This window comes from Artemia franciscana, chromosome 16 (genome assembly GCF_032884065.1).
Source record: "Artemia franciscana chromosome 16, ASM3288406v1, whole genome shotgun sequence".
Lineage (NCBI taxonomy): Eukaryota > Metazoa > Arthropoda > Branchiopoda > Anostraca > Artemiidae > Artemia > Artemia franciscana.
The window spans coordinates 22,586,047-22,722,522 of NC_088878.1; the positions used below are offsets into that span (position 1 = coordinate 22,586,047).

The window sequence follows — 136,476 nt, forward strand, 5'->3', positions numbered from 1 at the left end:
GGTGAGCATTAATGTCGGTGTTTTTTACAAAACAGTACAATTTAAGGGATCTAATATTGTCCTGAATTTTGATATATATTAAATTTAATAGAATATAAGTAAAGGCACGCAAATTTTTGCAAGAATTCACATTGAGTGTACTTCGCTCAAATTTCACTTGCTGTGAGTCGTTAATTGTTACTAGATTGCGGGTATTTCTGCAGTCATCATTAAATGTTTTCTTTAAAGATGTTTTTGAATCAAACAGTTCGTGGTAACGAACTGTAGTAAGGAGCGATCCGGCTCAATAGTAACCAAAACTCTAAAAAATTGAATTTTGATATAAATAGCTACATCAAAAGAATCGCATTTTAATGCTGATTTTAAATATATAAGTTTCATCAAGTTTAGTCTTAGCCATCAAAAGTTACGAGCCTGAGAAAATTTGCCTTATTTAGGAAAATAGGGGGAAACATCCCCTAAAAGTCGTAGGATCTTAACGAAAATGACACCATCAGATTCAGCGTATCAGAGAACCCTACTGTAGAAGTTTCAAGCTCCTATCTACAAAAATGTGGAATTTTGCATTTTTTGCCAGAAGACAAATCACGGGTGCGTGTTTATTTGTTTGTTTTTTTTTGTTTTTTGTTTTTGTTTTTTTCCCAGGGATCATCGTATCGACCAAGTGGTCCTAGAATGTCGAAAGAGGGCTCATTCTAACGGAAATGAAAAGTTCTAGTGCCCTTTTTAAGTGACCGAAAAAATTGGAGGGCATCTAGGCCCCCTCCCACGCTCATTTTTTTCCCAAAGTCAACGGATCAAAATTTTGAGATAGCCATTTTGTTTGGCATAGTCGAAAATCTTAATAACTATGTTTTTGGGGATGACTTACTCCCCCACACTCCCTGGGGGAGGGGTTGCAAGTTACAAACTTCAACCAGTGTTTACATATAATAATGGTTATTGGGAAGTGTACAGAAGTTTTCAGGGGGATTTTTTTGGTTTTGGGGGTAGGGTTGGGGGAGGGGGCTATGTGGGAGGATCTTTCCTTGGAAAAATATGCCATGGGGGAAAAAATTCAATGAAAAGGGCGCAGGATTTTCTAGCATTACTATAAAAAAAAAAACAATGAAAAAATAAACATGAAAACGTTTTTTCAAATGAAAGTAAGGAATAGCATTGAAATTTAAAACAAACAGAGATTATTACGCATATGTAGGGTTCTAAAAATACTTTAGCATAAAGAGCGAGGTATTTAGGAGGAGATAAATACCTCGCTCTTTATGCTAAAATATTTTTAGTGATTTCAACTATTTATTCTACGGCCTATTTGATTCAGGGGTCATTCTTAAAGAATTGGAACAAAACTTACGATTTAGTGGAAAGAGCGAGGTATTAACGAGGGTACAAACCCCCTCGTACACATAATAAAAATATAAGAATATAAAAGTTTGTTACGTAAGTTAATTCTTAAGTTACGTATATTTTTTACTAATAAAAACGTTCGTTGAATATTAAAAGTTCTAGTAGCCTTTTTAAGTAACCGAAAAATTGGAGGGCAGCTAGGCCTCCTTCCCCACCCCGTATTTCTCAAAATCGTCTGATAAAAACTAAGAGAAAGCCATTTAGCCAAAAGAAAATTAATATACTAATTTCATTTCAATAATTTATGTGCGGAGAGCCAAAATCAAACATGCATTAATTCAAAAACGTTCAGAAATTAAATAAAAATAACTAGTTTTTTTAACTGAAAGTAAGGAGCGACATTAAAACTTAAAACGAACAGAAATTACTCCGTATATGAAATGGGTTGTCTCCTCCGCAGTCCCACGCTCTTTACGCTAAAGTTTTTAGTTGTTTTAAAAAGTAGAATTGTGGCAAAGAGTCAAACTTTAGCGTAAAGAGCGAGGGACTGCGGAGGAGACAACCCATTTCATATACGGAGTAATTTCTGTTCGTTTTAAGTTTTAATATCGCTCCTTACTTTCAGTTAAAAAAACTAGTTTTTTTTTATTTAATTTGAAGGAAAGAACGGTGTAAACTGAAAAGGAAAGGAAATTAGCTATCATATAAGGAGAATCAAAACCGGTCATCAACAATAAAGTTTATGCTCTTTGCACTAAAGTTTAACTTGCGCTTTAATGAGCTACGTAAAAAAGTAAAAAAAAACAGGCATTTCAAAATCATACTCCAGCGTTGCCTTAGTAAAGAAACATGTGCCTTCAATGTATATTTTTTTTCTGAACGCTCTTTATGGAAGGCGCAGTCGTGAAATTTGGGATGGAGCTTATTAGATCGGAAATTGAAAATTTTAGTTTCCTTTTTAATGAACTAAGATGAATCGAGGACAACTAGCCCCCCCCCCTCAATGGTCACTGTCCCCTTGTATCAGACCAAATATTTATGCACTACTTTGGAAATTGCGTTTGGGATCGAATCAAAATTTTCAGGAAGCGTTAGGGGGGGGTGCTCCTTAAAACCTGACGTACATAACCATCTGTATGATAAATTTTTCGAACTAGATTGATCTTAAAATTCTAAATTTATCGAGTTTACAGAGGCCCAAGAGCCTCTGCCAGCTGAATGACCCTGGGGTTGGAAATTAATCCTCTGATACTTAACTTTTAAAGAAGAATCAACCCTAAATCTCTTCTTAGCCAAAAATAACTTCTTATTAGACCTTAAAATCACCTTTTATTTGTTCAGAATCCCACGGTTTGCAGAATAAGCCTGCGAGCCATGAAATGATTTGAGAGGTTTTGATTTTTCTTGGGCATAAAGAGATAGAAAAAAATTTTAATGTTGAAAAAAAATCCACGGTTTTTCTAAAATTTAAAAGAAAAAAAAATCCCACGGTTTGCAGGAAAAGCCTGCGAGCCATGAAATGTTTTGAGAGGTTCTGATTTTTCTTGGGCATATGGAGATATAAAAAAAAATTTTTAAGTAAGACTTCCTATTAAAAAAAAATATATCTAGGCTATTAAAAGGAGTGAAGGTGATAAAAGATTCTCTAAATTTAGCCCGCTCAATTTTAATGCATGAATGATGGCCTTTTTCAAGAAAATTACAATAAGTTCAACAGATTTTGTTTCTGAAGCACTGGAAGTTAAAAGCATACTTACTTGGCATAACTTGGTACGAGACTGAGCCCATCTGACTTAAAAATGATCCAAACAGTTTGGCGGACTTCTAATTTCCACTAACACTTGTCTAGCCTCTTTGAAGCTTATTTGTTCCACTTATAGTCGGAATATACCTGCAATCACATCTAATAAATTATTAAACTCTTCATAACGCTTGAATCATCACCGCTTAGGTGAGAGTCGAATTTCCAAAAGCAAAGTTAATACTACCAAAAGTGCAAATGAAAAGTTGAATAGTAAAATGAACCAAGTCCATGAAAGTAACTTTAAAAATACATGCTGCTAAGGTTAAGTGACAAAGATTAATTCCATTTATTTTGGTTGCAATTTTGCAGAATCAGTAAAGAATGATAAAATATGATCAGCATGATGCCTTTCCACTAAAAACTGAGAGCATGGTAATCAATAAAAATCAAGCCAGTTTGGTGTTCGCTACTACATTAAATAAATAAACCACTTTAGAGCCTTTCAACAACTAGTTTAATAAGCGGGAATTAATTGTATGATTTGCAACATGACCCATGAATTCACTGACTTTTTTTTTCTTTTTTCCAGGGTTTATCGTAAACATGCATTGATAGATCAATAGGGGCTCATGAGAAAGCTAATACTAATTTAATACTAATATTAAATTTAATTTAATAAATCTAGTTTAATTAAGTAAATGCGCTGTGATAACACCACATTTGTGCCTCTGTATTATAGCAAAGAGTGACATTTCCTAAATGGTGAGGGTTGGAGAATTAGTCAGCCTTTCCGAACAAAAGAGTTATTAAGGAAATAACTGAAATAGATACAATCTCGATTGAATGTGTAGATAAACCCCGGATAACGCAGTGCCACAAGGGACTAAAACTTAATACCATAGAGAAACTTGGATTCGTGTAGACGAATAAGGACTCGTGTTGAATCTAATGTTGACTCATATGAACCTCATTGTTGTTTTTTTTTTTTCAAATTAGCCCTTAAAGTGCCAAATTTGAGAATCAGTGTAATCATATTACACTGCCAGTGTAACTTATGAAGAAGAATCGCCAAAATAGACATAAACCCATACATAGATGAAGCATTAGTGTAATTTTTAGGATTTTTTTTTTTTTAATTTAAAGTAAGAATACTAGACGGCAGTTTTATAATTATTAATAATTAGTTTACACCCCTTAATTTAACGTTTTAATTTAATTCAGGGTAAAAAACAAGAATTATAATAAGATTGTTGGTAATGCTAACATATTGTAGCTATTATTCTTATATAACTTACCAGCTGTTAGGGTGGCGCTTCGCGCCACCCCAACACCTAGTTGGCGAGGGCGCTTCGCGCCCCCCCCCCCCAAACCTCCGCGCGCGCGTAAGTCGTTACGCGTCATATTAGTTACGCGCCATTGTAGTCGTGTCCTTGTGTCCCACCTGTGAATATATATAGATTTATATTCCCTGTGTCCCGGTCGTTATTTGTGTCCTGGTGTCCCAGTCTGTAATTTCTCTTTGAGTGTCCCGGTCGTCATTTATATTCCCTGTGTCCCGGTGTCCTGGTCGTCATTTGTGTCCCGGTGTCCCGGTCTGTAATTTCATCAGGTGACTAACATGACGTCGTCATAACAAACATGACGACAACTAACTTCATGACGACATACAGCTCAATCCTAATGACGTCAGTCGACAGACAGACACACAAACAAACAACTTATTTTTATATATATAGATGTAAGGTATCTAATCATTGTAAATATTACATCTTCGAAAACTATAAACCAATTTATCGCAATGGTCGATAAATCGCTGTACAAATGTATGCGGTAAATCGATAAATGTATCGAATTTTGTAAATGCATTGTACAGCGATAAATCGCTTTACAATGAATTTTTTTTTTTTTTTATTGTTTTAAAAAATAGAGTTGTGACAGAGTCAAACTTTAGGGTAAAGAGTGAGCCGTTGCGGAGGGGACAGCCCCTTTCATATACGGAGTAGTTTCTTTTCGTTTTAAGTTTTAATGTCGCTCCTTACTTGCAGTTAAAAAAAAACTTGTTTTTATTTAATTTACCACAAAAGCGAGGAATGTTGGGCACTCCAATCCTCCGCTCCTATATCTGTTTACCTAACGAACTAGCCTTGGTGAAAAGCTTAAACAAACTTTATTTACACAACATTGAACCTTTTTTCTAACAGTCATATATGTAGGTAGGTTTCTAGATTTTGTGAAAGACGAAACCTGCGGCAATCTAGGAAAAAGAGTGTTTCTTGCTTTTATATTAAGTTCTAGATTTGCCAAAATTTGCCAACAATGTGTGGAATCGCATTAATCAAACAGTTCTAGGTAACGAACTATTAGGAAAGAGCGATTCAGCCCAATATTAAAAGCAACTCTAATAAAAGGAATTTCGATAACAATTAACACATCAAAAGCATTGACTGTTAATGCTGACAAATAAAAAAGGCAGGTTTTTTCAACTGAAAGAAAGGAGCAACATTGAAACTTAAAACGAACAGAAATTATTACGCATATGAGGGGGTTCGCACCCTCGTCAATACCTCACTCTTTACGCTGAAGTACAAACTTTTTTTCAATTCTTCAAGAATAAACCCTGAATCAAAGAGGCCGCTTCATTAGAATAAATAGCTCTTTTGAAAGTTCTAAAAAAAATTTAGCGTAAAGAGTAGGATACTGACGAGGGAGCAAAACCCCAAATATACCTAATAATTTCTGTTGCTCCTTAATTTCAGTTGAAAAAACTGTTTTTGTTTAATTTCTTATCGGTTTTATGGCACTTGGTATATACCAAGTGACATATAGCGATCGCAAATTCTGTCGGTCTGTCTGTCGGTCCCTGTTTTGCTAGTTTAGACACTTCCAGATAAGCTAGGACGATGGAATATGGCAGGCCTATCAAAGACTAGACCAGATTAAATTGGAGAGTCTTTTCCCCTATTCGACGATCTGGGGGGAGAGTGGGGGGCCGTTGATTCGGAAAAATTAGAAAAAATGAGGTATATTTAACTTTGAACAGGTGATCGGATCTTAATGAAATTTGATATTTAGAAAGATATTGCGTCTCAAAGCTCTTATTGAAATCCTGGTGGGATCCGGTGACGCTGGGGGGAGTTGGAGGGGGAACCCAAAATCTGGGGAAACGCTTAGAGTGGAGGGATCGGGATGAAACTTGGTGGGAAAAATAAGTACAAGTTCTACATACGGGATTAACATAACCGGAACGGATTTGCTCTCTTTGGGAGAGTTGGGGCGGGGGAGTGTTAATTCTGAAAAATAAGAAAAAATGAGATATTTGTAACTTACGAACAGGTGATCAGATCTTAATGAAATTTGATATTTAGAAGTATCTTGTGCTTGAGAGGACGATGGACGTTGCTTCAGAAGACGATTATGCTGAACGTCGGCTTTGTGCAATCATAAGCCCATATTGGTCGCGACATAGTTTTTAGCCCTTGGTGATGTTCTTCTATCAACATGAGCCGAAATCCTGCACAGACAGTCCCAAGCCTATTACCTCCAACTCATCATATTGTCATGCCTACAGATATTATGCTACTACGTGGACTTAATATTCTTCCAATAACCAATATATTTCCCAATAACCAATACTATATGTAAATAATGAGCAAAGTTCATAATTTGCATCCCTTCCCCAAGGACTTTGGGGGGGTTAAGTCATCCTCAAATACATAATTATTAGATTTTCCGACTATGTTGAACAAAATAGATATCTCAAAATTTTAATCAGGTGACTATGGGGGAAAACAAGCTTGGGAGGGGTGAGGGGGGTTGGGGTAGCTGCCCTCCAATATTTTTGGTCCTTTAAAAAAGGCACTGGGACTTTTTTTATCCGATCAAATGAGCCCTCTCCCGATCTTCCACGATCATTGGTTCGATACAATGACCCCTGGAAAAAAAAATACAACAAATAAGCACGCATCTGTAATTTTTCTTCTGGCAAAAAAAGGCAAAATTCCACATTTTTTTTTTTAAACAGGAGCTTGAAACCTCTGCAGCAGGGTTCTCTGGTATGCTGAATCTGATGGGGTGATTTTCATCAATACCACTTGATGTTTTGGGGGTGTTCCATTCTTTTCAAAAATTGGGCAAATATCCTCAGGCTCGTAACGTTTGATAGGTACCATTAAATTTGATGATTTTTACATATTTTGTTTTGAGTATCAAAATTGGATTCTTTTAATATATGGATTGTTATCAAGATTCTTTCTTAGAGTTTCGTGTACTATATATATATATATATATATATATATATATATATATATATATATATATATATATATATATATATATATATATATATATATATATATATATATATATATATATATATATATATATATATATATATATATATATATATATATATATATATATATATATGTATATATATATATATATATATATATATATATATATATTATATATATATATATATATATATATATACATATATATATATATATATATATATATATATATATATATACATATATATATATATATATATATATATATATATATATATATATATATATATATACATATATATATATATATATATATATATATATATATATATATATATATATATATATCTGTCGTTTTGCTCCTTACTTACAATTTTTTACCACGACCTGTTTGACGGTTTAATTACATACTGATTCAATTTATGATATTATTAAAAAAAGGTCCTTTTTCAGAACTGTACTTCTATCATGTAAAATCACCAAGGGTGATTAAGTTTTGTTTTTAATTTGTGGTAGTAGTACATTATTGGCAATTCCCTCTGTGTTGTTACACAAATATCTTATAGAATTCCAACACATTTTTCACTTTCGTGGTTTTTCATGGGTTATCGTATATTGGTGTGATTCTTTCTCTTCTTATTCTTTTTTTTATTTTGGATTTCTTCTTTTTTTCAGCTGTTATGGCTTAGAATGCTTAGATTCTTTCCTCCTAAATGCTAAGGACCACATGGTGCATACAGGCGAGACATGCGATTGTCCTTCTTTTTCTTGATAAACCCATATACCTGTTGTTATGGAGATCTTGTTATTTATGTTACAGGAAAGAAATGTGGGTAATTATTCGCTAAAATTTTCATTCTGGGCTGAGCATTATAGTAACCAAAGAACAGTACGTCGCCATTCTATATTCCCCATTCGGAAAAGGTGTATTATAGGGCAGATCTCAGGTTTGAAAATATATGCCCTTGGGATCTTTTTCAATGCTCTTTCCAAATATAAAATTATTAACGTCACATTTACATCCAGCCCACTACCCTCTCCTCCCCCCTAATGGGGTAAGATATAGCCCGAGGTTGTGCATAACAGCTTGCTGATTTTGTGTGTCGGCCTTTATTTTTTTTTTTCGCGTATTTCTTCTCGACAATTACTCCGTAATGTCAAGAAGCGTAATGTCCATAAAGCGAATTTGAAACAAAAAGGTAAAAATCAGCAAACATGTGAATATAGCTCACGGCTATCTCACCTATTAGAAAGGGGGTAAGGAATAGACACTATTGTGACGGTGAGGATTATTGTATTTTCTAACAGCAAAATGGAGAATCTAATGATATAATCCTTTTTCTTTTTCATTTCTGCCTTTCAGTGTATCTATTCCGTTCGGTAGCCGAACGGCATCTTCCAATTACAAGACTATCTGCACAGATCTATATTCGACATACGCCAACAGTGAGGGCGGATTTTTCGCCTGACATCGTCTGCGCTAAGGCTTACAACACCCTTCTGCTTGAACTGAGAAGTAGGATTGAAGGGAGTGGACGGCGACTCCAAAATATTGATTATTGGGCCTATATTTCGAAAGAACATTGTATCAAGTCAAATGTTGTATTTTTTTTCTATCTGATTTCTGTCAAGTATTTATCAATTATCAATATCAATATTTATCAATTTCGGTAATTCTGTAGTAATATTCCTACTATGAAGAAACACTATAATGGCAAATTTCTCACTTCATAATAGCTATGAGGAAAATATCTCATCATCAGGGTCCCTTTCGTTTTCATCCCATTTTTCCGACGGGCCAATTGCGGAGAAACCTAGAACTTATTAGCCTAGGACTGGGGTCACTGAGAAGGAAGCAGGTCAAGAAAACAATTGTTGCTTCATAATATGTGGAGAAATTTTAATTAACAGATTTTTAAGGAATTCCCTTTATACTTTATCCCCCCCCCCCACAAATATTCAAATACATAGCTGAAATTATATATTCCCATGGATTTTGCCATGCATCACTCTTGTTCCGGTAAATTTTTCGTTGTTCATATTATTGACCTACCAATAGAGTGAACATACCACAGAATGCCTTTTTTTATGCTCTTTACGAATATAATAATCGCTTGTATTGCAAATTCAAATTTAAGCACTTTTTGAGCTCTTGAAAATGTCTTAAATTTTTCTAGTTTTTGGGTATGAAAAAGGCTTAAAACATTGGTCTTAAACTTTAAAAGATTGGTCTCAAAATTACTGTTTCATTATAAATCCATTTTTTTTTAATGTTATATAATCCACAAGCACCGATTTTCTACGATTAAGTTGGAAAAATAAATTTTACAATAGCATACTGTTTTCCTCTTCCTTGACGCCGAATTTTCATTTAAAGAATGTGTTTTTGGTCGACTTCGACAAAACAATGTACTACGTTACCTCAGCGCCAATATTATTTAAAGTTATGTTAGTTAGGTCAAAAAGTGCTTAAATTTGAACAAGAGTAGATTTACCGCTTCCCTACCTTGTTTTCATCTCAATAGACCCAATTCTCAATAGTCCCTTCTCAATAGCCCCAAGTAAAGTGAAGTAAGAGTTACTTTATAAAATATTTCCTTCTCAATAGCCCCAATTCTAGGCTTAGACCGAGGCCTTTTGCAATTGTCACGCAAGATTATGTTTTGAAAAGTGTTTAATGGGAAGTGGAACGGTACTACTCTTTTGTTATTATAGTGTTTCCTTCTTAGAGGGACCCTTGCTACAGAATTCCTCCTATTTCTATAATTATAATATTTAGTTCACAACAGGAATCAAACCTGACGATTACCTAAATTTCACTCGTCTGATTCGACAACTTTCCAAAATGGTACAAAATCCCTAAACTGCGGTTTCATTAAAAGCAATGTCAATATCATAACTTCAATAAAAGCATCTTAAACAAGGACAAAAGACAAGAGAACTTACTAAACAACAATAGTGGAATCCTATTTAACTAACCGTCTATTTACCTTGGCAAACTTATAGAAGACAGAAGTTTGGATAAGTTACCGTGATGTAAAACAACCTGTAGCTGTACCGTTGGCAGACTCGTGTAAAAGTAACTAGTCCAGTAATCTGCCGCCATGTATTTTAAAGGTCATTCACATTTAGACTGAATAAAAAGAAAATTATTCATTAATTTTTGTCGAGAAATGTCTAAGAGAAACGAAAGAATTTCTAAAAAAAAAATGGAAAATTATAACAGAATGAGCATACAATTTGGGTAAAAACAAAAAAAAAGTGTATCAGACTTTAGAAGATTCAGACATGGAAGTCCACTTTAGCGCTTGTTAGTGTATATAGAAGTCTGCTCATATTAAATAAAAAAACAAGTTTTTTCAAATGAAAGTAAGGAGCGACATTAGAACTTTAAACGAACAGAAATTACTTCGTATATGAAAGGGGCTGCTTCCTCCTCAACGCTTCGTTCTTTACGCTAAAGTTTGTCTCTTTCTCTCAACTCTTCTTTTTAAAACAGTAAAAAGCTTTAGCGTAAAGAGCGGGGCGTTGAGGAGAAAGCAGCCCCTTTCATATACGAAGTAATTTCTGTTCATTTTAAGTTTTAATGTCGCTCCTTACTTTCATTTAAAAAAACTTGTTTTTTTATTTAATTTCTGAACGTTTTTGAATTAATGCATGTTTGATTTTGGCTCTCCGTACATAAATTATTAAAATGAAATTTGCATGTTAATTCTTTTTTTGGCTAAATGGCTTTCTCTTAGTTTTGATCAGACGATTTTGAGAAATAAGGGGTGGGGAAGGAGGCCTTGTTGCCCTCCAATTTTTCGGTTACTAAAAAAGGCAACTAGAACTTTAATTTTTGACGAACGTTTTCATCAGTAAAAAATATACATAACTTAAGAATTAACTTACGTAATAAACTTTTATATTCTTATATTTTTGATTATATATATGAGGGGGTTTGTCCCCTCGTTAATACCTCGCTCTTCAGACTAAATCTTAAGTTGTGTCCCAATTCTTTAAGAATGACCCCTGAATCAGAAAGGCCATAGAATAAATAGTTGACATTACTAAAAATACTTTAGCATAAAGAGCGAAGTATTTATCTCCTCCTAAATACCTCGTTGTTTATGCTAAAGTGTTTTTAGAACCCCTCATATGCGTAATAATCTCTGTTCGTTTTAAGTTTTAATGCTTCTCCTTACTTTCAATTGAAAAAACTTTTTCATGTTTATATTTTCATTTTTTTTTTTAATAGTAATGCAAAATCCTGCGCCCTGTTTCATTGAATTTCTCTTCCCCCATGAAATATTCCTCCAAGGAAAGATCCTCCCACATAGCCCCCTCCCCACAACCCCACACCCAAACCAAAAAATCCCCCTGGAAACGTCGGTACACTTCCCAATAACAATTACTGTATGTAAACATTGGTCAAAGTTTGTAACTTGCGGCCCCTCCCCCAGGGACTGTGGGGGGGTAAGTCATCCCCAAGGACATATTTATTATGGTTTTCGACTATGCGGAACAAAATGGCCATCTCAAAATTTTGATCCGTTGACTTTGGGAAAAAATGAGCATGGGAGGGGGCCTAGGTGCCCTCCATTTTTTTTGGTCATTTAAAAAGGGCACTAGAACTTTTCATTTCCGTTAGAATGAGCCCTCTTGCAACACTGTAGGACCACTTGGTCGATACGATGACCCCTTGGGGAAAAAAAACAAAAACAAATAAACACGCACCCGTGATTTGTTTTCTGGCAAAAAATACGAAATCCCACATTTTTGTAGATTGGACCTTGAAATTTTTTCTGTAGGGTTCTCTGATACGCTGAGTGCGATGGTGTGATTTTCGTTAAGATCCCATGACTTTTAGGGGGTGTTTCCCCCTATTTTCCAAAATAAGGCAAATTTTCTCAGGCTCGTAACTTTTGATGAAAAAGACTAAATTTGATGAAACTTATATATTTAAAATCAGCATAAAAATACCATTCTTTTGATATATCTTTTAACATCGAAATTCCGTTTTTAGAGTTTCGTTTACTATTGAGCCGGGTCGCTCCTTACTACAGTTCGTTACCACGAACTGTTTGACTATGAACCGATATATAGGCCTAACCATAGTCACACCACACACAGACCTGGCTCTTCCCCAGAAGATTTTGATATTTGAAATACTAAAATTGCACATTGTTTCCAAAGTATGTGATAATGCTCAAATTGTGCTAAAAGGCTCTTAGATACACTTTTCTCTGTATGTGTGTGTGTGGGGGGGGGCGGATTTAAGGATTTATCCAAATGCCCCTGTATTACTGATTTAATTGTAAATATTACAAATGAAATCAACAATATTTTAAAAATGCTCACATCTGCTCTGCCGCCTAAATAAGTTCCGTCTAGCCACGTAAATTTCGAAAACCGGAAAACTTCATAAATGTTGCTTTCTTTCGTGCTATAAGAAATTCAGATTTAGAAAAAAAAAAGTTTTTTTTTACTGAAAGTAAGTAACAAAATTAAAACCTAAAACGCACAGAAATTTACGTACATGAGGGGGTTGCTCCCTCTCTAATGCCTCGCTCTTCATATTAAAGTATTTTAGAACTTTTAAAAACGATTCTTGTTCTAATTAAACGGCCCTTTTAAGTTTTATAGCCTCCCTCACCCACTGAGAAAAACCTTTATTATTAGAAATAGCTGTGGCCTCATCAAATTGTATAAAATGTTCAGGATGAAAGAATGTATGTTCAGCTAGAGCCAAAACAAAAGTTTCAGGAGGCTTTCTTAATTGTAGTGTTTTTTTCTATTGAGTTGCGATGCTCAATAAATCTTTCAATAAATTGTTGGTGAGTTCTATCGATATGTAAATTTCCACAAGAACAAGGAATTTTGCACACCCACTAACTAAATCTCCCCAGGTTAAATCCTTCCTAGATTTAAGGAAACTACCTAATAGTCTCACTGATTGGAAACATGCATCAATGTTATGTTTACGCAAAATTCGTTAAAGCATCTCACCCAAAATAGGTACATAAGGCAAAGAAATGAAACTTTTCGGCATATTTAATTTTGTACACTGTAAAACTCGAATAATCCTATTGATGAGACTAATAGTTGAGGCCAAAATTTGATAAACATGGATCATTGAAGAAATCTGGGGGTTTAAGGCCATGAACTTTAGCCACCATATCTTCGAAATGTTCAGCCTAGCAGCGTGTTAATCCGGTGAGACGGAATTACTTTTGCACCAATAACTGCGTTCTGTTCCGCAGCTAAGTCGTTGATAAGTCTTATAAAACCTACATAGTTTTCAGCCATAATAGTTATCTAGTTCAATTTTATCCATTGGATGCAATTACGTTCAAAACGAGTATTTGTGTAGACAAGATATTGCTGAAAAAGTCATCCAGCAAAATTTAAAAGTGTTATACCTATGTGAAGTTTGTTGGGGGGTTACATCTTGCAGAGAAAGACTTTTGGTGTGTTCATGTCGAAAAGCAATGCAATACTGCGCTAATTCAAGCCCTGTTAAATGTGGACAACTTGCATAATGTGTTTGGAGTTGCATATCCACGATCCATCCTTACGTTCCAGCTGGATAAAACATAATCAAACAGTAGGTAAAGGGCTCCACACGATGGTCGGTATTTTTTAAACTGACAATATTTTTACCACGGTATTTTACGACTCTTTCATTTGACGGAAAACTATGGTCAGCTTTAAGAACAAAAACAGCGCATACTTCATTACATGCAGGAGGGTTGAAACGTCTATAATCCACACCATCTGGCACAGTAAACATGAGCGACACGTTTGGATGTTATTGTTCCAGTGAAGCAGCACGTTGATTTGCATCATCATCCACTTCTCGCATTTTCATATGACTTTGGCACAGATGCTTGTGCTTCATTTCTTCCAACCGATCCATTAAGTTGTGAGAGATCCATAATCTAAAAGAAGTTCAAGGTGTCCGTCAACAGCTTCATCTGGGTCTAAAAACTACATTTGGTTATATGAAGGTGGTTGACAAACACCTTAATTGGTTTGGGATGGATGCCCAATTTTGGCCCCCAAACTAATATTCTTTTTTTTTACTTGACTTTAGTGTTTTCAGTAAAGTGCTAGTTGGTTGATTTGTACTAGTTTTATTGATATATGTTAGAAAGACCGTGAAGTAAATACTTTTGTTCGTTTTAAGTTTCAGTTTCGTTCTTTACTTCCCTCAGAAAAATTTTGTCTTTTTTTCATTAATCTGTGGCCGTCTTTAATTAAAAACATGTTAATTAGAAATCTAAGTCACCCCCTCGCTTACAAATCCTGTGGACATGGTTCTCCATAAATCTTTGCATTATTTTTGGTCTCCAATTGCCTTCAAATGGCTCGAAGAACTGAAAGACTATTTAAACTACCCTTATTGTACGACTATCTGCCTTAGTTCTGCACTAGGATGATAGACTATCATCAAGGAGTGAATTAATCATTTTTTGACAACTCTGAAAAAGTTATGGCAGCTTTTCCCCTCACGGATACTATCTAGCTCTCAAGCCTTTCTCAAAAAAGGATTACAAGAGATTTGTAGGTTAAATCTTCCTGATTCATAAAGTATGGTTCCGAATTTTTTCGAACTAGCAAGAAAATATGCACTTTTCTATATTAAAAATGAACTACACACTAAGAACTAACTTCTAAGATTGATATCGCCCATCGATTTCTTTGGTATTCTAGAAGTAACTATTTTTCTAAAAAGGATTTTCAAAGTTTCCAGAACCTAAGCATAACTTCCGTATCTATCAAAAAGTTTCGTGAAATTATACCATATAACCTGACTTCGAAACAAAGTAGTTTCTGTGATTTATTTTTAATGATTAAAATAATTATTTTAATTTATTTTTAATTTCTTTATTTTTTTAATGGACTATTTCTGTTATTTATTTTCGGTATAATGGGCTACCAATACAAATTTGCCCGTTCATCGTCCTCATCATTCAATTCTAATTACTGTGTCCAAATTTACCTTCTTGGTACTACAAAATGCAAGATTTTTGTCAACAAGGTAATGGCAACCGTTTTCTATGACTGTGGAGGAGTTGTGCTTGTGGACTTTTTAAAAGGTTGAAGGGATCTCTGGATTTTCCTAAAATCACATTTTAGTGACATTGAATCACATATAGTGACATTTCAAACATTGAAGGAGGTTATGGTGAAAAATCTGTTGTAACAATGGATGTCGTAAATCTATTATATATTGAAAGATCCATTGTAATAGAAAAACAAATAAAAAAGTACAAAATTTTGTTTTTTTAATGCCCTTGTACTAAACACCAAAAAACTTTAGACATACAGGTTTGGAATAGCAACAAACGAAAAGTTAGAATGTAACCTGACAACTAAAAAATATAGGCTACACATTACAAATACTTTTATCCTATAATATAACAATAAGAAATCCATCAATTAATATACAATTTTGAGTGGTTCCAGAACCATATGCCTACATTTTTCAAACCCCTAAGTGGCAAGCGGCTGGGGTACGGATTTAGTTAGCTTCTTAGAATGTAGTTGTAAACCATGGAACTGGATGACCTCCATTCCCTTTTGAATCAAAATTATTGATAAGTTTAAAAAATAAATGCACCAAATTAAAAAAAAAAAATACTGAATTCTCAGAAAAATAATCAAACAGTTCGTGGTAACGAACTGTAGTAAGGAGCGACCCGGCTCTGTAGTAACCAAAACTCTAAAAAATAGAATTTTGATACCAATACCTACATCAAAAGAATCGCATTTTAATGCTGATTTTAAATATATAAGTTTAATCAAGTTTAGTCTTACCCATCAAAAGTTACGAGCCTGAGAAAATTTGCGTTATTTTAGAAAATAGGGGGAAACGCCCCCTAGAAGCCTTAGAATCATAACGAAAATCACACCATCAGATTCCGCGTATCAGAGAACCCTACTGTAGAAGTTTCAAGCTCCTATCTACAAAAATGTGGAATTTTGTATTTTTTGACAGAAGGCAGATCACGGATGCGTGTTTATTTGTTTTTTTGTTTTTTTTTGTTTTTTTGTTTTTTTTTCTTTTTCCCAGGGGTGATCGTATCGACCCAGTTGTCCTAGAATGTTGCAAGAGGGCTCATTCTAACGGAAATGAAAAGTTCTAGTGCCCTTTTTAAGTGACATTATTTTACCAAAGTCAACGGATCAAAATTCTGAGATAGCCATTTTATTCAGCGTAGTCGAAAAACCTTATAACTATGTCTTTGGGGACGACTTACTCCCCCACAGTCCCCATGGGAGGGGCAACAAGTTACAAACTTTGACCAATGCTTACCTATAGTAATGGTTATTGGGAAGTGTACAGGCGTTTTCAGGAGGATTTTTTTTGGTTAGGGGAGGGGTTGAGAAGAGGGGGATATGCTGGGGGAACTTTCCATCGATAATTTGTCATGGGGTAAGAAAATCTCCATGAAGGGAGCGCAGGATTTAATAGCATTATTTAAAAACACAATGAAAAAATAAATATGAAAAAGTTCTTTCAGCTGGAAGTAAGGAACAGCATTAAAACTTAAAACAAACAGAAACTATTACCCATTTGAGGGGCTCACCTCCTCCTAATACCTCGCTCTTTACGTTAAAGTATTTTTAGTAATTTCAACTATTTATTCTACGGCTTTTGTGATTCTGGGGTCATTCTTAATGAATTGGGACAAAATTTAAGCTTTAGTGTAAAGAGCGAGGATCTGACAAGGGGACGAACCCCCTCATATATGTAATAAAAATATGAGAATACAAAAGTTCTTTACGTAAGCCAATTTATAAGTTACGTAAATCTTTTACTAATAAAAATATTCGTAAAAAATTAAAAGTTCTAGTTGCCTTTTTAATTGACCAAAAAATCGGAGGGCAACTAGGGTTCCTCCCCCGCTCTTTTTTTCTCAAAATCATTCGATCAAAATTATGAGAAAGCCCTTTAGCCAGAAAAAAAAAATTCAAATTTCGTTTTAATTATTCCTCTGCGGAGAGCCAAAATCAAAACATGCATTGATTCAAAAACGTTCAGAAATTAAATAAAAAAATCAAGTTTTTTTTAACTGAAAGTAAGGAGCGACATTAAAACTTAAAACGAACAGAAATTACTTCGTATATGAAAGAGGCTGCTTCCTCATCAACGCCCCGCTCTTTACGCTAAAGTTTTTTACTGTTTTAAAAAGAAGAATTGAGAGACAGAGTCAAATTTTAGCGTAAAGAGCGGGGCGTTGATGAGGAAGCAGCCTCTTTCATATACGAAGTAATTTCTGTTCGTTTTAAGTTTTAATGTCGCTCCTTACTTTCAGTTAAAAAAACTTGTTTTTTTTTATTTAATCATATAGAAGGGGCAAAACCATGATTGAAAAAATGTCCAAGCTGGAATTGAGCGTTTGACATTCTGCTTTTAAACCTAACGCTCTACTAACTTAACCACGGCTCTGTGGATCTAATTTGAACTATTGATGTTTTTAGGACCATAATAGCGTAATTTACTAAGGGGCGTTGATGGGGAACCTCCGGTTAAGAGTTTTGGACCATAGTTATTACAATGATACCGCTTCATACTTCCAAGCTTTTCCACTTAAGAAATGGCACCAAAAGTGTTGTTTGCAGCACTATATCGTACTTACGGATGATATAATTTGTAAAAGCGCGTAGATATAAGCAATACCTTTCAAATGAGATATTAAAAATCACTCTAAAAAGATCCGATGGTCCACTATTCCCAGGTTTTCTACTTGAGACTTGGCGCCAAAAGTGTTGTTTTTAGTTTCATTTGGAAATTGCAGATGGTTGAATTTAGAAAAAGAACGTAGATATAAGTGATAGCTTCTTTATGAGCTATTCAATATGTCTACAATGTTCTGGTAGCCCACTAGCCCCACTCCTTGAGAAATGGCACAAATGTGTCATTTCATGCATGCCAATGGCACAAAAAGTGCAAGCACCTAGTGCTACAAGGTGCTTGCAGATGGTGGAATTTATATATAAAAAAAACAAAAACGCATAGACACGAGCAATTACTTTTGAATGAACCATTAAAACCTCTTTATGACGTTCTGGTAACCTGCAACCCTGGGAAAAAAAAAAAAAAAAAACAACAAAAAAACGGGAGACAGGTCAGTGCTACCCATGCAAAAAAGTGATTTAATTTTTTGTTCAAAATGGGGATTTTAATTTCCCCATAAAATGTTCTCGACCATACTGGTTCCAATCGTACTTTTTCATCTTGATCTGATTCCGGGGTTTCCCGTTTTTTTTCAAAATCACCATAAATTTCTTCTCGCAATGAACCTTTACTTTTAAGACGAACCGAAATAATAGTTACCATTCCAGAATCAGTGTCGGATGGCAATTTCTTTTCACTAGGCACATTTTTCAAAATACATTTTTAACCTTTGGTTGCTTTAGGGTGTTGTTTGCTCTTTACTAGATTGCACCTACTTCTACAACCATGATATCAAAGCCATCAAAGGGAAACCAGGAGTAATACAGGTAACAACACAATAAAACATGCTTGGAGAGTGCTTTGGTGCGAGAGGACGCAGCCTGAGAGGTTAAATTTTTCTTTCTGCACTGGTCATAGAAAATAAATTTAAATACTGAACAAACCAATGATAAACCCAAAATCACTGAAAATACAAAAACAAAAAAAGTACAGCAGTTATTTAAAGTACATAATCTGGACAATTTTTTTTTCTTTCATTGTCAGATAGATTTAAAACAACTGATTTCCATTCAGCTTTGCAACTTCATATGAATATCCATAAAAGTAGGCATTAGAAAAATAATTAGAAAAATATTTTTGACAATTAAATAGTAGATTTATTTTTATAGATATACTTATATGCTTAGATATACTTTAGTCCATTTTGTAGCAGAGGAAACGCTCTAGCGCTGCCTATAGTTAAGAGCAACAAGGCTTCAAAATATTCCTATTTTTTCCAGAGGTACTTCTTACGCCACTAGCAATCATAAAAGCTTCAGAGGCGGCTCTCTCAATTGGAAAATGAAAGTTATAGTGCCCTTTTTAAGACTGAAAGTCATCGGAGGAAACCAGCCCCCCTCCCAAGCCCTTTTTTTACAAATACATACACACAACTTTCGAGAGTCATGTTGTTCAAATTGGTCCAAGGGTCAAATAACTATGCCTCCAGAGTGGACTTAGCGTCCCACATCCCCCATGGCAAGGGTTGTAAGTTCTGCAAGTTTCCCATTGGTAATGAAAAGAAATGATCGTAGCATTTTGATTTTTATCGGATCGAAGTTTTAGATGTCAAACGCTTGTAATCCCAAAAATGTCCATGGATGACTGGTGGCACATTAAAATTCACAAATTACCAAATTTTATTTAAGCATTTCTCCCATGTTCTTATCTTTCTATAAAATATTTCTGGTCACGTCATCCGTCACGTTCTAAATTATTTCAACTCAAGACTTAATCTTAATCAGTCTTGTGTTTTCTTATCAGAGCTGACGCAATCAAATAAATTTAAGTCATAACTCTAATTCTTTACAAGTTGCACGATAAGAAGTATGTATGAATAGTTTCTTATGCTTGTGAAATTGGATATGTGACTGAAAATGATCACTATTGGATACCCAAAGGACACAAGTGAACTAAATCACTTAATTCAATTGTATGAAAAAATAATGAACGAAACATGCGTTTTAGAAACAGAGGTTGACCAAGTGAATTTTATATCCTACGCAATTATTTCAAATATAATTATAATCATCGGTTTTATTTTCAATGTTCTATCCCTAGTAATTATCTATCGATCACAAATATCAGGTGCCACCCTCACTTATTTATACACTCTGGGGTATTCTAATTTATGTGTAATGATTACAGCAACCCCTCTTATACAACACTTTTGGAGTGAGCACTGCAGAGTGTATCCAGAAGCTTTTTATGAAGCTTATCTTGAATTCACAGTCACTAACTTTTCTATAACTCTTTCAATATATGCCGTTCTGTGGCTAACAATTGAACGATACATTTCAGTTTGCCACCCAATTCTATTCCGCAAAGTTCATAAACGCAAAGTGGCATACATTTCAATTTTACTTAGTGTAATTATCGCCATTTCCACAAATTTCTTAGAAAGCTTGGCATCAACGATTGTTAGTTGTAAAGTGGGTTGTGAGTGGCAAGTTGTTGAAAACAGTGATGTCACAGAGAGCACAATGTGGCAAATATATTCGATTGTATCACAAGTTTTGGCCAGATTTTTGCCAGGAACATTTATGGTGATATTAAATACCGCCATTTTAATTAGATATTCAAAAGTGATAAGAAAAAGACAAGAGCTTAGGAGAAGTAGCTCAGTGGTTAACAGTACAACGAAGTTAACAGAGACATCTGGGCTTTCAAGTGAAGACTCAAGACTTATGGCAAGCTGCCTGATTTTAAGTATCTGGTTCTTAATCACAACCTTTCCAGCAGGGGTGTTGTCAGTCCTCAAAACTGACAGTAGCATTAATGAAACAGAAGCTTTTAAAATATTCAGGACTGTTACGAATAATATGGAACTGTTTAATTTTGCTACCAATTTATTTGCAGTATGCTTATTTAGCCAGCAGCTAAGTGATTCTTTAAGAGACATTTTTATTTCTTGCTTTTAATATAACCTTCTTTTCTTGTTATTTTATCGTTACGTTTATTGCATTAATGACAGTTCTTCGTGGCGTTGAAGCATCTGTACAAAAAATACCGTGCATTGAGCTATTATAATTCAAACGTGATTGATCCATTAGTTTGACAATTCATATCGTAAATCAGTGAGTGATTTTGATTTTGATTTAAGACGTTGAAAAATAAACGATTTCTTTTTTAGAAATTTTGCTTTACTATGGAAATCCTAACTTTATAGGTCCCTTTTAGAGTACTCTTACACCGTAATATCAGCGTTGTATGCCATAAAATTTGTCCCCAAACGAATCGATGTGTTTAGTAGTTTCATAATTTCAGGGGAGAACAAACAACTTTTTACACTTTTTTTAGTCGACAACTTCGAGAAGAAGAAAATGTAACAATTACAAAGCAAAGCAGAATATTGTGCAGCATCAGAGTTCACATTGACATATATAAGTTAAAATTGTACTAAGTAGTCATTGGGTATAGGTACTGAACCATCTAGAGGTGCTTGTTGCAATTAAGGCTGACCTTTCCTGTCCACTCTATAAAGCGCTTTGTTTTCGGTAGGTTTGACACGCATCACTAAATGAGTGGACCAACTTAAGATAACCAACTAATCTTAAACTTGGAGTATTTGACCCTCTTTGGCAGAAGAACGTCAAGATAAGAGAGGGGTTGAGGCAAAATGAATCAAGTCCAACAAGGATTTATGTGTGTCACAGCTTTTATGTGAATTATAGACAAGAAATATTTAGGCTCCGTTCCTCTGCCTGCTTCTCTGAGACAAAATACAAGCTCTACGTCCCCCTCTAAACTCCTCGTAAGTTTCCACTTTAACTTCCCAAGCATGGACAAGATATTGCACATACGCTGCTTTGACAATCTTACAACACAGGGTGTCGTTTGATTTACCCTGCTACTTAACAGTAAAATTCCAAGTCCCATAGGAGCTTACAATGCAATTTCGAATAGATCAATAGGAGACTGAGAATTTGAAACCCCCTCCATCCCCCCAAAAATGGTACCTATGCCCAACACAACACTACCTGAAAGTTTCAACTCCATTCCGAAGGCCGTCACATTGATATTGCAGATATGCTATTTTGATCATACAGCTATACATGACCTGTTCTGATTTACCTTTGCCCTCTTCTCCTACTTAAAATTCGAGGTCTTCTTGCCTTCCCAGCACTATTTGGAAGTTTTGACCCGGTTACTCAAGCCATTCCCGGTGTATTGAAGACAACGTATTTAAAAAAACTCACCTACCTCCACCACGAAACCACCAGAAAAGACTTCATTCCCCTGGGCGTCATCAAGATATTTCAGATATGCAATTTTGAAAACCTAGATACACATATTCTGTTCTGATGTACCTCTTTCCCATTCTTTTATTTTAAATTTGTCGTCCTATTGCCCCCCTCCCCCGCCTAAGTGCTCTTTGGTAGTTTTGAGTCGATCCGTTCCCAAGGAATTACAGATAACTTATTTCTAAAACTCAGATCCGCATAACGTTTTTTATCTATATAGGTATGTTTTTGTTGCATGAGTAAGTCTTTGGGGTAGTCTGGGAAATCTTGGCCTATCGGAGGAGCTCTAAGATGGTTTAAGCTGATCATACAACAAAGACAAAACATGCCCGCCTTTTCTACTAAATCTATAGGCGAATAATGGGCAATGTTCGTAATTTAGGGAAATATCTCCTAGGACTGTGAGGGTTATGTCAGCCCCGGAGGCATACCTATCAGATTATTCTGGACAAAATGGTAAACTAAAAACTTTGATCATATATAGAACCATGGTTGGCTAGGGTACGAAAAAAAGGCCCCACGAGGGGAAGGGCTCATTGTCTTGCAGTCAGTTTCCACCTAAAAAATGGGAACTAAAACTTTCAAATTTGCGACCGAGCGAGCCCCCTCACAATTTTCTGCCACCACACCTGAAGTGGTAAAAAAAAAAATATAGGGAAGGGATAGGGTTCTTTGCTAAGGCAGTGCTTGTGCGGGGCTCTAATTTTAAAGGTATGTGCTTTACCATTTCTTTTACAAAATTACAACATAATCTTTGGGACAATTGAGGACATTTTTATGATATAACCTGTCAGTGATAACTTTTACTATTGCTAATTATCTTCACGAAGAAGCTTTAAGTGTTCTTCAGCGTCAAAAGGGTTGCTTATTCAGGCAATCTAAGCTCCCTCACAATCCAAGTTCAGCATAATACAGAATAGGTCAGAGCCCTCGCTTTTCTTGCCACGTGTTAGTTGTAACATCTTGGATAATTTTCAAGCCTCACCTATTGAAAAAAAAGCAAGGATTATTTTTCTTGATTCCAACGTCACATTTGTATCGAAGAAGTGGAAAATTTAGACGACAAGAAGTTGGCCTGAAAATTGTTTTGAATGTAGCATGGTCCCTATCCAAATGAAGTTTCATGTTTGTAGGGCCATCTTTAAAATGAAAACTATTAGATTGATGAAAGCTATTAGAATTTGTTTCTTGTATTTTAGTTCACTGGAATCCATGGCAGCTTGTAGTGCATACTTTTACGTCCTGCGTACTAAAAATTTCTTTTTACTGGGACTAGTCAGTCATAAAGATTAAGCTTGAAGTTTGAACAGAACTCAACTCTCCAAATTCTTGCAAGGAGACAGTATTAGCGCTGTAGTCATACATAATTTTGATTTCATCCGTAAGTGTAACTACAGTATGGGTCGGGCATAACTAAAATACTAATATTTTCATACACGGGTTAATCTACATAGAAGGTAGTAACAGCCGAAAAAGAAATGGTAGGACCTCAGTTATCCTCGCTATTCGCCGTTCATTGGAAAAAAAACCAACGCAAAAAGTAGGATGTTCTCTTAGGAGCAGAAATTCTACGAGCAGCCTGCCGGAAATAAATAGGAATTTTTGAGGCTCGCAATAGTCGTCCACTGCATCTGGTATTAAAAATTTTATTTACACAACTATAATTCTCAAAAAAAAAAACTAAGCAAGCTCAGTTGTCATTGAAGTGTTATTTTTCAGAATTCTATAAATACTGGAAAACATCCCTTGTCAATTTATTTGAGCTGCTTTTGTAGAAATATCTTGCGTAATATGCGGAGCAATAATTTTAGTTCGCTTTAAGGTTTCAACATCACTTTTTACTTCCGTAAGTAAGACATCGTTGTTTTAAGTGAATTTTCATTCGATTTTATCCCTCTTAAATACAAAAAAAACTTTGTCTAACTTGGCGCTAAAATAAAATCAACATGAGTTTTTTTTTATCAGTGTGTCAGAGGTAACACTCTAGTGTTGCCGCATGAAGTTTTATGTGTCTTCAATACATTTTTTCATTGTCTTTTGCTTTTTATGCAGCAACTTACTACTGTAGAAACTTAGAAGGGGAATTATTCGATTGGAAACTGATTGTTCTAGGGCCCTTTTTAAGACTCTAGCATTGTTAAATAGCCAGTCAACCTCCCGTGCCCATTTTTCTGTCCCTCTCCTAAAGCCCGCCCCCCCCCCCCCCCAAAAAAAAAAACCGAAAGCATCCAAGGTATTAAGATAGCTATTTTGGTCAGAATAGTCGAAAAATTCCAATAAAAAAAGGCTCCAGAGAACAGAAGACATAATCCTCACAGCAACTGGGACAAAGGCCGTAAATAATGCAAATTGTCAATTATTTACAGATAGGTTTTATGGTGGAAAAAGAAGAGGGGAGCATGTTTAATATTGAGCAGCGATTGACCCAAGTTTTTCAAAAATCATTTCCTGGACCAAGAGGATCAAATCTTTTGTGGAAGACATAAGAGGGTGATATGAGGGACTGTAAATTGGTGAAAAATTTTCTTCCCCAGATCATTTTGAAACTAACAGCTTTAAAGTTCTTTGTCCAAGAGAGCCTAATGTACAAAAACAAAATTGATCGGAGTTACAGGCCCCCAACAATGAGCCGAGAAACTTTTTTTTCTCTATTGGCTCTAAGTCCCTGAGCTGATGGGACTCAAGGGCAGAATGAAAAATAGGAAAAATACTGGATCCCTCGAAAACGGGGAGTGACAAAAGAGCCAAAATCATCGTGTGTACTTTTGAAAGGCTTGAAACTTAAACAGTAAGTCTCTGGGCCAAGGGAATCCTGACGTAAAATAGGAATTTTGATTTGCAGTCATGTGTGCCTCAAAAAGGGCTAAAATATTGTTCCTACTCGCTTGAAATTACTTCCTGAAGTAATTGGGACACTGGGGCGTCAATGCACAAAAAAAAAACTGACTAGAAAACTGGGTCCCCCAAAAATAGACCGAGAATAATTTAAGTTAGGGCCTGGGCTCCCCAACTATAGGACCTAAAAATGTTGGAAGAAATAAACTATGCTTGACCCTTTCAAGAGTCGCCACCTGGGACAAGGAGACCAAACTTTTTGTTAGGGAGATAAGACTGTCAGTGGGCTCTGCAAAAGACCAGAAAACCTGTAGTGTTTGAGCAGTTTCAAACTTACGGCCGCAAATCTTTGGGGCAAGAAGAACTTACCGCAAAAAAATTGATCGTACGGTTCCCAACAAAATGGGGACCGAAAACTATACCGTATGATAGGCTCAAATACTATATCTTTTACAATTTCGATCTAAGGAGCCCTGATGCACGAAAAAGAGACGAATGTCATTCTTCCCCCCCCCCCCAAAAAAAAAGAAAAGCTCAAACAATTTTCTCCAACCAGGTTGGAACTTGCACATATTCGTTCCTGGGTCAAGGGAATCCTCATACACTAAAAACACTTTAAGATTGAGAAGACGGATTTCGACAAAATAGAGCCAATCTTACTTTTTATTGGCTTGACACTTGTATTTGGAAGTACTTGGGTCAGACAGACTCCAATTCGCAAAAAAAAACAAGAAAATAAATATTGATTCTTCTGACAACAGAGCCCTTCAACGGGCTGATAAATCGCACTAAGTGCCTTGAAACTCAAAACCGCACGTCTCTGGCCAAGTGGACACCTTTTTTTTTCAAGAAGAACTTTAGTTTTTAGGCATGGGTCCCCTTAAAAATTACGGTCAATTTTATAAAAAGGGCTTGAAACTTTCGGAGACCGCTGCATTGCAGAGGGTAGAGCTAAGTGTGGAGTGGGGGACGCAGTACCAACGCCTTTGAACTTTGGACGTCTTAGTTTAACTTGTTTTTCTACGTTTGTCGGCACACTGGATTGTTTTCTCGCCAAATTCTATATCCCTCCAACCTGTAACCATAGGTTCACCTCTGCTGGCTGAGTTAAGTGACAAACAAATTCTGCTTGAGAGGGGGAGGGAACTATAGAGCTTGGAAAGGGCCAGAAACCTTGTTGTTTTTGATCATTATGAAACTTGTGGGCACGAATCCTTGAGCTAAGAGGAGCCTAATATGAAAAAAATATTTTGGTGACACGGTCTCCCCAAAAAGGGGCCTGAAAAAGAGTCAAAACTTTTGTATGATCAGCTCAACATTTATATCCTAAAGTCCTTGGATCAAGAAAACAAAACAAAAATATTGACTCCCTCCTCCCATAAGGTAAAGTCAATAAAAGTTTTACTGGACAAACCGTAACTCCCTAGCCAAGTGGACTCTAATAGCCAAGAAATTATTAGTTTAAGGCACTGGCTCCCTCAAAATTGCAGTCCATAAAAAGCCGATTTTCGTAATTATCTTTAAACCTTCAAGGACCATTGCTTGGACTAAGGAGACCATGCATCTTTTTTGAGAAAAGAGTGTGCTAGGGGGCCTGGAAATGGACCTCATTTTTATCGTTCCTGACTACTTTGAAACTTCCAGCCGCAAACCCCCGGGCCGAGAGGACCTAATCTAAAAAAAACAAATTAATTTGGGGGACAGTCCCCTTGGTAATGGAGCTCCAAAATGACCAGAAACATTTTTAATCCGCACAAAATTAATATCCTTAAGCCCCTGGGCCATGAAAGCCCCAATGCACGAGAAAAAATTAAAAGAAATGCTGGGTCCTAGAAAAAGGGACAGAAAACTTTTTTTTCTGGAGCAATTTAAGACTTAAACCTTCAAGTTATCCGACCAAGAAGATCCTACCGAAAAAAAAAATAATCGGGGGCCCCAGATTTTTAAAAACTTAAAATAAAATAAAAATTTTATTAAAAAAAAAAGTCCTGAAAAATGAGCTTTAAACATATTAAAATGAAATTGAAAATCATAGATGACAATACTCTAAAAATGTGTTTTTCTTTCCTGTAATTTTCATTATGATCGTGATTTTCCTTTTCAATAAAAGCAAATAACACTCGAGGCTTTTAAAAGGTTGACAGGGGAGGGACATCGGTGTTATTTTGGACAGCTCTTATTTTTAAATCTAGACTAGTCTTGTTTTATTTTGCAGTTACACGGTTGATATGATAGGAAAAATTAAAATCACATTGCTTAAAATACTACTGCTGCTACCTCTAATAACTTGCTAAAGCAACAAGCCGCCTGAGGCCAATACAGCTATACACTCTCAACCTCTATGCCAATCTATTTTAAGCCTCCCTCTTTACATCCTACCAAGAAGTTTCCATTTCCCTGAAATTCTTCTTATGACACCTATCCACCCTATTCGGAGACGACCTGCTTTTCATTTGACTCTAGGCGGTTGGCTGATAAGGACTATCTTTGGCAATCTGTCATCCTTCATCCACATATTGTGTCCTAGCCATCTCGCCCTTTCTCTCATTATAGTCCTTGCAAGTAGAATTGACGCACATCTTTCGTGCTGCTTACTGTTTGAGATACGGTCAGTCAGTCAGGTACCAAAAACAATCCTAAGGCAATTTCTCTGGAAAACATAAAGCTAATCATCCTCCGTCTTTAGGAGCACCCACACTTCAGAACCATACTTAACCACTGTAGCTTCCAATATTCATATCTTGGTTCAAACATTCATCTTCCCATTCTTCCAAACTTATTTCAACAGTAAAAAAGCACCCTGGGCCTTGGCTATTCTACTTTTAACATCTCTACTTGACCCACCGTCTTTATTAATAATTCTACCTAGGTAAGTGAAGCTATCATGGTCGATCTTCTCGTTACATAAAATTATTCACTTATTCCCAGTCTTAATTGTGTTGCGGAGCAACACTACTGCTTTCGTAGTTTTTTTTTTTTTTTTTTTTTTTTCATCGTGATCAGCGACCTGTAGCTCCGAAGTGGTAAGAGTTAAAAATTTGAGATTTTTCAGAGGGAAGGGAAACGTGAAACAGAGTAAAAAAGTTCCAGAGAAGTTCCTAAAATTTCTAACAGTTTTCCATAAAAAAAAATAAAACGGTTTTTTTCTTAGAAACTGTGCGTTCGATGTTTGGCGTCAAGTTAAGACGACCCTAGCTTCGGAAATAAACTTGTTAGAAATACAGTTATGCTGAACTCATGTAGAACTTTCATTTGTCTCTTCGAGAACCGGAGCACAAAATTCCGTAGCTCTTACAGATTTCCCGGAAATAATTCCGGAAAAGTCCATCTCGTTCCGATTTTTTTTGGAATTTTCTCAAATTTTCGATTTTGATGTTTCTTATATTTTTATCGAGTAGTGCTATGAAAAGTATGCGAGAAGAAGTGAAGTGTTCTATATACCAAGTTGCTTCGTTCTCTAAGAAATGATTTCCGAAGTTTCGACGTTCTAGAGGTAACTTCTGTTCTGGACCAGCTAGAATTTTTTTTCCAACGCGGTTCGACAGGTCTCGATCTCCTAACAACTGGAGCTTACAATAGTTTCTCCGAAATAAAATTCCTTCTTTGGGTTTTTCTATTTGGAAGTTTTGTCATGCCCTCGGGGCAATTTAAATTTTTTGGTGAATTTGGTTTGTTTTATATTTTCCTACTTTAGACCATCAGAAGTTAAGCAGAAAACTACAAGACGTTATTTCCGTATCTCTTTCAGATTTCCCGGAAATAGCAACTGTGTCCCGTAGGGCACAGTTGCATGTGTTGCTCCGCAACTGTGCCCTAAGGAACAGGGCACAGTTGCTGCAACACTTCCCGTTGCACAGGCAACGGAGGTCTAGTTACATAGTAGCGTCAATAGGGCTGAATTAGTAGTAATAGTGACTATAATACCATATAAATGCTACCTTTGGTCATCTGAACACCCATGATGCCCCTAAACTTTCCTTTTGATCCGATAAGCTATTCCAAAAAATATTGCTGACACCCCTCCTCGTATCAGCAATCTCTATGCACATAGAATGCTTTGATTTAGTTCAAATTTCCCCAATGTTTCCTCAGATTTTTATTTCAAAATCATCAGCCTTAGTAGTACTCACATCAGAAGCAGTTTTAGTGATTGCAGTGGTAGTAGTAGCTGTGGTAGAAGTAGAAGCGGTGGTAAGTTTTAGTGGTAGTAGCGTGCAAATATTGCCTTTTTGGTCAATTGATCATCTTCCTTATTATTTCCTGAAAGTTCCAGATTAACATACTCAGTAATTCCGGAGTTACGCCCTTCTGGCAATCCATATTCACGTAACATGTTTTGATTTAGTTCAACACTCCCCTCAACATTATCTGTAAGACTCACCTTAACGCCCTTCGTATTTTGGAAAAGTAGAAGTCAAACACGCATACCTTTTCTAATTAAATTAACTGTATGTGAACAGTGGACAGATTGCTTAACTTACAGCCCTTGCGTTGAGGACCTGGGGGGGGGGGGGGGGGGGTAGATTAAGAATACTGAGAAAAATAGATGTCTTAAGTCTTTGTTAGGATTTTCTTTTTGGGGAATGAAGGGTGTGGGAGGGGGGTTGGTTGCGCGTAAGTCACTTTTGACTTTTAAAAAGGACCCTATAGCTTCTAATTTCAAACCAAATGAGCACCATCTGGAGTTTATATGACCACCCATTCCATAAAACCCTTATATGTCCCCACGGTGTAACTTAAAGCTCTTGCCCCAGGGCTTTGTGTCAACCCTGGAAGCATTGTTATATGCTCTTTGGACTATTTTGAACAAAAAACTTTCTCATAATTTCAATCAGATGCGTTTGGCGAAAAGAGTAGCGGGGAAGGAGGGGGCTAGTTGACCTCCATCACTTTTGGCTCTTAAAAAGGAACTAAAACTTCCAACTTTCAACCAAATTAGCTACCTTGAAAGTTTATGCAACCATCCCTTCCATAAAAACCTTAAATGTCCCCAGGACAAAATTTACAGCCCTTATCCCCTGGCTCTGGTGGTTTGTATCAACCCCAAAACCTTTGTTATATGATCTTTGGACTATTCTGAAATAAAATGTCCATCTCAAAATTTCTGTTAGATGCATTTCGGGAAAATACGACCTGTTTTTTTTTGGAGGGGGACAGGATAGCAAATACGACCCTCTTATCACTTTGACTCCTAAAAAGAGGGCACTAGAGCTTTAAATTACCAGTCCAATAAGCCCACTCTGAATTTTATACGATCACCCTTTCTATAAAAACCTTATTTGCCCCCAGTGCATGACTTAGAACCTTCACCCTGAGGGTTGTGGGGGCGGGGGGGTGTGGAGATTTGTCAACTTCCTAAATAATTTCTGGACCTTTCAACTGCCCTGAACAAAAAGGCTATCTCCAAATCTTGATTTGATGTGTTTGGGGAAATTATGGGCATGTAAAAATTTATATTGGATGCATTTCAGGAAAACTCTATGTGTTGGGGTGAGGTGGCGGGTAGCTACCCTCTAATCAATTTGACTCTTAAATGTCAATAGAACTTCTGATTACCAACCCAATGAGCCCCCTCCAAAATATATATGACCCCTTTTTCTATAAAAACACTTATATACCCCGAGGACATAGCTTACAACCCTTGACCTGAAAGCTGCGGGGGGGGGAGGAGGGTTGTCATTCTCGAAGACATCCTTTTCAGACCCTTTAACTACGCTAAACAAAATTGCAATCTCAAAATTTTGATTGGATGTGTTTGGAGAAGTGATGGGTGCGGAGGGGGGTGTGCTAGCTGTTCCCAAATCAATCTCGAGTCTTAAAAAGGGGAACTTTAACTTCCAATTTCAAATTAAATGATCCCCATTCGACACGACCACAAATTCCATAAAAAACCTTATATGCCCCGAGGGTATAACTTACAACCCTTGCCCTATAACTCCGAGGGTTTGTCTCAACCCTGGAGGCATTGTCGTTTGTTCTTTGGATCATTTTGAACAAAACAGATAACTCTTAATTTCAATCAGATGCCTTTCATGAAAAGCAGGGTAGTCGGGGGGGGGGCTAATTGCCCTCAATCACTTTTGACTCTTAAAGGGAACTAGAACTTCCGATTTTCAACCCAATGAGCATCCACTAAAGCTTATACAACCATCCCTTCCATAACGCCTTAAAAGCTCACGGGGCATAACTTAAAACCCTTACCCCAAGACACTGGGAGCTTGTTTCAACCCCAAAAGCCTTTTTATATGATCTTTGGACTATTTTGAACAAAGTGCCTATCTCAAAATTTCTATTGGATACATTTCGAGAAAATAAGGACCTTTTTTGGGGGAGGGGCGCGGTTAGCTGCCCTCTTATCACTTTGACTCCTAAAAAGGGCACTAGAGCTTTTGATTACCAGTTTAATAAGGCCCCTCCGAAGTTTATACGACCCCCGTTTCTATAAAAACCTTATCTGCCCCCACGGCATAACTTACAACCTTTGCTCTGAAAGCTGTGGGAGCGGTTGTCATCCTTACACATAATTTCCGGACCTTTTAACTACGCTGAACAAAACGACTATCTCAAAATGTTTATTGGATGTGTTTGGGGAAAATGATTTGCATGCCGGGCTATTTGCCCTCCAATCACCTTCGACATACTAAACAGGGCACTAGCCCTCTCAATTTCCCATCCAATGAGCCCTTTTTCACGTCTTTACGACAGCCCCCTCTATACGAAGTGCCTTGATCTAACACCAAAAATAAATGAAACATTTTGCCAACATCGTTCTTTACTTAAGCAGCGCAAGTAACGCTGCCTACGATTATTTGTTTTTGGTTGGTGCAAGATCTGAAGCACCAGCAGAGGTATTACTATACACCAATTGTACTTTAAGTCATTACTTTCGCCGCCTTGCCTTTGCTATTTGGAAAATTTACTTAGAATAAAGGCGAGGAACACATAATTAACATACAGCCTGCCTTGGACTTCAATTTCACACTGGGAGGTGTCAGTTCCACGTTTTCAACTGGTGTGAAAGCAACCCCGTCCCATCTCTGACTCTGACAAAACGAAAATCGCAAGGAAGAGAAAAACAAGGACAACCCTATAATCGTTGCTTCAAAAGGGTCCTTATTGTAGTTTCAGTGTTTATTTAGAGGTTTAGTTTTTATATTGTGCTTTGAACTTTTATCTGCATTTCTTTTTATTATTCTGCACTGACGACGGTTGAGCGGAGGTCTTAAACGACATATTAGTCTAATTTTTTCTTCTGCTTTTTACTGAATGTTATTGCCCTCTTTTCTCTCTTCTTTGCAATTTTATGTTTTGTCATGATTAGCCAGCGTGGTCTCAGAAATTATTTATTGCTGACTCTCATCCCTCTATAGTTCAACCAGTTGAAAGTATTACCTATCTTGGCCTTCCAATCGGATTACTCTTTCTCAAATCCGACAACTTCTGATAAGCCATATTTCTCATAAAATTGCCACTGCGTATACATCCATAATTACTGCGAAATTGGGCTTTAACCGACACATTCTTGCAACTCTTTAGGAAGGAACTTCAACTTTATGGTGACGAAGATACTCACGGTGTAAGAGCTATTCTGTTGAACAAACAAAAGTAATAAAAATCTAAATCCATTTACTAATTATTTGATTAGAACAAGAATCCCTCTATAGTTCAACCAGTTGAAAGTATTACCTATCTTGGCCTCCCAATCGGGTCAACTCTGTCTCACGCTCGACAACTTCTGATAAGCCACACTTCTCGTAAAATTGCCACTGCGCATACATCCATAATTACTGTGAAATTGGGCTTTAACCGACACATTCTTGCAACTCTTTAGGAAGGAACTTCAACTTTATGGTGACGAAGATACTTACAGTGTAAGAACTATTCTGTTGAACAAACAAAATTAATAAAATCTAAATCCATTTACCAATTATTTGATTAGAATAAGAATCCCTCTATAGTTCAACCAGTTGAAAGTATTACCTATCTTGGCCTCCCAATCGGGTCAACTCTGTCTCACGCTCGACAACTTCTGATAAGCCACACTTCTCGTAAAATTGCCACTGCGCATACATCCATAATTACTGTGAAATTGGGCTTTAACCGACACATTCTTGCAACTCTTTAGGAAGGAACTTCAACTTTATGGTGACGAAGATACTCACAATGTAAGAACTATTCTGTTGAACAAACAAAAGTAATAAAAATCTAAATCCATTTACCAATTATTTGATTAGAATAAGAATCCCTCTATAGTTCAACCATTTGAAAGTATTACCTATCTTGGCCTCCCAATCGGGTCAACTCTGTCTCACGCTCGACAACTTCTGATAAGCCACATTTCTCGTAAAATTGCCACTGCGCATACATCCATAATTACTGTGAAATTGGGCTTTAACCGACACACTCTTGCAACTCTTTACAAACAAAAACTAATAAAACACACATGAACAAACAAAACTAATAAAATTCGAAATCCATTATCGAAATATTCGATTGCTAAATTCTCTCTTGTGCTAAAATCCCGCTAATGCCATCTTTTACAGGAAAATCACTCTTCGTCAAGTTTCATCTTCTGATAATAAAAAAAAGAAGAAAAAGGAGAAGACTTTTTAATATTATAGCTAAAAAGGAAAATCCAAAAACATTATGCAAGTTCTTATAATAATTAAAAACAATTGTTATCATTACAAGAAAGCTTTAACGAACATCATAAAAGATGAAAAGGATATCCCAAACGAACAATTAAAATAAAGAAACTGAAAAAAGTATCACACACTAAGCTTATCGGTCATGACTCTGACAACTGACCCGACTCCACAAATACCAACTATTCTTTCGTGCCAATTTAAAAGTTGCCCACTTGATCCTGAAATTTAAATAGGGCAATTAGGAAGCATTTCATCCACACAAATTATAGAAACTAATTAACAGCTGTGTAAATGAAGTGATTACATTGGGGTATAAACAATATCAATCATATCAAGTTAGTGTAAAAGCTTACTTTTTAGACATTTTTAGTCTGAGTGGACAGTGATTTTTCTCTCCTTAATACCTTGCTCTTTACGCTAAAGTTTTTAGCACTTTTAAAAAAGCTTCCTATTCTAACTAAACGGCCCTTGTATTTCAGAAGTCGCTCTTAAAAAATTTGGACAAACAATTGAACTTTAGTGTAAAGAGCAAGGTATTGAGAAGGGGGGCAACCCCTTTTTACACGGAGTAATTTCTATTCGTTGTGGGTTTTAATGTTGCTCCTTACTTTCAATTGAAAAAACTTGTCTTTTTAATTTAATTTATGATCTTTTTCAAATAATACCGTTATATCTAGCTCAACCTACATGAAAAATTCCCTCCCCACACGGGAAAGTTGCTCCCGCGTAATATATAGCCCGCCCCGGTAAAATTCTATCCGGACAATTCCTCGTTGAACATCCCCCCTTCCCCCCGCAAGTTTCTTGCAGGCGATTTAGTGTGAAAAAATACCCCCAAGGATACTTTTATTTAAATAATGAAATCATTTTGCGATCACTCCGTAAATCCCCCCTTCCGTGGTAATTTTTCCCCGGAAATTCAAACACGCTCTAAATTTTCCCCGGGCAATTGCTCCGCAACATCTTCAATTGCAAAGTTGAGTTGGCAAAGAGAAAGTCTATTAGACTTCTATAAAATTTTCCCTGGAAAGTTCACCCCCATAAATTTTCACCCATGGAAAATTATCTTCATGAAAACCCACACCAAGTACAAAATCCTCCCCCCCAAAAAAAAAATTCTTTATACCTCCCGATAACAAATATTATACGTAAACAATGGACAAATTTTTTACAACTTAAGCACCTATCCCCAGGGGCAGTGAAGGGTGATGCTGTCTCCAAAGACATAGCATTGGGACCTTTCAACTTTGCTGAACAAAATAGGTACTTTAAAATTTCTATCGAATGATTTTGGGGGAAAAGGGACCATAGGAGAGGGGATAGTTGCATTCAAATTCTTTTGGTTCTTTAAAAACAGCACCAAAACTTTTAAGTTCCCTTTAAATGAGCCCTCTCCCAATGTCATAAGACCATAGGATCGATACGATCATCCTGGAAAAAAATCAAATAAACACGCATCCGTGATCATTTTTCTTGCAAAAAATACGAATTCCACATTTTCCACATTTAAGATTATTTGACCTTAAAGGTGTGTATCCCCCTCTTTTTCGAAAATCAGGCAAATTTTCTCAGTCTCCTAGCCTTTTATAGGCAACACCAAGCTTAGTGAATCATACATATTGGGAATCAAACAGTTCATGGTAAAGAACTGTAGTAAGGAGCGACCCGGCTCAATAGCAACCAAAACTCTAAAAAACGGAATTTTGGTGTCAATAATTACATCAAAAGAATCGCATTTTTATGCTGATTTTAAATATGTAAGTTTCATCATTTTTGGTCTTACCCATCAAAATTTACGAGTCTGCAAAAATTTGCCTTATTTTAGAAAATAGGGGAAACACCCCCTAAAAGTCATAGAATATTTAACGAAAATCACACCATCAGATTCAGCGTATCAGAGAACCCTACTCCAGAAGTTTCAAGCTCCTATCTACGAAAATATGGAATTTTGTATTTTTTCCCAGAAGACATTTTGTTTTTTTTTCCCGGGGTGATCGTATTGGCCCAGTGGCCCTAGAATGTCGCGAGAGGGATCATTCTAATGAAAATTAAAAGTTCTAGTGCCCTTTTTAAGTGACCAAAAAAATTGATGGAACCTAGGCCCCCTGCCCCACACATATTTTTCCCCAGAGTCACTGGATCAAAATTTTGAAATAGCCATTCTGTTAGTCAAAACCTGTCACTTAGTTAGTCAAAACTTGTCCCCTCCTCAACGCCTCGCTCTTTACGCTAAAGTTTTTTAATTGTTTAAAAAAAAAGAGTTGTGACAGAGTCAAACTTTAGCGTAAAGAGCAGGGCGATGAGGAGGGGACAACATCTTTCATATACGGAATAATTTCTGTTCGTTTTAAGTTTTAATGTCGCTCCTTACTTGCAGTTAAAAAAACTTGTTTTTTTGTTTAATCAGCTTAATAACCCAATTTATTTTTATATTTCTATTGACATCGAACTTCCGTTTATTAGAGTTCGGTTACTATTGAGCCACGTCACTCCTTACTTACAGGTCGTTACCCCGAACGGTAGTTGCATGAAATACCCCCTACCTAATATTCTTCATCTAAGTAGAACCTAACTATAACCAGTTTTTTTTTCGCTGGTTTTTCTTGACAAACAAATTTGAGCTATATATTTGCGCAGTGGGGAGAGGTGGGTGGGGGTAAAGTACCTCTGTAGTTTCCATAATTTGGTTAATAAAGTATTATATATTCACTTTTTTTATATTTCATTAGAATTGAGCGTCAGAGAAACAGACCCGCTATACTTTATCCCCAATTTCCTAATGTGCGAATATATAGCCCAAATTTGTTTCTAGAACATTATATTTTAATCTTACTTTGGTATGTTTCATTAGGATTGAGAGTCAGAGAAACATATTTAAACAATATTAGGTAGGGGGTATTTCATACAAGTACAAAAAAAAAACGTTTCCTATCAAGCAAAGATTACCTAATAAACATCTTTGTTCATGCGTTGTCCGACTGCATTGCTTGTTCATTAGAGATTGCACTTAAAGGGGATTTTCGTTAGAGACTGCACGCGGCCTACACAACAAAACCTTTTGACTTCATGGCAAAAGAACCTTTAAATTTGGAAAAAGTTAGGCTAAAATAGTGCCATGGAAACCTACATAATGGATGATGTGCTTACTATAAATTTTTGCAGTTTACGATACGCTCTCTATCATTAGCATAGTATTCTTCATAGAGATTTTCAAACGGCTGTTAAACAAAGACGACTGGATACAGAGGTAATGCGCTGATCTACCAGAGAACATAGACTAAAAACGAATAGAGAATTGTCTTTTCAAATTAATTGCCAAGTGTTTGCCTCGCTGAAGATTCAACAAGAGAGGAAAATGAACAACTAGCAGATCCACCACTAGGTAAATTAATAGTGAGGCCTTGAGCATCAAGATGTTTTCGAAGAAAGCACGTAGCATCCCTCTCATTTCATGTTTGTGGAGAGAAACATAAGTAAACTACCAAATAAGTTGACACCGGGAAATCGCCGGCTAGAACGTCTTAATAAAATAAAACTTTCAAGGGATATTCAGGAGGATGTTGAACTCAATAAAAACGCACTATGTGCATTCATGTTGTCAGAAAGGCGTGTCAGCAATATATCAGGAGCAGTTTAGGGTATTAGGTTAAAGCTTTTAAAGCATCGAGTAGGCTAGCCAAAAGGCCTTACGTGCATGCTACCACTACTGTTACTGCTGCTACTACAACTATTGCAACTACTAATAATACTACTACTTCTACTACTATTACTACTACTACTACTACTGCTAAGGCTATGTGTATTAACGTTAAAATTCAGGGCATATCGAGGGTGACACTGAGCTAACCAAAAGACGCTATTTGAATATTTCTACTACTACTGCTACTACTTCAGCAATTGCAACTACTAGCGACTGTGACAAATTGCAACTGCGACTGCTTGCGACTACGACTGAGACTACTCGCGACTGCAACTATGACTACTTGCGATTGTGATTACTTACGATGACTTCTTGCTTGCTACTGTGACTACTTGTGATTGCGACAACTTGTGACTCTGACTACCGTGCGACTGCGACTACGACTACATTTGAGCGCAGCTGCTATTGTCTATCAGCGTGACAACTTGTGACTACGACTACTTGCAACTACGATTACTTAGGACCTCAACTACAAATACTTGCGACAACAACTGCTTGCGACTGTGACTGAAACTTAAATTTTATAATCAGTTTTAAATTGTACAATTATCTAAATATATGATTTACCTCATTTTATTCTTAAAAACTTTGAATTTTAACATTTAGCACGAAATGAAAAGTGGCCATTGGCCCACTGGTTCTCGAATAAAAGGGATAACAGACCTCGAAATTATTCCAATTCAAAAATCGTTCAACATACCCACCTTTCAATACCACAGAGCCAGCTCACAGCTTTAGCAATGATCATTTTCCCACTGATTTAGCACTTCGATTGCTTTTACCTCGCGTAGCCGATACTCTGTAGCTTAGAATTTGCACTTCCATCGTTTATACACTGAGTTAGGCTTAGAAAACAGAGTTTTCATTCCAAAAATCTAAAAACTTTATATTCCAAAAAAGAAAACATAATATTTTTCTAAAAATTACCAACGGTATTTTTGGAAAAAATAATTAATACATATTTTTGTCCATGGTTAGGACGATAAACATGGAAATCCTGAGGAAGATATTGAGCATTGTTTAAGATAGGATAATAACATTACAACAAAATGGAGGATATTCCTCTTAATTTTTTTTCTAACATTAAATGAGACTTGAGGAGACTTAGGTAAAATATTCATCGCCTTATTCTATTCTTTTTCTTTTAATTTTAGTTTCGTATTTATTATAGTTTGCAGTAATATATTTACCAAATTTATATTAAAAAAAAAACATAGCTGCCACGGATCTTTAATAATAAGAAATCGGAAGCAGAATTGCTGCTATTAGCTACTTATCAACTTGGTTAAGGAGCTGCACGGTGAAGAGGCGTATGTTTATCATACAAAAACGAAAAAAAAAATGTATCAAACAGTTCGTGGGACGAGCTGTAGTAAGGAGGGAATTGGTTCAATAGTAACCGAAACTCTAAAAAATGGAATTTTGATACCAATAGTTACATCAAAAGAATCGCATTTTAATGCTGATTTTAAATATATAAGTTTCATCAAAAATTTGAGAAAATTTGCCTCATTTTAGAAAATAGGGGGAAACACCCCCTAAAAGTCATACAATCTTAACGAAAATCACAGCATCAGATTTAGCGTATCAGAGAACCTGTAGATAGAGAACCGTATCAGAGAACCTGTGTTGTAGAAGTTTCAAGCTCCTATCTACAAACATGTGGAATTTCGCATTTTTTGCCAGAAGACAGATCACAGATGCGTGTTTGTTTTTTTTTTTTTTTTTTTTTTTTTATTCCCCAGGGGTGATCGTATCATCTGAGTGGTCCTAGAATGTCGCGAGAGGGCTCATTCTAACGGAAATTAAAAGTTCTAGTGCGCTTTTTAAGTGACCCAAAAATTGGAGGGCACCTAGGCCCCCTCCCATGCTCATTTTTTTCCCAAAAGTCACCGGATCAAAATTCTAAGATAGCCATTTTATTCACCATAGTCGAAAAACCAAATAACTATGTCTTCAGGGACGACTTACTCACCCGCAGTCCCAGTGGGAGGGACCGCAAGTTACAAACTTTGACCTGTGTTTACATATAGTAATGGTTACTGGGAAGTGTACAGACATTTTCAGGGGGGTTTTTTGGTTTAGGGGTGATAGTTGAGGGGAGGGGGGTTACGTGGGAAGATATTTCCATTTCTTGTTTTTTCAAGCATTATTTGAAAAAACAATAAAAAAATAAGTATGAAAAGTTTTTTCTACTGAAAGTAAGGAGCAGCATTAAAACTTAAAACGAACAAAAACTATTGCGCATATGAGGGGTTTACCTCCTCGTTATACCTCACTCTTTACGCTAAAGTATTTTTAATAATTTCAACTATTTATTCTACGGCCTTTGTGATTCAGAGGTCATTCTTAAGGAATTGGGATAAAATCTAAGCTTTAGTGTAAAGAGAGAGGCATCGACGGGGGTTGAACCCCCTCATATACGCAATAAAAACATACGAATATAGAAGGTCGTTACGTAAGTTAATTCGTTAAGTTACTTATATTTTTACCGATGAACACGTTTGTAAAAATTAAAAGTTCTAGTTGCTTTTTTAAGTAATCAAAAACTTGGAGGGCAACTAGGCCTCCTCCTTCGCTCCTTTTTCTCAAAATCTTCCGATTAATTGCAATTAATTAATATGTAAATTTCGTTTTAATTATTTATGTGCGGAGAGCCAAGATCAAAACATGCATTAATTCAAAAACGCCCAGAAATTAAATAAAAAAATAAGTTTTTTTTAAATGAAAGTAAGGAGCAACATTAAAACTTAAAACGAACAGAAATTACTCCGTATATAAAAGGGGCTTTTCCTCCTCAACGCCCCGCTCTTTACGCTTTTAATGTTTTAAAATACAGTTAAGAGAAAGAGTCAAACTTTTACAAGATTTACCATATGGCCTGCAAGAGGAAAGCAACGGTGGGATTCGTTTTTGAGCCTGAATGATCTTTTTGGGTGTAAAAAAGAAGAAATATGCCGTATATGAAGAATATCGTGGCTCCAGCCACTTTTCTTGATTTTTAAGCCAATGTATTTCCCTTCTTGTTCAAACCAAGGAACGGTAAAATTCCTATATAGGAATTACTTTTAACACCACTAACAGCACTCCTTTATGCCCTAGTATCTCGTACTGATCCTGTCAGTCTTCGGCTTATTATAATGTAATCTATAAGGTTTGCAGTCTTACCATCACCATTATAACATAATCTATAAGGTTTGGTGCCTTACCATCACGTGAGTACCATGTCAACTTATGGGCTAATTTAAGACCAAACACCGTATTGGTTATAACTAGGTTGCTATGCCTACAAAATTGCAGAAGTCTGTAGCCATTACCGTTTTCTTTTCCTACACCAAACTTACCTAGGGTAGGATACCATCTATCCCTATTTCTACCGATCTGGGCGTTGAATTCTCCTAGTAAAAACACCGTATTTCTACCTGGGACCCAGTCTATTTGTCGCTGTAACTGTAAGTAAAATTAACTAGTACTATAACTGATACCATGAACTTTTTAGTCATAAAATGAGCAATTAGTATTCTACAATTAATACCTTCCCAGCCTAAACAAGACATAGCAGCTTCCTTGTTCATCATGAGCCCTACTCCCTGTCTATGTACCCCATCTTTCCTGCCTGAGTAAACAAATTCTATATCACCTAATTTCATGCTTCCTACTCTTGGGATATGAGTTTCTGAAACTCCTAATTAGTCCAGTTTGAATCGTCTGAATTCGTCAGTCAAAATGTCAATACGATAGTCATTTTTTAACGTCGTAACATTCCAAGTTCCAATTTTCATCTTCTTTAATTCATTGAAATTATTTTGGCCTCAGGAAAAGCAATGATACCGGATACTAGTGTAGGAAGGGCATCAACATATCTTCTCAAGTCTACAACGAAGCGCTTAAGCCGACTTATAACCAGACAGCAAGAAGTCCCTGGGACCTCCAGTATGAATGCAGGCTTTGTGCAATCCTGGTCCCATCTTGGTAACAACATGGTTTTTAGCACTTGGCGATGCTCTTCTATTAACAAGAGTCGAAATCCTGCATAGATAGTCCCAAGGCTATTACCTCCAACTCATTATATATTCATGCCTACAAATATTATTCTACTAGGGGGAAAAGCATGTTATGAACAAAAGTATGACACAATCTCTACAAGGAAAAAAACAAAAAAGGGTTAGGTGAATGCGATCCTTATTGACCCTTTTCCACACAATCTCTTAAAATAGTATTTACTACTTAATAAAATGTTGTAAGAGTTTGATGGTTTCTCAAACAACATAGTTGACCCGAATAAAAGCTGTTAATAAAACATAAAATTCAATAAAACCTTTTAAATTGTAGGCAAATATACAGTCTCCTGAAAGGAACGAGGCGCAAACTAAACAACAGACAAAATTCAAGTTCGTCTCAGAAAAAATAAAAACCAATCAAGAATGTCTAGAACTATCAAGTAAAATCATAAAGTCAAATATAAAAACCTGAATGAGATGTTAGTTCCATTTTTTAAAATCTCTTCCCAAGGAAACACAAAATGAAAGTATAATACGAAACTTCCAGGAATTGTACTCCTACATTCCCACTTAGTGTCAATTTACTAGACCAGCTGGGTCTACTAGACTTTTCTACTACAATTACTACTAGTACTAATAACTCAATGCAGCACCAAGCCACCTAAGGCCAACACAACTACACACGCTCCTCCTCCATCCCAATCTATTCAAAGCCTTCCTTTTTACATCCTCTCTGGAAGTTCCCATTTCTCTTAAATCTTTCTTTATGGCATCTTCCCAACCCAGACGAGGACGACCTGCTTTCCATTTAGCCCTAGACGGTTGGCCGAAAAGGACAATCTTCGGCAATCTGTCATTCTCCACCCGTGGAACGTGCCCTAGTCATCTCAGCATCTCTTCCTTTCTGGGATTGAACCACATTTTTCTTACAGCATAATGTTTGAAATACGGTCAGTCAGCTGGCTAACCAGAACAATCCGTAGGCAGTATCTCTGGAAAACATCGAGCAAATCTTCATCCGCTTTTCGGAGCGCACATGCTTCAGAGCCATATTTGACCACTGTCATCATTGTAGTTTCCAATATTCTAATCTTGGTTTGCAGACTTATCTTCTTATTCTTCCAGACTTTTTTTTTACTGTGAAAAACCACCCTGAGCCTTGGCTATTCTACTTTTAATATCTTCTTTACTAATATACCACCATCTTTACTAATAATACTACAAAGGTAAGTGAAGTTGCCCACCTGATCAATGTTTTCTTAACCCCACGTCACCTTTTCATCTTCACTTATTCCTAACCTTTGTGACAGTCTTCTTAACATTAATTTTTAAACCTATTCGAGCACCCTGAACTCGCAAACCCCTTTAAAAATTCATTCATTTGTCAACACTTTCATCTAGGATGCTTAAATAATCAGCATAGTCTAAGTCCAGGAGAATGTTTCCTCCCCATTTGATTCCGTGGTCTCCCATTGCCTTTCCTATGCTCCTTGAGACAAAGTGCATCAAAATGATCCATATAAAGGGGGATAGAACACAACCCTGCTTAACTCCTTTCTAACCCATGCATATGCCAGCTATTGTTACGCCAAAAGTAAAACCCAAAAGGATACGGTGTAGTGATATATGAAATCATAGCAAGGCCATGTTTGGAACTTCTGTCTTCTGCTAAATCGAAGTTGGGACTAAGAAATATGTGGTCCCGAAATGGCTAATAAAGGCCAAAACTACACAAGTAAAAAATAAAACAATCGGAAAAAAAACAAGGCCAGATTTCTAAGCTTGTTGATTACAAATCAAATATAAATACTGTGGAGGTTCAAAACCAAACACCTTAAGAATATATATTACAGATTGTGTTTGACATTCCCAAATTCAAAAATTGATGCCTTTTGAAATCACTAATTACAAATGAGGTTGAAATTGCAATTGAAGCGAAGCTCATATGGCTTCCAAATTCGACCACAGTCTTATTAAACGACTTCTGATCTTGTTGGTCAAAATATGAGGCTAATTCTAAGCTGTTCATTTTAAGAAACGATTACAAAAGAACGATCCTTGTTAAAAGAAACCTAAACTCTAAGTATTGGTAATTTCAATAACAATACACAAATAAAAAGAATCACTTTTAAGTTGATTCCAAATATTTAAGTGTTCATGTTCATTAATTTAAAATTTCCCGCCATAAGTTATGAGCATAAGAAGTCCATTTAATTTTATTGTGCTAACTGAAACATGGTTCTCAGAAAATGAAGTACTGTCAGAATATGAACCGGAAAGATATACAGCATACCATCTACCCAGGAAGGTTACTAAATGTTCAGGTGGCATTTTACTTTATATTAGGTGTATTATTATTAAAACCTATTATTATTTTTTTTCCAGGCCACTTCGCATGGAAGAAGTTGTCGCCGAAACTTTAGAGGGGACTCATTCGATACTGAAACTGAAACTTCTAGTGTCTTTTTTAGGGTCAAAAATGATCGGAGGTAACCAGCCCCCCTCCACAGCCCTTCTTAGCTGCCTCTCCCTCCGAACGCCGATCAAAATTTTGATATAGCGGTTTGGTTCAAAATAGTCAACAGCTATACCTCCTAGGTTGACATGATCCCCCACAGACCCTGGGGCAGGGGCTGTAAATTAGACAATTTGCCAATTGTTTACACACAGGTTACATTACTAGGGAAACGAGGAATGTATGATCCTGTGTGACCAAAAAGGCTAAGGGTAATAAGGTGAAACCTAGGGGAATTGCGAAAGTTTTTGAAGTAAATCAAAAGTGTTTATGTATCCAGGTTGTAAAAGGTGCACACTTGCAATATCTCAGGAACAGCCAAGGGTAAAAACTTAAAACTTTCGGGGCATGTTGAACTAAATCGAAAGACACCCTATGCATCCATTTTGTCAAAAGGGCACATGTGGAACATTTCAGAATCGCTAAGGGTATTGAGTTGGAACCTTAAAAGCATGTTTCGGAAGATGTAGAACTTAATCAAAAGGAGCTATATGCATCCAAGCTGTCCAAAGGGCGGATCTGCAATATCTCAGAAACAGTCAACAGCATTTAGTTGAAACTTTCAAGGAGTATTGAGGGGGAAAAAAACACTACGTGCATCCAGAATGACAAAACGACGGACCTACAATATATCAAGAACGGCTAAGGGTATCAAGTTGAAACTTTCAGGAGATTTTGAACTAAATCAAAATAACTATATGCATTGGAATGGTGAAAAGGGCGTCTCAAGTACAAATAATGGTATTACGTTGAAACTTTAAGGGCATGTTGAGGCGGATTTGAAACTAAATCAAAAGATACTACGTGCATCCACGCTGTCAAAACGGCGTATTTTCAATATCTTAGGAAGGGCTAATGGTATTCAGATCACTTTTAGGAGAATGTAAAACTAAATTAAAAGAAGTCATTTGCATCCAAGGTCTCAAATAGGCGTCTCTCCCATATCTCAGAAACGGCTGAGGGTAATAGTTTGAATCTCCCAGGGCATGTTAAGGAGAATGTTAAACCAAAATTAACTATGTATATCCAGTTTGTCAAAAGTGCGGATCTTCATTATCTCAATAATCGCTAAGGGTTTTTAGTTGAAACTTTCAGAGAAAGTTGAATTAAACCAAAAGACGACCCTATCTCCCATAAACGGCTACCCAACTCCCCCAAAGAGAGCGAATCCGGTACGGTTACGTCAATCACGTATCAAGGACATTTGCTTATTCTATCCACCAAACTTTATCCCGATTCCGCCACTCCAAGTGTTTTCCAAGATTTCCCGGGGTATTTTATCGTAAGATAAAATACCCCAATTTTCACATTTTCCAAGAATTCCGGTTCCCTCTTCCAACTCCCCCAATGTCATATGATCTGGTCGGAAGTTAAAGTTAGAGCTTTAAAGCACAAGATCCTTCTAAATATCAAATTTCATTAAGATCTGGTCACCCTTTCGTAAGTTACAAATACCTCATTTTTCCAAATTACCCCCCCCCCCCCAACTCCACCAAAGAAAGCAGGTCCGGTCCAGTTATGTCAGTCACGTATCTTAGACAGGTTTTTATTCTTCCCATCCAGTTTCATCCTGACCTCTCAGCTTTAAGTATTTTCTAAGATTTCCGGTCCCCCCTCAACTACCCCCCCCAATGGCTCTGTATCCGGTTGAGATTTAAAATAAGAGATCTGAGTTACGAGGTCCTTCTAAATATTAAGTTTCATGAAGATCCAATCACTCCTTCGTAAGTTGAGAATACGTCATTTTTTCTAATTTTTCAGAATTACTCCCCCCCCCCTCCAATAGAGCGGATCCGTTCCAATTATGTAAATCACGTATCTAAGAATACTGCTTATTTTACCCACCAAGTTTCATTCCGATCCCTCCACTTTAAGTGTTTTCCAAGATTTTAGGTTTCCCCCTCCCAAATCCCCCCCCCCAATGTCACCAGATCCGGTCGGGATTTTAAATAACAGCTCTGAGAGACGATATCCTTCCAAACATCAAATTTCATTAACATCAGGTCAACCGTTCGTAAGTTAAAAATACTTCATTTTTTCCGAATTAACGGGCCCCCCACTCCCCTCCCCCAGATGGTCAAATCAGGAAAACGACTATTTCTAATTTAATCTGGTCCAGTCCCTGATACGCCTGCCAAATTTCATCGTCCTAGATTACCTTGAAGTGCCTAAAGTAGCGAAACCGGGACCGATAAACGGACAGACAGACCAACAGACCGACAGAATTTGCGATTGCTATGTGTCACTTGGTTAATACCAAGTGCCATAAAAACCACTAAATACATCCATGTAGTCAAAATGACGCAGCTACAACATTTCAAGAACGACCAAAGACATTAGGTTGGGACAAGGGCATTTTGAATTAAATCAAAAGCCGCTAATTGCATTCAAGTTGACAAAATGATGCGACTGTAATATCTCAGGAGCAGCTCAAGGTTTTGAATTGAAACTTTCAAACAACGTTGAATTAAATCAAAATACACTGGTTGTTAAGAGCATCTCAGCAATAGCTCAGACAAAGGTAAGGAATTAAATTAACGGCTTAGGAGACCAGCAGAAAAATTGGGGGAATGTTGGATGAGGAAATCAAGTAGACTTTAAATTTTGATTTAAGGGGACAAAATTTAGATTTTGACTAAGGGGTACCTTAGGAGAGGCATCGTTGTCGCCTTTGCGCCAGCCGGCACGGGAAGACTTAAAATAAGTAGTAAGTAGGAAGGCAAGGGGGATTATCAAGGACAGCAAATGTTTGAACAAAAATCTTTTCAAATTCTCAGGTATTGAAGACACCTTAATTAAAGTTTCACAACCAAGGGGACCTCGATCAGTAAAAGATGTAGTTACTTTCTCTGACGTCCTATTTTCATTTTTTTTTAACAAATCAGATTCTTTTTAATAAACTAGCTCAAAATACATTTATCTCAACGAACAAGCATTCAAAACAAAATATAACACACATATATAATTTAATATACACATATTAAATTATTATAAATTATAATAGATATATATAAATACAATATATATAAATATAAATATATAATTATAAATTATATATTAATTATATATAATTATATATATATATATATATATATATATATATATATATATATATATATATATATATATATATATATATATATATATAACAAAATATAACACACATTTATTCTTATAATAAAATGGTCGATTAATATTTGTCTATATTCAAGGTTGTAACAGGATGGGAGTCAGGATGGTTTCAGCCATATAGAAAGTCAAAGATAATGCAGATTTTCCCTCCTTTTATTTGAATAGTATTCCCCCTACCTATCCATCCAAAGTTTTATAGTAGAACTATTCCTAAAAATCACTGCAAAGTTTTTGTCCAAAATTAAAATTGCCAGCCAACATCTTCGTCCTCAAAATCTATGTTGAAAAAGCAAGCAATAAAAAAAAAACAAAAAAAAACAATGTCAATGAAAAACAAACATAAATTAATTTTCAAAAAACCAATAGAAAAAAAGTAGTTTATCAAAGGAAAGCAAAGAGCTAAATCAAACCAAAGAAGAGCAGAAATAAATAAATAAAAAAAAAACAATTCAAACTTACTACGTACAGAAATCTAAACTAAGAAAAAACTAAAAACTAATAAAAAAAATAAAAAAAACTAAAAACTGAAAAATAAAAAAAAAACTAAAAAAAGGAAAAAAACTAAAAAATAAAGGAGAAAAAGAAAACTAAAAATAAAAATAAAAAAAAACTAAAAAAGGTAAATGTATTCAAGCCAAAGTAGCTGAGTTGGTAAAGTGTTATGTTCCAGGTTCTAGGTCCGAGAGGTTCCAGGTTCGAACTTTGGCTTTAGCATTAATACAAAAGAAGAAAAAAACTAAAAAAGAAGAAGAAAAAAACTAAAAAAGGTAAAAACTACAAAAAAAATAAAAAGAAAAAAGAAAAAAACTAAAGAAGCTAAAAAAAGGTAAAAACCAAAAAAAAAAAATAGAAAGAAAAAAGGAAAAAAACCAAAAATTTATTTCATCATATACCGATTCAAAAACGAATGTATATAAAGACCGGGACACAGGGAATATAAATGACGACCGGGACACTCAAAGAGAAATTACAGACTGGGACACCGGGACACAAATGACGACTGGGACGTGTGTGTCGACTGACGTCATGTTTTTGTGTCGACTGACGTCATGTTTGTCGACTATAACTGACGACTGGGACACAGGGACACAACTACAACGGGGACGCCGAGGGGCACAGGGGGGATATATAAATGACGATGGGGACACAGGGAATGTTTAATTAACAATCACCATCAACAAAGCTCAAGGGCAATCATTAGAATAATGAGGTATAGATCTGAATACGGATTGTTTTTCCCATGGACAATTATGTGTTGCATGTTCAAGAGTCGGTAAACCTGACAATCTGTTTATATGTACAGACAATGGGACAGCGAAGAATGTTGTATATTCGCAAGTTTTACGTAGTTAAAAACATATATATATATATATATATATATATATATATATATATATATATATATATATATATATATATATATATATATATATATATATATATATATATATATATATATATATATATATATATACTAGCTGTTGGGGTGGCGCTTCGCGCCACCCCAACACCTAGTTGGTGGGGGGCTTCGCGCCCCCCCCAAGCCCCCCCGCGCGCGTAAGTCGTTACGCGCCATATTAGTTATGCGCCATTGTAGTTGTGTCCCTGTGTCCCACCTGTGAATATAGATAGATTTATATATGTGTTTCAAACTACGTAAAAATTGCGAATAAACAACATTCTTGGCTTTCCCATTGTCTGTGCATATACAAAGCCGTATGTACTAATAATGACGTCATATGCAAACGCTCTTTTTACAAACAAACAAACATGCATCCACACAACTCGTTTTTATAGAGATAGATAGATAGATAGATACAATACAAATTAACTGCGTAAAACTTGCGAATATACAACATTCTTTGCTGTCCCATTGTCGCTGCATATAAATACATTGTCAGGTTTACCGACCCTCGAACATGCAACGTACAATTGTCCATGGGAAAAACAATCAGTATTAAGATCTATACCACATTTTTCTAATGATTGACCTTGAGCTTTGTTAATGGTGATTGCAAATACTAATCGAATTGGGAATTGCAATCTTTTAAATTGAAAAAGCAGATCCGTTGGAATCATGGGAATGCGAGGAATAAGAACAGCCTCACCCTCATAAGCCCCTGTCAAGATTGTGGCCTCTATTAGGTTTTCCATTGTTTTTTTTTACGGCAAGTCGCGTGCCATTGCAAAGCTTTGGTGGGTTGATATTTCTTAAAAGTATTATTGGTACGCCTATTTTTAGTTGTAGCACGTGTGGTGGAAACCCTGAAGGATCTATGGAATTTAAAAATTCAGATGGATAATTAACCGCTTCATTTGGTTCCAAAACTGTGTCGACTGACTTGTAAAGGACTGCCTGGTCTCGAATCTTGGTCAAAACAATATTGTTGATTTCGTGGACGTCTATATTTTTGGGTGCGAGAATCGCTCTTTCACTTAGCCATTTATTATTTTTATAATTTTTTAGAATATTCGGAAATACTTTTTCAATCAATTCATTTTTGGACGTCACTAAATTACAGAAATCAGCAGGTAGTTGTATACGTCCTGAAATTGAGTCTACTGGGAGCTTTCCGTTTCCAATTGTCAGCAATTGATCTGAAAATGTTTGACCAGAGTCATCGTTTTGCAATCGGACACGCATATTTGTAGTTAATTTTAATATTTTTACGTGTGCCCATAAATTAGAATTTTTCAGGCAAGCATTCATTCGTCTTCAATGGCTCTGGTGGTGCAGCCAATAGAGGAAGTTTAACTTTTCCTGAGGCGCAACACATTCCCATTGTTTCACCATTGAATTTCAAGGCCTTGCAATAGGGACAAATTTTAGACATTGTCCCGATTTGAACACATCTACTCAAGCTATAATCATCGACTGGGTTGTACCTGAATGCCAGGCGATAACTTTCAGGTTGCTCTGATTCCTCGGCACGCTTTCTTTTCTTACTTTCTCTATCAGCAGCAAGCCTGATTTCTTGCTGTTCTTGTGATTCCTCGGCAAGCTTTCTTTTCTTACTTTCTCTATCAGCAGCAAGCCTGATTTCTTGCTGTTCTTGTAATTCCTCGGCACGCCTTCTTTTTTCACTTTCTCTTTTAGCAGCAAGTCTGCTTCCGCGTTGCTCTGGTAGTTCCTCGGCACGCTTTCTGTTCTTTTTTTCTCTATCAGCCTCAAGCCTGTTTCCTTGCTGTTCTTTTGATTCCTCGGCACGCTTTCTGTTCTTTCTTTCTCTATCAGCCTCAAGCCTGTTTCCTTGCTGTTCTTTTGATTCCTCGGCACGCTTTCTGTTCTTTCTTTCTCTATCAACCTCAAGCCTGTTTCCTTGCTGTTCTTTTGATTCCTCGGCACGCTTTCTTTTCTGACTTTCTCTATCAGCAGCAAGTTTTTTGGCATAGACTCTTTGAGCATCTTCATCGGTTTTTGCCATGGTAAGTTCATCAGTCATTGTAAACTTAAACATTAATAGATTTCTACGTGAACATATGTCTTAAATATCTTGAATGACGTCACCGTCAAAGCAAAAATGACGACAACTAATTTCATGACGTCAGTCAACACAGAAACATGACGTCACCTGATCCACAGACAGACACACAGACAGACAACTTATTTTTATATATATAGATATATATATATATATATATATATATATATATATATATATATATATATATATATATATATATATATACTAGCTGTTGGGGTGGCGCGAAAAAATATTTGAAAAAATTATAAATTAAAAGCTCCAATTTTTATATATTCCATTATTTACCTTTAACAGTGCGATATGTGAGTAATTTACAATATAGGTATTCTCGTCCACTCTCCATAGTTATTAAAATACATGCATAAATAATATAAAATACTCAAGTATTAGCTATTTAAATATTATTTATCTTTTCCAACTCTTGGAATGATTTCTGTTTCATTCTACTTAAATCAGGTAGAAGGCCATATCCAGGGGGCGTTGGGGGTTAGGTATAGGTATTCTCGTCCACTCTCCATAGTTATTAAAATACATGCATAAATAATATAAAATACTCAAGTATTAGCTATTTAAATATTATTTACCTTTTCCAACTCTTGGAATGATTTCTGTTTCATTCTACTTAAATCAGGTAGAAGGCCATATCCAGGGGGCGTTGGGGGTTGCCCCCTCCCCCATCAAAATTTTGTCCGACTCGTAAAAACGTACCAAAAATGCACAAAAGGAACTTTTTAACTCGTTTTTAAAGTGTTTTTTTTTGTAAAACCTCCCCCTGAACAAGAATTCTGGATACACCCCTGATCAGGTAGCATTTATTTATGAATAGAAACCGAAATGTGAGTAGCACTAGGCAAGATCGCGCACTTACATTGCTAAAAAAAATTCTTATTTACCTGAGCTGACAAAAACTTTTGAAGTTATGGCGAACTCTTTATGCTTATACCAAAAGGACCCAGTATATGTAATTTCAAATCAATGTGACTTAATCGTTATCCCCTACCTCTTAGAATGCCAAAGTCTTGTCACAAAATTATTTCATACAACGATGTCAATTCATACATTAAGAAGGGCTCAAATTTGTACATAATAATATAAATACTCAATCATTAACTATTCAATATGATTTACATTCTACAAAATTTGGAATCAATTTTGTCTTCATCCTGCTTACATCAGGTATTATTTACTTATGATGCAAAACCGAAATGTGCGTTATTTTAAGTTAGATCGCGTACGTTAGACACTGAAAACCTTTTCTTTTACCAGGATAGTTTTAATTTATTTTCAAGATTAATGACAGTGATTAAAAACAGTTTTGAGATTAATTTTTAATTGAACGACTTGTTGTAAAAAAAAACATACAATCCATACTTATGGCCCCACAAAAGGTTCTATGACCTGCATACGTAGGTGTAACAATTACACAACCAGATTAATACATAAAAAAAAATTTAAACACTCAAATGAAAAACTGTTGCCCACCATTGAAAACCAGGCCACGAGAGATGCTGCGCAGAAGGCTAACTATCACAACAAAATTTTCAACTCAGCCCATAAACATCCATATCATCTTAAGAAAAAACATATTACACACAATTCATCTAGATATTAAAAATATGAAATACAGGAACAAATTGAAATAAAACTTCACCGATGCATTAAATATAATACTGATGTTCCTTGAATTTTGGAGATGATGCATAGACCAAACAGAGACGAAAGATGGAATAGTCAACGAAAGATGGAGTAAAAGTTTTAAGATTCTTTATGCTGCAAACTCTTTTTGCTGGTATCGAAAGTAGACCCCAGTATATTTAATTTCAACTAAATGAGACTTAATTGCTGCCCCCAAACTCTTAGAATGCTAACATTTTGTTACAAAACTGGCTTATACAGCGATGTCAATTCTTACCTTCAGAAGGGCTCTCAAATCCTTTGTACACATACTTCATTAGTATTTCAAGACTCTCCTTATCCAATGATCCCAGAAATTCGTCAAGTTGGCTTATTTTTATGCTTAATATGGCTCGTAATGCCAGGCTGTACATTACATCCTAAATCAGGAATCAGATATTAATTTTTCTTAATGATTTTAATTTTACAGGTGTTCTAACAGGTGGAATATACTCTTGTGTTAGTTACTATATTATTGATTTTTATGTTGTTTTTAATAATTACTGAATGGATAATTACTACAATTATAGTCAGAACCTCTGGAAAATTTTGAACCTTATTTGCATACATTACGTCACATTCTACCCTTGCATCTCTGGTTACCGCTACATTGACAAAGTTGATACAGAGGTAATCTAACCGTCTATAGGCAATTAGCGTACGCACCGAAAGCGTACCACTGTTTTGCTTCAAGTCTGTTATTAGATGAGTTTTAAGATGAGATGTTTCGCTTTAAATTGTAAGTGCTGGGCGATAATTTGATTAAACGATATATCGATGTCTTCACTTTCTAGATCTTTTACATCGATTTCGATATCTCCGACCATTTTTTTTTTATCAAATTGATTAACTCTTTGCTTTGCCAAAGTTCAATAACAAAATTTGTATTTAAAGAGTATTTTACACAAGTTTCCCAAACATTAAATTATATAAAAACAAGCTTCGATGTTATAAATGCTTACCACAAAAACCTAGATTTGAAATTACACGGGCTCAGCCTCGGGATGAAGAAAAATAAGCTACTGAGTATTTTCGGTTATTCAAAATCAGCGGCGTTTCAATGTTTTCCCCTGAAAGTCGTTTGGGCCTTTGAGTGATTTGAAAAAAAAGAGCAGGTTCTTTTTTCAACTGAAAGTAGGGATCAGCATTAAAACTTAAAAGAACATAAATTATTACGTATATGAGAAAGGGCCCCCTTCCAAAATACCTCGCTCTTTACGCTAACTTTGTTTAGAATGTTCAAAAGTTATCTTATTCTAATTTAACGAACCTTGTGTTTCACTTGTTGTTCGTAAAGGATTGGGGTACAAAGTCATATTTTAGTGTAAAGAGCAAAGTATTTAAGAGAGGGCATCCCCCACATCCCACCACTGAAAATACCCATCCCGAAAATGTCTATTTACTCCCCAATAGCAAATGCTATGCGTAAGCAATAGGGAATAGGCTTTTCTTTTCCGAATTAAATATAAAAAAAAGTTTTTTAACTGAAAATTAGGAACGATACTAAAACTTAAAACGAACGGATATTATTCCGTATATGAAAGGTACTGTTTCCTAATCAACGTCTCGCTCTTGACACTAAAGTTGGACTCTTTGTCACAACTTTACTTTTTAAAACAATAAAAACTTCAGCGTAAAGAGCGAGGCGTTGAGGAGAGGACAGCCACTTTCATATAGGAAATAATTTCTGTTCGTTTTAAGTTTTAATGTCGCTTCTTACTTTCGGTTAAAAAATAACTTGTTTTCTTTATTTAATTTCTAAACGTTTTACAACTAATGCAGGTTCGAAGTTGGCTAATCGTGAATAAAAAATTAAAACAGAATTTGCATATTAATTTTTTCAGATTTACTCCGTGTATGGAGGGTTTACCCCTTCTTATTACCTTGCTCTTTGCGCTAAAGCTAATAGCCCTTTTAAAAAAGCTTCCTATCCTAACTTTTTTAAAACCGTGTTTCAGTAAACGCTCTTAAAAAAATTGGGACAAACAGCCAAACTTTAGCGTAAAGAGCAAGGTATTAAGGAGGGGGAAACACTTCATCTGTGGAGGGGGCAACACTTCATATATGTAGGGGGCAACCCTCCCCTTAACGGAAAGCTCCTTCTTTGAAATTTCATCCAACGTAAAGTAAACCAATTCCCTCAAGACAGTTCCATCTTTGCTGAGAATTCCCGCTCCATGTAAAATTGCTTCCGGACGATTCAGCCTGAAAAACTCTCCTCAGCATTCTTTCATTTAAATAAGACTTTAATCTCTAGTTGGTTTCTCGATCACTCCAGAAATGCCTCCTTCCGTGGAAATTGTTTCCCAAAAATCAAAACACGCGAAAAATAGCCCCCGGATAATTCCGCCGGATAATCTCCACATGAAAAATTGGTTGAAATCGTAAAACTTCCGGGCCGGCAATGATGTTTTCAATAATTTACTATTTGTTATTAGAATATTTATAATATTCAATACTATTGCTACTACTACTAACAACTCGCCTCAGCACCAGGCCACCTGAGGCCAACACAGCTACGCACCTACGCACGCTTCTCCCCCATCCCAATCTATTTAAAGCCTCCCTCTTTACACCCTCCAAGGAAATTCCCATTTCCTTTAAATCTGTGTTTCCGAAATCCTCCCACTCCAACTACAAAGGAGCTGCTTTCCGTTCAGCCCAAGACGGTTGGCCGAGAAGGATTATCTTTGGAAATCTGTCATCCTTAATCCACAGAACGTGCCCTAGTTACATCAACCTTTCTCTCGTTACAACCCTATAAACCTGGACAGAACCATACTGTTTGAAATACGATCAGTCAACCAAGTACCCAGAACAATCCGTAGGCAATTTCTCTGGAAAACATCTAGCAAATCTTCATCTACTTTTCGGAACGCCCATGCTTCTGAGCCATATTTGACTACTGTCATTGCTGTAGCTTACAATATTCTAATCTTCGTTTGCAGACTTATCTTCCCATTCTTCAAAACTTTTTTTTATCTGTGAAAAAAACACCCTGAGCCTTGGCTATTCTACTCTTAGCGTTTTCACTGCTCTCACCGTCTGTACTAATAATACTACCAAGGTATGTGAAGCTTATCAACCTTTTCACTACCCAACGTCACCTTTTTATATTCATTTATTCCAAGTAGTGACTTAAACTTCTTAAAATTTATTTTCAAACCTATTCTAGCACCCTGAATTCGCAAAACCTCAAAACGTTCATTCCTTTTGCTCACATTTTCATCAAGGATGATTATATCACCAGAATAATCTAAGTCGAGGAGATTTTTTCCTCCCAGCTAGATTCCATGGTCTCACATTGCCTTTCCTGCACTTCTAAAGACAGAATCCATCAAAATGATCAAACAGTTCATGGTAACGAACTGTAGTAAGGAGCGACCCGGCTCAATAGTAACCGAAACTCTAAAAAATGAAATTTTGATACCAATAGTTATATCAAAGAATCGCATTTTAATGCTGATTTTAAATATATAACTTTCATCAAGATCAGTTGTACCCATCAAAAGTTACGAGCCTGAGAAAATTTTCCTCATTTTAGAAAATAGGGGAAAACACTCCTTAAATGTCATACAATCTTAACAAATATCCCACCATCAGATTCAGCGTATCAGAGAACCTTGTTTTAGAAGTTTCAAGCTCCTATCTACAAAAAAGGCGAATTTCGCATTTTTTGCCAGAAGACAGATCACGGATGCGTGTTTATTCGTTTTTTTTGTTGTTTTTTTTCCAGGGGTGATCGTTTCGACCGAACGGTCCTAGAAATTCGCGAGAGGGCTCATTCTAACGAAATTAAAATTTCTAGTGCCCTTTTTAAGTGACCAAAAAAATTGGAGGGCAACTAGGCCCCCTCCCACGCTCCTTTTTTCCCAAAAGTCACTGGACCAAAATTCTGAGATAGCCATTTTATTCACCATAGTCAAAAAACCTAATAACTATGTCTTTAGGGACGACTTACTCCCCCGCAGTCCCCGTGGGAGGTGCTGTAAGTTACAAACTTTGACCTGTGTTTACATATAGTAATGGTTACTGGGAAGTGTATAGACGTTTTCAGGGGTATTTTTTTGGTTTAGGGGGGAGAGTTGAGGGGGGGGGGTTACGTGGGAGGATATTTCCATGGCGAAACTTCTCATGGGGAATTAGAATTTCAATGAAGGGGCGCAGGATTTTCTAGCATTATTTGAAAAAAAACAATGAAAAAATAAATATGAAAAGTTTTTTCTACTGAAAGCAAGGAGAAGCATTAAAACTTAAAACGAACAAAAATTATTACGCATATGAGCGGTTTACCTCCTCTTTATACCTTACTCTTTACGCTAAAGTATTTTTAGTACTTTCAACTATTTATTCTACGGCCTTTGTGATTCAGAGGTCATTCTTAAAGAAATGGGACAAAATTTAAGCTTTAGTGTAAAGAGCGAGGTATCGACAAGGGTTGAACCCCCTCATATACGCAATAAAAACATAAGAATATAGAAGTGCGTTACGTAAGTTAATTCGTAAGTTACGTATATTTTTTACCAATGAAACGTTTGTAAAAAATTAAAATTTCTAGTTGCTTTTTTAAATAATCAAAAAAATCGGAGGGCAACTAGGCCTCCTCCCTTGCTCCTTTTTTCTCAAAATCTTCTGATTAATTGCAATTAATTAATGTGCAAATTTCGTTTTAATTATTTATGTGCGGAGAGCCAAGATCAAATCATGCATTAATTCAAAAACGTCCAGAAATTAAATAAAAAAAAACAAGTTTTTTAAATGAAAGTAAGGAGCAACATTAAAACTTAAAACGAACAGAAATTACTCTGTATATGAAAGGGGCTTTTCCTCCTCAACGCCCCGCTCTTTACGCTAAAGCTTCTTACTGTTTTAAAAATAGAGTTAACAGAAAGAGTCAAACTCTAGCGTAAAGAGCGAGGCGTTGAATAGGAAAAGCCCCTTTCATATACGGAGTAAGTTTCACCCTTTCTCTTAACTCTACGTTTTAAAACAGTAAGAAAGTTTAGAGTAAAGAGCGAGGTGTAAAGAGTAAAGAGTGGGATACTATATAAGGATAAAACCTTTACTAAATCTGTTCTGTCAACAGAATCTACCACTTGCTCATAATCTATGAAACTAAGGAATAGAGGTATTTGACAACTCAGGCATTTCTCAGTTATAACCTAAGAGTGAAAATCTTTTATAATCCTTTTAGTACTGTCGCTAATTCTTCGTCACAAAACAAATCTTTCTTCACATCTAAGGTATCACAAATTTTTTTTCATTTTCTTCTATATCTTTTCCTGCGACTCTATCTCGGTTTAGCACATTCTCAAAAATGTTCTGCCCATCTCTCTTTAACTCTTTTCTTATCACCAATTATAGCCCCGTTCCTATCTTTAATTGGGACAAGTTGAGATTGACTACTTCCTCTCAGTTATTAACATGCTAGTACAATATTTTACTAATATACCGTCTAGCTGCATCTTGCAGATCCTCGGCGATTTAATCAATGGCCTCAACTTCAAACTTCCTTAGCTCATATTTTCATGCTTTCTCCACTTTCTTTACATTTCTTTTGTAATCATATTATCTATCACTCAGATAATTCTTGTACAAGTCCCTTCTCCTCTTATAGCTTGTCAAATCAATAGAAACGTTTGTTTAACGATCAAGGGATTTAGGAGGGTGCAGCCCCTCTCAATATCTGGTCGATACCTTTTCTAAGAGCTTTTTCTACCTTTTCTAAAACCACACTGGTCTTCTCTTAAAACTTTGTCTAAAGCATCTCTCAGTCTAAAAAGTATCATATTAGGAAGTAATTTGCTACCTACATTTACCATACTAATGCCTCGAAAATTACCACACTCATTCTTATAACATTTCTTATATAGTGGCTTAGTTAAGGTTTTCCTAAAATCGCTAGGTACTTTCCCTTTTTCAATAATCATATCCATAATCTTCAGTAACTTATTTCTAACCTCAGAGTTGCCATATTTATAAAACTCATTTACCACACTATCAGCACCTAGAGCCTTATTATTTTTTTATCCTTTTAGTACTATAGCTAATTCTTCTTCACAAAACAAATCTTCCTTCACATCTAAGGTATCACAGACTTTTTCATTGTCTTCCATATCTTTTCCTGCGACTCTATCTCGGTTTAGCACATTCTCAAAATGTTCTGCCCATCGCTCTTTAACTCTTTTCTTATCACTAATTATGGCCCCGTTCCTATTTTTCACTGGGACAAGTCCAGATTGACTACTTTCTCTCAGTTTATTAACATGCCAGTACAATATTTTACTAATATACCGTCTAGCTGCATCTTCCAGATCCTCGGCAATTTTATGAATGGCCTCAACTTCAAACCTCCTTAGCTCATATTTGAGCTTTAACTTTCTTTTGCAGTCATATTATCTATCACTCAGATAATTCTTGTACAAGCCCCTTCTCCTCATTATTAAACATAGCTTTTTCCCTAATATTACAAGCTTCAGTCCTAACTTTCTTCCCTAAGACTCCATCAGCAACTTCATGAATTATTTTCCTAAAATTATTCTATCCATCTTCCACATTGTCAAATTTTGAACTCTCCAGTTTAGTATTCAATTGTTCCGGAAAAATTCCTCTCAAATTCTCATTCTGGAGTCTACTAACATCAGAACTTCACGGGAGGTATTTACCCTTTCGACATTTCAACTTTAAATTAACCCTAGATACTACCAGATGGTGATTTTTACTTTTAACATGAGCAACAGCACTCCTGTATACCCAAGTATCTTGTATTGATCCTGCCAGCCTTCGGTATACTATAACATAATCAATAAGGTTTGGTGTCTTACCATCACGTAAATACCATGTCAACTTATGGGCCATTTCATGACATAACACCGTATCGGTTATAACTAGATTGTTATACCTAGAAAATTGCAAAAGTCTTATACCATTACTGTTTTCTTTTCCTACACCAAATTTACCTAGGCTAGGATACCATCTATTCCTATTATGACCCGACTTGTAAAATCTCCTAGTATGAACACAATATTTTTATTTGAGACCCTGTCTATTTGCTTCTGTAACCGTAAGTAAAATTCATCTGAATCACTAATATCTCCATCAGTCGGCTCATCAGGGGCTTATACTACTATAACTGACACCATTAACTTTTTAGTCATAAAATTAGCGAGTAGTATTCATATCATTAATTTCTTCCAAGCCTAAACAAGACTTAGCAGCTTCCTTATTCATCATAAGCCCTACCCCCTGCCTATGTACCCCATCCTTCCTGCCTGAATAAACAAATGCTAAGCTACCCAATGCTGTGCTTCCTAACTCCTAATAAGGAGTTTCTGAAACTCCTAATAAGTCCAGTTCGAATTGTCTGCATTCGTCAATCAAAATGTCAATACGATAGTTATTTTTCAACATCAAAACATTAAAAGTTACATATTTTCATGTTCTTTAAATCATTGAAATTATTTTGGCCTCAGGAAAAGCAATGGTCCCGGATGCCAGTACAGGACGGGGACCAACACATCTTCCCAAGTCTACATCGAAGCACTTAAGCCGGCTTAGAGCCAGACACCAAGAAAACCCGTAGGATCTCAAGTATGAACGGAGGCTTTTTGCAATCCTGGGCCCATTCTTTGTCACAACATGGTTTCAGCACTTGGCGATGCTCTTCTATGAACAAGAGTCAAAATCCTGCACAGACAGTCTCAAGCATATTAAATCCGACTCATTATATATCGATGCCTGCAAATATTATGCTACTGTGTTGAGGCAGCCCACAGTAGATAAGTTAGCTAGGAAGAGATTTTTCAGTCTAAATACGTCCACCAAAAGAGAAGAAGCGCAGAAGAATTATCCATTTATCAGAATCCTGTGCGAATGATGTGTCACTTATTACAATACAGTAACCCTTTTATGAAATTAAATAGAAAAAACATGTTTTTCAACTAAAAGTAAGGACCTACATTAAAACTATAAATAAACGAAATTTTTCTATATATGAGAGGGCTTCCTCTTAAGCCCCTCTTTCTTTACGCTAAAGTTTGACTTTTTTCCCAATTCTTTAAGAAAGACTTCATAAACATTAGAAGTCGTTTAATTAGAATACAAAGTTTTGTCAAATCAATAGAAACGTTTGTCTAACGAGCAAAGGATTTAGGAAGGTGCAGCCCCTCTCATATATGGACTAATTTTTGTCTTTTTCAATGTTTTTCTGTACTTTAAGTTGAAAAAACTTAGTTTTTAAAATTTTAATTTCTGATTGTTAATCAGATCATGCCGGAAAATCCCCTCAAGGTGGTTTCTGGTACAATCCCCTTTCCCCGCTCTGCACCCACCGACACTTTTATAACACGTGATTGGAAATTCAAAAAAAAGAAGCTTATTATTCTTATTAAACGGCCATTGTATTTCACAAGTCGTTCTTAAGGAATTAAGACAAATAGTCAAAACTTTGCCGTAAAGAGCAAGGTCTTTAGCAGGGCTTAACTCCTTACATATACGTAATAATTTCTGTCCGGTTAAATTTAGATGTTTCTAATTGCTTTCAATTTTCTCCTTTTGGAAAAAATTGAAATCCAATTTCAATTTTTTAATTTAATTTCTGATTACTTTTAAATAACACTGGGAAATCCGGTTCCCCTTCCATGAAAAATTACTTAAATTTCCTTTACCCACGGAAAGATTCCACCATGGAAAGCTGTTTTCACGAGAAAGTACCCCCCCCCCTCTCCAGGGGTATTCCCCCAAGGCAATTCCTTTCTAGCTGAAAATTCCACCCAGGAAATTTCTTGCAGATGATCTTGGGTGGAAAATTTTTCTTAGCGCACTTTTATTTGAAAAAGACTTAATTTCTGATTGTTTTTAAAATTATGCCAGTAATCTCCCCCCCCCCCTCCCATCAGTGGAGAAAAGTTTCAAATCAAAAAGGCAGCAAAAGGGTATTTTCCTGTAAAGGTTTATTGGGGGAAGGGGAGGGGTGCAAAAGAAATTTTAAAACTGCATCAAAAATGTGAAATTGATATCTACTCCCTTACGATTTCCGGTTTACGCTGTTATTATGAAAGTAAAGAACAACACTAAACCCGAAAATGAGCAGAATTTATTCCGCACAGGAAGAGGACTGTCCCTTCCTCATCCAAACCTCTACCTGAAGGTCGCAGAAACTTATGAGTGTGCTCATTGGATCAGAAATTGAGGGTTCTAGTCCTTTTTTAGAAGTCCAGAGGGATTGGAAACCAATCAGCCACGTGGGGGGGGGATTTTCCGAAAGATGGGGGATCCACAGGAGATGTTTTCTAGGGGTAGTTTTCCACGGGGGTTAGTTTCTCGGGGGAATTTTCTGCGCAGAGAGTAATTTCTAGGTGGGGCATTTTCTGTAAGGGAGGGGGGGTATTTAGCAGGAGGTTAACACTGGCCACCGAAAACAAGATAAGCAAAGATAAAAAAAGCAAATATATTTTATAATAACTTTTTTCACACTATCTGAATCTATCTGAAACGCTATCTGCACCTACCCTCCTAACGTTTATGCAGCTCCTTTTTTCAGGCAGTGAAAACTACTTTTTAACTAAACAAAAAATGTATTTAAGAAGGTTATGCAGCTTACATAAAAGGTGAGTTAAATTTTACCATTACACTTACAGGAACGGTTTGAATCAGAAGTTTGCCTAAAACTTAATCATTATGCGAATTCCTTGCAGTAAAAGCTTTTTATCAGTAAACTGACAGCAAGAATAGAACAGAGGTCCGAAAAAAAGATATGAACATTTTAACCCAAAAGAAAAAATTCTAACCTGCGCCTGATTTCGCTTTCCACTGAGAGGAACATTCTTGAGTATTAGCTTCAAAGCATCGATGTTCTTTCCTACCAAAAGACAACAAGAATTAGCATATGAGTCAATTTAATGGGAGATATTCTAGTTATTCTTTTTGAACAAAACTAAAATGATGTCCCTCAAGCTCTTGACTGAAAAAAATGTTGTATTTTCTAAACCAGTCGAGGAAAGTAACTAGCATATTTTCTCATTTTTTCACATTTCTGAGGGGATTGCTACCTTACAAAAATGTTTCATGAATGAACTCCCAATTCATACAAGTTAGTCCCCCTGTTTAACAATTCGTTTCCCTATTTAAATTTAGAAAATATAGGAAGCTTTTTTATTGTCAGTATAACGCATTTAATATAATGTAATATAGTTTAATATAATATAATGATATCGAATTGCATGCTCACCATTTCAGAAGCTGAAAAAACATTACACACGTTTCTTGTTGTCTGTCGCATAAGAGACTGTTCTATACATCTATGTATAGGAAAACAGTGCAAAGTACAATCATGCAGTGATCACAGAAGAGCACAAGGGACAAAACACACAAATCGCCTATTTTATGATTGTGGCTGCAATTCTAGCGCTAATTTTGCTTTATATAATTGGTATGTGTGTTTAACACCCTCCGGTTAATCATTAATCTGAAACTACTCACGTGATACTATACAATGGGTGATTTCTCTGGAGTTCTTCTTAATTCTGCAAAATGAGTCAGTCAGATTTCATATGGTGAGATTAGTTTTCAGTTGGTTTCATAGGTGAGCAACTTCACACGAAAGTTGAAGTTTTTTTTTTGTTTTTGTTAATTTAGTTTTAAAAAAAAGAACTCTACATAGATAGTCCATATTTTTGTCTACCACTCAGATTATTTTAATTAACTTAAAAAGTTTACTAAGAAGACAAATAAAGCTAAAGTATTGATGGTGAATCAAGTTGAATTATTAGTTTGAAAAAAATGGACTTTATGAAATGAAGTTCGACTATTTATATTTTCTTATAGTTTTTTGGCTCTCCTTACTTATATAATATCATTTGATTTTAACTACTTAAATTTATACTACAATTGATAACCAGATCAAACTATTTATTAATACGAGACTAAGAATATGCAGTGACAATAAAATTGTTTACACTCAATTTGAACGAGCAATCAGAACTGCTCCATTAATAACGATTTTTGCATACACATTTGTTTCAAAATTTATTTGCTTTCTATTTGACATTTGTTTTTTTTTTTTTTTTATTTAAAAGAAATTCAATGGCTTAGAAAAGTTTTCTAGCTCATCTTTCTATGCTAAATTAAAAAGTTTAACCAGATTTTTTCCAGAAGTCAGGGTTACAACGGAATTCTTTTTGATATTTTGGAAAACTAACAACTCAACAGCAACTTTTCAAAATCTCTGCCTAAAATTATGGGTGCTAGAGAAGATCTGACAAAATCTCTGAATTTAATGTATCTAACTGCACTAGAGAATTTTTTTTTATTAATCAAAGTAACCTTTTTTTTAATTTAAAATGCCGTAAGTTTTCAAACGAATAATCGTAAATTTGAGAAACGATTGCTCAAAACTGTAGCTAACAAATAATTCTGACTACAATTCTTCCAAATATTCAACTTATGCAAGAAAATCGTATTTGATATACTAGTCAAAACACTTTCTTGAAAAAAAAAATCTGCTATTGTTGTGTTATAGCAGCATACAAGTAATGTGAGAACCTGCAAAGTAATTTGTGTGGAAGAGCGGGGGGGGAGTGCCTGCATGAGCCTTTCATTGATGAAAATGGATGCTTGACCATACATAAAAATACTTTATATACAAAAAGAACTTCGCAATTAAAAGATCGTAAGAGTCCACCAACCAATTTTTAAATTCAATTGTTTAATTAATTAATGAGAACAAACTAAATGAATGCAAAAATGCACTGATAACGTTTCAATTTGTATAAAAAACAGATAGAGAAAAAGAAAAGAGAAGACAAAACATGACCCAAACAGAAAGTTCATAACAATAAAAAATACTTCACAATGGGTAAAAAAAAGATTAAGTTCCTCCAGAGTCATTGATGGCGCATAAGTCGTTGATATATATATCGACGAAGACCAAGCTGCCTTTCCATCATAAACAACAAACAACAAGTAGAACAACGAAGATTTTTTTCTAAGACAACAGAATTCCAAACTTAAATGAACATTTCAACCCTGTGTCCAAGGGCTGTCCTCAGCATAGCACAAAAATTAACTATTTGCTTGGTCGAAATATTCATTTAAAGTTGGGAAATCCACTGTCTTACAAAGAATTACTTGTTTTTCTACTTGTTCTTTGTTATGTCGTTCATAATTGTCCATCATTCAGGTGCTAGGTCTTTTTTTATGTGGACAGGTAGCAGGTCTATGGCCCCACGTTGTGGCAGCTGGGATTGGACCCAAGGACCAGGATTGCCTATCAAGAAGAATCTACTCCATTATCACAACAATCTACAAACAACTAACAAAAACGGTTGGAAACTCCTTTTACAAGTATGCTTTTTGAGTTGTCCATCAGTTATTACATATAAGTTAGTGATACTGTGATTTCTTATCAGCTTTGTGCTCTAGGTCTAATGTGGGAGACGGAGTCATACTTGGAAGAGCAAAAAGAGGACAATTTTTGTATCCTTTTTTTCCAAAATAGCGAAAAATACAGAAAATTGGGAGTTGGCAACTGAGTTATATAGTGCGACCAGTGTAATGCAGTCCCCCGATTTTGACAAATGTTACCTAAACAGTGTAGATGTGCCATTGAACATGCTCTAATAGCAATTGGCAAATGCAATGAAGCAAACAATAATATGTTTCTTAAGCTTTGGTACAAAATGTCCCCCTTTAGGCCATCCTGATAATCCTACCTGTAAAGCATTGAATCCTACAATCCTGAATTCTGTGCAATCCTGCCATATTCCTTCCTTGATAATGGTTTGGAGACCCTCCTTCCCTAAGGAAAACCCTCCAACCTCCCTAAGCGTTTGACCATGTACCTATGCTGATAGCCATAACTGTAAGTCGACATTATTACAAACCAAAATCAAATTACTATTTCATAACGTGCAGCAGATATACATAAGGTGCTGAATCCTTCACACAAGGCAAGGCAATTTTAAAGATTATTTTACAAGCTATTTCCTACCCAAAATTTTATCCTTTCATGCAGACACAGTTCTCAAACAAACTTTGCAAGGCTAGGTTCTTTTTATCTCCTCTCTCCTACCCTCTTCCACCTAAAGTTGGATAGTCACGCATAGGGTGTCAAGACTTCCACACAATCAACAATCAGAAGCTGGTTTTCGTGATGAATTTCGCTTAATAATATATTTTTTTTAGTTCATACTACCTAATGAAAGTAGTTTCGAAATTTCTTCTGCTTGCCCAGGCTGTTGAGATACAGTTTGCAGTTCCTCTTCGAGGTAATTGTCTTCACAATATTTATCGACATCAAGTTTTCTGAATTCAGTATTCAATGTTGATTTTGCCATATTTTACTAGGAGACCTGAAAAATTAAGATGACATGAAATAACAAGTATATCACTTGATTATTTACAAATACTGGAACTGTTGTTAAAAACATTTTGTTTAGTTGATACCCGGGTTACCATTTAAAAGGAAAGCATGGAGATCATTCCCCTATCCCAATTTAATCCAAGAATTCATCAAATACAAACCAAAAAGGTTACAATTTATAAAAATTGAAAACAGATGCTGTGTCACGTAGGCCACAGAATCTTTTTAGTGGGAGTGGGGGTGTTAGAGGTTCAAAAAATGGGACATTTTAGCAAATGATGTGTCGAATTCACTTAGATTACAACATTTTATAAGAATTGTGAGTTTCTCTTTGGAGTATTTTAACTCTGTATTGATGCTGCTTGTGGGCATCCTTAGGATCTATACCTAACAGTATTAGCCCACAATGTTAAGGGAACTTTCTTAAAAATCTCATCGCTTTGGGTTTATGTCTAAACCTTGAAGTAGGTGTACATATTATTTGTCCTTATTATATCCTAAATTTGAAATATAGTACTATTCCATCTATTTTCTGTATTTTTCAAATTTTTACCTATTCCAACTGTTCGCCCAGCCATTCTAAGAAACTAAACATTTTTTTTTTTTTTTTAGTTTCAAAACACTCCATATTCTAATGTTTACTTTTTAAAAGTCTTTCTTACTGGGCGGTGTACCCTTTTACAGATACACACTAATTTGGGGTAAACACATTGAACTGTTGATAGCAAACAAAATAGATTGTTTGAAGACTTGAAACAAAATAGCATGTGAAGACTGGTTCTTCAAACAAATAAGTCTTTTTTTATCATATTGGTTCGCAGCTGCATATATAGGGAGAGGAGTGTTCTAGAGATTTGTCAGATGGAAAACTAAAAAACTAGACTCTCTAGGTGTAGATGAAAACAGTAATAATATTGGGCAACCCACTTGACTAAGAACTAAATTGGCATTTACACTGGGATTGGAAATGCGAGATGGAATCATAATTGAAAAAGCTTTGGTATTTTACCACTGCTTAGTTTAACATCGCATTCAATAGCCTATTGAGTAAAATTTTAGCTTAGTGTCTTTTCACTATCTTGTAGAGTTGTTGACCTTGATGAATGGAACTTTAATAAATTAATCTACAACGAATATTAGGGCCTGGAAACCTGAATTCAAACTATTGTCCCCATCCCTTCTCATTTACAGGACAATAACTTCATACATTTGGAAAATATTGTGCTTTTTCATCATAAGTTTGATATTGAAGTTTATTAACATCTGTTTGTTTAAGGTTTTGTTCCTTCTCTTGCAGTACCTTAGACTAATAAAATTAGACTCACTGTTGTAATTATGCTAACATGAAAAAAGAAAGTAATTTGAGAAAATTTTACAATTTTTATGTTAAAACATTATTTGTTGCATTACTTTTATTAATTTCAAAAATGTTTCCCACAATAGCATTTATTCAAACAAAAATAAGAGTTACATTAAACTAAAGATAAGCAAAAACTACTTAAATTAGTTTTCGAAGCATAGAACTGCCATAAATTACCATCAATAAATATATAGAGCTCAAAACGAGTCAAAAATGAATGAGGGCAACTAGCCCCCCCTCCTCCGACCATCCCTCTTTTGACCAAAAGAATCAGATTGAAACTATGAGATAGAGATTTCATTGAAAGTAGTTCTCAGAACATATAACAAAACCTCTAGGATTGACACAACCCTCAGCGCCCTGAGGATAGGGTTGTAAGTCATGCCTTGGGGAATATAACGTTTTTATGGACTGGGTGGTCATGTAAACTTAGAATATAGCTCCTTTGATTTTAAATTGGAAATTATAGTCAGCTTTTTAAGAGTCAAAAAGTGATTTGAGAGCATATCTTTGAGGTAAAACCCCCGCCCCCACAGCTCTCAGGCCAAGGGTTGTAAGTTATGCCCTGGGGGCATATAAGGTTTTTTTTTATAGAAAGCCTGGTCGTATATACTTCGGAGGAGGGACTCATTGGATTGGTAATCAGGATTTCTAGTGCCCTTTTTAAGAGTAACATGATCAGTGGGCAGCTGCCCCCCCCACACGTTGTTCTACCAATATACATCCAACAGAAATTTTGAGGAAGTCGTTTTGTTCAAAATAGTCCGAAGATCATATAAAAAGGCCTTTGGGGTTGATACAAACAACCAGAGCCTGGGGGTGAGGGTTGTAAGTCATGCCCTAAAGGCATTCAAGGTTTTTATGGAAGGGATGGTTGTTTAACTTTAGAGGAGGCTCATTTGGTTGAAAATTGGAAATTCCAGTTCCCTTTAAAGAGTAAAAAGTGGTGGATGGTAACTAGCCCCCCCCCCCCCATCAAACGCATCTGACTGAAATTATGAGATGGCGATTTTGTTCAAAATAGCCGGAAAAACATAAAACAATGCCTCTAGGGTTGACAGAACCGCCCAACACCCTGGGGATGAACTTATAAGTTAAGCTCTCAGGGCATATAGGGTTTATATGGAATCAGCGGTCATATGAACTTCAGATGGGCTCATTTGATTTCAAAAAGTTATAGTGCCCTTTTTAAGAGTCAAAAGTGGTTTGAGAGCATCCAGCCCCCCCCCCCCCCAGCACACATCCATAGTCTCCCCAAACACCTCCAATCAAAACTTGGAGATATCAATTTTGCTCGTCGTAACTGAAGGGTTAGAAATTATGTCCGCGAGGAAGACACCCACCCCACACATCTCTCAGGATAAAAATTTTAATTTATACCCTGGGGGCATACAAGGTTTTATAGAAAGGGAGGTCGTATATGCATTGGAGGCGACTCATTGGATTGGTAATGAGAAGTTCTAGTGCCATTTTTTAAGAGTCAAAGTGATCAGAGTGCAGCTACTCTTCCTCCTCCCCCTAAGACATACACACACACGTCCTGTTTTCCCAAAATGCATCCAATAAAAATTTTGAGACAGTTGTTTGCTCAAAATAGTCCAAAGATCATGTAACAAGGCTTTTGGTGCTGATACAGCCACCAGAGCCTTGGGTCTATGATTGTAAGCTATGCCCCTGGGGCATTTAAGGTTCTTATAGAGGGAATGGTTAGATGTGGCTAATTTGGTTGAAAATTGGAATTTCTAGTTCCCTTTATGGAGTCAAAAGTGATGGAGGACTAGTCCTCGCTCCAACTAACCATCTTCACTAAACACATCTGATTAAAATTGTGAAATAGCAATTTTATTCAAAATAGTCCAAAAAACATATGACAATGCCTCCAGTTTTCTACAAAACCCCCCAGAGACCTGGGGCAAGGGCTGTAAGTTATACCCCGGGGGCATGTAAGGTTCTTATGGAACGGGTGGTTCACACATATGAAGGTGAAAATTTGACAGAATATTGATGGGGAATTTGAACTAAATCAAAACACACTATATGCATGCAGATTGTCAAAAGGGCGTATCTCAAGAGCATATTTGGGTATTAAGCTGGAACTTTCAGGGAATAGCTAAAAAGTGAGATGAATTGACAAAAAGGTAAAATATGCGTGTCATTACTAACACTACTACCGCTGCTATTTTTTACCAATACTACTACTGCGACCACACTACTCCAACTACTACTTTAATTACAACAACTTGCAAGGATTAGAGTATTAAGATGAAAAGCGGTCAAGAGCACACATTAGCAATATTTTTGGAACAGTTTTTTACCATGTCAAGATGGAATTTCTTGGGCATCATGAAAGGGATGTTCAACTCACCAAAAGGCAAAATGTACATGCTGCTTCTGCTATTAATACTGCTGCTAATACTACTACTAATATAACACTAACACTGCAACTACTGCTTCTACTACCACTGCAACTACTATGATACTAGTACTATAAAGGCTAAGTGCATAAAGGTAAAAATTTGAGAGAATTATGATGACAAACTCGAACTAACAAAAGACACTTTGTGCCTTTAGATCGTCAAAAGAGTGTGTCTTAACGATTGAATTGTGTATACTACTTCTTTACTACTACTCTACTAATTCCATGCTACTAGTAGTGCTACTACCACTGCTGCATTTACTAATTCTACTACTGCTATTACTATTGCTCAAACTAGTACTTCTGTTGCAAATACTTGTAAGGCTAAGAGCATTAAAATGAAAAAATTTCAGGAAAGTATATGAATATACAGGTTGTCAAAAGGACATATTGACAAAGTCATAGCAACGAGTAATTGTATTAAGTTGACCACTAATATTACTGCTGTGACTACTAATACAACTATACCTAAAGGTACGAAGGTGAAATTTTATTTTTATGGGCAAATGTGAACTGAATCACAACACGCCATCTATATACAGGTCGTCAAAAGGGCATATCAGCAGTATCTTAGGAATAGTTTTGTGTGTGAAATTGAAATTGCAAAGGCTAGTTGCGGGGGATGTTGAACTAACCAAAAGACAATATTTGCATCAATATACTACTACTTCTACTCCTACAACTACTACAATTATTATTACTGCTACTACCACTACTACTAAAGCTAAGACTACTACTATTAATTCTACTACTATAACTACTCCTGCGACTACTATAGCTACTGGAGCTACTACTACTGCTACTAAAGCTAAAGGTATTATGCTGGAAATTATCGTTAATATTGAAATTTTATTAATTAAATCGAAACATACTATACCCACATAGGTTGTCAAGAGGACATATCAGCAAGGCTGCAGGAGTAGCTGATGGTATTTAGGTAAAACTTTCACTGTACGTTGAAGGGAATGTTGAAAAAAACCCAAAGGTGCTATGTGCATACTGCTAATAATGTTACTACTGTTACATCAATTATTGCTACTACCCAAGCTAAGAGTATTAAGGTAAAGCTTTCAGGGAATATTTGGGCAGAAGTCGAACAAAATCAAAACAAACTATGATTATGTAGATTGTCAAAAGGGTTACAAAGTTATATCACAATAACAGCTTACATTATTAAGTTAGACCTTTCAGGGTAAAGTCTAGCAGGTATTAATTAGCCAGAAGATTCTAAATGCATACTTTTAATACTACTTATATTTTTATATATTTTATATAGGGCATTAAGTTGAAACGTTTAGGGAATGTTTAAGGGGAGTTTCATGCATGGTGGTATTAAAAGGGTAGATAAGCAATATATTAGTCAGCACTTCTCTAAAATAGCTACCAGAAGCTAACTTTATAGGAAATTAAAAGTTCCAGTGTCCTTTTAAGACTCAAAAGTCATTGGTAGGTAATCAGACCTTCTCTTTAGTCCGTAATTTTCAAACCACTTCCAATCAAAATTTTAAGACAGACATTTTGTTCAGCATACCTGAACTGTCTCGTAACTATACCTCTAGGGTTATTGGGTAGGTTAACCCCCCACAGTGATGCAATTTGCTCATTAGGCTTAAAAACTAAAAACTGCTTTAAAATTAAATTAAAACAGACTGTGTCAAGCAGGCAACCAGGTCAAGCTGGTTGCCAATAAGATTTCTCAGCAATATCCCAAAACAATTTAAGGCATTAAGTTCGAACTGTTGGGAATACTTCTATTGCTACTTCTGATCTTAAAGTTTAACTAAATCAAAAGAGTTCAAGTGTATCCAGGCTGTCAAGGAGGATAGATAAAACTTTTGGGAATAGTATTAAGTTTTATTTTTTCACGTCAATTAGAGAAGGTATAAAACTAAATTAAACATCATCATTTGTATCAAGATTTTAAGATTTTAATGGTTTAAATGATTTTAAACCATTATTCCTTTTTCTCTGAAAAAGACATTCAATATAAAACAAACAGAAATTAATTAAAAAAAAAAAAACTTTTTCCACAAAATAAATTTTTCAAAGAAAAGTGAAGAACTCCATTAAACTAAAAATTAGCAAAAATAGAATCAAATGATTCAAAAAGCATAAAACTGCCATCTATTAGCATCAATAAATAAATGAAACCCAAAAAAAACAGAAATTACAATAAATAACCTAGTCAAACTAAAAAAAAGCAGAAATTAGCATGTGTAGGGCTCACAACATGCTTCCTGGCTAAGTGGTTGGTGCGCTGGTGTGGGAATTCTTTGTCCAAGGGGCATGGATTCAATCCCAGTTGTGACCAGTTATTTAGTTTGGGACAGGGGTCAGTGGCGTGACCCTGTAAGCTCAGCCAGAGTCGACCCAGCTCTAAATGGATACCTGAAGAAACCTGGGGAAGGTAAGCAGGAAGGGTGTGTGAAAGCACAGGATGGTTGGCCCCATGCCCCCCATTGCACTTCCTGGCTGAAGGGCCACGAAACGGAGATCAGCACCGCCGGTTTGGACCTTAAGGGTCTAGTACAGTCTTACTTACTTAGGGCTCACAACCCCTATGCCTTCTCTATGCTAAAACATAATTTGCAATTTATTGAAGAAATTACAAATCAATGTACATTGTCAGTTTAATATACATATGCTGATATTTATTCCTTACAATTTTAATAATTTTGATTTATTAAAGTTTTAAAAGTGGAAACATTTAATTATTTTTTCAGTAAAATGCATATTATATTCTGGTATTGAGAAGGCATATAGGTTGTGAGCCACTACTCATGTTAATTTCTGCTTGTTTTGAATTTTGACTGTGGTGAATAAAAATCTCAGGAATGCATTTGAAGCCTTAATGATCTTCTATGGATATATTTTGAAGCACCTATGTCCACTCCTTCTCAGTCCATAGGGCACTGACCTTTGAAGACCTTTAACAATATTTGTTTATAAAATTGAAACCTTGCAAAATAGATCTTCAGCTGAAATGAGATGCAAGAAATGTGTTAGAGTTTTATACCTTTGATCAATCCCATTTTATAAGGTTTTAAATCCTGTAAATCTATTTCTCAAATTTAGGGAAAAACCCTTGATCATTACCTTAAATTGCGTTGTCCAGCAAATAAGGAATTATCCTGTAGGTGCTGGTGAGAGGAGATGTTGAGCCAATGCGTCGGCTGCATCCCATTCTTTAAGCCATGGCTTTTGATGACCTGTCTTTGTCCACAGCTCCCTTGAAGGCCTCCACACTAGGGGCTGAGACTGCTCTTTTGCTTAGGGAGTTCTAAAGCCCCATAACTCTATTCAAAAAGAAGTTGTTCTATAGTCTGGTGATGGCATGCTTGCAGTACAGCTTCATGATTTGTTCTCTACTTTTTGTTGACTGGTAAAGTTCAAGCATATTCTGTTGCAAGGACAGAGCATGCAGCATTTTATACACCATGATGCCATCCCCATGCTTCCATCAATAGGAGAGGGAAAGAATCTGTAACTGCTCCAGGCAGAATGGGTAGTCCAGGCTGTTACAACTCTCTATCGATTTATTTGCTTGCCTTCAGACACTCTCAAATTTTTTCTTGTCACCTTTATTTAATGGGGTCGCCACACACATGCCGAATTCAAGTTTTGATCAAACTAGTCCTTTGTATAGCTTTTACATCAGCTTTGGTGACCTACTACAGAATGTTCTTTTTACAATTCCAGGGTGTGGAGCACTTTGGGGGCAACTAACTGAGAATGTAGGTGAAACATCAATTCATTCTTCATAAGTGTATCCAGGTCTCTTTTACAATGGAAAGAACCAATCATTTGCCCAACACCACCTATTCCACACGAATGATACTGACCCCTCACATTCTTTCTGCCAAAACGAATTGTCCTGCAGTTCTTAATGTTGAATTGTAGCCTCCAGAGTTTGGATCATACCTAACATTCTATTAAAATAATAGAAAATACATTTTAAAAACTCAAAATAATACATTTTTTCTAGTTGAACAGGGAAAACATTTTTAAAAAAAAACTCGAAATAAAGGCATAACATTTTTGTCAGAGTTAGACAGGTATTACCTTAATTAACCAAAAAAAAAATAATTAACTCCTGTTTGTTTTTGATTGCCAAGTATTTAGTTTGCTATAATACCTGTTTGCTATAATTAGTTTCCTATATTAACATAATATCTTGGCAATACTATCCTGGAGTATGTTGGCCCAGGATTCATAACTGAAAATTTCATTTTTCCTAACCTAGCCCCTTTTCAAGATAGCCAAAAGTAACTTTTCTAGAATTTCACCATTTTAATCATCTTGCCCAGTTGATTTTTAATATAGCAAGAAGTCTTTCAACAAAATTTGTGGCATAAGCTGAAACTGCATAAGCTGAAATGATTCATATTGGTTAAATGATTCATGCTGGAAATGATTCACTGGAAATGATTCATATTGGTTTCCTACTTCATCGGCTTGCTTAGAGTTGACAGTCAACATTGCATTCTATCTACCCCAAGAATTTGCAAGAAGTAATCCAACACCCACTAAAAATTTTTCGACAATACTGCTAAAAAGGTAAATTGTGAGCCCAAAAAAACAAAAGAGCTTGTGCTGCTTGTGACAAGAATCTAGATAAAGAATCCAACACAATGAATTGTGATATGTGCAAACAATGGCTATGCATAGATTGTCTTGAGATCTGCCAGCCTGAGTACAACCTTCCAACTAAAATAATGAGGAGATTAGGCTGCAAATGGAAATGTCCTGTTTGTAATGATAATGCCCAATGTAGTGTAGATGCAGCTGATATACAAGCCAGAGATGATAAACCACCCAAACCTGCAATATTGCCATATGTGACCTAGATATTAAAAACAGAGATGCAGTTAAGCAATCATTCACCAGATTTAAAGAAGAACTCCAGAAGAACATTGATGTGAATTTAATGGATATTGAAACTAGAGTAACCATGCTTGAACAAACTTCTACTGCTGCAGTTGATCCTGTTCTATACAAGAACTGATTGAATCTCAAGTTGAATCCCTGAAAGTTGAAATGAATCAACAACTAGAGAGCAATGTGAGAAATTTGATTTCAGATGACAGAGGTAGCAAAGACATCAATTAAATATTCAAGCATTTGGAGAGACGCCACAGTCAAATGATAAGAAATTCATTTGTGACTTCTTATCAAATGAATACAGCCTGTGACAGATTACTGTAACAAATGTTTGTTGCCTTGTTGCCCCAACAGCTCTCAAAATGAAAGTGATCCTCAACCCCCCCCCCTTATTTATCCAGTGGATGAACTGAGACTAAAGAAACTAATCCTGCAGGAATTGTACAAGCAAAAAGGAACTGACAAGATTCAGTTTAGAAATGTTTTTTTTTCTAAATCTGATCACATAAAGAGGAGAAAATTGCACGAAGAGTTGCACCATGCAAGGCAAGCCAATGGCAAAGGGGATTTAATCATAAGAGGTAACAAAATTGTTTAAAAAAACGTGCCCACCTCTGGAGCACCAGCTGCAATGGACATGAACTAAACGACTCTCAAAGCCATGTAAATAGTGCAAAAAGCCTGCATTTCTTAATTGTGGAATAAGTTCTACTGATGAATCAAATGGATCATTTTACAGTGCAAGATCAGTAAGCAGTACTTTCTCTGAACAGAGCATTTTCACTAGTGACAGTTCTAGCAATGACGGAACTGAATCTAAAATATCTAATGGTCTAAATAATGACACACGTAGACAAAATAAAAGTAGTCAACATTGGACAAGCAATGATTTAAAAGTTGTCTTTAGTAATATATATTGTTTCATATCGAAATTCCATGAGATAAAATATACCCTCTCAACAGAAAAAGCAGACGTTTATGCTTTTTGTGAGGTAAAACCTAGGTGGACAAAAACCCTTCTTGGAGATGGTCAGATTCAGATTCCTGATTACACTTTGGTCACCAACTTATCTCATGTAGGAGAACGAGGAATAGCCATATATATTTTAGGCTCCCTTAAGCTAGAAAACATTGAAATTAATTCAAACTATGAGCCATATGTTGGACAAGTGTAGATTTTAGTTCCCTTACTTTCTGGCCCTTTCCATTATAAGTGAAAGGTCCTTTCTCAGGTTATATGTACAGGAGTCCCAGTTCTCCCAGCCTTGAGCTGTCTCTTCTTGCTGTAAGTACATTAATTGATAATAAAATCAAGAATCAAGGCAATATGATTATCATTGGTGACTTCAATTTCCCATGTATTCATTGGGTCAATGGATCTGGATTCTCAGAAAGCAGTTCAATCGAACCATTTCTGGAATGGGTATTTAATCACTCTCTGCATCAGGCAGTTAGCTTCCCAACTAGATATAGAGAAAGATAAAACCATTTATTACTTTATCTTTTGGTAGTAAGGAACCAATAATCTATAATGAGTATTGACCCCCTACCACCATATGGAGCAAGTGATCACATTGCCTTAGGCTGCAGTTTTAGACTATACCTGCATAGATTTAAATTTAAGATACATGTGTATAATGATTATAGTCTAATTTGTTATGAACTGACCCAATGTGATTGGTCTTTTACTGAATGTATGCATATAGAAGATTCATCATCAACTATGAAGAGAATATAACTGGGAGCTATTGAAAATCACTCATCCCTAAATCAGAAAAGGAAACCAAAGCCCTCTTATATATTACAAAAGAAATTAGAAAGACCAGGAACAGAAAGAAGACATACTGTAAGCTCTACATAAAGAATCACAACCAGGTGGATTATTACACAAAATAAAAACAGACACATAACCAACTGTGAAATCTTACTAGAAAAAAAATGAAGAAACAGAAGCAGCTGCAACAAAATCTAACCCCAAGATATTCTGGAGGTACACATCATCTAGTAGCCCTGGTAGGCATTCTGTAACCTGACTTTTACTAGGTGGCATAAAAATCTGTGATCCAAGACAGATGGCCAAGACATTAAATAATCCCAGTATTTACTTCCCTTGATAATATTCCAATTCCACATTCCCAAATGTATGACATTTTAAATAGCATGGCGCCCATTAATATAACAAAAACTGATGTAGAAACCCAATTGATGAAGATTAACCAAAATAAATCTACAGGACCAGATGAAGTGCCCCCTGGCTACTTCACATGATGTATGCTGTTTTGTTGCATTCTCTCACTCTACTTTTCCAAAAGTCCTTTAGTGCTAAATATATTCTGCAAGATTGGAAGGATGCTCATATCATGCAAGTACACAAAGGGGGCAATAGAAATGAAGCTAACAATTATTGACCAATTAGTCTTACATCAGCAATTGAGAAACTACTTTAAGGTATAGTTAATTAAGCCATTATGGTTCATTTAAATACTAATAGTCAACTATCACCAAATCAACATGGCTTTTGTCCTAATTGATCAGTTGAAACTAACCTCATTGACACATAGGTGCATGTCTCAAAACTTATGGATGAGGGATCTCCTGTTGACAAACTAATACTGGCTCTAGCCAAAGCATTTGATAAAGTTTGGCATAGGAAACTAAACTCTGTGCAATGGGGATCCATGAAGATGTTGTCAAATGGATAACGCAATTTTTACCAATAGGTAGCAGGTGGTAAGGGTATTTGGAGACAATGGATCAATCTTCTTCTTGTTATCAGCAGATGTAAAAAGTGGAGTACCCCAAGGATTTGTGTTAACAAATAAAAAAAGAAATACGTAAATCTACTTATGTGTATTACAAATGTAAAGTCAAAGATTTGTTTTCTTCTAACCCAAAAAACTGGTACAAGAGTATAAAAAAGAATTGTGGGAAAACACATAATAATACAGATTTCCATTTACAAGAAGAGTCCCTTGTTACAGTCAACAATCTGAATAAATTTCTTTCCGCTGTAGCTCAAAGCCTCCCTCCCCTCTCTATGAATACTGCTTATGATCTACACTCTCCCAATTTCTATATTATTTTGCCCTCAGATGTTGAGGCAAAAATTGGAAACATTAAAAGTGCAGTAGCAGTCCACTAGACATCCCAATTGTACTAATTTATGCCTTTGCAGACATGCTTTCAGAACCTTTGTTAGTACTTTTTAATGAAATTACCTCTACTGGTAAGCTCCCTGATTGCTGTGAATTAGGTTTTATTACCCCCATAAAAAAAAGGGTAGCAAACAAGTTTTTGCTGGCGTCCAGCTCATTACTCTTACTCTGGTATTTTCCAAGTTATATGAAATCTTTTTAGCTGATTGGTTGAAAGTAAAAATAATCCCAAATGTTGACCAAAGGCAATTCGGAAACTTGTGCTCTACCACATACTATTTGGTTCACCTTTTGGACACTATATATGTAATAAACTTGACAAACCCAATACCTGGCTCAATGTTATCACAGTTGACTTGCAAAACCTTTTGATTTAATTAACCACAATATGTTGGTGAAAAAAATTTTGACATAAGTCCCTGCTGAAAACTCTTCATCCACTTCTAGGGGGGGGGTTGGCCTATGTGCTTATATTTTGTAATTTGAATAATAAGTGCTAAAATCTTACTAGAATTGATAGATACTATAGAAATTACAGATAATGACTTCCTAGTTGACCCCTAATTAATAAGAATAATTTCATCCTTCCTTTCTAATAGAATACAAGTCATCAAAGACCTGAATCTATACTCTTGTCCCCTCTCAATTTATAATGGTGTAGGCTACCCCAAGAAACCTTCTAAGGTCCAATTTTATTTCTTACCATGATAAACAGTCTTGGTGTCAATTTCCCAAATAGATTGAAACTTGTTGACAATTTAACTGTCTTAGAAACATGTTTCAAAAATCTAAAAAATATCCCAATGGACATCTTGGATCAGATGAAGCTGTTGCTAGTGATGTGAGAGTCAACCCTTTAAAGTCAACAGTTTTAACAATTAGTTTCCTAAAAACTACCCCTTCTTTCTCTTGTCCTATCCCCCCTGAAATGTCTGTTAATACTATGAAATTACTGGGTGTTACCATCTCAAGCAACTTAAAATGGGATCCCCATGTTAATGATTTCTTAAAATGTACAAATGCTGCGTTTTCTCTTCTCACACTCCTTAATAAATTTAAATATCCTAAATCCTTTTTGTTTGAGGATTTTTCTCTTTTTTGTACATCCTACCCTCAAATATGCTTGTCCTGTTTGGTATCCTGGCATCTCCAATGAATTGTTAGACAGAATAGAGGCAGTTCAAAAAAGGTGCCTAAGAATTATCTTCAATGAGGTCAAAGTGCCTTACATTTCCCTTCTTTGAAGAGCAAATCTAGTTACCCTTAAGGAAAGAAGAACACAAATTTCTTTGCTTTTTGTTCACAGTGCTGTACATAACCCTTGTGCTACTTCTGTTTTCCCTAGTGATTATTTATCCCCCCCCCCCCCCTATGTTCTCTTTCAAGAAAAATCCCCCTTCTTGCCCCAATAAGAGTTTCCGCTGAAAGATATAGAAGAATGTTCATCCCTCACATGGTTGAAATTTCAAATCAACCCCCTGGCTCTTCTCACTCTACTTTTATCTTTGAGTTTTAGTTGTTATTTGCAATTTAAAACTTTGTAATACTTGCTAGATAGACTTTGTTTAATTTTGTTTTCCCTGTTTTTAACTTTATGATTTTTTAGTGTTTGACTTTTATTGATTGTGATTTTATCATTTTGTACTGACACTAAAGTACAAATTTGGCCCTTTTGGGCTTGTGATAGCCACTTTTTTGAAATAAATCTTATCTAAATAATTTTGGGTCTAACTTTATTTAATATTTTCAACAACAATGCACCTTCAATCATAGAAAATAAAATTGGTTTGCATGCAGATGATTCCAAAATAATTGGTCCTGTCCATGACCCTCAAAGGGTCAGGTCTAATCCAGGCTAATCTTGATGCATTGTCAAAGTGGGTAAAATCCTGGCAAATTGAATTTAATATCTAGAAATGTAGAGCCATTCATTCTGGAGAAAATAAGCCTCTGTTCCAGTATTTTATGGAATCTAGTAATGGTTCAAAATAGGCACTCATATGTAGTCATGGTGAAATTGATCTGGGAGTCTTGGTTGATGATAAGCTCAAGTTTAATTTTCACACACAGTCTGTAGTAGCCAGTACCAACAAAACTCTTGGTTTAGTAAGAAGGACATTCTGCACTAGATCTCCAGCTGTGATCACCAAGCTCATGAAGGGCCTGACCTGACCAAAATTGGAATTTGGGATGTTTGTTGCTGTTCCAGTAAATAAGGGTGACGTATCAATTCAAGAATCAGTACAGCAACATGCAACTAAATGTACAAAGGAATTTGAACATCTTACATATCCTACTCAATTGCTTAAGCTCAAACTTGTCTTACATATAGACATAGATGAGGAGATGTAATAATGACATACAAGCTAGTTCACAACCAAAGTGTGATCCCTAGCCTGTTCTAGATAGTCAGTTCACCATGTACTAGAGGACACTGCTTGAAGCTTTATTGAAAGTATGTTAACACCAGGTTGCAAAACAAATTATTTTCTAACCATGTAGTCAGCCTATGAAAACCTCTTAGCCAGAATGCAATTATGTCACCCAGTGTTGAAGCCTTCATATCTGTTGTTGACAAAGACTGATGCTAGAAACCTTGGCTCACAATATGGGATGCAGTTAACAAGTTGAGTTATTATCTTGACTGACCAGCATTTGCAGGATTTGTCCTTATGCTGGCAAGTATGATTTAAGGTAAGCCTAGGAGATCAGCCATACATAAGGAAGAATGTTAAGAAAACAATCCTTACTTCATAATATGCAAAATAATTATATTTAACACACTTTACAGGGGGAGAACCTTTATCTTCACTTCTTTTGCTGTTGTACTATTTTTTGAACAAATTTCTGAAAAATAAAAATGGATTTGACTCCATTTTTCCATTTTCAAATATTCCATTTATCTAATTAGGTAAATGTTTAGTTATTTTCCAAGCTGTCTGAAGTGCATATTGGCCTACTAAATGTAGCAAGATTCTGATAATCACATATTGTTTCTTTGCTTTTATTAGAGAACTGTATCCATTTTTGGTTGACCCTCCTACTCCATGGGGCAAACTAAAAATGTGTATAGTGGGCTTGCTTACAGGTAAAATTACCTGTAGAGCAAAGATTATTAGTCCATGAGCCCTGCAGGTAACAGGGAGGTCTGTATCCTACATTTATTCAACAAAGAGTAATAAAACTAAAAAAAGCAAGGTTTATTTAATAAATATAGAATACAGGCCTCAACCCACTACCTACAGGGCTCGTGGACTAATATACTTTGCTCTATAGGTTATGTTATCTGTAAGCAAGCCTACTTTATGTATTTTTAGTTTGCCCTATGGAGGAGGGTCAACCAGAAATGGATGCACTTCTAGAATTAGCATTTCTAACTGCTCTAAACTAAACAGTTACCTCTGATTAAACACCATCAATGCCATGTGATTATTTCTGGCAAAAACATGTAAATAGACCAATAGGCTAGTGATAAATTTGATAAGGTTAAATTGTGTTATAGTATTTTTTATAGCCTACACACTTTTAGAGACTTAAGAGATTATAAAAAATGATTAGGCAAAGAGGGCCTTGAAATTTGCCTACATGACAGGTCTATACCTATTGAAATTTTGACAAAACAACATTTTACCTTAATTTTCAGTTAATAGTTGCATTTTCTCTGCCTTTAGTTCTGAAAATGCAATTCCTGTAATTTGAGTAGAATTCTGAGCTAAATCAATAATTTTTTTTATTTAGGAAATGTATTTGCATATCTTTAAAACCTTATGAATTGGGATTGAGCAAAGTTGTGAAGCTGAAAACAACTTTGTTATACTTCATATGAGCAGAAGATCTATTTTGCAAAGTTTCACTTTTATAACACACATTTTCTAAAGGTTTTCAAAGGTCAGGGCCCTCAAGAGGGAGAAGGAGTGGAGGTGGGTACTTCAAAATACCTTACTGGGACATACTTTAGCCTTTAGACCCATCCCTGAAAGTTTCATTTTCTCAACCTAACCCCTTCCCGAGATAGCCAGAAGTCAATCAACTAGAATTTTACCCTGACAGAAAAACTTAAATACAAGGAAAGAAGTGAAGATAAAGGTTCTTCCTTAGCAAAATATGTTAACTAGGATTGTTCTGTATATTACAAAGTAAGAATTGTTTTCTAATGTGTGACTTGTCTCCTAGGCTTACACCACCAAATTTGCTGTTTTGTGTTTCATATAGGTACTGATAGCCTAGTTGTTTTAAGTTTGAACTATTATTTGTGATGATCCTTGGTTTAACAATGGTCTTTATTTTTCTGAAAGACTTATTTTGTGGACTTTCTTTTAATTAGTATTTGAAAAGAGCATAAAAAATAATCATGTACACAAGAGGATTCACATTATTCAAAGGCCTACACCAGTTAGCCTATGGAATATGATAGAATAACCTAAACTAGGCTATATAGTCTAGTAGATTCAATATGGTCTTTTCCTTTGCTACCCTAGCAATGCATAGCTTGGACTATCCATCCGGATGTTCAATGCATTGAGTCCATTCTTGAAAGCTTTATTCACCCAACCCAAATCCATTCTAACACAGCAAAATCCTCTCATCTAAACTTTATCAAATTATTGAAAACTTTCATGTAGCCTAATAGGATATCATCGTTTTTTTCTCTAGTAGATGACTATAATTGAAGGTTAAAAACTTTCAAAAGCATCTAAAAGAAATTTTACAGGACACACCTTATAGCCTATCTTCAAATAATTACTAATTTTCTGACAGGGCTGCCAAATCGCCGACATCAAAAAAGAGTATAAATCAAGGCCAAAAATAGTGCAAATTGTTAAAAAGTGCAAGTCAAAAATTTGTGCACGCGCTGCCACTGGTTTTCTATTACTATATGTAAAGACTAGTCAAAGTTTGTAACTTGCAGACCCTCCAACGGGGACTATGGAGGGGAGGGGGGGTGGGTAAGTCATGGCTAAAGACATAGTTATTAGGTTTTTGAACTATGCTGAATATAATGGCTCTCTCAGAATGAGCGTGGGAGGGGACCTAGGTGCCCTCCAGTTTTTTGATCATTTAAAAAGGACACTAGAACTTTTACTTTTCGTTATAATGAGCCCTCTCGCTACATTCTAGGACCACTGGGTCAATACGATCACCCCTGGGAAACAAACAAACAAATTAACACTCATCCGCGATCTGTCTTTTGGCAAAAAACACAAAATACCACATTTTTGTAGATGAGAGCTTGAAACTTCTACTGTATGGTTCTCTAATGTGCTGAATCTGATGGCATAATTTTCGCTAAGACTCTGTGACTTTTCGGGGGTGTTTCCCTCTATTTTCTAAAATAAGGCAAATTTTCTCAGACTTGTAACTTTTGATGGGTAAAACTGAACTTGATGAAACTTACATATTTAAAATCAGCATTAAAATGCAATCCTTTTTGGACAAAATTTTGTGGACAAAATTCCATTTTTTAGAGTTTCGGCTACTATTGAGCCGGGTTGCTCCTAACTAGAGTTCGGTACCATGAACTATTTAATATGACACTTAAAACAATGTAAATACGACCTCTTTTTTATCCCTTAACACTAGGTAAAACTTCTTTTAAGATAAAAATTTCAGAAATTGCATGTTCTTTTATTTGTTTCGCATGTTTTTTCTGGTTTGGCTAAATGACAGACACTTCAAAATAGAAACCCTATTTTCATTTGGGATTTTGCGGCCAAAGTGGAATGTGAATCAATCATTAAAAGCATAAGAAAAATGGTTCCCATTGAGTTCTTGGGCTTTTATTGGTTGATTTGATGATTTACTTTCCGCTTTGTGGCAACTGTTCTTCTTGTTTCTGATTTTTTTGATAGAAAGGCAGTGTGGTCGTTATTTTTTTTTTCTATGTCGGTTGATTGTAAGAAATTAGTAAGGGGTCAATTTCTTTGATTTCTGTGGAAAATGTGGGCTGAATGATAAATTAATGAATTGAAAAAGTTTCAATTTTTTGTCCAGCAAGAGTCAAAAGTGATTGAAGGTTGACCATAACTTCTTCCATGCCCTTTTGTATGGGTCAATATTTTGAGACAGCCATTTTTTTTAATCGTAAGGATATCAGAATAATATAGCTTCAGGGTTGGCATAACCCTTACAGCCCCTGGCACGAGGACCATAAGCAATGAAAATTGTGAATTGTTAACAGATCGGCTCAGTTATGAAAAACGAATATTTATTTGATGATCTATTTGCGATAAGGCAAAAAAATTCAAGGGATTTGTCACACTCTCAACAGGAATATACATGTTGTTGTGGAAGTAGGGCCTAGAAATCGGACAAAATTGTTTGTCCTCTATCAGTTTGTCGTTGATACAGTCATAAGCCCTGTGTTGAAGAGAAACTTATTGTGCAAAGAATTGTTCCGGATACTCCCCCTCCCCCAAAGTAGGAAATGGGGCCTTAAAACTTGTTTCCAATCTACTTGAAGCTCATATATCCAGGAATTGAGATTTAGGTTCCATCAATACAGAAAGAAAAATAGGAGAACTATATTAATTTCCCTTACAACATGTCCTAGCAAAGGGCCAAGAAAGTTATATCAACGGAAAAGCTTTTTATGGCAACTCACTTCGAATCTCCCCCATTGCCTCCATGATTAATGGATCAAAATTTTGAGATATTCATTTCAATTTTTTCAAAAATGTCCGAAGTTCTAATAAGTATGCTTTTAGGATCAACTTTACTCCGAATTCCTCAAGGTAATGGTTTTAATTATACAGCCTAACCATTGTGTCTGACTTTCCGATAAGCCGGTAGCTTTTGCGAGTCATTCGTTAGGCGACGGTTTCCACATTTTGTCAAGGGTATTTTCTGGAAACGAGCCCAGACCTGAGAAAAAAACTGCACACCTGAGTTTCCAAATTATCTGCAACATCTCGGGGATGGCCCAGAGGATCGATTTAAAGCTTTCAGAGATTCACTAGGGATTAAGTTAACTTCAGTTTCTGACTTAAGAGGTGGGTCAAAGATGTAGCAAAAGATACTTTGCATACACAGGTAATATAACCTTAGAGCCTTTCTTATTGGCTTTCTGATTATTCAGGAGCACTTACGGTTCATTTTCTAGGCCAAAATTTCCGTATTTTCTCAAGGAATCACTTTGGAAACGACACCCAAGCCAGAATAATTAAAAAGATGCTCTTCAGACCTGAGTTTCCAAATTACCTACAACATCTCCGAAATGGCTTAGAGGATCTGTTTCAAACTTTCAGGGGGTCATTGGGGGTCCTGTTAACTTTCAATTTGGGCTTAAAATATGGGGCAGAGGTAAATTGAAACACACCAAGCTTACATAAGTAATAGAACTAGTATATGTGCAATGTATAAAGAACAGCTTAGGGTATGAAATTAAAGGTGATAGATATTGCTAGGGAAGAAAAGAAGGGAGGCAAGGAAACTCCAAAGGTTTTTGTTGGTGGGATGGGAAGAGGATACATTTTTTTTTTGATCCTTTAACACATTTTTCCATGCAAATACACACACACAAAATTCTAACACTTCTGTATAAACACACTTCAACACATTTGTGTATATTGTACTATAAGCTACTCTGAGACTTATAATCTCTGCATAGTTAAATAACACAAAAATAAAAAGATACTATGTTTTTCGTAGCTATTAATGTGGCGTGTCTGTATGGTCTCGGGAGCGCCCATAGGGTATCGAATTGAAACATTCTGGGAGGTTTGAGCCGGAAGACAAGTTTACCTTAAGCTATAACTTAGGAAGAGGTTAAAGCTAAATCAAAAGACACCGTGTGTATTTAGGTATCTGTAGTATCTTAGAAACAGTTCGACGATGAAGTTGAAGGTTTTATATCGAGTATAAAAAGGGAGGGGGTGGGGGGTAATAATACTTTAAATGTTCATCTTGGAGGGGAGAAGAGTAGCTAAAAGTTTCAGTCTTTAAATCACTGGAATACTTTTGCACTTCAAGTCCCTATGGAATTAGGATCAATGCATATCTTAGTATTAGAGTAAATCAAAGGACACTATGTGCTACAATGCTCTCAAAATAGCTTTTTTTTCATAATATCTCTGTAATAACTTTGGGTATCAAATTGAAACTTTCATCGAATTTCAAATTAACGGTTTCAGTCTATTTGTAACCCGAACATGTAATCTACAAGACAGCCAAACTGATCAAACATCTTTTTATCTTATTCCAGATATGTATTGCCCAGCAGCATATGGGTTTTAAGCCTACGGCTAATTGCGTTATTTACAGAATAGGATTAATAAACAGGATTGGATAACCGTTTGAAAAGGTAAATCTTTGATAAAATTCTGTTCTATTGTGACATAAGACTCAGAGCAAATGTTTAGCACACGAAAGTGGTTACAACACTTTTTAACTCGTGGAAGGTGATTAAATTTAAAATAAAAGTATCTGTTGATTTGCATGGGTTTTCTATAAATAATGAAATATACTTTATTTCTATCATGAATAATTGACACACCTAAAAACTGTAGTTTACTTTCATTTTCAATTTCTAAAGTAAACACTAAATATCTATCATTTCATGATAAATCTCGTAATCACTGTATCATTGGAATATATCTATTACAAGTCCAAAAAGGACACTGACAAAAATATTTATAGAACCTAAGGAATAGTAATCGGATTTTATTTTTACCAGAGGTTGAGAAGAATCTCCAAGGGTATGCAAAGAACAAGCTGTACGGTGCTAAGAATGTGCTATAAAGCAGACCAAGGGTTATTTTTATCACATTGATTCTTTACCCTCATTCAGTCTAGAACAGAAAATATCAACGTTGTTCTGGAGTGCTTCCAGATTATCAGCTAAAAAAATAATATCCTTGGTAAATGAAGAATGACTTACATCGACATATGACTCAATTTACTGTAATATGTAATTTATCAATCACATGTAATTCCATATATTGTAACGCATTGTAATTCCTCTGATGCTATTATTAAATACTTTAGAACTTAGTATAGAGTTCTACTTAACGCCTCGACACATTTGAATACGATTACTAACAGCAACTTGCTAACATTCTTAGGTTAATGGCACCTGACATCATTTCCATAGGGCAGGTAACACAAATGGATTAACTCTACTTCTGAAGAGAGACAAAATTTATTAGAAGCAAAGAAAAGATTCAAAAGCTTTCAAAATTTCTTCAGCACAAGCGCAGAGAAGAATGTTGGGGTTAATGTATAATTTCCCATGCTTTTTTTTATATGTATCATTTACTTTTTGTCTATGGTTTTTACTTCCCTTTATCAAATTCGCCAGAAAAAGGCAAATAAGGACATTGCCTAAATCGCAGATGGTGTTCAAAAATATCCTGCACCGTTTTTATTTTTGTAAACAATAATGGCGCCTTGAATGACTTAAACATGGGAAGTACTATACTTCATTCAAGTCCAGATTTTGGTGTAATATGTAGTTTTCTTGTCACTTTCGGAGAGTCTTGTGGATTAGGAAAAATAAATACTAAAGATCTCGAAGAGGCTTTGGAAAACAAGACTGAAGGTAGGCCAAAATCATCTTTGATAGGGTAACTGGGGTGATATGCCTGTTTGATCACCTTAAATAGGCTTAGTCCAGCATTTAAGGTTGATAAGACCATCGTGAGCTCTTAAGAGATTCAATGAAATTAATACCGGACTTTCTACTAGCCTATATGGGTAAAAAAATCAGCCCAGTCTGTAAATTAGGTAAGCTAGGCTAAGGATATTCTGGTAATTCTTGTGCATTGCTTCTTCTAAATTAACTGCAGTAATTGTTCAGACCAGTGGCACATTTCAAGGAAACCTCACAAAGTCCAGCAAAGTTATGTGTAGTCTAGGCTATAGAAATAATTTTGCTAGGAGAAAAGTGAATCCATCTCTGGTTACCTTTTTATGCTCTTTCCAAATTCAGTAGGATAATTGATTCTTGGGTAAATTCCATTTGAGTCTGTAATGGAGTCCTTAAAGGTAGTAACTTAAGGTCCCTAACTTGTCTATAGTTTTTTAGGATGTGAAGTTAAAAACAAATAAGACTTGGTGTAAAAATGAGTGGTAAAATTCTAGTTAATTGACTTCTTGCTATCTCAGAAAGGGTTTAGGTTAGGAAAATTAAACTTTCAGGGATGAATCTACAGACTAAAGTATGTCCAGGAAGGTATTTTGAAGCAACTGCCTCTACTCCTTCTCCCTCTAGGGGGCCTTGACCTTTGATCAACTTTAAAAATGTGTGTGTTATAAAAGTGAAACCTTGGAAAATAGATCTTCTGCTTAATTGAAGTACAACAAAATTGTTTTCAGCTTCATAACTTTACTCAATTCCATTTTATAAGGTTTTAAAGATATGCAAATACATTTCCTAAATTTTGAAAGAAAGTATTGATATGGCTCAAAATTCTACTCAAATAACAGGAATTGCATTTTCAGAACTAAAAGCAGAGACAAAGCAGTAAAATTCTAGTTAATTGACTTCTTGCTATCTCAGAAAGGGTTAAGGACAGGAAAATAAAACTTTCAGGGAACTTACAGACTAAAGTATGTCCTGGGAAGCTATTTTGAAGCAACTGCCTCCACTCCTCTCTCTCTAGAGGGCCCTGAACTTTGATAACCTTTAAAAATATGTGTATTATAAAAGTGAAACTGGTAAAATTAGAGCAAACAGTATTATTGACTTTCAAATAAAGTAAATATACCACTTGATGCCTTTTGTAATGCTCTTTACAAATATGATAGTTGCTTCTAGGCCTACCAGAAATTCAGGTTTAAGCACTTTTTGACCTCTTAAAAATGACCTAAATATAGGGTATTAAAAAGGCTTAAAACATTGGTCTTAAACTTTATAACATTGGACTCAAACTTACCATTTCATTATAAATCCATTTTTTAATGATATATTATCCACAAACACTGATTTTCCACAATTAAAGTGGATAAATAAATTTTACCAATAATATGGCATTTTCTTCTTCCTTGTCACCAAAATTTCAGTTAAAGCATGTGTTTTCTGTCTTTTTTTTACAAAATAATACTGGCTACATTTTATCTGCACCAGAATTAGTTGTCACCAAAATTTCAATTAAAGCATGTGTTTTCCATCTTTTTTTTACAAAATAATAGGATATTTGAAATTGCAAATCTGTAATAGTTTAGAAACAAATTTGGGCTATATATTTGCACATCAGGGAGGTGGGGGTAAAGCATAGCATATATTAAATATGTAAACTAGCCATTGCTGTATTTAATATAGTTAAATTTATAGCAAACAGTATTACTGGCATTCATAATAGCTGGCTTTCATATTTTTGACTAAAAAGGCATGCATTTGTTTAAAATTTGATGTCAAGGTAGAAATAAAACATCATAACATTGGAAAAATTAATTTATCCATATTAATATTAGAAAATTGTGCTTGTAGGTTATATAACATTAAAAAAATTGATTTGTAATGAAACAGCTAGTTTGAGATCAATGTTATAAGGTATTTAAGGTTTGTTCTTAATGTTCTTAGCCTTTTTTATAGCCTACCCCATATTTAGGTCATTTTTAAGAGGTCAAAAAGTGCTTAAATCTGAATTTCTAGTAGAAGCAATTATTATATATATTAAGAGCCTAAAAAGGCATTGAGTGGTATATTCACTTTATATGAAAGCCAGTAATACTGTTTGGTCTAATTTTACCATGAAACCTTGCAAAACAGATCTTCTGCTTAAATCAAGTACAACAAAATTGTTTTCAGCTTCATAACTTTGGTCAATTTCATTTTATAAGGTTTTAAGATATGTAAATACATTTCCTAAATTTTGAAAAAAACATTAATATGGCTCAAAATTCTACTCAAATAGCAGGAATAGCATTTTCAGAAATATTTCAGGCAGAGAAAAAGCAACTAGTAACTGAAAATTAAGGTAAGATGTTGTTTTGTCAAAATTTCAATAGGTATGGACCTGTCATGTAGGCAAATTTCAGGGGCCTCTAGAGGGAGAAGGAGTAGAGGTGGGTACTTTAAAACACCTTCCTGGTACATACTTTAGTCTGTAGATTCATCCCTGAAAGTTTCATTTTCCTAACCTAAACCCTTTCTGGGATAGCAAGAAGTCAATTAACTAGAATTTTACCAAAAAAGCAACTAGTAACAGAAAACTAAGGGAAAATGTTGTTTTGTCAAAATTTCAATAGGTATAGACCTGTCATGTTGGCAAAGTTCAGGGCCCTCTAGAGGGAGAAGGAGTAGAGGTGGGTACTTTAAAATACCTTCTCAGGACAAATTTTAGGCTGTAGACCCATCCCTTAAAGTTTCATTTCCCTAACCTAAACCCTTTCCAAGATAGTAAGAAGTCAATTAACTAAAGTTTTACCATTATTTTTTTTCTTATTTTAGATACCACTTATTGCTGTTAGGCTATTGCCACTTATTAGATACTACTCATTACTGACTCCTGTTAAAATCACTCTTTTTCAAACCATTATATTGAATCACACATGGCAAAACTGAGAACCAGATAACACATGTATCTGTTTTTACTGTCTAGGACTTATCCCCATTTGAATATTTATTTGTTCATCATAGAAAGGCAGTGTGGTCTTGGAAGGAATACCCAATTTAAAAGATTGCATCAAAAATGTATTTTACATATGGGAGGTGTGACTAGTTGAGTATATAACTATAAATTCAACAATGTTTCTTTTGTAATTTGAAGACAAAGAAGATTTTGCCACCTTCATAAGAAATTCAACTTAAATTTAGGCAATATTAAAGAAGAAAATTTACCACTCAAAACTTTGTATGAACCCTGCTATTGGGAGTCAGAAAAATCTAGTGAATGAACTGGAAGGAATTATTTTATTCTGTATAAATATATTAGTTTTAATTTTAATGTTTTAGTATTTCTGCACATGATGGTTGCTGTGTATGTGATAAAATACCCATACTTTTGTATCTGTTTTCACTGTCTAATGAATAGACTCATTCTCATTTAAATGTTTGCTTGTTTGTCATAGAAAGACAGTGTTGTTTTTAAAAAAAACCTGTTTAGGGTATTACATCAAAATACATATGATACCTTCATGACTTTATTTCTGCTTGCCTTGGGTTTTAATATTAAAGAAAATAATAAAAGATAGAACATCTAAGCAGCTTGAAATTTACATACTTTAACTTTAGGTCAAAACATCATCATAAATTGAAAATGAGCTTTAAGCTTAGATGTTTTCTCTGCAAATTCTGCTGCCATATTCTTACTCACAATGAATATAGTTTACTTCTTAATAATGACTCTCAACTTAAAAAAGAATGAAAACACCCTTTATTTCAGATGAACTTCACACCAATTACCTTCCAATACAGCCCATCAGCTGTTCATTTTTATGGCACTTGGTATTAACCAAGTGACATATAGCAATTGCCAATTCTGTCTGTCTGTCAGTCTGTCAGTCCTGGTTTTGCTACTTTAGGCACTTCCAGGTAAGCTAGGACAATGAAATTTGGCAAGCATATCAGGGACCGCACCAGATTAAATTAGAAATAGTCGTTTTCCCGATTTGACCATCTGGGAGGGGCAGTGGGGGGCCGGTTAATTTGCAAAAAATAGAAAAAATGAAGTATTTTTAACTTATGAGTGGGTGATTGGATCTTAATGAAATTTGATGTTTGGAATGATATTGTGTCTCAGAGCTCTTATTTTAAATCCCGACCGGATCTGGTGACAGTGGGGGGAGTTGGAGGGGGGAAACCTAAAGTCCCAGTTTTGCTACTTTAGGCACTTCCAGGTAAGCTAGGACAATGAAATTTGGCAAGCATATCAGGGACCAGACCAGATTAAATTTGAAATAGTCGTTTTCCTGATTCGACCATATGGGGGGGAGTGGGGGGGGTGGTGGTTAATTTGGAAAAAATAGAAAAAATTAAGTATTTTTAACTTTTGAGTGGGTGATTGGATCTCAATGAAATTTAATGTTTGGAATGATATTGTGTCTCAGAGCTCTTATTTTAAATCCCGATCGGATCTGATGACATTGGGGGGAGTTGGAGGGGGGGAAACCTAAAATCTTGGAAAACACTTAGAGTGGAGGGATCAGGATGAAACTTGATGGGAAAAATAAGCGCAAGTCCCAGATACATGATTGACGTAATCGGAACTGATTTGCTCTCTTTGGGGTAGTTGGGGGGGGAGAGTAATTCTTAAAAATTAGAAAAAATGAGGTATTTTCAACTTACAAACGGGTGATCAGATCTCAATGAAATTTGATGTTTAGAAGGATATCGTGTCTTAGAGCTCTTATTTTAAATCCCGACCGGATCTGGTGACGGGGCGGGGAGTTGGGAGGGGGAAACCTAAAACTTGGAAAACACTTAGAGTGGAGGGATTGGGATGAAACATGATGGGAAAAAATAAACAAAAGTCCTAGATAGATGATTGACATAAACGGAACGGATCCGCTCTCTTTGGGGTAGTTGGGGGGGGGTATTTCTGGAAAATTAAAAAAAAATGAGGTATTTTTAACTTACAAATGGGTGATAGGATCTCAATGAAATTTGATATTTAGAAGGATATTGTGGCTTAGAGCTCTTATTTTAAACCTGACTGGATCTGGTGATATTGGGGGGGGGAGTTGGGAGGGGCAAACCTAAAACTTGGAAAACACAGAGTGGAGGGATTGGGATGAAACTTGGTGGGAAAAAAAACACGAGTCCTAGATACATGATTGACATAACCAGAACGGATCCGCTCTCTTTGGGGTAGTTGGGGAGGGGGGTTAATTCTGAAAAATTAGAAAAAATGAGGTATTTTTAACTTACAAATGGGTGATTGGATCTCCATGAAATTTGATATTTAGAAGGATATTGTGTCTCAAAGCTCTTATTTTAAATCCTGACCGGATCTGGTGGCATTGGGGGAAGTTTGGGGTGGGGAAACCTAAAATGATGGAAAACACTTAGATTGGAGGGATTAGGATGAAACTTGGTTGGAAAATAAGCAGAAGTCTTGCATACGTGATTTACATAATTGGAACGGATCTGCTCAATTGGGGGGGGGGGGATAATTCTGAAAAATAAGAAAAAATGACGTATTTTTAACTTACAAAGGAGTGATCGGATCTTCATGAAACTTCATATTTAGAAGGACCTTGTAACTTAGATATCTTATTTTAAATCTCAACCAGATCAAGCGTAATTGGGGGGGGGGGCAGTTGGGGGGACTGTAAATCTTAGAAAATACTTAAAGTGGTTAGATCAGGATGAAACTGGATGGGAAGAATAGAAACCTGTCTAAGATACGTGACTGACATAACTGGACCGGATCTGCTCTCTTTGGTGGAATTGGGGGGGGGGGGTAATTTTGAAAATTGAGGTATTTGTAACTTACAAAAGGGTGACCAGTTCTTGATGAAATTTGATATTTAGAAGGATCTTGTGCTTTAAAGTTCTAATTTCAAATTCTGACCAGATCCTGTGACATTCGGGGGAGTTGGAGGGGGAAACTGGAGTTCTTGGAAAACATGAAAATTGGGGTATTTTTATCTTATGAATTGATGATCAGATTATAATGAAATTTGATTTTTAGAAGGAATTCATGTCTCAGAGCTCTTTTTTCAAATTCTGACCAGATCTTTTGACATTGGGGGAAGTTGGAGGGGGAAATCTTGGAAAAACACTTGGAGTGGAGGAATTGGCATGAAGCTTGGTGGATAGAATAAACAAATGTCCTTGATACGTGATTGACAGAATCGTACTGGATTCGCTCTCTTTGGGGGAGTTGGGGGGAGGGGTTCAGTGATTTGGCGAGTTTGGTGCTTCTGGACGTGCTAGGGTGATGAAAATTGGTAGGCGTGTCAGGGATCTGCACAATTTGACTTGATAAAGTCGTTTTCCCAGATTCGACCATCTGGGGGGCAAAAGGGAGAGGAAAAATTAGAAAAAATTAGGCGTTTATAACTTACGTGTGGGTGATCGGATCTTAATGAATTTTGATATCTAGAAGGACTTTGTGACTCAGAGCTCTTATTTTAAATCTTGACTGGCATTAAGCCTCTTATTTTCCTTTTTAAATCAATCTATTGATTCATAGAATTTTGTTAGAGCTCATACCATATGATCTCTTGGCTCTTAGCTCTTCTTGCCTCGTCACAAGTGCCATGTGAGCTCTTAGCTCTTGTTTTCTTTTTCTTTTTTACATCTGAAAATTATATTGGATTTTTCTAGCACTTTTTGAGATAGTTATTTTGTAGGGTTTCTGGTATTTAGATGAGGGAAAATACAAAACAAACTAGATCAAACTGTGAATAAATTTTTACTTTTATTGTTAGTCAATAACAAATGAACAATACAAAGGAAAAAATAATATAGACAATGATAACGAAAAAGCTGAACATTTTAATGAACTTTTCTCATCTGTTTTTACACAACCTCAGAGTGAAACTCCTATTGATCCTATTTTTCTACCAATTTCCCAATAGATTTTGATGATCAACACGTTTTTGAAGTCCTGAAGCATCTTGACACAAATAAATCACCAGACATTCATGAATTTTCAAACCATATGATCTGAGAGCTTGCAACAGTACTCACTGAACCACTGACATATTTGTATAATCTGTGTCTGGTGTCTGGTACTTGCCATTTGGCATGGAAAAAAGCAATAATTAAACCCCTGTATAAAAGTGGCACAAAAACACAATTTAAAAACTATACACCAATATCAAACACTTCAATTTTTTCCAGAGTTATGGAAAAAATAATTGTCAAGAGAATACAAAATTATTTCGAATCAACTCTTCTTTGGCATCCATCTCAACACAGTTTCCATAAAAAACGTTCATGTAATACACAGCTTTTGGAAGTAATTACTACTTACTTCTGTAGGATGGCATATGAAGGTCTCAGGTTTGATTGCATTTATACAGATTTTTCTAAGGCGTTTGATACAATCTCTATTCTGCTTTTACTTCAAAAGTGTGAGGTATATCACCTTGGTGCCAGAACGTTGAATTGGATTGGTGATTATCTAACAGGCAGGATGCAGAAAGTGATTGTAGGTGATGCTTTGTCCTCTGCTGAGATAGTTTTAAGTGGTGTTCCACAAGGTAGTTGCCTTGGTCCAGTACTTTTCTGCCTTTTCATGAATGACTTGCCTCTTGTTGTCCACCATTCCACAGTTAAAATGTTCGTAGATGATGTAAAGCTCTACCGCTCCTTGACAAATTCAGATGAAGCTTCATTGCTTCAAAAAGACTTGGATGCAGTGCACAATTGGTGTAATGCTAACTCCATGTTTATCAACGAAAATAAGTGTAGGGTCGTCTATTACTTTGGCAAAGTTGAACAAAGTTACTAATACCATCTTGCTGGACATTCAATCTTACCTGTTGAAATTGTCCATGACCTTGGTTTTCATTTTGATTCTAGTCTTAGGTTTGACAGGCATGTCTCTGAAGTAACTCGTAAGGCAAACTATCAGCTATTATGTCTTTGACAGAATTTCCATAGGTTTAATCTCTGTTCATTCATTGCCATTTATAAATCAACAGTTCAACCTATACTCAAATACAATTCGTCAGTATCCATTGAATAAAAAAGACAGAGCAAGGGTTGAAAAAATACAGCAAAGTGCAACTAAGCTTGTATCTTATTTGAAACATTCGCCATATGAAAATAGACTGCACAGGCTAGGATTGCCAAGTCTTCAATTCTGAAAGGATAGGGCAGACATTATTAACACATTCCATATAATCAAAGGCATTGATAATATAAGGACATCACAGTTCTTCACATTTAATGACACTAGCAGGACCTGTTATCACCCACATAAATTGTACCCCTCACTTTCAAAAAGGAAAATAGGCCAACATTCATTTTACAGCAGGGGGTGGAAGCCATGGAATGACCCTCCACCTAAAACATTTCTAACAGATGACATAAACAGATTCAAAACAAAACTAGCAGAAACAAATTTTCTAACAGACAAACGTTTCTAACAGATGACATAAACAGATTCAAAACAAAACTAGCAAAAACAAATTTTCAAAGTAAATCATTTTTAAATAATTTATAGTATTATTTGTCAGTGTTTGTTGTAGTTGTTATTTTCATTGATTTGTATGTGTGTATTATGTTGTCAGTATTGTCATAATTTCTATTTATTATGTTTATTGCGACAAGCTTGAAAGCTTACCGTATTTGGTATTAATAAATAAATAATTAATAAAAAAAAATGAGAGTGATTTTGGCCAGTAAAAAATGGTGAAAAAAAAAACAAATATTTCAGCAGAAATTTCTACTGTTCCATCCTCAGTTCTAGAAAAGGGGGAGAAAAACAGTATGAATAAAATAAATTGACTAACTTTTGAAGTTAGTACACAGAACCAGAGAATTTACTTAAAAAAAATACAACATGAAAGACTGTTCATAGATTAGATTTGCCAAGGATTATTTAAATAGTGGCTAATGCAGCCTGTCTGCTGACCTGACTTGTATTAGGATAGGTAATTAATCTTGTTTTAGAATGAAGGTAAGCTGAACCTCTTCTTATTAATCAATCATCTCTATGTTAAATAAAATGTCCCCTGTATCCTTGTTTACAGTAAAATCTTTATATAAATATTTTTTAATTTCAATCCCTTAAAGATTGTACCAACTAAGTTTGCCCTGTAAAAGAGAACTAACTGATCCGAATATTATAAAGTTGATGGCTAAAGCAGAACAAAATTATCATTTTTATTTGTAGATTTTACAGACATTTAACTATTGAAAGTTTTTGTGGGCCTTGTCCACTGTCAAGTTTTCCTAAGAATGCAGAACTCCATCTATGCTGTTATCAAGAATAGGATCAATTCCATCTTTCCCAGAATAAAAAAAAAGATAGAAAAAAAATCAGGAAATATTTATAAACCATCTATCAGTTGTAAAGGAAACATTTGAAATCAGAAGCTTTATAACTAAGGATTTCTCTTCTATATGTATTTTATTTTAAGATGTGTTAGTTTTGAAACCCATTTTCTGAATAAAAGGGTCTTCTCTCTGTAGCTAAATGTTTAGGAAATTGTAGAGAATTAGAAATAGTTCTGTTGTGCTGTAACCTCACAGAATATGAAATTTGCAAATGAGGTTTACATGTTTGTTCACACAATTAGAAAAATATAAAACAATTATGTTCACATGGTCTCTGTAAGCTTTTAGCTCTGAGACTGACTCAGTGGATATCTTTGCAGAAATATTTACTCTGTCTTTTATTTATTTTTCACTATCTGAAAATCACCCTCCTTTGGTTTCTTATTACTATTTTACTTTTTTTCAAACATCATGTGTAGCCAGTTTTGTCTCAGAATTTGTTTAGACTTTTTTCAGAAGTTTAGAAAACTTTACTAAAACAGTTAAGTTTTTTTTAGGTCTAAAAAATGCCCAAATTTTGCAGGAAAATACCTTTAAAAGGATACATAAGAACTATGATCAAGAAAAATTATGACATTATCATTGCTAAACATATGAGTAAAGGTGGAGGTTCATGGATAAAAATTATTGTTTACTGGTGTTATATGTTATGCTGCCTAGCATATTTGTACATGTAGGTTTGTACTTACATCTATGTCCAGTATGTCCAAGGACTCATCATGACTTATACCATTGGTATAGTCTACATATAATTAGGCTACAGTGCAGTTTGCATCAGTTCTGCTCCATATTTGCTACCAAACTTTGATTTGCATGTCTTGGAAGGAATTCATTTCTAGAATCAGATTTTTATTTTACTTGCAGTTCCAAAACTTCTGTCTGATCTCATAATCAAATTGCTAAAAAGAGCCAAGAGGACTTTTAGAACAGGGCAATGGGAAACTGCTATTTTGAGGTTAAGTCAGATCTACTCAATTCCTGACACAATAGAATTTGAATCCCATGGTTTTGCTGGTTCAAGTATTGGAGCCAAAGTGAGACTTCTTAAGGTTAGTGTTTAATGATATCAATTATTTATAATGTAGCATACTGCAAATTGGTCAACAAAGAAAAGATCTACCCTCCAGACAAATGGCTTCAAAGCAAAAGAAAAGTAGAACACAAGGGCTGAGAGAGGGAGAGGGACATAAAAAAGAAATTTTATGTTGTTACTAAACTTCCCTGGCTAGGATAGTTAAGGCACCCTATCCCATTTTGACTGATTATGGTTTATCTATTTGATACCTCTGGGGTACATGTCCAATGGCACCAGTGTGGAACTTCCATTCATACAGAATAAAATTCCTTCTCTATTGAATATATTGAAAACAACTCTTAATATGGTTGTAATAAGATGTAATATTTCAGGTTTCTACTAAACCATTAAACAGTTTGTGGTGACAAACTGTAAGTAAGGGGCAAACCTGCTCAATAATAAACAAAACTAAAAGACAGAATTAAGGTATCAATAGATACATCAAAGGAATTGGTTTTTTTGGCTAATTCTGAATACATAAGATTCATTAAATTAGTGTCACCCATCAAAAAGTTTGAGTCTGAGAATATCTGCCTGAATTTCGAAAAAAGGGGGGGGGGGAAACGCCCCCAAAAGGCTAAACAATCTTGATGAAAATCACACTGTCAGATTCAGCATATAAGAAAACCGTGATTTATTGGTTTTAAGCTCATATATGCTAAAAAGTGGAATTCTTGTGCTCATTTGTTTTTTGTTTTCATAGGGGTAAATGTATAAACATATTTTGTCCTAGAATACTGGGATAGGGTCCATTCCATTGAAAATTAAAAGTTCTAGTACTGTTTTCAAGCAACCAAAAAGATTAAATAGCAACTAGCTCCCTCCCATGCCCCTTTGTTTGCAAAATTGTCTGATCAGAATTTTGAGGTAGCAATTTTGTTTAGCATAGTTGAAAGGTTCAATAACTGTGCCTTTGAGGATAACATGCCCCTCTCCCCCAGGGGACCTGCAGAAATGGTTGTAGGTTATGAAATTTAACCATTGTTTATATATAGTATTTGTTATTAGGAAGTATTTATGTATATATTTTTTGAGGGGGATTTTTCATGGGGAGGGAATTTTCTGAGGACGAACTTTCCACTGTAGATTTTATTCTGGGGAATATGCCAGAATTCCTATGCGAAATTCTTTTTATTTGTCTTATTTTCTCTTCTTTCGACTCAATTTCACATAAAGATATATTCTTGGGGGAATTGTTTGGTGAAAATGTTCTGTGGGGTTAGAACTCCCTTAATGATCTTCATGTTTCTGCTGTAAAAACTCCATAGTTAATACTCCATAGCAGTAACTTTCAACTGGGGGGGGGGGGGGGTGGAGAATTTTTTTTCCACAGAATGGTAGATTTCTGCCATGATTTTAAAAATGATCTGAAACTAAAGTCTTTCAAATGAAAGTATGGTAAAGAAAATTTTTCGGGCGGAATTGTTGACAATAAATTTCTGGGGAATTTTCAGCAAGGATAGAATTGTCAAGGGAATTACAAGGGGAAAAGTTATTTTATGTGTGAGGAACTTTTCATGGAGGGATTCTCTTTGGTGGAGTTGGGGGGGGGGATTTCAAGTGCTTTGGCGAATTCGATGCTTCTGGACGTGCTAGGATGATGAGAATTGGTAGGCGTGTCAGGGACCTGCACAAATTAACTTGATAACTGTTGCTTCCGCGATTCGACCATCTGGGGGATTGGAGGGAGAGGAAGAGTTGAAAGAAAGGTATTTTAACTTACGAAAGGGTGATCTGATCTTAATGAAATTTGATATTTAGAAGGGCCTCGTGTCTCAGAGATCTTATTTTAAGTCCCTACCGTATCTGGTGATATTGGGGGAGTTGGAGGGGGAAACAGGAAATATTGGAAAACGCTTAGAGTGGAAAGATCAGGATGAAACTTGGTGTGAAGAATAAGCACAAGTCCTAGATACGTGATTGACATAACCGGACTGAATCCGCTCTCTTTGGAGGAGTTGGGGGGGGGGTTGTTATTTCGGAAAAATTAGAAAAATTGAGGTATTTTTAAATTGAGAACGGGTGACTGGATCTTAATGAAATTTAACATTTAGAAGGAAGTCATGTCTCAGAGCTCTTATTTTAAATCTCTACCAGATATGGTGAAATTGGGGGGAGTTGGAGGGGGAAACCGGAAATCTTGGAAAACGCTCAGAGTAGAGAGATCGGCATGAAAATTGGTGGGTAGAATGAGCAAATGTCGTAGATACATGATCGACGTAACGGGACTGGATCCGCTCTCTTTGGAGGAGTTAGGGGGCAGTGTTTTGGCGAGTTCGATGCTTCTGGACGTGCTAGGACGATGAAAATTAGTAGGCGTGTCAGGGACCAGCACAAATCGACTTGATAAAGTCGTTTTCCCCGATTCGACCATCTGGGGGGGCTGAAGGGAGAGGAAAAATTAGAAAAACCGAGGTATTTTTAACTTACGTGTGGGTGATCGGATCTTAATGAATTTCGATATTTAGAAGGACCTCGTGTCTCAGAGCTCTTATTTTAAATCCTGACCGGTATTAAAACTCTGGTTTTCCTTTTAAATCAATTTATTGATTCTTAGAATTTTGCTAGAGCTCATGCCATATGAGCTGTTGGCTCTTCCGACCTTGTCAAAAGTGCCATATGAGCTATTAGCTCTTGTTTTTTATTGATTACCTTAAGAATGGAAGAGTTTGTTGATTTAAATTTGCTGGAAGCACATCAGCTCTTTATAAACAACCTGGCAATTTTCTACTTCGGTTATTCAATTCCCTGCTATATTTCTATTAGAATTATGCAATCAGCTAGAAACTTAACTGAATATACCTATTTGTTTCCTATGACAGATTTTCTAGAGATACATAAATAGGTAGTTTCAAAATAGGAACCACATATATTTTGTAAAAAACAAACTAAATTTTTTAAGCAAACTCTGCTGGAATTCGTATTTTACAGTACAGTATAGTTTTAAAGTGACAATCCTAAGAAAAATGGTAAATGACATTTTTTCTAGTCTTTTTCTTCTTTTCTCTAGTCTGTTTCTAATCTTCACGTTGCTACTTTTCCTTCCCAAATAGAACCATCTTAGCAGCATTTTCTATATATGGAGCCTCATAGGGACTCTACCCAGTGAGAGTGTTAGCAAGGGCTGTATTGACCAGAGGCTCTAGAAAATAAGTGTATTATATATTAAATATTGCTGACTATTCTATTTACAATTTTAAAACCAATAATTTTCCATTCCATCGCAACTGTAGAGTGTTTTCATTGATTTTTATTCTATTAAATGAAAAGAATTAGTTTTTTCAAATAAAATTAAGGAGAAAGATTAAAACTTAAACTAAACAGTCCTCAACCCTCGTTCTTCAGCTAATGTCTAAAAGGTCTTTAAAAATACCTCTCATTCCAAATCAAGGGCAGTTGTGTTTGAGTAGTCTTTCCTAAGCAATCAGAAAAAAAAGTCAAACTTCAGCACAATAAGTGAAGGCTGAGGATGGGGCAGCCTCCTCATATACAGAATAATTTCTGTTTGCTTTAAGTTTTGATGGAAAAATCCCCCTCCCATAGAAAATTACCCCGAAAAATTTCCGTAGGTTTCCCAATAACAAATACTAAATGTGAAAAATATGGCCAAATTGCATAACTTACAGCTCTTTCCCCAGGAACTATGGAAGGTTTCAACTATGATGAATTAAATGGCCATGCTTAAATTTGGATCGGATGCTCTTCAATTTTGATCGGGAAAAAATGGCGTGGTAGGTTGGCTACGTGCCTTCCAATCTTAAAAAGAGCACTAGTACTTCTTGTTTTCGTTTGAGAGAGCTGTCTACCAATCTTCTAGGACTAGTGGTTCGATGCGATTACCCTTGGAAAGAATAAAGAGACAAAAAAAACAAAAACAATCGAATAAACCCACGTCTATGATCTCTTTTCTGCCGAAAAATACAAAATTAAACCTTTTTCTGGATAGAAGCTTTAAACCACTGCAGTAGGGCTCTCTGACATGCTGAATCTCATTTTGTGACTGTTATCAAGATGACTTGATATTTTGGGGGTGTTTACTCTCTTTTTCGAAAATCGATGCACTTTTACAGGCTCTTATTTTTTGATGGGTAACATGAAACTTAATAAACTTTATATTTGGAAACATCATAAAAAGCCAATTCTTTTAATATGTCTATTGTCAGCAAAACATCGGTTTTTGGAGTTTCGGTTAGTATTGGACCGAGTCGCTCCTTCAGTTTGTTACCACAGACTGTTTGATAACATTGTAACCTATATTACTTTTCAAAAGAAATCAAAGTAGCACGGTTATACTATATTCCTAATTGTCATTTTCCTAGAGAGATAGTGTTCTAAGTATATGGTCCAACTTTTCTTAGGGGGTGGGGGGGGGGTGGGGTTCGGTCCACAATTTCTTGTTCACTATTTCCACAAATCCATGAATTTGCCCTCCTGCGCCTACAATATGACCAACATTTTCCCAAATTTCAGCTTATATGAAAATGAATCTCTGAAAATAAATAAAAGAAGAAAAACAGCTGAAGGTGGCAAAAACAAAGCCAAAATAAACAGACAACTCATAAAGATCAGCAGAAACTAATGTACTTTATAGAGCTAACGGATACAATCTGTAAGCAAAAATACAAATTTCTGAATCAATCCGATATCTGTCACCAAATCTTTGAAAAAATTATAAAATTTTCCTGTAAATTTCTGAATAATGGAAGCCTCTTGGGCCATAAATTTTGTACAACTGACGGTCAGCAATCGAGAGTAAACTGGACAGATAATCACCCAAATCACCTGGCTGCCCTTCACTCCGATCCATTGGCACACAATTGACATTTAATTCCTGGTCTGGGACATGCCATAGGTGTTCTACACACATTATATCCTGTACTAAAAAAGAGAGAAGAAAAAAATGTAATCCTTAAATAAGATCAATATGATGTTCTAGATCAATATCGTCAACTATCTAGGATGAATTGGGTAACCAGAATACTTAAAATACCGTTGCTACTGAATGTAAAATTCGGGTCTAGGTATTTATCCTCGCGGAAAATACCCTCCCCCCCCCACACACACACACACCTGGAAAATACCCCTCATGACTGTCTGGTTGGTCTTCAATCACTTTTGAATTACAAACAAAAAAACTAGAACTCTCAATTTCTGATGTAAGGTGCACCCTCTGAAGTATCTTCGACGATGATGAGGAAGGGACAATCCCCCTTCTATACGGAATAAAGTCTGCTTCTTTTCAGGTTTTATGCTATTCTTCAGTTTCATAACAACATTGCTGACCTGAAATATACCCACCAAGTCAAGAGCGATTTAAGATCACATTTACACTTTAGATGCGTTTTTTTGCCCCACTCTACAAACAAAAGTCCTGGTTACGGACCTGGGGATTTTACATTAATTTCTACCTCTGCCCTTCCCTCACCTCTCCCTTTGAATTAATTCTGTCCTTATCTAAAGGCTCAATGAGATCTGGGATGTTTTGGCATTAGAATGCAATCTTTGAGGTATCTTCCTTCCTCCCTGACTGCCAAACAATCAGAGAACTTCAATTGTAGAAGTTTAAGTGCCTTTTTAAGTTTTGTATTCCGTCCATTGCTTACATATAGTATCCGTTACCAGGAAACATACGGACATTTTTCGCGGAGGAGTTTTCTGCCAGGGGGTGTCTCCATGGGGAATTTTCCGCGGGGTAAACTTGCCACTAAGGGTTTCTGGGGGAAGTTTTCCACGGAGCGGGAGATTTTTGGCATAATCTGAAAAACGATCAGAAATTAATTAATTTTTTTCTTCAAATGAAAGTAAGGAAAATGTTTTAGGGGAATTACATTCATTTGTCAGTTTTTTTTTGTGATCCGGTTTGCTATGTTCACATTTTTATTCAAAAGATGAATGTGTTTCTTTCTAATTTTCTCTCATAGCGCTGATGAAGGGTAGTGGCTGTTCTCCCAAAATATTCGTATTATTTCGTCCAGTATTTTCGTCGGCCTTAAACACTGAATTTTTGATCTTTTTTTCTTTAATTTATTTAAAGTATTTCATTGTTCATTATGATTTCTGTTTATCTGTGTTTAATTTCTTCATTCATAATAATTTTTGCTTGTTTCAAGTTTAACTTTTTGTACAAGTTACATTTGTTAATTAAACTTGGATATTATATTTACTTTTTGTTCAAAATTTTGTTTCTTTTAGTCTAATAACAGCTAACCATTATGCTGCCATCTGTTACATACAGCATGTTAAATAACTAATGCTTGACCCAGGCTTTAGTCACGTCTGTTGGTAAAATGTCCAAAGTTTAGGAATGATAGGTGTTTTTCTTGATTTTAATATCAGATTTGCACTACACAAGTTGGAATATTCATATGACTTAAAATTGCTTTGAAAAGCCTGTATTGACACCAATTTGGTCCTTTGTATGGTTTACTAGCCTGAATGAATGATGATGATTTTATCTTCAGATAAAAAAAAAATGATATTGAAAGCTTCAATATTTTCTAATTTCAATAGAACTCGCCTTAAGTCTTTACTCTGATTGGTCAACCATAAAGATCAAACTTGAAAGTTGAACATTGCTCTGATTCTATAGTCATACATAATTTTGTTTTTATGTATAAGTATTACTATAACGTGGTGGCTTTTATATAAGAATAATACAATGATGTCAGTTGTTTCGGTTATTCTGATTTGAAAAAGGTACAAGGGTATAAGTTACCTTAGAAACTCGTTTATGGTGTTTTATTTTACTGATTCTTTCAATCAGAAATGTTGTAACCTCTAAGCTTAGTACCCTGAAACACAGTGTGTACGACTAGTAAAAAAGGATTAAAATACATTTCTAAGTAAAGACAAAAATTATACAAGCTTAATAAATCTAAAAAATGTGTTTTGTTGTGAAAAATGCTAAGCATTTGTTAGATTAAATGCGTTTTCTTTTAGTATTTAGTTGAGACGTCATTAGACAACCCAGGTGCAGGTCTAAAGGCTGAAATACTTCGATTGGGACCAGAAGGCTTGAGGTTTCAACCCATTGGTAGAGACAAACATGGCCGAAAATACTGGTATATAGTTGATACGGAGTGTAATATATGGTTGTATATGGAAGATGAAGATGATGAGAAATGGGAACTTTTGGCAAGGTAAGATCGCCTTTGTAAAAAACACAGAAGCCACCGTGGAATATCGATAACTTCATCTTCTTGGAAAGCGGAAAAACGTGGAGCTATCGTATAGTTTGGATTTTGTATCTAAACAACATTAAGTAGCAAAGAAGATCAAAAGGTGTTATGTGTTGCCTGCTTATCAAAATAATGTATCTGCATTACCTCGGGAATAGCTTGAGGAATGAAGTTGAAACTTCCATGAAATATTGGTGTCCGATTTGACTTAAAATTTTGGTAGAATGGGACAAAGGGTTGACACGGTTTTGTCTCCCATCCACCAGAACATTTTTCGCACTACAGTATAAGCCCCTAGAATCTATTCAAGGTTAAATAGCAAGGTAAATTAAAAACTCTTTGCTGCCACGTTATTAAAAATTAAACACGTTATTAAACGTTATTATCCACTTTTGCCACATTAATACGCTGCTGCGCATCTGCAATGTTTCTGTAACGAAAATTGGATCAACTTGGAAGTTTCAGGGAGCGACAGAAGATGGAGGACCAGTGGGCCTTGATGTAATTTGGAATTAAGGGAGGGGGAGAGGCGAAACTTGTTCGTCTGTAATAAGTTTTGGTGCTATAGGCATTATGAAATCAATCAAGTATATGCATTTTAAGTAGCCCGGCAAATCAGAAAATCAAGAAACAGTAGATAAAACCAGTTTATCAATATACTTTATCTTTGATATTTTGGGAACGCCTTAGAGGGAGGGGGCTGGTGGCGGCTGATTTGAAAACTTTTGGGGATTGCAGGTGCTGAATAAGTGGACTTGACGTTTTATGGGTTGTGGAAGGGAAGAGAGCCCAAACAAATTTTCTTGTCTTATCTACTTAAAAAAGTTAGCGCTGTGTAGGACTTCACTGTAAAGGACTTTCAGTGTGAAGCAGGTAAATCAAATGACATTATGTGTACCCAGGTCGTCAATGTTTTGTGGTAACGATGAAGGAGTGCAAAGAGATTAAGAGTCATGAAATATTGGCTCACACGAAAAAGGGCCTGCAGTTTTTTGTTTCTGAAAAGAATTGAACTTATATTCTCAAGTCCCTTAGTAATGGGCACTCTTAGGCGTTAGAAAAACTAAAAAAAACAACAACTTGGTTTAGGCCAAAATTTTCTTTTTTCTTTTGGCTAATTCGCAAAGTGTTCAGTACTGACGAAATGAGCTTATAGAATTCAAAGATTATAACTACCTCATGCTAAAAGCCTAAAATATTCAAGACGCCCAAAAATGGGGCAATAAGTTTTGCGTCTCTAGTCGGGTTGGGTTTGTAAATTTCTTGGCTAATTCCATCCATAAGTAGTTTTATCCATAGAACTATGGATGAATGTATGAAACCTAAAACGAACTGAAATTAAAAATGAATCATCAAGTTTAAATGAAATTGAACGGAAATTACCATTAATTAGAGTGGTGTTACCACTTTATCTGTATCTTTCTTTGTGTAAAAACTAACTCAGTTTTTGCTCCGTTCTGCTGCGCAAAAAGCAAAAATATTAATTTCCGTTAGGATACAGAATTGATTATTTTTTTGGAACTTACGGGTATCCCTGGTAGTGCAACACTATCTAATTGACATGGTTAATATTTTATAACTGTATGCTAAGAGTAATTTCTTTGCAATATTTAGAATTTATTTTAGCTATTTCAAGACACAACCGTACACGTAGTGGAAGGAAAAACAGTCATACCTGAAAGAGTAAAGAACCATTATTGTCACCCATAAGCACAATTTAAATAAGCGAATGTTTGAAATGAACAATAGGATCTTCATTTTATGCCGATTATAAATATAACACTTTCCTGGGCTTTCCAGAATTAGGCTGCATAATTTAGAAAAAGGGTTTGGGTCTTCATAATATCAAAAATTATGAAATTTTAAAAATATGAAAAATGTGTTTCCCGACTTAAAATGGCGTAATCCTGATAAAATAAGCAAAAACTACACCCTTAAAATGCAGCATGTCTGAGATTTTAGATTAAACCTTATTAATATATTATAAATAAGATTAGAACACCGTTTCTGTCTGAGCTTTGTTGTAAAATAAAATAGACAACGTGGGCAAGGTATGGTTTGGAGTTGGCAAAAAAAAGAAGGTTAGGTTCTATACCTTGTGATCTCAGATTTTACACTTTCCGTGAAATTTTACGATTTTTGCATTCCAACTAAAGATCTACGAAATTTTTTGTTTTTCACGTTAAAAAACGTCCCAGTTGTACTTTTCAGGTATTATCAGAAGGAACAAGTTTTGAATGTCGGAGGAGAGATCACTTGAATGAGAATTCTGGGTTCTATTTCTGTTTTCTAACTTTTAGGTGCTGTTTTCTATCCTTTCGTATCTCATGGTGGTGATTTTTCCCCAGCAAGGCAAAAATGTATTATTTGCCGTTGTAGGTAAGCCGTCCAAATAACCAAATAGCCTACTATAAGTTGTCCAAGTTTTCAAGAGTTCTAGTGAATTTGTCAAATTAAGAGTAATGAGTTAATTATCTTATTAGCGTCATTCTCATGCCTGTCTAGTTTGTGAAATTACTAGAAGCAAGTAAGAGGAAAATAGCATGTGAGAGCGAAACTAAGTGAATACGGTGTTGGTTTCTAACTAAAGATAAATAAAAGGTTTAGGTCACCAGTAAAAATTCAAATTGGAGGCCAGCCATTACCTTGCATCCTTTCGCGCCTCAGGGTGACGATTTTTGCCCTAACAAGCCGATAAAACACCATTTGTCGTCACAGAGAACCTAAAGAGATAATGCACCTAAAGAGACGAATTTTTTGCCTCTAAAGAGACGAAATCTATTTTCCCATATGATAAATTCTATGCTTTTAGGAACAATTTTTAGGCTGGATGTACAGGATTTCCCCGACACTTGGTATATTTAGCTATTTTTAGGCGTCAAGGGTTGCAACACTTATTATTAGGCTTGCATTATTTTTTGCAGGGATAATTTAAGCACCTATGTAGAATCGCTTATTAAATATTTAATTTTGTATGTAGAGACTGTAAAATGCCCTTGCAGATTTTTTTTTGATTTGGTCATAACTTCTCAAAATGAAAGAAAGAAATTTTGATAGCAAATTTGACGTACGAAATCAATATTTATCTGCTGTTAAATTCAAAGATCTGTATCATACAGACTCACACGTACTGCAGTTACCACCATTACAGTAGGATCTGAAGGTACATACCTCTATTCATATAATAATCTCTTTTCTTCCAGTCTTACCTCGTTTGGGCGTCTAGATAGGGGGATTTTTCCAACTTTGCCCTTTTTTTCTTCAAAGGTTTGCTAGTGACATATAAACACATTTGCTTGATTTCCCTGCTAATTTATGCTCTTAGTTTATATATGATTTTTTAGGGACCGTGAATCCGTCTCAAGAGTAATTGAGAATCTTGTATCAGAGACGGAAACCATTGTTAAAGAAAACACTTCGGAGTCTGTTTCGCCTGAGGATACGATTGATGACACCCAATTTAAAGAGAAAATTGAAAGTGATCAGAGGAAAGATGAAGAAAATATCGGTGATGCAGAAGGAAGCTCTTCAGAAGTCAACAATAAGGATCAAGGGGGCAGTAACTCAGATAAGGTTGACAATGATATTATTGGGGAAGAAGTTAGAGAGCCTGCTGTGCTTGTAAGTGGTCCGGGGAGAGGATCTGAGCCGGAAAGCGGAAATCAGGGAGAAGATGAATCAGACCAAAAAAAAGAAGGTAAAACTCTTCTTATTTAGTTGCAACCTGTTCTTGATACAATCATGATCATTTTTTTTTTATTTAGCTAAGCAATACAATTCAAACACTAATAAAAATGTTGAATAAAGATTTCTTGAAACCATTGATAATCAGCCTGAGTCTTGTTTGGGACGTCAAAATTTCCATGCAGGGAGTCAGGAGGAGGAGGAGGAGTGACACACCTGGGAATTTATCTCAGGGTCGATTTTTTTCAAAAGCCAAAGCCAAGTGACTGTGTAAAAACTATAGAAAAAACATCGAACAATTTCAGATTTCAGAGGGTAGGTTACTTTGTTCCCACCTCTCCTATCTGCATGTATGTCATGCGTGGGAGAGAGGCCAAATGTAGGAAAACGTGGATTTTAAACCACAATTGTTGGAGAGGTGGATGGAGTTTAGTGGTGTACTCGATAATTCTTAAGGCTAGAAGTCTCCTTTTTATGGCACTTGGTATTAACCAAGTGACTTATAGCAATCGCAAATTCTGTCGGTCTGTCTGTCTGTCTGTCTGTCGGTCCCGGTTTTGCTACTTTAGGCACTTCCAGGTAAGCTACGACGATGAAATTTGGCAAGCGTATCAGGGACCGGACCAGATTAAATTTGAAGTAATCGTTTTCCCGATTTGACCATATGGGGGGAGTGGGGGCCGGTTAATTCGGAAAAAATAGAAAAAATGAAGTATTTTTAACTTATGAGCGGGTGATCGGATCTCAATGAAATTAGATGTTTAGAAGGATATCATGTCTTAGAGCTCTTATTTTAAATCCCGACCGGATCTGGTGACAATGGGGGGGATTTGGGAGGGGGAAACCTAAAACTTGGAAAACACTTAGAGTGGAGGGATCGGGATGAAACTTGGTGGGAAAAATAAGCACAAGTCCTAGATACATGATTGACATAACCGGAACGGATCCGCTCTCTTTGGGGTAATTGGGGGAGGGGTTAATTCTGAAAAATTAGAAAAAATGAGGTATTTTGAACTTACGAACGGGTGATCGGATCTCAATGAAATTAGATGTTTAGAAGGATATCGTGTCTCAGAGCTCTTATTTTAAATCCCGACCGGATCTGGTGACAATGGGGGGGGATTTGGGAGGGGGAAACCTAAAACTTGGAAAACACTTAGAGTGGAGGGATTGGGATGAAACTTGGTGGGAAAAATAAGCACAAGTCCTAGATACATGATTGACATAACCGGAACGGATCCGCTCTCTTTGGGGTAGTTGGGGGAGGGGTTAACTCTAAAAAATTAGAAAAAAGTGAGGTGTTTTTAACTTACGAACGGGTGATCGGATCTCAATGAAATTTGATATTTAGAAGAATATCGTGTCTCAAAGCTCTTATTTTAAATCCTGACCGGATCTGGGGACATTGGGGGAAGTTTGGGGTGGGGGAACCTAAAATCATGGAAAACGCTTAGATTGGAGGGATCGGGATGAAACTTGGTGGGAAAAATAAGCAGAAGTCTTACATACGTGATTTACTTAATTGGAACGGATCCGCTCTATTGGGGGGAGGGGGTTTAATTCTGAAAAATAAGAAAAAATTACGTATTTTTAACTTACGAAGGAGTGATCGGATCTTCATGAAACTTCATATTTAGATGGACCTCGTAACTCAGATCTCTTATTTTAAATCTCAACCAGATCAAGCGTAATTGGGGGGGGGGGGCAGTTTGGAGGGACCGGAAATCTTAGAAAATACTTAAAGCGGTGAGATCAGGATGAAACTGGATTGGAAGAATAGAAACCTGTGTAAGATACGTGACTGATATAACCGGATCTGCTCTCTTTGGTGGAATTGGGGGGGGGGGGTAATTTTGAAAATTGAGGTATTTTTAACTTACGAAAGGGTGACCAGATCTTAATGAAATTTGATATTTAGAAGGATATTTCGCTTTAAAGTTCTAATTTTAATTTTCGATCTGATCCTGTGACATTGGGGGGAGCTGGAGGGAGTAACCGGAATTCTTGGAAAACGTGAAAATTGGGGTATTTTTATCTTACGAATAGATGATCGGATCTTAATGAAATTTGATTTTTAGAAGGAATTCATGTCTCAGAGCTCTTATTTCAAATCCCGACCAGATCTTTTGACATTGGGGGCAGTTGGAGGGGAAAATCTTGGAAAAACACTTGGATTGGAGGAATCGGGATAAAGCTTGGTGAATAGTATAAACAAATGTCCTTGATACGTGATTGACAGAAACGTACTGAATTCGTTTTCTTTGGAGGAGTTGGGGGGAGGGGTTCATTGATTTGGCGAGTTTGGTGCTTCTGGACGTGCTAGGACGATGAAAATTAGTAGGCGTGTGAGGGAGCTGCACAATTTGACTTGATAAAGTCGTTTTCCCAGATTCGACCATCTGGGGGGCTAAAGGGAGAGGAAAAATTAGAAAAAAATAGGTATTTATGACTTACGAGTGGGTAATCGGATCTTGATGAATTTTGATATTTAGAAGGACATCGTGACTCAAAGCTCTTATTTTAAATCCTGACCGGCTTTAAGCCTCTTATTTTCCTTTTTAAATCAATATATTGATTCATAGAATTTTGTTAGAGCTCATACCATATAATCTCTTGGCTCTTAGCTCTTCTCGCCTCGTCACAAGTGCCATATGAGCTCTTAGCTCTTGTTTCCTTTTGTTGTGCAGGTTTGTTTGAATTTAAACCTTCTCGGAAGACCAGTTAGGGCTGGGACTGAGCCGCTTGTTCTAAAAATGTTACAAGGAATCATTGGGAAGACCTTCAGAAGATGCAAAACACAGAGAAGCTGAGACATTTTTGCCTCAAAGGACGCATTTTTAAAGTGTTTTATAAATGTATTCTTGGAACAAAATCTAGTCCATCCCCTGAAATTCTAGACTAGGAGCTCCTAAATTCCAGGTACCTCCCCTTCCTTTTAATTTCATAACGCATCCTAGATCCCCTTTTACATTCTACAGAACTTTGCTGAAATACCACTTTGCTTTGAGATAATCGTGTAGAAACATACCTATTCTGCTCTCATGTGAAATCGTGAAGAAGATTTGATACCTGGGATCTTTAAGTGATAAAGGTAAACTTCAATTATAACAAGACCTAACCCTGCTGAACTGACAAGTACTACTGGCCACACAATGAGGAAAATATTCAATTAAGACTGTAGCCGTAAAATATTACTATTAAAATGAAGTTGGTTACAAGAAGTTAGACGGTGTGATTCTGAGCATGACTATTATATGGTTTCTGAAAGGACATAGCGTCTTTGACAGAGTCCCTGCCTAGTTTTGAGTAGCCTCTACATTCAGGTTTCGTCGCAGGTTATTTTTTTTCTAAACTTGCAAATACATCAAAACCTAATCCTGGTCAACTGGCAAGCACAACTGACTTCAAAATATAGAAAAAATTCAGTTAAGTCTTCAGCCTTCAAATTATTTTTACAATATGATGCTTTTTTTCAAAAAAACTGTCGGTGTAATTTGAACATTTTTATACAATCCTAATAAGGGAGTTAATGCCGGATTTGCCTCTCACTCAATCGAACTATATGTCTTAGCTTTTCTACAATTAGCCATGGCTTGATGCCCACAACTACTCTGGAAGGACCAGATTTTAATTATCTGAAAGGACACGCCATTGTAGGTCATTGACAGAGACTGCGTGCTAGGGTTTCATCAGAGGTAGGTTTTTATCACAGCTCTATCGACTAATATTTAAATATTCATATAATATTGCAGTAGATAAAGCCGTTTCTAAATATACTCTAATGAATATTAAAGCTTTCCTCGTTAGGTCTTTTCTCTTATGGAGTGGCGACTTATAAACTGCCAAAAAACTTGCATAACTCTGTGTTTCTGCATAAATGGAATAACTGATTGCATAAATGGAATAACTGATTGCCTCAATCGGCTTTGTACAACAATAACCTGCTATTAGGTCTTACTCCATTATGGATTATTCCTTTGGTCCATATTCCGTTTTTGGTTATGGTACACTTGAAGTTTTTGCACTTGGGTGGGTACCTCTGGTTTAGACTGTGTTCATCGTTGCTTTTCTCTTTTATTGTCAAAGCGGATTAACAGATTGGTGATTTTATTTGCTGTTGAATACATTCATTTCACATGCTTGGTTTCCTAAGTTGGAGACCCTTTAATGGCTTTGCTTTTAAAGAGATCTAGTGTTTGTAGGCTTCATTTCCTTGCATCAGATCTTCTTGAATTTATTTGTAAATCCTGATATATGTCCTTTCTGTGTATACCCATGCAAGTTTCAGAACTTGAAATTAAGGAAACTGAATGATATTTCTTCCATAGTGGTTGGGAGGGTCTGGAGCCCCAAAATAGGGGGGCTTTGTATTTTGAAGTTGCTTTGATTTCCTCATCAGAAGTTGTGTCTATCTTTGCCTTTGGATGGAGCAATGTTATGCATATTATTCAAAATAGGATGTTCGTATTTTACTCAAAATCTAAGTTGCGGATATTTTTTTTTCAGATAGCAGTCATAGTTTTAATATTTTCTCGCTTCTACTTCCTTGAAATGTTCTTTCTATCTGAAAGACAAAATCATTTCTACAAAATAACTGTTCGAACAAATCACAGTGAGTTCAACCATTTCAACGTTTTAAATTCTGGTTTGTTATCTAATGTTACTTAGATTCTGGTCATTGATACAATATTTTAAGGTCTTATGATGAATCCTAGATATGGTTCTTTGTGGCTTCACGGTATTTTATAGCTGCTAAAAATAAAATTGTTTTTTTTTCGTTTTTTTTTAAGTAGGCGAGTAATTGATTCATAAATGATACGAGATAAAAATATTGTATAATCAGAGTATTAGTCAACACTTACTCGTTCTGTTTCTTGGATTTTATAATCAATTGCAAAGTAGCATATCCTCTTAAAGAATGGAACAATAGTTATTTTTTATCCCATAACGCTGAACGGCATTAAAAATTTTTAAATGGTGGGCTAACTTGTGAACGAAGCTTCTATGGCAAAGTAAAGTAGTACTGTCACATATAGAGGGGCTGGGGTATTTATTGAGTAAACTGTTGGAAATTCCTTTTAAGTATAATATTTACTAGGCATTAATCGTCTCTAGGTCATACGTAATTTATGGGCTGATAATGTTTTTTTTCTAGTATCTGCAGTCATTGTGGAGGATATGCCGTTGGGTCAAAACATTCCTGCTTCTGTGCAAGGGACTGATGATAAAACAAATGTAGATCAGTCAGATTCTGCCACCGTGCAAGGTCATATTGAGGCTCAGTGTGCATCCTCAGAGGCTGAAACTTTGTCAGAAGGCAAAGCCCCCGCGAACATAGCAGAACCTTCTCAGCAGCTAAAAGAGGAAATGGAAGTGAATAACTCTAGCGCGTTAAATCCTGACGGTTCTAAGGATGATGCGTCTTTAGAAAAAGATTCAGTTAGTATTGATAGTGAATGTCAAATTTCAAAAGTCAGTGAGTCTGAAAGTATATCTAATGACCAAAGTAAAAGGAAGGAAAACACAGTTGTTGAATATAGTAGTGTTGTATCTGTTTCAAATGTAGAAAATGACCCTAGTGTTGAATTATATGACAAAGAAGAAAATGCTGATTGCTCAGACACACGAATTTCTTTATCACAAAATGATGATTATGAATCTCCTGCATCAAGCAGTATAACAAGTCAAGAATTTCAAACTGTTCCTAACATTTGCAAAAGTATACTAAAGCCTACTGCCAGTCTTACAGGCCCTGCTAGTTTAGGTAAAACACAATTAGACAACAGCGAATCGCAGGATAGCATGCAAAATGAAAAAGAGGATCCTAGCCTTGCTGTAGGCCTTAGTAATATAAGTAGTTACACACCTATTCAAACAATTCTGGGGAATAATGCTGAAGCAGGAGGAAACATATATTTGACTAAGACTGAAACAACCCATATGGTATGTAGACCTAAAAAAGTTTCCAGTGATCTAAATGACGCACCAGATATTGAGTCGGAAACACTAGATGAAAGCTCCCCAAAGGTAGTGAATAAAGATAAAGTCAGTGTAGATAAAAGAGATTTAGAACTTGGTAAACTGTCTGACAAATTGCCTATGAGTAATGAGAATATATGTAATGAGCACATAGATATGGAAAAAGTTGATTCAATTTTAAACGAAAAATGTAATGAAAAAATCAGTGTTCAAAGTTCAATTTGTAAAAATGTTACTGACAATGGTGGCACAGTGTCCCTTACAAACATACAAAATGAAAATAATGATTCACTTGGAAGTATATGCCAAGGAAAAATTGGTGAAAGTGATGAGAAGCACGCGGCAACTGTAACAGAAGGAAATGACAATGAAAGAGTTCTTATAGATAAGAGTGCAACAGAAGGAAATGACAATGATAGAGTTCTTATAGATAAGAGTGCAAGTTCTAAAAATGTGAAAAAAACTGTGGATGAAATTTCTGGTAAAACAAAGGATTTGGATCCTGAAAATTCAGGGAAAAGTGGCAATGATGAATTACTTATAAGATCCGATTCTTTAAAAACTGGTGCAGCATCAGGCACAGAAGAAATCTTATGTGAAATGAAAGGCCAGGATTTAAAGCCTAATGCTGGAATAATGACATATGAAAAAGGCAAAGATGGTGATTTGAAAGATAACATATCAGTTGTTGAGCCTGACTTACAAAAGACGAAACGTGTTACTATAGAATGTAATAAATCAACTAGTTTAACAAATGAGCCCGATTCTTCCCCAATAGAAAAGGATAAATTGCTTCAGAATAATTTAGAAAGTCAGAAATCAGGTACTGTACTCCTGGCAGCTAAAAATGATGATGTAAACTCAGGTTCTCAAAAAAGTGACTCTACAATTTCATCGTCAGATGAATCTCAATCTAAAAAGGAATCTAAAAAGCCATTTTTAAAAATCCGATCTGATCTGCTTGCTGTCTCAAATCCCAAGAAATGTGTAGAAAAATCTATTTTGCCAAAGAAGAAACCAACAGATCTTCCAGAAGAATCCAACAAGAGGCTCACTCGAACTAGTGCATCTTTAAAGACTTTAAACGACAATGCCCTAATCCCTCTTCCACCCGTAATTAAGATTAAAAAGATCCCAGGTGGTAGCTTATCCATTGTTGGAAACGTAAAAACACCAATTAATGACATGAATGATCCATTAGACATATCTCCTCAAAAAGCTAAGAAGAACTCCAATGATGTTACCCCCATTTTACCCAAGGGCTGTACTATTTTGCCTGTTTACCTTCCTAAAAATACAAGCAAGTCAAAATCAGTTATCAGTCAATCCAATGTTGCTAAAATTAATACGGAAAAAGAAAGCATTGCTTCTGATCAAGAACTTTCTATTATTGATTCACCAAATATTGCAAATAATACTGAGAAAATCTATTTGCCTAAAAAGTCAAGGTCCTCTTAATTCAAATATAGGAAAAATTGGTAAAGATAATCCAACTGAAAAATTGGCTGAAAATGAAAAGGACATGCCACAAGCTCCGGAAATTCAGAAGAAATCCTCTGTTTCTCTAATGAATCTGCAATTGAATAGACCTAAGAGAAGCATGAAAAATGAAGATTTTAAAGTTACTTCTAATTTTCAAGACGCCTTTGCTAAACAAGTAGCTGAAGCTAGTGCAAAATCTGTCCGTGTGAATGCTCCAGTAAAATCTGTCTACGTGAGTGCTCCAACAAAATCTGTCGTGAGTGCCCCAACTGCTCCTGCAACTCCTCAAGTAAAGATGAAAGTTGCACTCCCTAAAAGCAATAAAGGAAAGAAAAAGGTAAGGAATAAATCATGATCCAGCAATTGAATTTTTATTGTTGTGGGGAAACATGGTTGTGATTTTTTTTTAAGGGATGATAATTTTTAACTGGTGTTTGGACAACTGTAGGAAGAATCATTTGGGTAGAAATCTTGAGCTCTCGTGCTCTGTTGAATAAAAGAAGAGAGATCTAGCCAAAGCAAAGTCCTCTTTTGATGATTTATGCTGAGAACTGCTTATTCAGAGTGAATATGACTGTGCACGCCATTAGGTTCATATTCTAAGATAGACAACAATTTATTAAATTTTATAAAATATACCAAAAATATAGGGGGGAGGGTGGAAATACAGAATAGGAAAGAACTAGGGCGGGGGGTGTTGACAAAATGCCTCCTCATGTATATGGGCCTTATTTTGTCTAACCAACGGTTAAAGAAAACGACCAATTTCGTTTTTAAGTGCCTATCATGCATAAGAAACAAAAAAATACTGATATGCTGTTTTCCATTATTTTATGTCCCAGTTTTCGCCAAATTGCCAGCAAACAGTGATTGTGCAATAGGTTTATCCTCACTCTTGTCATATATTTCAGGAATTTATTTGTGATATCGGTAGATTAAGAAGCAGGCAGAGGGGTTTAATACTTTTGTAGTTCATGCTCGCTTTTTGGGTGAAGGGATGATTGAAGCATGGAAGGCAACTTCCCTTTGTGTGTTTTATGACATTTTTTGCATTTTGTATATGGGATCTACCACAGAGGGATGAGTCCAGGGCCCCATTAAACCCTGCAAATTTTAGCGTTTTCTTCTGATTCGCTTGAACCCTGTCTGTGTCGTGGTTAGATAGACATCAGTGTCATGTTCACTTTGTTTGTTTTCGCTCTCACTGGCTGCTTGCTCTTACTCGCTTCTACTAACTTCACTTTACTAACTAGGCACACTTGAGAATATTGCTTCATTGCTTATGGATCTATGAACTCCGTATGTATTCTTAATATGTTACTATAAATTGACAAATCCTCTCGAACTTTTTTCTTGTTTCAGAAAAAACCTGTTTCATCTGATAGTGAAGCAGAAGAAAGTGTATTGGTGAACAATGATGAAAATGATGGAACTTCAAATAGGAGGCGATCTGTCCCACTGCGTCAAAGCTCTCGCATAGCTATATTGCGGTATGCTATTTTTATCAATAGAACTCTTCTCTATTCACCCACCTATGAAAGTGGGTGAGTGGGGTGATTGCCCCCTTTCTGTTCACCTTTTGGATGGGATATAGGTTTATTACACAGTTTCTGCTTACATTTATACAAATTCACAGGCCAAAAAGACCTCAAAATATTGCCGTACAAATCTTCTAAGTTCTAGCCTGCAAATTAGTCAGACACAGACAAAACGAGACAGTTTTTTACCAGCCAATTAAAGCAAGACATACATATGAAGGTGATGGATCCTGGAAAGTATTTCCGGGTTTCAACCCTTGACTAAGTATATGCCTTTACTTCAGACGTCTGAAATGATATCACGATGGTCATTGGTCGTTGTTACCTTTGCTAATTCTATGGAAAACCTATGTCAATAGAGGGGATGGGGATTGGGACGAATAATCATAATTGTGGTATTTTTGTTCAAGTTCAGTGTCGCCTGATTGGTAAAGATTCATCTAGGACGAAGTACCGGGTAGCGACGGCTCATGGTTTGTAGAATCTAACATTTAGAGGAATTGTGTTCAAGTTTCTTGTGTTTAAATTTAGGATGCTAAGACAGAATCTGTCAGTTTTCTCTTAAAATAAAATTGTTTGATTGATGTAAGCAGTTTTAAAATGTCGAGGTAATGGACCCGTGTGATTACCGTGAGGTAATGACCTGAGCATCACCTGGAACCTTTATCGTGAATAGAAATGTATGTATTATTTCCCCAGATGATGAACAACAACTATTTAAAACAAGTCTTATACCCTTCTAAAGGGATAAATAATTTGTTTTACTATAATACACTTGCTTAGACTTAAAAATTGTAATGAAAATATATTAAAAACGGGTGTGAAATTTTTAATAAGACAGTGGAAAATAAAAAACCTTTTAATGCAAAAATAATTGCATAACTCCAAATATTCCGGGTTCATCTCTGGAAGTTTTACCAATGAGAAAAAATAGTCTACAGACACCATATAAAGAAAAACGCTACACGGCGACGCCAATTCATGGAAATGTTGGGAGGGGGGAATAGGTAAGGATTTTTTAAAAATAGAGACACAAGAAAAAGATAATGAGCAAATATACCTAAAACAGGGGTAGTGTTTACTTCATTGCTAAGAGAAATAGTCGACTAATCTATCCAAATCAAGTTTTACCTCCTCTTCTTTGACGGCCACGATCGTAAGATCATTGAGTCTGTCATTTCCCATTGTCTGTCGCAAATAACCCTTCATGCTTCCTAATACTAAGAAGAACAGTTCATTGCTGGCAGTGGTCATAGGAAAAGTAGCTACTAGCTTCATCAGTTTTAGCAAGGAGGAAGAGGCGATTGGGAGAGGAGATAAAATTTTGATATCTCGACGAAGACCAATTTTGAAATATCACTTTTTGAAAGATGTTACTTTTCAAGAAAAAAACTGGGATTCTATAAAATAGTCATCGACACCGAGAATCCTTTGATAATGACACAACCCTGTCAACTTCCGAAAATTTGAAAAGTCGGATCTTGAGGGATTGAAGGCAGATAAAGCATTGAGCAGAGGCATATTTAACAGGAAACATTGGTCCATCCCTCCCTCGAAGTGGTGTATATGTATATAGCAGTATCAAGAAGTACAGAAGTTTACCGGAGTCTGGTTGAACTGGCTGATTGATATTCCGTTTACCAGTTGTTAAATTTGAAGGAAAGTCTTTGAGACGAATGGAAATGGCTTGACTTCTCTTGCTTCAAGCTCTGATTAGAACGTGGAGATTTTAACTCTTGGATGCTGTGTAAAACCCAGGATTCGGATATGATTTTGTTTAAGTTGTTCTATTCGTTATCATTTCTCAGCATACTAGCAAAATAATGGGAACTAATAGAACCAACTGAACTTCCGCGCTGGTAGACTCCAGAATGAGAATTTGAGAGAAACTTTCAAAGAACAGTTGAACACTAAACTTGGGAGTTTAAAATTTGACAATGTAGAAGATGAGTTGAATCATTTTAGGAAAATAATTTGTATTCCTGATGATGTCTTAGGGAAGAAAGTCAAAAACGCAGCTAAGAATATTAGTGAAGATATTTTATGTTTAATAGAGAGGAGGAGGAGCCTGTACAAGAATTATTTGAGCGATAGATGATATGAAATTAAGAGGAATCTAAGGATCGTGGTGATAGCATTAAAATGTGAACTAAGGGCTTGTGAAATGGAGGCCACGGATAAAATTGCCAAAGATCTGGAAGATGCAACTAGACGGCATAATAGTAAAATATTTTGTAGGTATGTTAATAAATTAAGAGGAAATAGCCAATCTGGACTTGTCCCAGCTAAAGAGAAGAACGGGGCACAATGAGTGAGAAGGAAAAAGTTAGAGAGATGTGTGAAATATTTGAGAATGTGCTAAACCGTGATAGAGTTACAGGAAAGGATATAGTAAAGTTCAAAAAGTTTGCGGCACTTTCCGTACGAAGGAAGATTTATTTTGTGAGGAAGAATTAGTGACAGTACTAAAAGGATTAAAAATTATAAGGCCCCAGGTGCTGATAGTGTGGTAAATGTGTTTTTTTAAATATGGTGGTTGTGAGTTCAGCGATAAGTTACTGAAGATCATGAATATGATTTTGAAAAAGGCGAAGTACGTAGCGATTTCAGCAAAACTCGAATTAAACCCCTCCTTAAGAAAGGTGATAAGATTGACTTTGGTAATTATAGAGGCATTAGCCTAGTTTCTATAGGAAACAAATTATTTAGTATGGAGATACTTTATAGACTTAGATATGTCGTAGATAAAGTTTTAGAAGAGGAACATTGTTATTTTTGGAAGGGCAGAGGATATGTCGACCAAGTTTTCCCTCTTATGGTAATAATTGAGCAGTGCCTGAGTTATCAAACGCTTTTAGTCCTCAGTTATTAAACATTATGAGCAAGCGTTCGATTCATCGGGTAGAAGAGCTTTAGAAAGGTCCTATCCGTGTATTGTACACCAGATAAACACTAAAGTGATTAGTTCTATGTACGAAAATTACATTGTTATGGTTAAGGTAAGAAATCAGGTTAGTAGCTGACTACGTATAAAATCAGAAATTGAGCAGGGATGCGTTATATCCCCATTTATACTGACCGTTTTATGGACTTTGTCCTAAGGAGTACAGCAAAGGCAATGGGAGAACACTGAATCAAATGGGCAAGTAAAACTCTCCTAGAGTTAGATTATGCTGATGATTTAAGCATATTAGATGAAAGTAGTAGCAAAATGAATGAACTTTTGAGGTTTTGCGAGTTACGGGTGCAAGAACGGGTTTAAAAATTACTGTCAAGAAGAATAACTCACTAAGGCTAGGAATAAGGGAAGGTAAACAGGTGATGATGTGTAACAAGAAGATCGATTAAGCGGACGGTTTCACTTACAAATGTAGTATTATTAGTAAAGATACAGGGTGTTTTTTCACAATTGAAAGAAACTTTTGAAAGGATAGGAATATATTGTCTTGGTCTGTGAACCAAGATAAGAATATTGGAAGCTACAGTGAGGACAATGTTCAAGTATGGTTCTGAAGCATGGGCGGTCCGAGAAACGAAAGAAGAGTTGCTAGATGTTTCCCAGAGAAATTGCCGACGGATTATTTTAGGTACCCGACTGACTGACCGTATTTCAAATACTATGCTGTATTTATTACGAATTATGGAATATTATGAAAATTATGTTCAATTCTGCTTTCTAGAGCTATAACAAGAGAAAGGCTAGGATACATTCTGTGGATGAAGTATGATAGATTGCTAAAGATTGTCCTTGTCGGCCAACCGTCTAATGCCAAACGAAAAGCGGTTGTCGCAGGATGGGATTGGAGAATGTCGTAAGGAAAGCTTTAAGGGAAATATAGACCTCTTGGGAGAATGTAAAGAGGCTTTGAATAGATTAGGATGGAGGAGGAGCAAACGTAGCTGTGTTAGCCTGGGGTGGCTTGGTGATGCATTGATTTGTTAGTAGTAGTAGCGTCTGGGCTGTAAAGTGCAATAGCCTAAAAGCTTCTTGAATCACGTCCATCGGCTGAAAATATCCTCCTACTAAACTTCAAGTGGATTTTGTCACTTAGCGCAAAAGATAGGTCGCTCAGAAGTGCTGGACAACTCTGGAAATCCATTTACTCTGTTCTCTTAGCACAAAGTTATTTGTCCTATAAGTTTCAACCCGATTAGAAGTAAAAGAAAGTGAATGGGCATCTGAAAATTATCATTTTCCCGTCTCATTAGCCTAGGGTACTTTGTTTGAAATTTGCACAAAGAAAAAATTACCTGTGTAGCTTTTTTGCGATTAATTTGGTGATGGAAGATGGTTTTGGAGGGGCGAGGGGGCCACTTTGTTTTTCTTTGATACAGATCAAACTTTCTTGTACAGTTAAATTTCAAGTCGAGTGTACCATTCCTTCTTTTCTACTTCTTTTGAAGGTTGTAGCACAATTTAATTTATTGCTGTGAGAGCCTTCTTGCATGGCATTATTGCCATTTACTTGTACTAAAGTTTCTTCAGTTACTTCCACATTTCTACCAAAAAAAACAAACAAACACAAAGTTGGTTATTGCTTTTATGGGGTTGCCCATTCTGAGTAATCGTGTTCACCAGGCATCGTGTTACAAGTGTGTTTGAACTAATTCCACAATTTTATGTCGATTTTTGTCAACAAACCTCTTCCCAATTCAAGAATGTTAGCAAATTCTCTCAAATTTGAACTGTGCAGCGAATGTGACGGTCGGAGATGTTTACCAGGCGACGGAAAGTGGGTAACCCCTGCATCACTTTTTACTCATATTATAGTTTAATTAAGAATTCATAAAAACATTAAAGATAAATTTGAGTCGCAGACGCTTGGTTTTCGACTGAACCTAATTCAGAACTTACATTTCAGGTCGAGAATAGGTTAATAAAACTGTTTTATTAAAACAGCGGTAAGGAACTGTTTTAGATTTTATTTCAAGATTTTTTTTTTAAGAAAAGGGCTTTATAAGAGGGGGGCCAATGGGATGTTTCAAAATACCATCGAAAGTAACAGTGTTGTTTATTAGCTATGAAAGAACGAAGCGCTTGAATTGACAAATAAAAACGGTCAGCTGGACACTCACTGGTTTAATATAGCACATACGTTAAAAATAGAAAATAGTCATGAAATAGAAATAACAAGGTAATTTTCAAAGTCTAGAAGAGCCATGGCCTAATCCCATCCCCAATTGGCGTACCCGATGCTATGAAAAAACGATGTATCTTCCGGAATGAGATTAATTAAACAAAATCTAATATAGTAAAGAAGCCCAAGTACAAAAAAAAAATAAAGCAACATATCGTAAGATAATTCGAACATACAATAATATACATATAGCAGACATCTTGCTTTGTTGCTTTATTGTTTATGCTTTTGACTGCTTTGGGTTTTGTTTAAATGTGAGTTTTCCTCTCCTTTTCCTTTTTATTTTTTTCTATAGCGTTTTGTTGCGTTTTTCTTTATATGTTTTGTTTAGGTCAGTTTTTTTTCTTGACAAAGGCTTCCGGATGTGAAGCCGAAGTATTCGGAATTTTATCATTATTCTTGTATAAAATTATTTATTGTTTACGTGTCTTATTAAAAAAAAGTCATCTGTTTTATTGTTCTTTGAGTTGTCACTTCCAATATGTAGGCGCACACATTTGGCCTTGCAGTAAATAATTCTAGTGTTGTATTAACTTCTGTCTGAATTTGTGAAAAATACTTTTATAGCGTATAGTGCTCGTTTTCTATTTTTTAGCTCTCCTGTTTCGTTTGCTACCTCAGTTCTATTCATGTTGTCACTGTGTTTAGATGATTAAAATGTTGTTTTAGGTTGAGAGAAACAAAAGAGCCATATAAACCTGAAGAGGAAAGGTCAACTAAGAAGATAGACAAAGAGAACGCAAGAAAGATGAACGTCAAGAAAGAGAAAAAACGTCTAAGGAAGGAAGAAAAAGCAGGTATATACTCTTATTGATTCTTCTGTGAAGCCTTCAGGTTTGAGGGGTTTGCCATTAAAGTTGAGGTGAATATAAGGCCAAGTTCTCATGAAAAGACCTGCTCAGAGTTACAACTTTTGTTGTGTAGCTTTGGGTGCTTTTAGTGCCTTATTATTCGTTTTAATTTAGCTCATAGGTTTAGCTCATTTAGGTTTAGCTCAGTGCTAAACTATTAAAGGTTCTTTGACGTCTATGATTAAAGCCATACTGGGGTCACAGCGGCTCTTATTTGACATTATACTATCCTTGTTGTTACCTCATTTTTTGAAATTGAACATTCCTACACACACGAGCACAGGGGAGCCCCCACTTGTTTTGGTCGGATCACAGAACCGCCTAAGGAAATTAAGGGCTAAAGATGCACTTTTAAGTTTCTTTAATCCTTCGTTTCCCTTAATCTCTCTGACAAAATCCTCTTTATGTCCCCCATCCCCATCCGAAGAGCTGAATATGTGTGTACTGTTGAAATGGAATGCTTTATTTAGTCTTTTTATTCAATTAGCATTTGACTTAAATTATGTATCGATGTCTGACTATCATGTATGATCATAATCATGCATCGATTTCTCACTATTATAGTATATCCACGGGATTCAGTCTCCTCTCTACTACCAACATTTAAAGAAATGAAATAAAAGTTAAAGAAATATAAAAATTTAAGAAATAAATAAAATGAAAATAAAGCTCAGATTTTTCAGTCTCTATTTAATAAAACTAGCGAGCTTTTGTTACATTTACCCCGCCCTTGCCTTGTTTCTTTCTGTTTTATTATTGTCTATTTGTATTATTGTTTTAACATTCAAAGCTGTTATTTGAATCATTGTTTAAAACTCAATTTGGGTAATTTCCATGACTTGATTAAAAGTGAAAAGATAAAGTACGCCATATCGATTGTCTTCTTTTTTTGTACTGAAATTGTTTGACATCTCAAGTCTCATTTCCGGTATAAATAATGGCTAATCTAATTCAGTGTAGTAGTTATTTTTTTTCAATTTTTTGAAGTAGACCTTTTCTGTGAAGGCTATAACAGTAGCTAGGGGCGTGGCGCATCCAGGATTTATGTTCGGGGTGAGGGGTTTACAAAAGACTTTACAATACGCATCATTTGTTTAAATGCATTTTGTTACTTTTTTATGAGTCGAAAAAAATTTTTGAGGTGGCGCAAACGAGGTAGCAGCCTTAATCTGAGAAATCCCCCCCCCCCGGGACAAAGTAAAATTTGAAACTTCTCTTGTAACTTGACTAGTAAATGAGATTTACTAATACCCAGATCTAACGATTGGCTGAAATTAGTGTTAGCTAAATCTAGGTACTAGTGAAATCTTGTTGTAATGGGTCTTTAGCAATCACATTTTTGCACGATAGACAGTTTGGATTCATTCTCTAATCAATCATAAGGATACGTCCCTGCAAAAAAAGCATGCTTTCAACATGCAGCAATCGACAATATCTAATTTGCTGTGGTAATTTGTGTTTCTGAAAAAAAGTAACTTCCACTCACTAACTATAGGCCTTATGTTTTTTCAGAATTAAAAACTTAAAATTAAAACTTCGTTCGTAGAATAGTCATTGGTCTTTTATTTGGAAATGACACATACAAAATCAAGAAATTTTTTAGTTTCTTTTCAACCATGATTCTAACCCAGCCTATTCACTGACCCTATTCCTCCCAGGCCATGGGCTCCATGGGCGATCCCGTTGAGGCCTGCGCCATATAAAGCACTTGAACCAATGCTGTTCCCAATACTCCCATATCCTTGCCCATGTCCATACCCAAGACTTTGTTGACCAAATCCTTGGCTAAGTCCATAGCCTAGATTTTGTTGGCCGTATCCTTGACTAATCCCGTGACCAAAACTTTGCTGGCCAAAGCCTTGACTGTGTCCATATCCGTAGCTTTGTTGTTTGTAGCCTTGGCTTATTCCATGACCAAAACTCTGTTGTCCATAACCTTTGTTGATTCCATATCCATGATGTTGAAGGCCGTAACCCTGGCTCAGACCAAGGCCATGGCTCTGATGTCCAAATTGTTGACCAATTCCATAGCCGCCCTGACCAATCCCAAAACCGTGTGATTGACCCAATAATTGGCCATAGTTTTGCCCGCCGTGACTTAAAAGGTGAGTTCCGGATGATTCAAGCTCTGCTTTGCTGCTACCAGATAATTCAGACTCTGCTTTAATGGCTTCTTCCACGTCGGCTGCTCTAGTAGTAGCAATTATGAATGCAATTGCAGCAATAACCTGAAATGAAATTTACGTATTATATGTGTTCTTTAAGATTATTGAAGATATCATTGCTACTGAAAAAACAACAACAAAAAACAAACAATCTGATATACGGTTCAGTTGCGGATAATTTTACCATTTATTTAAAGCTTCAGTTTTTCATGCTATTTAATTCTGAGAATCTGAGAGATATACTGCAGATATGCGTCACACGTGACTGTGGAGGTCACGGGAGGTTTTTGAAGGCTATATGGCCTGCTTCTATCCTTCCAAAGGTTAAATTTTTATTAGCTCGTGGAAATATAATAAATGAATAAAATGTTGAATAAAAAGTAATTACTGCTAAAAATTCATGGATATATATTTATTTTTCGGGAACAATTGCTTGCAAAAATTTATGTTAGCCCATGGAAATATAATTGCTAATAATATTATTAATAAAAAAAAAATGTTAGGGTTTTGGGAGCCGTCCTAATAGACCTAGAAAAGTTGCTAACTCTTGAAAAGCTAAACTTGAGCAACTAAAAGAGACTACTATATTTGGAGCTTCAGTGGAAAGGGAGGGCGTACTCAGCTACATCATTGTTAGCAGCATATTTACAGAAACGGAAGGGAGGTAGGTGATATATCTATGCAATTAGACTGAAATGCCCTGTTCCCGAAAAGAAAAAAAATAGTGGAATAATCCTAAAAGAGGAAAAGAAAATAATTGTTTTTCTCCATTTGTTAAATATCAAACTTGGACAGTACTGTATTACAAATATTATTACATTTTTTAACTAAAACGTTCACTTGAGCTTTCTATAAGACGCTCGTCAGAATTAATTTCATGAATAGTTTTTTTTTTTTTTTGGGGGGGGGTGAAACTGATTTATAACACTCATTTTTTTTGTGAAGCTGAAGATAAGAATTCAGCCTTTTGGGCAGCTTTTCTTTGTGAAGCTGAAGATAAGACTTGATATTCAGACAACATGAACCCTGAGGAAACTAGACTTGGTGTCATACCGGCACACAGTAGGAGATTTGGGTCCTCCCACGCCCTTGAGATTGCTCTGAAAGTGCTAAGGGAAAGATTGAAATGTTCTCCTGAAAAGCATTTTCTTTGTGTTTTTGACTTTCTCTAAAAAAAAATATCCTACCTCAAATTTTTATATTTTAATTCAATTTTATTTTGTTTTTTGTTTATATTTGACACAAATAGAGAAGACCATAAAAATGGAGTAACAATAAGAAAGGATGAAAACACAAAGAAAAATCACATAAGATGATGGTGAGAGTATAAGTGAGTATAAACCATACCCAAGTTGTTCCTATACCGTATTTGCAACTTCCAAACAATATTTTCTCATACTAAATTTGCTTATCTTAATAAAAAAAAGGCCTCGTTAACCTAACCTAGTGAGCGTTTGACTTTAAATGAACTTTATTCAAGGCTAGAAGAATATCTTGTTATTACTTTAATCACCTCAATCTATTTTAAGATAGTCTTGTGTTGTATAGATAATTTTAAGGCTGACTTGTGGGCATTAATTCAAGTGGAAACTGTTGGGATGTGCACTTATAAATAACGTCCCTGGCCCTTTTGGATTTACATCCATTCCTGAGAGTACTATCCATGTGATAACCTCTTTTGGAGAACCTACTTCACAGTGATTTTTCCCCCAGTTTGTATTTGAAACCTGTTTTGTGGTGATTTTTGGTCATCCATTAGGTAAAATTATATTACTAAAATCAAATATTGCCCGGCATTGATATTGATGGGGTTCCCCATAGTTTCATTCAGCTTGTTCATCGCTACTCTCTTTAGAATCTTAAAAAAAAGTTTATCCTTAAAACAAATTTTTACCGTCGACTTTTTTGGGTGGGTTTGGGTGAGCAATTTTTCCATTCCGTATAAGAAATAGAGGCAAGAATGAACATTATTAACTGTGTAACCCCTGGTTAGCAAATAGGTGATCTGTCTAGATTCTGAGAAAGGATTTTTGATCTGCTTCTATTTGACTGTAGGTTTCGCAAGGCGACTCCCAGGGCCTGAGCGGCGTTTTGAGCGAAGTTCGTATTTCTGTTTGTTCTTGTAAAGTTATATCCTATTTCCATCAGATCTTTCCAAGCAACTTTCCAAGTTAGCAAACCCCCCATCTTTTCAACTTGTACGAATTTAGTAATATTCAAGTCTCAAAATTCTAGAAAATCATACTTACTATAAGTTTCATGTTATCTGTATTATTATCCGTTAACCAGTAGTAAGAAATGGATACATGGTCTAAGACCTAGCCCTAGTCTTATATACGAAAATTCTGTCTGTAAAGGTCAGACGTTTATGGGAGTTGCCTTCCTGTTTCGTAAGGTTTTATGGTCTAGTAAACCGAAATGGACTAAAGGAATGAAAGGTTGGAGGAATTAGTCATGCTGTCTATTGTTTAATTTTATTTAATGCAGATTAATTAAATTTACGTAATGACTGTGATTTAAGGGATGATATACGCTACGTAAATTAAACTTTTGTGATGATTCTATATTAAATATATATATATATATATATATATATATATATATATATATATATATATATATATATATATATATATATATATATATATATATATATATATATATATATATATATATATATATATATATATATATATATATATATATATATATATATATATATATATATATATATATATATATATAATATGAAGGACCAATCTATGTCTTTGAGGTTTTACTCCCAAGCTAAAGACTAGTGGGGGTAGGAGGTTTATTTTAAATACGGGTTGAATAAAGAGGTTTGAGGAACTTGTTGTTGGTAAGAGGGGATAATTTGAATTAAGGTGAGAGAAGAAAATTTTTGGGAAAGTTTAGGCTGACGGCTGGCCCCTACTTTTGCCCTGTATGTGGATGTGTGAATGAAAACTTATTTCATTTTGTATCCGAGTGTGAAGAGTTGTCTGAGTTGCGGAATGAATGTTTTGGACGAGTGTTTGGGAGTGAATGCTGGTTAATTGAGCGGATGATTGAGAGGAACGCATGTCCTGCTAAACAGTTGTGTAAGTTTCCTCGTTTGGGGATTAAACATATAGGGAATCAATTTTGAGGTGAGAGCTTGTTACGATTCTTATGATTGGTGTTTGCTGGTTAATATGTTGAGCCTTGGCGTGTTTTTTTTTCTAAAGTCGTATTTTGTTCCTGAGATTTGTTTGTAGACTGAATTCTGTGTTGCTATGCCCCGCAGGCTTTTTGCAATGGGTGGAAGTCCCTGGTGGAATATCTGCCACCATCATTTTCTCTTCTTTTTTGTCCGCTGGCTTATATTACCCTCATTTTTCTCGGCTATTTAGTTTTATTATTTTGTTTTTTGTTTGTCATATGTCAATCCTGCTTGTTGTCCTTTCTGTCTTTAACAGTTCACAGAACTAATATTATTTTATTTCAGCTAATATTTCACCATTTTTAAATTATAATTACCCGTACTATAATACACTTTATAGTTCTGATAACAAGAGACCCAAGTCAGACAGACCGCCTTTTAAACCGGGGAACACAGCTGTACAGAAAACAAAATCATATTCAGTCCTTTTTCTGTCAGCCTCTTTGCGTTCTTTACATAGGTATGGTAATAGTTTCGCCTTAAACTAGAAACTCTAAGCGAGCAGACTAATTGATGTATGCAATTCGTATATATATTCTCTTCGTATATATTTTCTCTTCGCATATATATATATATATATATATATATGCAATTGTAAATTACATGGTAATTTGATTCTGGTGGTGGGATTGTGCAAAAGTGGCTCAACAATAATCAAAACAAGAAAAAGACACTCTAGGCAAGTAGACTAATTGATGGTATTGTGTTGAGCCTGTGCCCTCATGAAATGTCCAGATTTATCCGATTATTTGTTTAATTTGTCTTTATACATGGGTTTTGACCAACATGCGCTCTTCGTCGAAATAAATTTCTTCGTTCGTCTGTACTGATATACCCTTGTATCTGCAATAATGAACTTTTAGAGTCTATTTTTACAAAAACTAAAGAAAAGGATAGTATTCTTCTTCCGTTAGTTGTTCCAAATTCTATATTTTACAAAATATAGTATAGTGCCTTTTCAAAATAACAAAAAAACAGTTTGAGGCTCAAACAATAAAAGTCTCAAATCGTGACGAAAATGAGCGATTTCCTATTGCAACGCTGAAATTATTTTTATTCCCAAAGTCCGTAAATGCATAAAATTAACGATAATCCATACAGGTTATCCTCATTCTTGAAGAAGAATTAACTAGCTATTAATATTTAATGAAATATAGCTAATTATCAATTAGGCATAATCAAACCAATAGATATGAATGAATGGACTTATCCAGTGACAAAACCTGTACAGAGTATTTTACTATCTAATTAATAGGAATAAAAACAGAGTTCTTCATTCTTCATTTCGATGCAATTTATCCAATCAACACCAATGAACAGAAATTACAATGGATAATCAAGATAAACTTAAAATGATAAAAAATTATCAAAAACAGGTAAAGACTAAAACCCTCTGACACTTCTAAATGCCAAAGCAATAGTTGCGCTTTGTTAAAAGAAAAATATGTTTTAACATTTTCTCTTTTATTACTTTAATAAGTAAAAAATTGCTGGAATTCCGGGAATGAATACTATTGTAAATTGAACAGTCTACTTTCATTATTTCTTTTCAGTAGTCTTGGTTATTATGGTGATTTTCTCTTTTTGATGTCGTTCGTGTTGGGTACTTCACTATCTAATTGACAAAATATAGAACAAAATATCAGAATCAATGAACATGTTTGCATGATTGAGTTAAACAAACAGATTCAGTTATAGTTTATAAATAAAAATTGGGTGTAAGATAATACTGAGAATCGAGAAAAATTTCTTGATCCTGATTTCAGGAAAATAATATACTCTTTTTTTTACTGCATTCCGATAAATTATCTTATCATTAGTAAATATCATATTCCTGACTTATTGTCAATATGAAATGCTGCTAATTGGCCTGCTTTAGCCACTTTTTATTATGGCACTTGGTATCTACCTAGTGATATATAGCGATCGCAAATTCTTGTCGGTCTGTCTGTCCCGGTTTTGCTACTTTAGACATTTCCAGTTAAGCTAGGACGATGAAATTTGGCAGGCCATCAGGAACCAGACCAGATTAAATTAGAAATTGTCGTTCCCCCGATTCGACCATCTGGGGGGGGGGAGTGGGGGACGGTTAAATCGGAAAAAATAGAAAAAAATGAAGTATTTTTAACTTACGAACGGGTGAAATGATCTTAATGAAATTTGATATTTGGAAGGATATCGTGTCTCAGAGCTCTTATTTTAAACCCCGACCGGATCCGGTGACATTGGGGGGAGTTGGGGGGGGGACCTAAAATCTAGGAAAACGCTTAGAGTGGAGGGATCGGGATGAAACTTGGTGGGAAAAATAAGCACAAGTACTAGATACGGGATTGACATAACCGGAACGGATCCGCTCTCTTTGGGGGAGTTGGGGGGGGAGGTTAATTCTAAAACATTAGAAAAAATGAGGTATTTTTAGCTTACGAAGGAGTGATCGGATCTTAATGAAATTTCATATTTAGAAGACCTCGTAACTCAGATCTCTTATTGTAAATCCCGACTTCATCTAGTTTCATTGGGGGGGCGGCGGAAATCTTGGAAAACGCTTAAAGCGGGGAGATCAGGTTGAAACTTGGTGGGAATAATAAGCACAAGTCCAAGATATGTGATGGAAACAAACCAAACGGATCCGCTCTCTTTGGTGGAGTTTGGGGGGGGGGGGGGGTAATTTGGAAAAATTAGAAAAAATGAGGTATTTGTAACTTAGGAACGGGTGATCAGATCTTAATGAAATTTGATCTTTAAAAGGATCTTGTGCTTTAGAACTCTCATTTTAAATTCCGACCAGATCTGGTGACATTGGGGGGAGCTGGAGGGGAAACCGAATATATTGGAAAACGCTTAGAGTGGAGAGATCGGGATGAAACTTGATGAGAAGAATAAGCACAAGTTATATATTTGTGATTGACATAATTGGAACAGATCCGTTCTCTTTAGGGGAGCTGGGGGTTGTTCTTTTGGAAAAATTAAGAAAAATTATGGTATTTTAACTTAAGAACGGGTGACCGGATCTTAATGAAATTTGATATTTAGAAGGAACTCATGTATCAGAGCTCTTATTTCAAATCCTGACCAGATTTGTTGACATTGGGGGGAGTTGGAGGGGGAAACCGGAAATCTTTGAAAACGCTTATAAATTTCATAGATACGTGATTGATGTAACCGGACTGGATCTGCTCTCTTTAGGGGAGTTAGGGGGTGGGGTTCAGTGCATTGGTGAGTTTAGTGCTTTTGGACGTGCTAGGACAATGAAAATTGGTAGGCGTGTGAGGCAGCTGCACAAATTGACTTGATAAAGTCGTTTTCTCCGATTCGACCATCTGGGGGGCTGAAGGAAGAGGAGAAATTAGAAAAATTGTGGTATTTTTAACTTACGAGTGGGTGATCGGATCTTAATGAATTTTGATATTTAAAAGGACCTCGTGACTCAGAGCTCTTTTGTTAAATCCCGACCGGCATTAAGCTACTGATTTACCTTTTAAAACAATCTATTGATTCTTAGAATATTGCCAGAGCTCATACCATATGAGCTCTTGGCTCTTCCGACCTCGTCACAAGTGCCATATGAGCTCTTAGCTCTTGTTTATTTATTTACCACAACTACTACTAACAACTCACCGTAGCACCAAGATGCCTGAGGGCAACACAGCTACAAACGCTCCTCATCCATCCTAATCTATTCAAAGGCTCCTTCTTTACACCCTCCCAGGAAGTTCTCATTTGCTTTAAATCTTTCTTTATGGCATCCTCCCACCCCAACCGCGGATGACCTGCTTTCCGTTTAGCCCTAGATGGTTGGCCAAAAGGACAGTCATTGGCAATCTGTCATCCTTCATTCGCAGAACATGGCCTAACCATCTCAACCTTTCTTTTATCATAGCTCTAGAAAGCGGGATTGAATCATACTTTTCGCACTGCCTACTGTTTGAAGTATGGTCAGTCAGCCGGGTACCCCGAACAATCCGTAGGCAATTTCTTTGGAAAACATCTAGCAATTCTTCATCCGCATTTCGGAGAGCCCATGTTTATTTAATAACAATTATTGACAAAAAAAACTTAATATAAGTACATCCGCTCAAAACGCCACAGCATGATATGGAGGAGGGATAACCAAAAAAACAACAACAAAAAAAACACTTAACATAAACCTCAGAAGGGGTTTACAAACAAAACACAACTACAACAGTATATACCCTTCTACCACTCGCTTAATAATCTTTCCTTAATACGCCTTAATAAAAATTGGTGGTACAATATAGCTATCTTTTCCTAATTTTTTCAGCTGCAAAACATGTGAAGGAAGAGAAGAAAAAGAAGAAAACTCGTCATCATTCAGGATCGAGCTCTGGTTTCAGTGAAGAAATTGACAATTTGGAACAAGAACAAGCATATGAACTACTGTTTCAATCAGATCATGAATTCTCTTGCGACTCGGATATTGAGAGACTGAAAGATAGTGATGACAAGAGATTCGCGAGAACGGCTGAAGATTTTGGAAAGGATACAAGTGGTAGTATACTTTTTTGAATGTGATGGATGTATTTGAATTCATCATATTTTAATCGTGTTTATTAATTGCTTGATTTAACTTCTATGTCTGAAATGAATTTATCACGAGTCATTAAGTAGAGCTAGAATTTAGCTAGATTTGCATATAGCCAAAAAGAAACAAAATAAAAATGGTCCGATTGATCAAATTTGTATCAACATTACAATATAAATTCAAACATACCCTGGTGTTAAGTTGTTCGTCTAGAATGACATGTTTATGCAATCTTTAATAAGACATCTAGTCACATACATTATGAGTTATTAACTAGAGCTGCAATCTAGTTACATTAACAAGTGCCTCTAGTAATGCTAATACCCTTTTAATCGTTTCTATGTAATACTTGGTTTATAATGTTGGTTTTATTTAAATTAGGTACATCAATTTAACCTGCGATAGCGCAGTAGATTGATCTCGCTTCGATCCCAGCTGCTAAAAAGTTGGGTGACAGACTTGTTACCTGTCCCTGTAAAAAAAGAACTGTAATTTAACTGTCGACGTTACAACCCTTTTCGTCCTGGGGTGGCTGGTGTGTCAGTAGTTTGATCACAGAAAAATGGCTAATTGTAGAAAAAGTCAAGACAGATAGTCCAAGTGAGTGAGAGGCAAATCTGGCATAAGCCCTTTTTAGGATTGTATAAAAAAGATGTCAGTTCAATTGTTGATAGATAAGTCTATCTATCATCAGTCCATGCGTCATTACTCTGGCAGAACTAAGGAAATTAGTCATAGAACGGAAGGATGAAAGATTGGATTGATTTTGGATTGGAGCAAGACGAACAATATCCACTAGATTTGTATGCAAAATCTGGGACTGGATTTGCTGGGACTCACAGGCAAACAAGTGAAACCTAAGCCTAATAGACTTGACCGCTTGTAGTCTAAAGGTGGAATACCGTGTCATCGGATTGACACATGACCAACAGGTCCTCTGGACTCGACGGCGAACGGTGAAACTTACAGTTTTCCAAGTGTTTGGCTAAATGGCACGGGTAAATGGCGGGACTAACTATGACTCGCTTATTGGACAAATACTTGTTTGTTAGCTTTCAGAATGGCACGCGTCAGTAGTTTGATCACAGGAAAATGGGTGGAGCAAATTAGAATAGGTATATTCCAATCTTCTTGAGTAAGTGGTTGAAGTATTTCTCCAACCAAAAACCACTAAATTACTAAAATGTATTTTTTTTTAATACGTTTTTTTTCATATTGTATTTAGTATTAGGAAAACACTTTTTCCCAAGTGTTTTTAATGCTCAATTACTTAAAAGAAAGCATTTCATTTACGCACTCGAATAAAGTTTTTTGTTTATTTCTGTTTAAATCTTGCTTCATTGTATGTCTTCTTCTGTTAAATTTTCTCAGTGTTTTCACTAAAGCTACTAAAGTCACTAAGCTACTAAGTATTGCTATGATTAACACAGTATTCGATTAAGTTACATTAATTGTTTTCCTCCTGAGTAAAATGATGTATATACATTGGATTCAGCAAATATTACGAGCAATTCCTTGAATTTGAATGTAGCAGAAGCTTTAAAAAAGACTAGATAAAGATGGAGTATCATCATTATTAAGTTTTTTTTTGGTTTAGGAGAAGAGGACGACACTGAAAACCCTTGTCAGAGATGTGGAAAGACTGATCACCCCGAGTGGATACTTTTATGCGACCAGTGCGAGGCAGGTTGGCACGCCTCTTGCCTGAAACCTGCCCTTTTAGTGATACCTGAAGGTGATTGGTATTGTCCTCCGTGCTCACATGTAAGTAGTCAGCTCGTGGTTTTATTCTGACTTATATTGCTTTACACGTAAATGCTAGATTAAATTTACTGAAGCTTAGTTTTTTTTTATATATAAACATGTCGAGTTAAAGACAATTGCCTGTTTTTTAGTCGGTTAAAGTAACTGTATCTCTTCCTAATTGATCCATGGCGGGTAAGCGAAATAGATAGCCGCTTGATTTTCCAAAATAATTTTGCGGGGTAATAATGCTCTTTCTTTTTCTTTTTTTTCTCTTAACCCGCGGGCCTTAGTGTGGGAGTAGTAAATTCGAAACTTCCTTTTGATATGGGATCGTAGAGCGAAAAAGTAGTTCCTTTGTTGTTTGCAAAAATCCTGGTAGTTTTCCTGTATTCCCCCCCCCCCCCAGTTCATTAAATATTATAAAAATGAAAAATAAAACTAATAAACAAAAACGAACACTGCTAACTCTGAGACAATGTAATTGGTCTTAGATTATCGGCGTTAATCTTGGTCAGCAACAGCGTAAAGGCGTCAGTATATTTTTTTTCCAAGCCACCTCATATGGAAGCAGTTGCCGTAGAAACTTTGGAGGGGGATTATTCGATCGGAAATTGAAAGTTCTAATGCCCTTTTTAAGAGTCAAAAGTGATTGGAGCGCAACCAGTTCCGCTCTCTTGCCCCTTTCGGATGCCCTCCCCCCAAAGACGTCCGATCAAAATCTTGATGTACCCATCTAGTACGTTTGATCATGTGTCTCCAAGAAGGGTAAGGGCATTAAGGTCTGTACCCTTAGTTTTATTGGAGTCTTGGGAGAATTCTTAGATGGATAAACTTGAAGTGGCAAGGACATCAAAATGAAAACATTTTTTGCCACTTGGCTTCAGCTTAGGTCAGCTTAGGGTTATCCAAATTGTGAGTGGGACTCCTCAGGAACATTAAGGGTCCAAATGTAGTCAAATTTTGCTCTTCCGTTTACTCAAAATTTAGTTTAGTATAAACATTTTATTGTTCTAGGTGAGACTAATCAATTCCCTACGTCAGAGCTTGCTGGATTGTGATCAACTAATGATAGAGAAAGAGAAACGCCATAAGGCGGAATCTTTAGAAAAGCAACGAGCCGCAGAGCGTGCTGCACAAGAACTGCTTGAAGAAGTTGATAGAGAAGTACACTTGAGGAGGAAGAGCTCTAGTGGAAGCAGTGACTCTGACAGCAGCGATAGTTCAAGTAGTTCCAGTTCAGAAAGCGATGTTCCTATCAGGTTTGCTGTTTTATGAAAGTAGTATAGGTTTGTATCTCAGGCCGCCAATAAAAGAAAAAAAATGTAGATCAAGGTGCAATGTAATGAAGTTTGTAGGAATAGGTCTAATTTGTATCCGTGAATTCTTTCACTAGGGGAAGAGGTAGTAAAGGAAAAATACTTGCAATTGATAATTTGAATAAGAAGTACACACAAAATTGGGGAGTTTGAGGACCCGGACCCCGATACCTCCCTCCCTCCCTCTTAT

The 136,476-nt window shown here is 35.8% G+C and overlaps 5 protein-coding genes across 5 annotated transcripts in view; 3 read left to right on the top strand and 2 right to left on the bottom strand.

Annotated features, from left to right (window-relative positions):
* The first annotated feature begins 19,965 nt into the window (after positions 1-19,965).
* On the top strand, positions 19,966-21,009 carry LOC136036788 (probable G-protein coupled receptor AH9.1). The gene has a single exon (XM_065719115.1). The coding sequence runs from the start codon at positions 19,966-19,968 to the stop codon at positions 21,007-21,009; it is 1,044 nt and encodes a 347-aa protein (XP_065575187.1).
* A 12,753-nt stretch (positions 21,010-33,762) lies between these two features.
* Positions 33,763-82,259, bottom strand: LOC136037234 (actin-related protein 2/3 complex subunit 5-C-like). Its single transcript, XM_065719845.1, has 5 exons — positions 82,213-82,259; positions 65,515-65,671; positions 62,111-62,181; positions 52,561-52,702; positions 33,763-34,033 (listed from the first exon to the last, which is right to left on the bottom strand). Exons 2-5 carry the CDS (start codon positions 65,654-65,656, stop codon positions 33,936-33,938), a joined length of 453 nt encoding a protein of 150 aa, XP_065575917.1. The 5' UTR covers positions 65,657-65,671; positions 82,213-82,259; the 3' UTR covers positions 33,763-33,935.
* Positions 82,260-86,837: 4,578 nt separating this feature from the next.
* LOC136037237 (remodeling and spacing factor 1-like) lies at positions 86,838-116,124 on the top strand. Its single transcript, XM_065719847.1, has 5 exons — positions 86,838-87,029; positions 97,254-97,438; positions 104,404-104,603; positions 107,987-108,339; positions 113,482-116,124. Exons 1-5 carry the CDS (start codon positions 86,894-86,896, stop codon positions 115,761-115,763), a joined length of 3,156 nt encoding a protein of 1,051 aa, XP_065575919.1. The 5' UTR covers positions 86,838-86,893; the 3' UTR covers positions 115,764-116,124.
* The window catches only part of LOC136037236 (treacle protein-like), a gene marked incomplete in the record, with an annotated part of 44,718 nt that continues 24,001 nt past the window's right edge, over positions 115,760-136,476 (top strand). The window contains 6 exon segments of the mRNA XM_065719846.1: positions 115,760-116,124; positions 117,150-117,277; positions 123,133-123,260; positions 132,964-133,191; positions 134,822-134,988; positions 135,985-136,229. Coding sequence (XP_065575918.1) covers positions 115,828-116,124; positions 117,150-117,277; positions 123,133-123,260; positions 132,964-133,191; positions 134,822-134,988; positions 135,985-136,229 — 1,193 coding nt within the window.
* Positions 124,858-127,825, bottom strand: LOC136037238 (filaggrin-2-like). The gene is made up of 2 exons (XM_065719848.1): positions 127,729-127,825; positions 124,858-125,542 (listed from the first exon to the last, which is right to left on the bottom strand). The coding sequence occupies exons 1-2, from the start codon at positions 127,738-127,740 to the stop codon at positions 124,937-124,939; spliced, it is 618 nt and encodes a 205-aa protein (XP_065575920.1). The 5' UTR covers positions 127,741-127,825; the 3' UTR covers positions 124,858-124,936.

Excerpts from the sequence above, each read along its gene's own strand:
- LOC136036788 (XM_065719115.1), top strand. The coding sequence starts at position 19,966 with ATGATCACTATTGGATACCCAAAGGACACAAGTGAACTAAATCACTTA.
- LOC136037234 (XM_065719845.1), bottom strand. The coding sequence starts at position 65,656 with ATGGCAAAATCAACATTGAATACTGAATTCAGAAAACTTGATGTCGAT. Across the intron at positions 62,182-65,514 it reads TTCGAAACTACTTTCATTAG|GAAAGAACATCGATGCTTTG; the intron begins GTAGTATGAACT and ends GTCTTTTGGTAG. Across the intron at positions 52,703-62,110 it reads GAAAGCGAAATCAGGCGCAG|GATGTAATGTACAGCCTGGC; the intron begins GTTAGAATTTTT and ends TTCCTGATTTAG.
- LOC136037237 (XM_065719847.1), top strand. The coding sequence starts at position 86,894 with ATGGGAAGTACTATACTTCATTCAAGTCCAGATTTTGGTGTAATATGT. Across the intron at positions 87,030-97,253 it reads TTTGGAAAACAAGACTGAAG|TTCCAAAACTTCTGTCTGAT; the intron begins GTAGGCCAAAAT and ends TTTTACTTGCAG. Across the intron at positions 104,604-107,986 it reads AAATGGGAACTTTTGGCAAG|GGACCGTGAATCCGTCTCAA; the intron begins GTAAGATCGCCT and ends ATGATTTTTTAG.